Below are 144,179 nucleotides of genomic sequence, written 5' to 3' on the forward strand. Positions count from 1 at the left end.
TTTATTTAAATATACTAAAGTCCATAAGCATCAAGAAGGAGAGCAATACAAGTCAAAAGAAATGCAAACTCAGCATCACTATTAACAAGCATTAATAAGGAGGAAGCAAACAGCAATGTATTGAAAAAAAAAAACATGAAACAAAGAAGAGTCAGTAAACAGCGAAGCGCGATATCAACACACTGCTTTTCGCCCACAATCTTCTCAAACAGTAGTATTGTCGGCATAAAGACGCATATTGGAAGTTCATTTCATTGGGAGACGGTGCGGGGGAAAAGAGTTTTTAAAACAGTTAGAAAGAGCAAAGAATGGCTCCAGGCTGAGAGTACCGAGTAGGTTGACCCACGCGTTGATGAATGCAGAATCTTCAATCAATACCTAGTTGGTGACTGTAGAGGAGATACAGGAAACGCAGTCTGGCAAGCAATGTTCTGTTTTCTAATGTCGATATGTTGCTTGTTGACATCACAAACGATGGTGTCTGTGTTCTGCGTTGTGCGTTTAATATAAAACCCGTGGCTTTTCGCTGCACCATTTCATGTTTATTGACGTCTTTTTTAAACCGGGATTTCATGCTATGCAACCATATTATAATTTAGGCCTGATACGGGCATCATACACAAGCAGTTGTTCATGTGAAGGGGATGTCTTCAATGTGTAATGAAGAAAACCTGGTTTTCTAAAGGCTGTTGCACAAATGTTGCTAAAGTGGCTAGTCCAGTTCAAGCGGCTATAGTAATCGTGACACCCAGATATTTAAATTCGCCGACCTAGACTACGGGATATTCAGTCATCACGTATATAGAGAAATTTAAACGGAAGTTTTTTTTTTACTTAAACGAAGAAGGACGAAGTTATTCTGTTTAACTCTATAGACCGTAGATGTCCCAGGGAAGTTCACATAAAGTGCAGGACCAAGCACCATCACTCATGAGTCCCAATAATATTCTAAAGTACTTTCTCGACTATAACTCAAAATAGCAATAACTGTATATGTATACAAAGCGGGTATAGCGAAGTTTTGTAGGGAAACTACCTACGCGCCATGTTTCTAGTTTCATTGGGTTGTCGTCATTTATACAATACCAGTTGTTAGGCGAGTTGGTGTGCACAGTGATCCATAACAGCAGCGCAACAGACGGGACGTGGAAGAAAGGACGACAACACAGAGCGCTCTGGGTTGTCGTCCTTTCTTCCACGTCCCGTCTGTTGCGCTGTTGTTATGGATCACCGTCATTTATAATGGGTTATTATATGATTCCTTGAATAAAAGCAGATTTTAGCGTTTTGTATCCCATGTTCTTCAAACGCTATCGGCTTATATTTCAATAAATGCGATGTCTATTCAATATAAGGTGCATTTGTTTTTTTCATACACGATATTATTTTCGAAAATTCTTTATTTCTAGAAAACACCCATTCAGAGCTTTTGTTACAATGCAAAGGTTTGTATGTTACTTAACATCGTTATTTATAACGACCATACACTACATAACGTGAGTTTGTTAATTACTGTGTAAGGAGACCTGTAATAAAATTTCCAGGACACTTGCTTGCCGGTTAGAGCTTTCTTGACCATTTTTTCTGGCGCGAAGAAATTTCCAGCTGTTCTAATCAGCGAAAGTAAAGTTACAGAAAACATATGTTTCATCTGGCCCCTACGTGGTGATAATTAGAAGCGAATATATTGAAGTAGCAGGACATGCTGCGTTTCTGGCAGAGGAGAATAATGAAGAAGTAGAATAAACAATATGGAAGCCGGACGAATGAACCGAGTTCACTCCCTGCACTATAGCTCTTCGGCACCGCAGCTTTCTTCCACGACAGCATCGAATACCAGGAAGGTGCGGTATCCGTCCACTGCATCATCAACTTACGCACTCCGCCTGAGCGACTTCGAAGAGGGCGATATATATGGCGTAACGACGCCCCCTTCGTCATCACCAACGACTGCTCTCGCCACTCCTGAACGATCGCCAAAGCCGCCTCAGTACAGCGAAAGTCCCGTCGATAAGCCCACGCAGGATGTGGAAGCAATCCTGGCGCTGGTCGACTTCAACCGTGCTGCTTCGCCTCCGCGGCGCGACGCCGTGTCGGATGTCAGTGTACCCAAGGTTGTGTGCATTTCCATCTTCACGCTGGCCTGTTGCGTACTGGGAATGCAGCTGGTTGTGTACAAGATCTCAGGTATAAAGGAGACCGCCACTGACACAGCCGTTGACGAAGACCAAATGACGGAAGCCGTGCTCGATCTTCAGCAGAGCAAAGCCTATGAACAAGAAGTCGTGGTAAGAAGCTTCAAGATACTGGAGGGAGCGGATAATGAGACGCTATTGCGGTCGAAGTTGATCACGGTGCTGGCATCGTCAGAAAGAACGAATGGCCAAGATATCAAGGAGGAGCGAAAAGGGCTTAATGTCAGTGCTTTTAATGACGGAACTGGTCTCACATCTCTCGTACAGTCAAGCTCATTAGTGTTCCAACGGGCACCAAAAGGGACGCCAAGAAGTCATTGGCGCAATACTTCCAATGCCATCATTGGCATTCTTGGACCTTCCAATCCAGAGAAGTACCCAGAGCTGCCAACAGACCGAAGTGCGCGTTTGTTTCTCCGCTCTAAAGTTAGTCCACTTTGGAATTTATTACCTAGGGAACGTCATCGGGGAAGCATCATGCCCCTCAATATTAGCACAGTTTCCATGAATAATAGAGTACTGGCCAGTCGCGGTCGCCGTGCTTCTATTTTTGCAGTTACAGAGAAGCATAACCCCACTTTCTTTGCAATGTCATCTTCAGGAGTACGCGCGGAACTCAGCGGGAAGCACTCCCGTCTATACCTTCGTGAAAACACACCCCATACTGCAAATAACTTTTCAGTATTGCAAGATGCGCCGGTCCAGTTGAAGCAGGCTACCGCCACTGTTTCTGAGGACGGCCGTCGTGAAGCAGAACATGCATTGAAAGCATTGAAGTACAGGGACTAAAATTGTTTAACAGATGTTCGTAAACTAATGTTGCATCTTGATAAAGTGCACTTGTTAGTGCTTGCTTACGTGAGGACGCACATTGTGTGTGTGTGTGTGTGTGTGTGTGTGTGTGTGTGTGTGTGTGTGTGTGTGTGTGTGTGTGTGTGTGTGTGTGTGTGTGTGTGTGTGTGTGTGTGTGTGTGTGTGTGTGTGTGTGTGTGTGTGTGTGTGTGTGTGTGTGTGTGTGTGTGTGTGTGTGTGTGTGTGTGTGTGTGTGTGTGTGTGTGTGTGTGTGTGTGTGTGTGTGTGTGTGTGTGTGTGTGTGTGTGTGTGTGTGTGTGTGTGTGTGTGTGTGTGTGTGTGTGTGTGTGTGTGTGTGTGTGTGTGTGTGTGTGTGTGTGTGTGTGTGTGTGTGTGTGTGTGTGTGTGTGTGTGTGTGTGTGTGTGTGTGTGTGTGTGTGTGTGTGTGTGTGTGTGTGTGTGTGTGTGTGTGTGTGTGTGCGTGCGTGCGTGCGTGCGTGCGTGCGTGCGTGCGTGCGTGCGTGCGTGCGTGCGTGCGTGCGTGCGTGCGTGCGTGCGTGCGTGCGTGCGTGTGTGCGTGTGTGTGTGTGTGTGTGTGTGTGTGTGTGTGTGTGTGTGTGTGTGTGTGTGTGTGTGTGTGTGTGTGTGTGTGTGTGTGTGTGTGTGTGTGTGTGTGTGTGTGTGTTGTTACGACCAAGCATCCGCATTTGCGCGCTCTATTGTTCGCCTGTGGGCATGGATAAGTGCTGTGAATATGTGGTGATGGTCCAGTGGCTCTAAGTGAGCCTGTTTCCAGGAATCCTGTTTTGTAAGCCTGTTTTGCTTTGTGGACACTCTGCAAATGCCAAATTGACCCTGCCAAGAGAACGTCTGGAAAAACACAAAGAAACGTCCCCCTGCGGGAAATGCAGGAAGTGCTTTCTTTCTTTTGTTCACCCTTCCAGTCGATAAGCCCTATCGTCCAGTGAGGAATGTCTACTTTCCAAAGGAGACGACAGAGTGACATGTCCGCTTACGTGCAGGAGAAGAAAGGAGCATGACGCATACAGCCATTAAGTGATTTCCCGGGAATGCAGGAAAGATTTGCAATTGTCGAAAAGGGACAATGTTGGGAGCCCTATGCGGCGCGCACGTGTACTTGGGTTTCTGAGAAGTAAATCCTCTTGCCGGAACCAGCTGCCTATCGATTCTTGGCTGAAGAATAGAAATGTACCTCCTCTCCTCGCCGTTCCCAAGCTTTTCCCGCCAACAAGTGATCACGCCCAACGAAACAATGCCGGACCAGTCAGTGCTTCAGACCATCAGTGCAGTGATGTGTTCGATTGGATGCCGATATCTGAGGGGCGTGCCCTGGATTTGGTTGGTCAGCATCTTCAGAGAGGGGCTGGACATAGGGGGGGTTTTAAGGACGCTGCAGAGCACGAAATGTCGCTCTGAGCCCTGGGTAAACGGCTCATCCAGTCGCTTCTCGCTATGAACTCTTAACGCTTGCCATTTTGCTGATGTACCCTTCTTTTTCTTGTAAATAATCTTGTAAATAAGTTTTCTCAAAGTGCCATTAAACCTGCTTGTACATATTTCACCAACTTCGAAGATTCAGTCCTTCTTCAACCCCGAGTCTCTGCACGCTACCAAGTGAAGGCCGGGTCGACTTAGCCCCAGCGTCACGACAACTGGTGACCAGCGTTGGGATCTGAATCTACAAGCCACAACATCTGATGACTGGAGGTGGGATCTGGATCTACAAGCTACAACATCTGGTGATTCGAGGTGGATCAGAATCTACAAGCCACGTCTTGTGATCGGAGGTGGCATCTCAAGCAACAAGCAGGCGCAACAATCGGCCAACAAGAGAGCAGCTCGGAACATCGATCGCATGTGTGGGTGAGTGCTTGGCTTTTCTTCTGATGTGGACCAGGTTCTAGAACAGGGTTAGATTTTAGAACTGGTAAAAAGTGTTGAAACGCCTTTAGGTTTGGTAGTTTGCACTGTTGTTTTGGAAGTAGCCGACACTCGGAGTGATCATGGACCTACAAAAACTGCAGAAACCGGAACTGTTGCAATTGTGTGAGGAATTGGGAATTGATACAAGAGGTTTGGCACGAAAACCTTTGATTATAAAGGCAATCACAGATTTGGGAGCCGATGATGAGGAGCTCAGTGAAGCATGGAACCTCATCGCCCAAAAAAAGGAGGAGCAGCTCAGACAGCAGAAAGAGCGGGAAAAAGAGGAAAAGAGGCGTGAGCGTGAACTTGAGAGGGAAAAAGAGGAAAGGGAGCGCGAACGTCAGAGGGAAAAAGAGGAAAGGGAGCGCGAACGTCAGAGGGAAAAAGAGGAAAGGGAGCACGAACGTGAGAAGCTTGAAAGAGAAGCAAAAAAAGCTGGACCAAGAAATTGAGCTCCGGAAATTAGAACTAGAGTTGAGCAAGAGGTCGGGCGATTGTCCCCAGCTAGCGGTACCTCATCTCAACAAGGAGGCAGATTTCAAGATGTCAAAGTACATGCAGCCATATGTGATAACAGGGGATATCGGTCTGTATCTGGCTTGGCTGCAAACTGCGACATCGAAGAACAGTCGCCTTCTTAGGTGGAGCTTGATTTTACAGCAGTACAATTTTGAAATAAGATACAAAAAGGGGAAGTTAAATGGGAATGCGGACGCGCTTAGCCGCTCTTTCTAAGCGGTTCGAGGTGTTCCTCACCATGTATCCAAATTGATAATCAGGTTTTTTTTTTTTTTTTCTCGTGCACTTGTACATGTGTGACTATGTAAAGCAGCACGTTTGGTTTTCTAGGAATACGTGGGTCCTGAACGTCTTGAGAGTGGGCTTTTCTCGAACAACAATGGCAGTTTTCTTTTAACCTGGTCTCTTCAGACGGGAGCCGAGTGCTTGCTTCGACATGTGGTTGAGTTTCAGACAGCTCGAGCAATTTGGCCTACAACAATCAAGAGAACGCGACAAGCAACAGCGAGCTTCAAGCGTTCACGTGCAGGCCATTAAGTCGTCTCTTCATGCAGCAGCTGGGACTGCTGCCCTCCGAGACTCTTCTGGCGGGGGAGGAGGCTGTTACGACCAAGCATCCGCATTTGCGCGCTCTATTGTTCGCCTGTGGGCATGGATAAGTGCTGTGAATATGTGGTGATGGTCCAGTGGCTCTAAGTGAGCCTGTTTCCAGGAATCCTGTTTTGTAAGCCTGTTTTGCTTTGTGGACACTCTGCAAATGCCAAATTGACCCTGCCAAGAGAACGTCTGGAAAAACACAAAGAAACGTCCCCCTGCGGGAAATGCAGGAAGTGCTTTCTTTCTTTTGTTCACCCTTCCAGTCGATAAGCCCTATCGTCCAGTGAGGAATGTCTACTTTCCAAAGGAGACGACAGAGTGACATGTCCGCTTACGTGCAGGAGAAGAAAGGAGCATGACGCATACAGCCATTAAGTGATTTCCCGGGAATGCAGGAAAGATTTGCAATTGTCGAAAAGGGACAATGTTGGGAGCCCTATGCGGCGCGCACGTGTACTTGGGTTTCTGAGAAGTAAATCCTCTTGCCGGAACCAGCTGCCTATCGATTCTTGGCTGAAGAATAGAAATGTACCTCCTCTCCTCGCCGTTCCCAAGCTTTTCCCGCCAACAAGTGATCACGCCCAACGAAACAATGCCGGACCAGTCAGTGCTTCAGACCATCAGTGCAGTGATGTGTTCGATTGGATGCCGATATCTGAGGGGCGTGCCCTGGATTTGGTTGGTCAGCATCTTCAGAGAGGGGCTGGACATAGGGGGGGTTTTAAGGACGCTGCAGAGCACGAAATGTCGCTCTGAGCCCTGGGTAAACGGCTCATCCAGTCGCTTCTCGCTATGAACTCTTAACGCTTGCCATTTTGCTGATGTACCCTTCTTTTTCTTGTAAATAATCTTGTAAATAAGTTTTCTCAAAGTGCCATTAAACCTGCTTGTACATATTTCACCAACTTCGAAGATTCAGTCCTTCTTCAACCCCGAGTCTCTGCACGCTACCAAGTGAAGGCCGGGTCGACTTAGCCCCAGCGTCACGACAGTGTGTGTGTGTGTGTGTGTGTGTGTGTGTGTGTGTGTGTGTGTGTGTGTGTGTGTGTGTGTGTGTGTGTGTGTGTGTGTGTGTGTGTGTGTGTGTGTGTGTGTGTGTGTGTGTGTGTGCGTGCGTGCGTGCGTGTGTGTGTGTGTGTGTGTGTGTGCGTGTGTGTGTGTGTGTGCGTGTGTGTGTATGTATGTGTGCGTGCGTGCGTGCGTGTGCGTGTGTGTGTTTGTGCGTGTGCGTGCGTGTGTCCGTGAGTGTATGTGTGTGCGCGTGTGTGTGTGTGTGTGTGTGTGTGTGTGTGTGTGTGTGTGTGTGTGTGTGTGTGTGTGTGTGTGTGTGTGTGTGTGTGTGTGTGTGTGTGTGTGTGTGTGTGTGTGTGTGTGTGTGTGTGTGTACGCGCGCACACGTGCACGTTTACGTGCATAACAAATTTCCCATCAGCCTGCAACACTGGCCATTTCCAGTTTCGATAACACCTCTTACTTTTGTGTAGATAGTGTAGATAGTGCAGATACTGGATTTAGTTTCTTCAAGCACACTTGGTGTTTCACTCACGGAGGCGAAATGTACCAGAATAGGTTTTTGCTTTCTCCTGTTCCCGCTTACAATATACACACGCCTTCAAAACGTTAAGCAGTATTAACTTATATGTAAAGCATCGTGAATGTAATAGATACCATATAAATCTGTTGGTAAATATAATAGGTTCTCTCAACAATACCTACAATTTTCGAACGCGGTTAATTGGTTAATTTATGGTTCCCGGCAATTAAAACAATTTCGCACAAACACATCATACGGTCAAGACCAGTTCTTCACTAGCATAGTTAAATCAACGATAGTAGAGCCCCTGAAACACGATAAGAAAATTAAAATTCGTACTAGAGCAATATCGCCGTACGTCTGTGCCATGCTATTCGGGTAAGTTCGAAAACGCAACTTCTCATCATATATTAACGGTCCTAGTTCTTTCTTCTTCTTTTCTTTAGCGCTTCGCCGTCAATTTAAAATCTACCAGCCTAAACATGACATCATCGAATTCCCTTAAACCCAAGTAGCATAAAATGTGCACTTTCCCCAGATATAAGTAACCACTTTCGTATACAGAATATTAAGGAAGTCCGTGTAAAACGATTTATTGCCAGCGGTAGTGCGAAAGTATTAAAGCCCAGTGTGTTTTTATATTTAAGGGATTCAATTAGCTGCCTATGTCCCCACTTGCAGTTTATACATACCCTGCACCGTTTACCCGATGTCAGTGCGAAGCATATAAGTTGATATCTCCAATACAGTATTCGCTCTGCTTGTATGTCACTTTCCTTATTCTTGGCGACAATTTTCATAGCTAATTGTTATGGAAACATGGCGTGCTGGTGAGCAGAGAACTCTCTTTATCGGGTATCAAATAAATCGTTATTGATTCATCATTTCGTTCACTATTTCATTATCTCTGAACGTCTTCTTAAACCTTACAAGTGCCAATATCAACAACACAAAGTAAGCATACTAAATCTCAACATGTTAGAAAATGGCTGTCAACAAACCTAACATTTAAGCCTGTTTTAGGAGCACTGCAAGCTAACGACAACGATAGCAATTTGGCATTGCAGCTTAATGCAGCTCTAGAAATTGTACTAGTGACACCGGAGTCATATTTTTCGGCTTAGAGGGGGATAGCTGGAATCATGTTTTTTAATGATCACCGCTGAGAACGACATCGCCCATTGGCACCGGCCTCAAAAGATTTTTTTTTTTTTCATTTTGCGTCTGCAATGTTTTTTTGTACGTACCTGCAGGCATTTTCATTCATTTTACTGTCACGCTTTGTAAACATTTTCCCTCATGAACCTCTCGAGCATTTGCGTTGAAACCGCGCATGGAGCTTGCATAATTCGGTAAATGTATCTTGTAGCAAGTTCCACAGCGATCTGCTAAACTGACCCTGTAATATTTCATGTAAACTTGGAATCTGAACTGACATTCAGGAGTTGAAATGCGTTAAGCCGGCGCAGACAATTCCAGGCCCTGTACTAAGCGCAGCTTAACGAGGTTATTACATATGGTCCACCTTATTACGCGACAGAACATTGAAAAAAATATTAAACGAGACAATATTAAACCTTCTTCCACAGTTTCAAAGCAGAGGAGATAGCGCTATTGAGGCGGGAAGATTTTCTACTCCATTTGCGGTAATAGTGCAAGACAAGATGCTCGTATCTGAGATTTCTATCCATCAGTTCAGTTCAGTCGTTCAGTCGTGTCTGACTCTTCGTGACCCTATGGACCACGTCACGCCAGGCTTTCCGGTCTCTCACTATCTTCCTAACATCACATAACTTCATCAGCGGCGCCTCGAGGATGCCTTCTAACCATCGCGTTCGCTGCCTACCCCTTCTCCGGTGATCCTCAACCTTTCCCAACATCAAATCTTTCTCCAGCGACTCCTCTCTTCTCATCAGATGACGAAAGTAGCTGACTCTCCAATGAGCAGTCAGGGTTTATGCCCGACAATATCGACTGATTTGATCTTCTGGCAGTCCAAGGAACTCTCAAGAGTCTCCGCCAGCACCACAATTCAAACGCGTCAATTCTTCGGCGGTCAGCCTTCTTCACAGTCCAACTCTCGCATCCATACATCACAACTGGAAAGACCAAGCACGAGTTATACGGATCTTGGTTGGCAGACTAATGTCTCTGCTATTTACTAGGCGGCCAGGGCTAACCATGTCTCTCTTTCCCAGAAGCAGGCGTCTCCTAATTTCATGACCCATCACTCTCCAACAATATTTCTTTCCCCAGAAGCACTATGATGAGCCATGAGGATATATACAAGCGCATGTTTACGCATTTGTGTGATCGGTGACGATGGTGCCTCCAAGAAATTGCTGCACATACAGCATGGTACTTCGGCGTATATTGCGGAGGCACTGGAACTGCAGTCCTTCTCACAAGCAAGCGGACTTCGAAACCGTTGCTGCGCAAGAAATACAAGGAAAGGGAACGTTTAACAACGAAAAGCCCACTCCAACCAATAAAGACGCAGCTATCGCGGATACAGCGACCGGCAATCTTCCGCGAATAGGCAAATGCCACCCGCATGAGACCGTCAGCGCAAAACAAAAATCATTAAAAACAACCTTATGTACTACCCACCCATAACGTTCATTTGTATGGACTGAACGTTATTATAACAACTTGTCTTGAATACATCATAGTGTATAACAGATGTGTGACGTAAGGGTAGCTGACCAATGGTCATCCAAAACCTTATTACGTAATAATATGACTCGCCCAACAAGTCACTGTTAAAACGTAGTAGCTTTGCACAGGAAAGAAAGAGCGAATTAAAAGTCGAAGTAGAGAGCCAACCAACTTTCCAATACGATTGTGGGCTGCAGTATACGTAGAGGTATGTTTTTCCCTCCAATATTCATCACAGTATAATCTAGCAAGTGAGTTATAATACAAGACAGGCACCGAAGTTGTTTTAGGACCTCTTAAACATACGTGGCTCGAACTTTGCGAGCAGACCAAATTTCAAGTTTTCGGGGTTTTGCCAACAGTGATACTCGCACGTGGCCCTCTTCTTCCGATTTAAAAGTTCATGGCTGTTGTACTTGCGTTCGCGTCACGCGCAAATAAACGCCATAATAAACCACCACACTGATGTGATTGGGTTTCAAGTTATCGGTGGTGTGGTCTTCAGGCAGCCATTCGGCACTGAAACCTGCAAACCTGCATTCCGGACTCTACTTCTATACCTTCATAAGCAAGCCTGAGCAGCCTGCCGTTCTTTGAACTTCGTATTCTGAGCCAGTTCCGACCAGATAAATGAATATAGGGGTCGTGATCTTCCGGATGTTGCTACTGATAATTGCATGGGCTGCCATCACAGATGGTAAGATACTTCTTTCCTTCTTGACCTCAGCGTGCGTAAGCCTATAGCTCTGAAACTTGTTGAGGTTTTGTTTGCACAGCCAAATCTGTGAAATATCTTGGGAAATATATATCCAGGGAGCATATCCGGTGGGTACTCTGGGCATCCTTCCAGTTAACATCTACATCACCCACAGGCGTGAGCAGTTTCGATCTGCTCAAGTGTCCCAGATAATTTGTAATCTCTCAGTTTTGTCTCTTTCTTGTTTCAAAGCACGGCAATACAGCAGCAGCCGCCGAATATTCCCGTGCAATTCAGATTTCAGACAGTAAAAAGTGTCACTATGAAAGCAAGGACAATTTTTACAACAGCCTTTCTAAATAATCGCTATTGTGTCCGTGCTGTCAGGTCGAGAAAGGAAGTATATTTTAAGAACAATTGGTTTTATATGGCCGAGCAATGCAGTTTTATGTAAGTGTTGCTTTATTACTCTTCCATTAGCACTGTGTGGTTATCACGACACGTTGGCGGACAAGGGAATTAAAAAAATTATCTCCTCTCCTCTGCTCAAGAATCTTCCCCTTGACAACATGTACGAAAAGTTTGGCAGATTCTACACCGTTCGGATCTCCCTGACCGAGGGCAAGCTGTCCGGATTGGCGAACCTTCGTAGGGGGCGCCGTAATTGTATGAACGTCACGGACTCTGGCTTGTCTACAGTTCTGCAGGTGGAAGGAGGGCCTTTGGTCATCAACTACAATGGCTTTCCGAGGTCAGCTGTGCTGAGAGGTCGATTCCGCATCCGCATCGTCATCCACTACTTCAAGATGACAATATACGTTAAAGAGTGAGCACACCACTTTTATTTATTGATGATGGCACTGTCTTATTTGAGCTCATACTGCCTTTTGACGTATGATTGATACTGAATAGGAATCATATGGCTTCTATCATAAAAAACGTTAGTACAGAATTTTTATAATTGTTAGTTCTACTCACAGCGGATCTCGAGCCTCGATAAATCATATATAATATATAAATTACGTTATTGGGAAATGTGTGCTGAAAACCCGCGCTGATTTTGATGAAAGGGCCTATAGGCACATCAGTATTTCTACTGTGACGCCTAGTTTATTGCATTCACCTGAAATACAATGCTCGGGTAACAAGTAAGCAACATCGAAATTATCAACCCGTCAATATCATCGGATTATTGCAGTCACAAAAATGACGTCCAGAGAGAAGTACTCCGTACAAGTTGCAAAAAGGGGAAGAAGTAGGCAAGCTTAATTATGGTTTTATCAGCTATCAAATAACCTGTTCGCATATTAAAAATGTTTAATTATCCATTTCATTCCCTTCAATGACAACAAGGACGAATCTTTATTACTTGATTTGTTATGAAGCATACGACTGTGAAATTATACTGCACACGCTAATTATCCGTGGAGGAACTTATTCCTCCCTGCTGCTGCTCCCTGCGAACCATCGCAATACTCCCACTGTATCCTCACAATTCGCCTGCATCCTGTTGACTCTCTACGCAGCAGGATTTCTACGAACCATGCTTACTATAATCTGTAAACTGATCTTTTACCACAAAAGAAAGAAAGCCGTAAAGATACTTTATCTGCAGAATCGGAGCGATAAGAATGCTAAACGTGTTTTAGTGCGCTTTTAAACTAATTGAAGCATTCAGAACACGAATAGCAGCTTTGTTTCGTACCTCTTACATGCATCAAGTGTGATCTAACATGTTGGTAGTTGGTAGAGTGCATCTGTGGAGTGTCCCTGTATACGCATCACAAGTATTTCTTCGCTCACGAACTTAAGAGTGAATAAGGGATTGGAGATTGGAGGGATATGGTCCCTATAATCGCAGATATTTTTTAGAGGCGTTAATTTTACAGGTAATGTGAATCGGATGGCAGTGGTCGTTATTAAGCCTTACTGTCGACCCTCACACCTTTAGGACAAGGCAAATAAACAATTTACACCTACATTTATGTTTTTTCAACAAGCCAATCCAAGCTCTCTTAAAGCAACAATATGCACTCGTAGTTTCTACTGATTTTCGTATGCCGGTAGCAGTCTTTACGTGGCTAGAAAATTCACAAAACTCACCGAAGTGGGCCGAGGAAATGACAATGGGCATAATAGTGAACATTTAAGGAGAATGCTTTTTCTTGCTATTTTTCAAGTGGTTGCTAGCATGGCAGAAACCTCCGTGGCATTCAGTGTGCTTGTGCTCATTACGACAATAATGTCGCGTAGTAGTGACAGCGCTGTCAGTAACCAGCAAAGTGACTGGCGTGGTACTGAAAAGAACTCTTTAATGCACTCACGTGTGCCCTCAAATACCTACAACGGCGGGGGCGATAACAGCAAAATGTGCTCGCTGGTCGTGCAACTACGCCTGCGCGCTGCGCTCATCAGTGCTCAATGTAATGTCCGTTGTCAAAGATGCCAACGACGACTAAAACAACTGGTAATAATGTGGAAGCAGACTCTAAAGCCGCATTCACACTACACCAAATTTTCGGCGAGCGAAGCGGATTCGCTTCGCCGGAAAAGAGTGGCCTGTTCTCATCTACCCCTCCCGCGGCGGCGGAACCGACGCGGAACCATAGCGGAACTTCGGCTGCTTCTCGCTTTTTCACGAAAGCAGCGAGATCTCACGGCAGTTTCTTTTCCTGTATCGGGAGTTCGCGAATGAAGCGAGAGCGCGCGTGAGCCCCGGAGACAGTTCGCGCGCTTTTCTGTCGTCTGTTGCGTGGCTGCATACTGTCTTGCGTTGTTTTATTGCAGTTCTCGTTTATTTTCCAGTTGCGCGCTGGTAGCGGATAAGTAATGACGAACATTTCAGACAACGAAGAGATCGTTTCGATTCTCCTCTGCAACTATATAATGGTCATGCTGGAAGAGTTTCGAAAGGCAGATGGAAAATCAGGTTCACGGCGGAGGCGGTGGTGGGTGCACCGATCTTCGCAGGAACGCGCCCGGTTGGGCCAAGGCTACAACCTCTTGCCGCTGCTGCATAACTAGGACGTGGAGTATTACAGAGAGTAAGTTAATGTGAACTTCGTAGTGACTTTATTATGCCAAGCGCTATCACCTCACTGGCATGTTCTGTTCTCGGCAGCTGCCTGCATATGTCACCCAGCAGCTTCGGCGCACATGTAGAGCTCCTTCGTCCTCGTATCCAGAAAAAAAGACATGCAATTTCGAAGGCGATACTTTCAGATCAACGCCAGGCGCAGGTTATCAGGTAAGGTGAAGTTTCTGTATTTTTGGTTTCATTTTTTATTATTAATTGATTTATGGGGTTTAACGTCCCAAAGCGACTCTGGTACGTGATACTTAGGTTTGGATTGCCATTTTTATTGAGATTGTCAAGAATTCGATTGTCTTGTCTGAGCAGTTATAATAACATGCATATAAATTGTGGAGTGATAAAATTATAAACCAATTTTGCGCAGATTAAGTCGTTTTTTTTTGGTCTGTCCGCCCACTTGTGAGCTCTTTTATTTTGGGAGCTGAGTTATCTACAGTTATGCTGCCCCAGTCCTCCGGTAGCGTGATGTAAAGCCATCGTGTGAAGTCCTTGACTTCTTGCACATGTTTTACACAGCATGCTAAGGGACAGTGTTAATAAAAAAAAATTCAGGAAAGAATGTCCTACACCAGTGCAGTAAATATGAAGGGCAACATATACAGAATACAAAACTGTCAAAACTGTTTTTGTTACCACACCAGTCATTACCATATCAACAACAAATATGCTAAGTTTGTTCATTTTAAATGGAACGTTTTGAATGTGGTTATCTGACAAGCTTGTTTTAAGCATAATAATTATAATGTAAAGAACAACAAATAGTATTTGTCTTATTCAGCTCCAAACCAAGGTTGTCAAAGAATTTCAATAAATCTGGCAGATACCTCAATGCATAGAGTCTGGCAAACATGTCCACATTGAGTGTCCAGCCAACTCAGGAAGTATTGACCGAAATTACAAGAATGCATTTAGCAAGTCTATGCTGGCAGTCATTGATGCTTGCTACAGGTATTCAAGTATATTTCCTTTGTATCCTCTGAACACCTTTAAATTTGATTTCCTATCAAGTGCAAGCTTTTTTTTTATAGTTAGTCCTCGGTTGTCTAATGTAATGGTAATGTCATTTGATATCCTTGTGTAAACTAAATTACTACAAAGCTACACATGCCTATGAATAAATGAGGCAAAATGTTTATGCATGCAGGTGAAATGTTTATGCAAATGTGTGCCCTTCAGGCTAATATTAACCAAAAGATACAAGTTAATTTTAATTTGCTCATTTAGGTTCTTGTTGGTGGAGATGGACCACAATTGGAGCGAGTCTGATGGTGGAAAATATGGCCGAAGCACATTTTTAAAAAATGTAGCTAGGCCAGGTAGGCATCTCAGAAGATGCACCTTTGAAGGATAATAGCAAAATGCCTTCTTTCTTTGTGAGAGATGAGGCCTTCCTTCTGGAAATCTTCATGTGACCGTACACAAGAAAAGTAAGCTATTCAATTTGTTAGAACTGAGATTAACTGGTGTCATAACACCTTCAGCGCCATTTGATATGACAAGCTGTTCAATGTTCACCAGCCAAAGTTATGAACGTAAAATGAGGCATCATGTCAAAGGCTTAAAGATCTTTTACTTCAGCCAACCCAGCCACTATACGCTTATTTGTTACAAATGAAAGGCAGTATCTGCCTCACTCTTCTGATTGGAATTAAACATTCAGCCTGGGATTGTCACAGATCAAAACAATATACACTGAACACTGAGTATGCCAAAACTAATGTATGATTAAACTGCATTTGATTTTTATTTTCAAATTAAACTTAATTTGTTGTTCTGCAAGTCTCCCTTTCTAGTTTTCTAGTCCTGAGGAACTAGATGACCAGTCAGCTGCAGGAACATCCAGCCAATTCTCTCAAATCCATGCAAAACGAGTATTTAGTTACCGATGAGATGAGTGAGGCATTCCGTTCTTTGGATTCTCGCCCAACAATGGCTCATCTTACGTCAGCCATTCAAGACAAAGGAAGAGAAAATTAGTCGCATTATCACTTCCTGCATGTCACTGCACTTCATGGTGTCTGAGGAGAAACCAGATTCCCGTGCAGTCTACTACCCCCCCCCCCCCCAGCACCACATACTATTGGCAAGGGCGACTGATCGAGGGAACCTGGAGGTAGGAGACAGAGGGAAACTGAAGGCTAACTCCTCTTCCAGCCTTAGGTTGTCACCCAGCCATGTAATCATTCTGTTGGCAAATAAGCTTAGAGAGACTGAATTACTGGTTACTTTTACCTCATCGAAATGAGTTTATAACTAGGAGTTAAAGCTGTCAGTTTGATAATTTGGAAAGAGAGCCCTTTTTCTCTAATGTTCCATGTTCTCTCCTTTCAGGCTTGCACATGCTATCAGGGAAAAGCTGTGCGAATACTTCATCAGAAGCAGCCAAGCAAAGTTTCGTGGCAGGAGAAAATGATCAGAGGCAGCCAAATGAAGACAATGGTAACATTTAATTTTACTTTGTACTTACAGCATACTTTGTAGTTCACAGCTAATATTGCCCTGATAACCTGCTTTCTGTCCTGTATGCAGAGAAGAAACAAAAAGAAATAGGCATGATATATGTCATTAGTATATGCCTTAGGTATTTCCTGTCAGTAATTTGAAAATACATGACAATGTCGTCAATTTGTAGGAGCCCTTCTTTGGCATCGGCCTTCTATAAAATGGAATGCTTGTGAAGAGAAAATTAAATTCACTTCAGACGCGAGCACCGCAGTCACTAGTTAGGTTTAAGCAAGCATGCATTACAAGAGAGATGAACGACGGGATGTCATATTGCAGATTTATCTTTCCACATCTAAATCGCAGTCCTCTACACTGCTTTCCAGTTGGCTGCAAATATTAGGGCAGATGAAGTGCACTAAATTTCAGTGACTTCAAGTGCACACCTTACTTTCTCAGATGGTTACCTTTCAGTTGTAGCTGTGTGTGGAGTGGATGGCCCATCTGACTCAAAAGGACAAGCCAGATATTCCTGGCGCTGCATGCTCTGGAACGGCGACTTGAATGAAGGGATCTGGCTGATCTTCAGATCTATTTCCAAACAATAAATAACCAATACCATGAATTGAACAGGATTTTTTATAATTTTAACTCAATCCACACATGAATCCTTTGAATAGGATTTCTAGGCATGAGTCATGGGCAATGAAGTTACAATCTGTGAAGAATGAAAAGCTGCACACTGTTTTAAAACTTACTCTTGAGACCGGGTGAAATGAACGCTTAAACAATCTGCAAAATATTCAGCCACATATAACAAACACAACACTATATCACATTTATAATAGTACACCTAAATTTTTATATTTTGCTTGATACTACAATCATGAAATGAGCACCCTAAGAGCGCACACTAATGCATACTGAGAAAATATGCAACTTACATTGGTTCTCTTGACACATGCTCTATTATGGGCTGCATTTGCTTCAAGTGTTTCCACTTCACAGTAGGAACGTTGTCAGCTCCAGCTCCACCCCTCTTACTAGACCTAATTTGGTTTTCAATTTTGAAAAAAAGAATGTGTCTTTTAAGTTCTTAAAATATTTTTCTGACTGATGGCCCCTACAAGAAAAAAAAAAGACTGGTTATCAAGCACAGTAAACAAGATTGGCGTTTGCTTATTTTCTGTTCACATGTTCTAACGGTCTCTTCAGCGTTGCCACAGTAAATTATTTCATCTGAACTGCACAGGACTCCAGCACAGCACGACCACTCAAATATTAGTTTTTAAATGCACGAAATCTGAAGGCCACTATTGTAGAAGGTGAAAAACTCGGGATTAGCCTTTTTCCACACGAAATAAGTCTCTAAAAACGCATCACGCTCGCGGTCCGCCCTAAAGCTTGTCACGGAGCACACAGCGCCGCTACCGTGATGCTATACGCTCCAAAATATTCGTACGAGGTGAATATTCACGGCACAGGGACCCGCAACGGCACAAGTAAAGTAATAGTGCATGCTCACTCTAGCTGCGCATGCATGCGATAGGTGCAAATAGCGGGAATGAGCGAAATGATCAGTGTTATCGCTTCGCAGCACACATGTGTCGTACACGATCGCGCGAGGTCTGCTTGCATGGGACAAAAGAAAGTTAGCAGCAGCGTGAACACAACAAAGGCTGGATACGCGAAGCATACCGCACTGGCACTCGAAGAAAAAAACAGTTCTCAAACAGCGGCATGAGCCAAATGGTCATCAATGCGCTGGTTTCGAAGTACGTAATACATGCGTCGCGCACGATCGCGCGAGATACGCATGCATAGGATAAAGCTAGCAGTAGCGCGAGAACAGAGCGAAACGTACTTGTACCGGCATCCGAAAAGTTCTCGCGAGCATCGGCGTGATGCAATATATATAAGCAATTGTGCTTACCTCTCACTCCCAGTTCTTGGCCAATATGTTCCCACAGGTCCTAGTTGTAAATCAGGACCTTAAAATTTAAATGTCGCTTGGATTGGAGCCTCCTTTATGGCATCAGGCAGCACCTCCGCAGAAACAGCGCCGGCCCGCTCCGCTGCAGTGCTTGCCGCCATACTGGATTTTGGGCGGACGTGACGTCAACGACCCATCCTCGCTTCCGCGGCGAACGCGGGAAATTCGGTCTCGGACCGATCGCCCTCGCCGCGCCGCTTTCCGCCCTCGTCGGCGTCAAAAGCGGCCGAATCCGCTTCGCTCGCCGAAAATTTGGTGTAGTGTGAACGCGCCTTAATAGCGGCAAAATAATTCGAGGTACATCTCGAGGCACCTGGCTGAAAGAAAGTAATAAAAAAGCACCGGAAGTCTTGAGCGTGCATAACCAAACAGAACAAAATACTCTCGGCGTTGCGTAGGTCACTCCGCGTGTTACCAGTGAAATTATAAGGCTACATGCCTGCTGCTCTTCAGAGCAACAAGTAGGATTACAATAGTTCGCGTCATTACTCCTCCCTTAAAAACTTCGGCTCCAAGTTTCAAAACAAACAGAGAAACATGAATGGCTAAACATAATCAGAAGTTTAAATAATAACTGGCCTATAATGCGCGTGATAGGGCTAGGGGCGAACATGCACCATTTCCGGGCGTGCAGGGCGACGCTAAGATGGCGCGGTCTACGATGACTTCGTGTCTAGTCCAGTTGTACTATGCGGCGAAGGACGTTGTATCGGCCTAAGTGGAGCCCCAACAGCTTTAAAGTCACTCTACGGCGGCCAATCGGCGTCCAGAGCTGTGGTTGGTCTCCGTCTGCGTCATCTCGTCGTATATTGTAACGTCGAACATAAATTCGTTGTTGGTCTCGTCTTCAATGCGTAGTCGGGTGAGTCTCCGGGCCTCCTCTATCCGTTGAAGGTAGGCGACGATGTCGAGGTTGTCCTCGTCTTCGACTAGGGGTAGCACAGCGTGGATTGTTGTCGTAGGCACCCTGCCAAGGGGTTGATCCAATTATCTCTTGGAAGGCAGTTTTATGCGCGAAGATCACTGTGTCAAAATGTCGTCCCATGTCTTAACCTGAGCCTATGGCTTCAGTCTTATCAAACTTTAACTGCCCTCCTTTCTCTTCCATCTTAAAACGCTGATTGCAGAATTTTCTTTTTGCTCGCTGGGAGGAATCACCCCACGTCGCATGTTTTGCTTTACTGATCTGTCTTTATAAATATTATTTTATTTCATTCTCCCCTCGTTATCGCCATCTATCCACGAATTCTACTCCTTGGCACCGTTGCGTCTGCCAATCGTTATGAAACGTTTATAACCGGTCTAAAAAGTCACTTCGAGCTTTGACCTTCGCCCTTACACATCCTCTTTGTATTCGTGTTGAAACGCTACTCTCAGAAATCATCAATGTTTGTTGTCGTCGGTCTATATTCTGAGTGCTTGAAGCTCTAGCGGTTCAAGATTGTATTCCTGGCTGAACTATATATCGCACCCCCCCCCCCCCCAACCCACTTCAAATGCCCTCTCGGAGCTTTGTATTTTTGAATAAAAGATAAAGCGGAACGTTTCGGCCGCAACTGGGCTGTTTATTATTTTTTTTTTTGAAAGGTGTGATTAAAATTGTTTCAGTAATAAATGCTAGCGCAGTTATGTTTTCTTTCGCTTTTGTATCACGTAGTTTCGCAAATGACACCACACCACGCGGCACACTTTTCGTTCCGCAAATGGTTATCGGGATTCGTTTTAGTCGTAGTTTTCACAGATCTGCTCAATGTTGATCCAATTGGCGCAGAGGGCCCCACGAAGGTGGCCTTAGTGAGCGAGGCAGCCAAGTGATTCCGCTTAGTTGTTAATAGGGCATTACCCAGTACTTGTAAACCGGTGTTGAGCCGGATGTGGGACCAGTGAATATCCTGAAGAAAGTATGTCTGAAGCCCTCGGCATTAAATGTCGCCCTTGTCGAGAACTTCCACTCCTTGTGTGAGCAAATTGAGGATCAGAGACAACTAACTAGCAATCCCTTGCCTTGTTGAAACACGCAAAAAACATAAATAAAACATAAGAACAAATGGCTTGAGAGACACGCATTTTTCACTGCGTCACTTGTATTTTCTTTCCTTTGCGCTCAGTATCAAAAATATTTTCTGTTGCGTGAGCAGTCTGCATTCTTGGCATATAGCCGTTGCCGCTACCACCCCCCCCTCCCCCCTTGTTCCAAGAGTGCACCACTGGGACCTTTTCTAAACAGTGTCTTGTGGGTTCTGTGGTTACGCTGAGTTTTGGACTGAGAAAGTGCCTTGTGTGCGGCTTCGAATCATCCTTCTATCACACAACGGTCGGCGTAAAGCCTGCTCTTCTTCCCTCAATGCGGTTGCTGCATATCTGCCATCATATATATTGAGTAAGTAGGAAAAAATCCGAAAATTGCGGCTTTTTCTTTAAACCACGCCAGTATGAGTACAATTTATCCTTCGACTGGAGTGAAACATCGGCTACCAAACCGCTGGAATGCACGCGTACGACGTAGGTTTCTGTTGTCAAGCGTGCACACTGAGCTTGGTCAGTGAACAAATCTTATGCACAAGTTTCGTGGGAGTTGCCTTTCATGCTGTCACCCAGGATGGCGATCAAGTGGAGAACGAGGCGGAGCAGCAGTTTCAACAGCTTAGACATAGTTTGAGTAGCCAGATGTTATTGTCGTTTGGTACCATCATACATGGCTACAGCCATAGTCTGATTTTACCACCATTTAACACTTTTTAATAGAATGTAAATGTCTGTCTTGCTAATTCACCTTCTTTTATTCACTGGCTACAAATTTCACAGTGTTTATCTCCTGCATGCGTTATGATTGGTCCTTTTTTATTTCTGTGTTTCAACTCTCCATTTCTTTCTCTTCTACGTAAACTAGCAATCATTTTATTTTTGGCGATGTAAATATACGTCTTTAAAGATATTCTAGGCCGATCCCCCTGTATCGCTGTGTTCCATCAGTTTAGAGGGCAACAACAATATCAGCTTTCATTGTAGCACAGCACGTCGTACAAAGCGTCTGCAGAGATATTGAAGTACGGCTGATCTGCATGCTAGAGATGCAATACTAGGTTCTATACCTGAAATGTGTGTATTTATTTCTTCCTTTTATGCAGTGCATCGGGCAGTGGTTCAAATAAACGATATGCGCCTTTGGTCTTAGTGCGTGTTCATTTATCTAGTTTGTTATCTGTTACCCTCAGGAGCGATCACTGTTTATTACATGTTAATATGCAGTTTTTAGCAAGCCCCTCCTTAAGGAACGGCGCCAGGATGCTTGCAAACTTAACTTTCAAGTATGTGAGTAGTCTGGCTCACGAAATCTTATCTCTTGCGACTTATTTTTTCAGTATCATCTACCTACTTCATATCAAGTATATTTTGCTCTTATGTCTCTTCGTTTGCCATTTTGCACTCCGCTCATCTACCATTTGATGATCATATATGAGTTCAATGTTAACCGTTATCTTTCGTGCTGCCTTATGCCTCCTGGAAAATAGGCACGCGTGCGTGTCGGGGGCGCAGAAATGGTTGGAAAAAAATACATACGTGGAGCAAATCATACGCAGAAAAAAAAACAGAGTATCGATATAGCTTGGCTAAGCACAGATATGCTTGCATGAAAATGCAGAAGTCATGTTGTTTGGCACTCGTTCAGCAAGTGATTACTTCGCTTCACTTCGGTTTGGCGCGCCTTTTTTCAGAGCAAGAAGCTGCGTTAGTTGGTTTTGGTTAGCACAAGCAGTCTTGTCGCGTCTACTCCTTCTGCCATGCTCTGTTCGAAATATTCAGTTGCGCTAAACGTCCTTCATAATTTCGCAGAGTTTTACTTTATTTAATATTTTTTTAATTCTGCTCAGGAATGTAAACTATTTAGTGAAACTTTGTCAGGGGAAATAGAGACGACGACATCTGAAGTGTAGCATTATCCAAGGGCACAGCAATAACAAAGACTCTCAGGCTAGCACGTGAAGTAAGCAGCTACTGTGATGGAATGCCGGATCGGTGCAGCCATCGGCATTCTGGAATAAGAACTCAACTCATCACGTACGGCTACAACTGACCCAAATTAAATATTTTTATCACCAACCTCAGCGAAGCGGATCTCTTTTCTTCTTCTTCTTCTTCTCTAGCCTCAATTCGATTTCCCTGGCAACGTCTTTTTTTTTTCAGGCGGTTGCTCGAAGGAAGCTTCAGAGCCACCACGGCGAAATCCCATAATGCGGGAGCTAATCTCATCAGTTTCGGGTGGCGCACCGAAAATTGCTTCATCAAAATAAGGCAGGGATTTTATGGAAGTGTCAATGTGTGATTGGAAGAAGATTTGCGAGCACGGCGATGCGAAGACCGCAATTTTCAATGTACTCCGGATATAAAAAAAAGACGAAATAGCAGAACAGGACAGTTACGCGCTACGCATAACGACGAAGAAGACGAGCAGATATGAAAGGCTGGCTGAAGCGAGGGAGCTCCCTGCATTACAGTTTTTCGGCTCCACAGCTTTCCTCCACGACTTCCAACACTAGGACGGTGCCATATCCATCACTAGCCTCATCTACTTGCGCACTACGACTGAGCGACATCCAAGACAGTGATTCGCATTGCATAACGGTACCACCTCCGTCATTATCGACGTCTGCTCCTTCCCAATCTGCGCAATCGCCGGAGCCCAAGAGAAGCGCCAGTCTTCTCATCAGTCCCGATCAGGATGAGGAGGCATTCCTGGCCCCAGTCCACATCAACCGTGCGGCTTCTCCCTCTCGGCATGACGGTTCGTCGGTCAGCGCGCCCAAGGTTGTGTGCGTTTCCATTTTCACGCTCATCTGCTGCGTGGTAGGCATGCAGCTGGTTGTGCACAGGGTGTCAGTTTTAAACGGAGCCGCAGCCATCACCGTCCATGATGATGACAACAGGACAGAAGCCGCGCTCCATCTAGAGATGAGGAAATACAAAAAGGAAGTGGAAATTGTTGTAGAGCCATACAAAAGTTTAAAGAGAGCAAAGGGAGAGACGCGAGGGAGAGCGAAGGTACGCACAACGCTGTTGCCGTCTGGGCCGACCGTTGACTGGCAGGGGGCCACATCTGTCAAAGAGAAAGGTGAAGCTAGTATTGTAAGTAATGCAGTCCACACACCGAGCGTCTATACAGCAAACGAAGCCCGAATACGGACACTCACTACCCCACAAAACGACGCACTCTTTAGAACCAGCGGTGACGCCCCCGGTATTCGTGTGCTGCCATCTCATTCAAGAAAGCGCGCATTGAAAGTGTCACCCGTCCCTCCAGAAGCACCTCTGACTTTTGCACAGGACCATATGCATCCAAACGAGAAGCGTACTGAAGCAGGGTCGCTTCGAAGGCACCTTGGCAAAAGCATGCTGCCTCGGGATCGTGGCGCACTCACTTCGAATGACACCAAGACAACAGCTAACCGACGGCGACATAGGTCAGAGGTTCCAGTCATCGAGAAGCAAAACTCCGTATCGCTGCTATTCTCATCCTCACGACCCCATGGGAAACAGAGTGGACTCGCCAGTGTAAATGCTGCTCACGAAAGTGCCGTCAGCCCATTTTTCAACTCTTCTGCGTCTGCGCATCACTGGTTCACAAATGCTTCCCCTTTCCTGTCAAGTGATCGTCGTCGAGACGAAGAATTTGCGCTAAAGGTCCTGAGAGACAAGGGATAGTTTTTATATTCCTTTAGTAATGCATGCTACTTTATTGTGTATATTGCAAAATGCTATAAAATTTGTTTCCTGAGACGCTCGTTGCTTTATTTTTGCCTTAGTCCTCACAACGTTCTCTAAAACAACGTTCTTGGATAAGTTTTGGTTATCAATTTTTATGCTTTGCTCATGGAGGTTAACGTCCAAAGCGATTCATAGTATGTTCCCTATGACATAGAAATACAAAATTCCGGATTCCGTTCCGCTACCATAATATCGCACACTGATGTTCCTTGCAGATATATTTCCCTCGCACATTCGGGACAGCGAATGGCCACGTTCAGAGGTTCCAGTTTCAAGTTATCCGCAGTACTTACTGCTTTTGGTGGTCTCCAAGACGACAGCTGTCCACTCGGTGTTACAGAGTCAGTCACGTCCTTTCATTCAACCACGTGTATCCCAAACTGCATCTTCGTATGTAATCTGCTCTTTTTCGTACGCCAATTGCTATTTCACGAAAGAAATGAAGCCGCCGTTGGCATTAGAGGTTATTTCTTATGGTGACAATGACCAGGAATATGGGCACGTATGGTAAGCTTTAAAATTTGAAATGAAATTTCTATTTTGATTTTAGTGCATTGATAGCGCATGTTACCACTTTTGGATAATAATTATAATGATACCAGATTGAATTTTAAAGCCCACTATATACAGGAAACCACTCAGTAAACCTTAACAGGCGCCATCTTATTTTGCAGTTTCATTTGTTTCTTCAAATTTTACAATTTTTGTACGAAAGGATTGTGAAATTCATTCTTTAACATACTCGTACAGTACTATTTGAGGGCTTAATTCCCTCACAGCTTCCAACATAAGCGAATCTGAAAAATTATTTCAGGAAGTGGCAGTAAAGCGGTTGTGCTTGAGTGCAACAAAACTAATTTTAAATGTTTCTAGGCAAATATTTATTTGCTACGAAAACGGACTGAGTTCAGTATACAGTGTCCTCTCTTCAGCCATCCAGAAGCTGTACGTAGAAACGATTCTTTTTGCTCAGAACAAAGTCAAAAACAGCTGCATTCTGTTAAGAATGTTTTTCTTACAATTCTCTAGGGACAAATCCAAAGCCTCGTATAAGCGAAAAACACAAAGAAAGCATGTCATAAGCTTAACAGAATTAGATTCCAGTCTTACTGTTTACAATTCAAGCACCACATTTTTATCGCCCTGAAAATCGCTTCTGAAGCACACTACACCAATATGCGTCAACTTATACGGCCGAGTTGAGCACGTCGGAGGTGGTGTTTGGCCCAGTAACAATATTTGGCCTCCTCTACTGTCTGAATGGCACCCGAACCTCCGCCCTTGATCAAACGGGATACTATTTAAAACACTCATATTGCGTTATCTTTATTACAAAGCCAAGTTAGACTGCTGTACGTTGCTAAAAATACGCTAAGAGAAATGAAAAATATAATGGTCTTCACAACAGGAATCTTACCCTGTATTACTAAAAGGTTGGGGGGGGGGGAGGGGGGAAGGAGTGAGAAAAAAGTAATCATCATCTGCATTTAGCTTCCGCTCGACTTATTGTGAGAGTCGGATCATCATGGCCAGTAGCAAAAAGTGATAGTCGAAAAACAAAAGGGAAGCACAATTTATATGCGAGACAATATTAACTTCTAAATGGTTCTGACGTGCACAAATAAAACACCTAAAAAAATCAGGCAACATCTTTCACAGTCTTTTTCCTCCTGAAACAAGTATCCTGCAATAGAGAAAGAGGGGGTTGACGCCCCCTAAAAATGTTTTGTGAGTACTTAACTCCAAAACGTGATTCAAATGCCTGCCACTCAATTATTTTAGCTCAGGCTTTCATCCAACATCTCCGCGGTACATGTAATCAAGTTTCCCTGGTCAGGATATAATTAATACATTTGCTCCATTGTTCGCTTTGCGGTTTCGAAAATAATCCGCTTTGTTTTTGAAACCTATTTACGTAAACTACAATAAGTGGGCTGGCACTGGGATTAAACATATTGTCGTCGCTCTTGCAAAAAAAACTTTCATTGCCCGACATTTACGAGCGAATCGGCGACGTCTGCCGCGTTCATATCTATCTCACCTTAGATGAATTCTCCGGACTACAAAATCACAGGGGCCAACGCAACTTCATGAACGTCACGTATTGTGGCTTGTCTACCTTGCTTCAGGTGGAAAGAGGGCCCTTGGCTATCAGCTACTTCGGCAAAATGAAGTCGGCTTTCATGAACGCCCATTTCCGGATCCTCATCCCCATCCGCCATTTCAGGATGATGATATAGGACAAAGCGTGAGTCCATCGGTCTTCCAACAATTCTAGCTTGTTCAATCTGTTTCATCAGCGGTTGTATGCGCATAAATTAAGGCACTTTTTTATCTCAACCAGGATAATCAATTAGTAGCGCTTGTTAATTGACGTGTGTGTTTTCTTTCTTCTGTCTTCGACCAAGTGTTAGCGCTAACTTCATATCCAGAACCAACTAACTCGGAAACACGCACTCCGGAATAGTCTGTTTCGTTTGCTTAATGATTGTAAAAAAAGAAAGATCAGAAAACGTAATCTGTATTTGGCTTCGTAGATGCATAATACGCTCTGCAAAACATTTATGTGCTTCATTACGTAAAAATATATTCCGCTTCACCTCCCCGTGTTTCGCAGCTCGCACATGATTCCGAATCTACAGGCCATTATAAGCTCCGCCTTTAAGGTCTATGACGCGACATGGGTTAAGGCTTCTGTCAGGATCTTCTCTCACCCTGGCGCTAAATGATGTGTGGTTAACTACTAACCATTTAAGTTGTGCATATATCTTCCCGAAAAGACGTCCGCATAAAGATCAAACCATCTCATCATGGACAAGCTAACCGGAGAAGTATATAAACCTTCTTTAAATCACGTCGTAGTAAATGGGTCCTGTATAGCCTAGCAGTAGTGTGTCTAAACCTGAATCTTGTGTTCGATTCCTTTCTCAATCTTCCTAAAGTATTGCTGTCAACTCTGCTATATGACGTGGTCCTGTGACGTCTCAAGGTCACTGGCAGTATATTTTCCGCCATGCCACTTGCTAACTAAGGCCTCCAGGGTTATGCCCGTGATGTTCTGTGTACAACGCCATGCCAAGTTTTCTGCCAAAGAGAGGCCACATGCCGATTACCTCAATCTTCTGCAGCAACCTCGAAAATGAACAGCAATTTACTGTAGGAGGCGAAGCACAAATGGGGGAAGAACATATCTACTTATGACATGTAGCAAGCGCCGATCTGGTGCATGACATAAAAATAACTAAGAGAATCGGATTGGCATGGAGCTCCTTCGGGAAGTACTCACAGGCTATGACTAGCAGTTTACCGGTATTTTTCAAGAGCAAAATATGTAATAAATACATATATCAGCACTCTCTCATGGGGCCGAAAGAATGAGATTAAAGAAAAGCCTTCTACATAAGTTGAGGACAAAGCAGAGATGCGGAACGGTAAACGTTAAGTGTAACATTAGGGGATATGAAGCATAGAGAGTGAGTCAGAGAAATGAAAAGAATTAATAGCCTACTAGTCTAAATCAAGAAGAAATAGGTATGAGCAGGAGATACGTCCGAAGAGAGGTTAACCGATAGTCGCTAAAGGTAATAAAATGGATTCCAAGGTGAAGGAAAGCGTAGCAGTGAGTGGCAGCAAAATAGGTGGGCGGAGGATGATAGGATGCTTCAGGAGACAAGTCCATGCAGCTAGCATAGGACAAATGTAATTGGAGGAGAACGGGAGAGGCCTTCACACTGCACTTGGTATAGTGCTGCTGATGAAGGGTATGGGGCGGCGCTTCTTAGATCCTAAGGGAGGGTAAAGCAAGAAGGATATATCTTCAAGATAGGAGCCAGAGCCCTCCCACCCAACCGCGCGAGGCATGTAATGTCAAAACACAGTTAGGTAATACTGAGCACGTTGAGCCAAGTTAATCCTGGGTACATGGGTGGGGTGTTGAGGCGATGACGCCGATACAAAACACACAAATTATAGCTGCGGCAGGGTGACACGATGGCAAGCAGGTATACCGCGAGGTGGTTCTAAAAACTCCTCCTTCAGAGGCCCTTCACAGAAATATATAGTGGCCACCAAGAGCCCGCTGCAGTTATTCCATCCGTCCACGGCGCTGGGACATAACTGGCGGATGCTATGATTTGCCCGTTACCATGATCTCCACTGCCGCCATGGAGAGAGACCGTGAAGTTGCGGAAAGGAGCTGTGATCCGGCACCGCTGCGTAAGTTCCGATGAGAACGGTGCGAACACGCCTAGATGCGAACCGACTCACAACCTGCGCATACAATGAAGCTTACGACATTCCAGGAATAAGAGCAACGGCCAGAGAGCGCTAGGACTAGCACACGAACAGCCGAGTGCTTCGCCATATGGAGCCCAAAATGATCTTTGTCCAGCAAAGAAGCTGGGCTGACAAGTTCTCATGGGGTGGCCGCTTTGGAGAACAAATTCAGACCACGGGCCGGGCATCATTGCAGGCCGAAGTATGCTAAGGATGCTGGAGAGGATATTCCACGATAGTATAAGCACAATGCGAGGCAGGCATGTGGCGGGAGAGCAGACGAAAATGCTTATCGGTCGCCGCCTTCCTACACATTATGATGACTGCCCACGCGAGGCGCCACGTGTCGAGAAAAATGCGATGCCAACCGTTTCCTTTCCCTGTTCATGCAAAACTCTAACTGGCAAGTTTTAGGGCAAAGCCTTCTAGCCACCCTACTTGTAGACACAAATATCTTTGTCTGCCCGAGTTTCGTTTATGACTCCTTTATGGGACCCATTTCTTATCGCTTGCGCTTTTATGTCCAGCCTCTCCGGCCTGCACATTCATCCTTTCTGAGCCCACAGGAGGACGTCCGTATATTGCTGGACATAAACCGTCTCCTTCGACATTCAAGGCTGTACCGCTCATTCGCTCGTGTATAGCTGGGTAAACCGTGTAACAATAAGAATGCATGACATGATACGGAGACACCCCCTTCTTTCTTCATACCATTTCGATATGCAAGCGTAAATAGCATCACCAAAAGCCTCCCAGTGCGGTTTCAGGAGAATGGGAGCTGCGGTTACCCAGCCCCAATCTTGAAGCTTGGGAGAGCTGTACACCTTCTTCACGGAGCCGGCAACATCTGCAATTATTACAACACCTGATTTGCTCGAAGCACCTTCATCTTGTTATCAAATTTTGTTAATTTCTCCTTCCTTTCTTTCCTTCCTTCCTTCCTACCCTCTTCTCTTTCCTGTTGCCACGTTATGCAGTAGCCTCCTGCCCAACTAAACTGCTTTGCCAGGAGACTAAATCATTCCACAGCATTCACGCGGATGCTGTGAAAATACAGGAGCATGTAGATGGCGGTTGTATGTACTGTGGTTTTACAGAACAATCCCCATCGGAGCAGTGTGTGTCCGTAGAGCCGATATCTCGCGCCAGTCCACAGTCCGGCCATTAACTAGTATGCCTAGCAGGCCTTTTACTTCCATACGACTTCCATAAGACTTTCATACGAAAGTCGACAAAGCTGTTGAATTTGCGTTCAATTAAGGCATTAGGCGCGTACATCCCTTAAATCGGATATCACCGTGCACCAGCGTGCTGAGATGATCAACACTTTGGCCCCTTGAATTTGGGCGATGGAAGTTTTATTCGTGCTGTTCTGCTTTACGTTTTTGTTTTAGAGCGCAGCTCTTTGGCGTCCGTTCCTGGGTTTCGCGTCGACGTCGGCGTCGGCCTCGTAACCAGCTCCGCCCCCCTTTCATCCCCCCAGCGCTAGCAGCGACCGACTGATACCGCTGGATGCCGCTGACGCCGCTAGAGTCAAGATAACGTGACTGCATAGAACACCGTCGCCGCCATGCAGAAAGAGGAGGGGAGAGTCCCCCCCTCCCTGTTCCTGTGTGGCGGATAGGGTGCTCTTCAGTTGCCGACCCGCCGGTTATTTCACGTAGGCCCCGGCACGTCGACGAATACGTGACTACCTTCCCACGGCTAGACCTGGTTCTTGGCGCTGCGGAAGCGAGGGTATCATATTTTTTGCGCCGGCATCGGCGGCGTTGTCCCTGAAACCAACTCCGCAGCTGGGGTTGACTCACTATCGGCGTCAGCAGCATCAGTCAGTCGCTGCTATCTCTTCCCTCCTCCCTTTATCGCGTTGTCCGCTTGCTGCGCGCACTTCTGCCCCCATCGTTTGCCACTGGGTGTACACGCCGCCCGCCTCCCCCCTCTTCCTGCGAGTCTCCGGTTGTCAAAGCGCCGGCTCGAACTTAATTCCTATGCAACCCCTGTGCGGTTGCGAAGGCAATCAGAGAGCCAGATCGGTGACGACGGATCTGTATATGTGCACCGCCCGAGCCGAAATTTTGCTGCTGCTGCTGCTGCTTGCTGCTGTTGCTGCTGCTGCTGCTGCTGCTGCTGCTGCTGCTGCTGCTGCTGCTGCTGCTGCTGCTGCTGCTGCTGCTGCTGCTGCTGCTGCTGCTGCTGCTGCTGCTGCTGCTGCTGCTGCTGCTGCTGCTGCTGCTGCTGCTGCTGCTGCTGCTGCTGCTGCTGCTGCTGCTGCTGCTGCTGCTGCTGCTGCTGCTGCTGCTGCTGCTGCTGCTGCTGCTGCTGCTGCTGCTGCTGCTGCTGCTGCTGCTGCTGCTGCTGCTGCTGCTGCTGCTGCTGCTGCTGCTGCTGCTGCTGCTGCTGCTGCTGCTGCTGCTGCTGCTGCTGCTGCTGCTGCTGCTGCTGCTGCTGCTGCTGCTGCTGCTGCTGCTGCTGCTGCTGCTGCTGCTGCTGCTGCTGCTGCTGCTGCTGCTGCTGCTGCTGCTGCTGCTGCTGCTGCTGCTGCTGCTGCTGCTGCTGCTGCTGCTGCTGCTGCTGCTGCTGCTGCTGCTGCTGCTGCTGCTGCTGCTGCTGCTGCTGGCTGCTGCTGCTGCTGCTGGCTGCTGCTGCTGCTGCTGGCTGCTGCTGCTGCTGCTGCTGCTGCTGCTGCTGCTGCTGCTGCTGCTGCTGCTGCTGCTGCTGCTGCTGCTGCTGCTGCTGCTGCTGCTGCTGCCTGCTGCTGCTGCTGCTGCTGCTGCTGCTGCTGCTGCTGCTGCTGCTGCTGCTGCTGCTGCTGCTGCTGCTGCTGCTGCTGCTGCTGCTGCTGCTGCTGCTGCTGCTGCTGCTGCTGCTGCTGCTGCTGCTGCTGCTGCTGCTGCTGCTGCTGCTGCTGCTGCTGCTGCTGCTGCTGCTGCTGCTGCTGCTGCTGCTGCTGCTGCTGCTGCTGCTGCTGCTGCTGCTGCTGCTGCTGCTGCTGCTGCTGCTGCTGCTGCTGCTGCTGCTGCTGCTGCTGCTGCTGCTGCTGCTGCTGCTGCTGCTGCTGCTGCTGCTGCTGCTGCTGCTGCTGCTGCTGCTGCTGCTGCTGCTGCTGCTGCTGCTGCTGCTGCTGCTGCTGCTGCTGCTGCTGCTGCTGCTGCTGCTGCTGCTGCTGCTGCTGCTGCTGCTGCTGCTGCTGCTGCTGCTGCTGCTGCTGCTGCTGCTGCTGCTGCTGCTGCTGCTGCTGCTGCTGCTGCTGCTGCTGCTGCTGCTGCTGCTGCTGCTGCTGCTGCTGCTGCTGCTGCTGCTGCTGCTGCTGCTGCTGCTGCTGCTGCTGCTGCTGCTGCTGCTGCTGCTGCTGCTGCTGCTGCTGCTGCTGCTGCTGCTGCTGCTGCTGCTGCTGCTGCTGCTGCTGCTGCTGCTGCTGCTGCTGCTGCTGCTGCTGCTGCTGCTGCTGCTGCTGCTGCTGCTGCTGCTGCTGCTGCTGCTGCTGCTGCTGCTGCTGCTGCTGCTGCTGCTGCTGCTGCTGCTGCTGCTGCTGCTGCTGCTGCTGCTGCTGCTGCTGCTGCTGCTGCTGCTGCTGCTGCTGCTGCTGCTGCTGCTGCTGCTGCTGCTGCTGCTGCTGCTGCTGCTGCTGCTGCTGCTGCTGCTGCTGCTGCTGCTGCTGCTGCTGCTGCTGCTGCTGCTGCTGCTGCTGCTGCTGCTGCTGCTGCTGCTGCTGCTGCTGCTGCTGCTGCTGCTGCTGCTGCTGCTGCTGCTGCTGCTGCTGCTGCTGCTGCTGCTGCTGCTGCTGCTGCTGCTGCTGCTGCTGCTGCTGCTGCTGCTGCTGCTGCTGCTGCTGCTGCTGCTGCTGCTGCTGCTGCTGCTGCTGCTGCTGCTGCTGCTGCTGCTGCTGCTGCTGCTGCTGCTGCTGCTGCTGCTGCTGCTGCTGCTGCTGCTGCTGCTGCTGCTGCTGCTGCTGCTGCTGCTGCTGCTGCTGCTGCTGCTGCTGCTGCTGCTGCTGCTGCTGCTGCTGCTGCTGCTGCTGCTGCTGCTGCTGCTGCTGCTGCTGCTGCTGCTGCTGCTGCTGCTGCTGCTGCTGCTGCTGCTGCTGCTGCTGCTGCTGCTGCTGCTGCTGCTGCTGCTGCTGCTGCTGCTGCTGCTGCTGCTGCTGCTGCTGCTGCTGCTGCTGCTGCTGCTGCTGCTGCTGCTGCTGCTGCTGCTGCTGCTGCTGCTGCTGCTGCTGCTGCTGCTGCTGCTGCTGCTGCTGCTGCTGCTGCTGCTGCTGCTGCTGCTGCTGCTGCTGCTGCTGCTGCTGCTGCTGCTGCTGCTGCTGCTGCTGCTGCTGCTGCTGCTGCTGCTGCTGCTGCTGCTGCTGCTGCTGCTGCTGCTGCTGCTGCTGCTGCTGCTGCTGCTGCTGCTGCTGCTGCTGCTGCTGCTGCTGCTGCTGCTGCTGCTGCTGCTGCTGCTGCTGCTGCTGCTGCTGCTGCTGCTGCTGCTGCTGCTGCTGCTGCTGCTGCTGCTGCTGCTGCTGCTGCTGCTGCTGCTGCTGCTGCTGCTGCTGCTGCTGCTGCTGCTGCTGCTGCTGCTGCTGCTGCTGCTGCTGCTGCTGCTGCTGCTGCTGCTGCTGCTGCTGCTGCTGCTGCTGCTGCTGCTGCTGCTGCTGCTGCTGCTGCTGCTGCTGCTGCTGCTGCTGCTGCTGCTGCTGCTGCTGCTGCTGCTGCTGCTGCTGCTGCTGCTGCTGCTGCTGCTGCTGCTGCTGCTGCTGCTGCTGCTGCTGCTGCTGCTGCTGCTGCTGCTGCTGCTGCTGCTGCTGCTGCTGCTGCTGCTGCTGCTGCTGCTGCTGCTGCTGCTGCTGCTGCTGCTGCTGCTGCTGCTGCTGCTGCTGCTGCTGCTGCTGCTGCTGCTGCTGCTGCTGCTGCTGCTGCTGCTGCTGCTGCTGCTGCTGCTGCTGCTGCTGCTGCTGCTGCTGCTGCTGCTGCTGCTGCTGCTGCTGCTGCTGCTGCTGCTGCTGCTGCTGCTGCTGCTGCTGCTGCTGCTGCTGCTGCTTGAGGAGCGGCCGCTTAGTGTTACGTTTACGCATGATGCGGCCGCCAGGGGCAGCACCGGTACTAGGGGCCTATCTCGTCGCTCGTTTCGCTTGCGTTTCTATGGGCGCGCCTGGGACGGGCGCGTGATTTTGACACATAGGGACGTTCCCCGGCTTGATTTTTTTTGGTGGAAATTATGCACCTTTATATTTCTGCCATTTTTCTGGATTATAATTCGACTCGGGGTCGCATGAATGATTTCTGAACTGATACGCAGCTTTGCGGTTTACGACAAACACGAGTAATAGAATATTTACTGAAAGTACTCCTGTGAGCGTCGTGTAAAAAGCATCCAAAGGAGTGCAAGACGACCATGTGAGCCCTCACAGCTGCCAACATCTGCAAAGTTTCAGGTACTGTCGCGCCGAAAAAAAAAAGATAACAGTTACTTTCGCGCACTCCAATGTTTGAAATTCTTTTAGCCGTTATTTTCCAGTTGATAACAAAAAACGCTAATGTACTGAATTATTTAATTACGGACAATTGCAGAAGGCGTTTGCTGCAACCCGAATGCAAACATGACGCAAGATATTTAAGCAGCGCAACCCGTAGGCGCGCCTTTGCTCGCATTTCTTTTTATTAGCATGCAAATGTGCATGTCGTGCATTAAAGCTAAATTTGAAGGTGTGATGCTATAGTGCGATTCCATGTAAGATCAAACGAAGGATGGTCGGCCGACCTTATGAAATTTCATATATTGTTGACCGATGACTGGAAAGAAGTTATCTGCAATTGGCTTTGCTGCGATTTTGTTTTCGGGGCACCGGAAATTAATAATAACGAATGGAGTGACGCGGTTATGTTATCTGCTGTTTTTGAGAATTTTCGTTATTGATTACAGAAAGTATAATAAAGTTAGGAAGCTAAAAATGGTCTCCCTAAAAATATGAAAGTTTTTGTTTGTTTTCAACTAATTTTACCTTTTTGTGAATTGTAGGTTTTTCATTTGCATGAACAATAGGGAGGTTGGTGCCGCAGAGCGGATCCGGCTACTGCTTCCCACCAACTTTATAAGAAACACCTGGCCTGTTTTTATAATATTTCTTAAAGTATAATAATTGGTTCACAGGAAAGGAAAGGCGCAGTATCTGTCATAAATCTTCTGTGGACACCTTAACCGCTCCTTAAGGGAAGGGAGGAAGTTGGGAGTGAAAGCGGAATGAGAGAAAGGGGTGCCGGTAGTGGAGGGCTAAGGAGTAATTTCGACTAGCCGGGGATCTTTATTGGCTGTTCCTGGCCCTACGGGGCTGCGACCGGGAGGTCAACGCCGCTTGCGGCGGGGGCTAACCGGCCACTGAATTTTTATTTTAACGTGCACTGACATCGCACAGCAAGAGAATGCCTCTTTTTTTCGCCTCCATCGAACCGCAGCCGCCGGCGGTCGAGATCAAACCCTGGTACTTGGGCACAGTAGTCGGGCATCTTAACCACTGCACCACTGCGGCGGGGCGAATTCGGCCCAGGAAATGAAATTTTGCCAATTTTGCAGTCCTTTGTCTGAAAAGAAAGTTTGTGGTAGAGCGGCAATACTTCCCCACTATGTTATCAGCATATTCATCTATCGAGCTGCGAAAGCTTATATTTATATAACGTTTCAATACAGACGTACGAACGCACTAATTTCAAGAAAACAGCGAACAATGAAAATTTCTGAAGTCAACTTTGTCCCCCTACTCTTTTACTTCAGCTTTCAAATTCATTGAAAACATATTGCATAATTTCGTTGTGCTAGTAATTGCGGGCCACTCCGATAACGCCCTTGCGCAAGTCTCAGCGTACGACGCGATTTCTGCGATTTGTGAATCGCACACTATTTTCCAACTGTGGCATAATATTGTATTTAGTCATTTATGTCTCCACGTTGCAAATTCGCTTGCAGACACCGTAGTGAACGATTCGGAAATTTGTACGTGTGGCGTTTCTGATGCGCTTGTGGCTGCGGGCAGCACAGAGAAGTTTTTCCAATTTTACCTTCACCAAAACGGATTGCACAAAAATGCGATAAAGTGCAATGAGCAAGCAAGGTACTCCAAATATTATTAGTGAAATGAAGAAATTGGGAAGGTCATGGAGAACTGCCTCATTAAAAAAGAATGTTTTTTGGCTGCAATCGTTTTTTTTTATCATTCGACGACGCACATTACCTTCATTCCTGCGCACAGTAGGCTTTGTTTCTTTCACGCAGTCCAGGCTATGCGTGCCGGCATGAAGTGTGAACCGCAGATCGAACGCGCGACAAAAGACACAGTCTGACCGTGTGGATGCCGTCGTCTGAGATAGGCACGCGCATCCGGCGATAGATAGCCTTGCTTTCTTTGCGTGTTCGATACTTCGCTTTGCCACGCGAGCCCCACGTTCATTCTGATATCATCTGACGCAGCGCAGTTTTTCATGTGGCAAAGGTTGTCGCGCCCGCGAGGGTGAAGCGGGCGCTCAAACCTCCCCGACAGCGGTTTGATCCTGCTTCCTTCACCGCCATATTATCGGCGTCTGGTTGCGGTGCGAACAAGGGACGGATAGAATAGCGACGCTCCGTTGCACATGCGTTAAAAAGCTACCCAAGTGTCATTGCACCGGTGGCAAGATGTCATGAAGCTGCTCTTTAGTTGGCAATACGTGGCAATAATCCGCCAGAAGCGCGCCCGGTGCGCGCTTCCGAGCTACGAGCGCAGCGTGTCGTCTGCTCGAGCAGACGACGCGCCTCTGTTTGCTCGGAAATGGAGTTATTTTAGTCAGCGTTACGAAAGTTTCTACCTGCTCAGAAGTCGGGATGCAAATATCTATAAAGAAATGTCTAAGGGTTGGGGCCTTTTAATGCTGATTTAAGTGGGAAATTGTCAGCGCGAGCGCCGGTGCTCTAAAGCACGCCAGCAGAACCGGTGGAGAGGATGGCCCCCAGAACATGTGCTGCCCCTGGCGGCTGCCCTCTCTTCCGGTCACACCAAGCTGGCGAGCGCTCGCTGTAGCGCGGCCGCGCCGTCGGAGCACCTCTCTTTCTTCCACCGTGGAAGGCATCGAGAGCGGCTCCAAGACGATGACATTCCCCCCTCCCCCTCCCGTCATCCTATTTCCCCTATGGACGCCAAGAGTGCCGCCACGACGTAGGCCGGCATAACCCTCGTCCAGTATCTCCGCCCCAAGAATACCCCAAAGACACCATCATCATCATCACCTGGGGATCTTTAACGTGCGGTGACATCGCACAGCACACGGACGACAATTCATTATTTTTGTAGTGCATTTCTGTATTCTCTAGGTTTCTCATTATTTCCTGCTATAGCTACACAAAAACAGAAAAAACTATTCTGCAGTTATACAAAAATGTCTATTCTCACAACGAGTTCACCAGAAAATTGCACTAAAATTTTGTTGTAACAGTGGATAATAAAAAAGTACAATTCAGCAAAGTGAGCAAATTGTACAGATTTATCTATCCTTGAACCATGTTTCACGAGCGTTATATTCAAAGCAGCAGCCATAGTTCCTTGATTCCGCTCCTGTCTATGCTCATTTCTGCGTTTTGTAGGCTTCTCGGGAACGTGCTGGTCTCGCATCTCGTTACTCGATGGTCCCAGCTACCTGTCTGACACGCCTAGATCTCCGCCTTTAGCAATGTGGGTTATGTGTATGGCGCATTTACCTAGAATAAATGTAGGAGCCGCGCAGACAGAATTTTATGAAGAAGACGATCTTCACTCTACAGCGCAAGAGTGTTTTGCAGTTCGAACTTGCCGAAGACTACGATGCTTACTGCCCAGCGCGAGAGTGTATTCCAGTTTTACACGAAGCGTGATCGGCTGCAGCCATAGCACAGTACGCTCATGCCTGGGCACGTAGATGAAGCTGAAGGTGTTTGCTGCGTATCGGGAGTGCTCAAGGTCTCAACTGAGCTATCCATTTGCCTTGATTAGTGCGTGGTAGGAGTAGAACGAAGGCTCTAAACACTGCTAAATCACAAAGAGCAGAAACTTGGTCGGCAACAATAAACTCAGGAGCGTGGATGACCAAGTCAGTAGAATCATTAGCCGAACAATGCGCAAGAAACAACTTACCCCAGCGACACACCTTTAATCTAGACAAAAACTTTCAGTAAAAATGCCAATGCTACTAATCCCCTGGCACGCACGGCCGATGATATGGCATGTAGTCATAGCAATTCGCAGGGAAACAGGGACCTATATACCGGCACTTTATAGATGTGTACAAACCCAAGTGCGCGACTACAACTACCCGTGACAGGCCTAGCCGACCTTCGAACGCTCGTGAGAAGGAACAATATGTCTCCACAATAGAAATGGCAAGCATAGCACTAGCTCTCAACGGTGCGCATACCTAGTTTGCTAAATGGCCTCATATTTGCGAACTTTTTCACACGTACAAGAAAAGTGTTTTAGCTGCAGCTTTTCTGCTGACGTTAGTTTTTACCCACCGAAAACATCGAAACTGATGTCGTGTATTCATTCTCAGCCACCTCACAATACACTCTTCGTGGTTACGCTATTCTCGCTAAAGGCACTAGACATAGTACTCTTGGCTACGTGGTTTATCCAATGACGGTTTTTTTTTTACAGAGATCTCGTTTCGTAATGTGAAAACTCAATACCTTCTCATTGGTTTTTCACCAATGGTTTAGGATAGAAATAAATAAATAATTAAATGTTTAGCCCACATACCGGAAGGATTTGTTGGCGGACACATTTCCGCATAATGCAGCCAATAACTAAGAAGGAGTGTTGAACCTTAAAACGGCATTTTCTCTGGATCAGTAGATCGAATTTGGGCCATATCATTGCTGTAATCCAGTCCAGCGTCATTTTACCTTGCAGGTCTCTTTTTATCTAGTTCACAAAAGAGAACACCTGTTCGTGGAGAACACTGACAAAGTACACAATTTTCAGTGAATGCGGTGCCAGGTAGGAAAATGGCGTTCATTGCAGTTGTGTCTTTGTACTATGATGCTGCGTTCCACATACTCAAACATATACCGCTGCTGGGAAGTCACGTTGCCTTTATTAAAAAAAATTGCTGTTCGTAAATATGAATTAGCGAAAAGCCGTCGGGACCGCTTGATATGACTAGCGATATGGTAAAGGAGCGTTGCAAATTGACGCACAAGTTCATCCTTATCGGGATACAACCAAAGCATTTGGTACATCTATGTCCACATCGACGAAAGTTTTCTCAACCTCTTAGAGTCGTCACTGGGCATAAAGCGACCCTTACGGAGTACGTACTTGATGCGCATTATGTTTTCTATATGACGTAGCACATACGCCTCGAGAACGGGGCCTACAAGTGCGTATTTAATGTGTTCCCATGTGCATATGTAGGCTCTTTAGTGGAAGTGAACCTAGTAGGTTCCACTTCAATGCATATCACTTGCAGTGGAGGGGACGAGGCGAACTCACTCTCTATAATATTACGGAAACTCTTGAAAATAGAGTTTAGTCTTTATTTGCTTCAGTTGCTGCTGACACGTGTCTAGCAAACCTGCCAAAAGAGATGTTCGAAGCAGAAAGAAGCCATGGATCCAAACAAATTTTCTTTGTTTGACACGGGTATAAAGTAACCTCTTTGGCGATTGGTAGCCACTAACGACAATCAGCTCCGTTTCTGCACACTGCATAATTTCGTACTCGCTTGCAACGATTCGATACTGCACTAGAGAAGCAACAGCTCCACCGGCAGCCAAACCTCTCCAAGCTTGAAAACAGTGCCGGTTATATAGAGATGCGAACGCTGATATTTGCTCTCCCCCACTATATGACATATGATGCGAATACCTGATCACTAGGACATCGCAACGAACAAGTGCGCACACGCCACATCCCGAGGTCCTTTCCACCCAGATTCTAGCACACCTCCCTAGACCATACACCCAGACAGCCCAATCGCGACATACGCACAGATAATTGAATATGAGCTATGGCGGAGGAAGCATGCGGCTACCGTAAGATATCTGACTGAAGGATAAAAGATGCAACTCAAAACATTAGTCACCATCGTTCAAACACCCGAGGACACTAGCCGAACTCCCCAGAATTCTTTTCAGCGCAATGAACACATTACTGGGAGAAGCCAACCCTGCTCCATACGGCATAGGCCTGCAAGGAAAATTGCGCCATAGGCATAAACACGAAGCCAACGATGGAGGGCAGAGGTCTCCCTATTTAGCTCAGAGCTCCAGGGCCAACAAGCGCTCATCGGGGGAGCGAGAGCTCCTGTCTTCAGCAATGAGACGCGGAATACGAACGCTATCCGTTATCTCTACATTTATATTTGTGACCACAAAACACTTTGTACTGCTATTCATAAATTAAAAGAAAACGTTCTTTAAAAAAAATTCGATTCGCGAATCCAAGGCTAGCTGCCTAAACAAAAAAAAAATGTTGAAATAAAATTTGAACTGCTGTCTTGCGCATTTAAAAACCATGAAGTTTCCCCAAAACAACTAAACTTTTTAATTTCTCGAAACTTTTGTACTGGTGTTCATTCCCACGTAGTTTACCTTTTAAAGTGACAGATTTATCCTGACAAATTTATAGAGCTGTTCGGAGTAGAATTTCACACATATGCAGTCTACGAAGTGGCAGTGTTGTCTGGTGGGGGCTCTTGCTTGGTTACGAAGTTATCTTGCTTGAACCTAAATCAATGCTTGCACTTCTCCCTTGTTAATACTAAATTTTTTGTCTTGTGCTTACCTATATCCCAAAGTGTTTCGAGGTCATGAAAATATAACAATTCAGCGTTGTGACTGCCCAGTCGATATTTTGCAATTATCCCTTTGATTATTCCACGAACAATTGCAATTTATGAAATAAATTATTTACTTTATTTTAAAACTTTTCTTACCTAGATGCTGGTAACATTTAAGGAAGTATATATTTGCAACAATTATGCCCTGTGCAGCAGCTTTACTGACAACTGGGGGATGTCTTGTCGCGTTCATCCTCGGTGCTCTAATTTCGCTTCTTGTGTGCAGTTCAAAAAAGGAACAAATAGGGGCAGCCGATCCCATTACATCTTTTAACACTGACACGGCCGCTCGATGGAAGCGCACTGGGTGCGGCCTGCTGCGTCGCGCTACCGTCAATGGGCAAGCGCGTCCTTGGGGAGTTTTCAGTTGCGCCCGCTATTTCTGCTGAGGGCGCCACTGTTCGCGGACACGTCGCCGCCGGGGTCGCCGGCTCTGAGCGCGCGGTTTGCTTCCTTTCTGGACGCATTCGCCTCGTGTCTGCGTGGTAAACGCAAACTTTTTTCTGTGCGCGTGTGCAAGCACGTTAACGTTGAGACGGGATGCGTTTGTTTTTTAAGGCGAAAGCCGTTCTAGGGTCATGGAGCACAAAATTTGTGCGCAGAAGCTGTGCCTGTAATCTGTGCGTCACATCTGTGCACTGGTGTGTCATTCGCAAAAGCTTGCGTGCAAGGAGGGAGATTAAGAACGAACATGATTGATGGTGATAAGTAATCAATAAAGGTTATAGACATTGATAGATGTAATGACTAATGCTAATGACTAATAATGGTTAATAATGACTAAAATGATTTGTAATGACCAGTATATCAAACTACGAGATGTAATGACCGCAATTGATTAGAAATGAGTAAAAGTGCTTAGCGATGTGTGGTAATGACTATAATAGCTAGGCATGACTCATCATTACTGTTAATGACTACGAAAGGACGAATATGTGGAACGACGACATGTAATGACCACTGCTGATTCTAAAGGAGTGCACTGCTTAGTTATGAGTGGTAAGGGCTACAATGACTACGCAGGCAGACTCATCTTGACTGGGAAACGACCAATATATCAAACGATGACTTGAAATGACGAACAGTGCAAACGATGAGAGGCAATTATGATAGGAGAAGGGTAGGCTTTCGCCGTCTTCCGGTTAAGAGACATCTAAGAGACCCTCTAATTTTATCTGCTGAGCTCGCTTCAGGCAAAGGCAGCAGCGAGGAGTAGAAATCCACTCGCTTCCTCTGAAATGAAAGTGCCGCTGAGGTTAAGAAGTCCACAAGCTGAAGCACAACGTCCTATCAGCTACCGTTGAATTTGCTACAAGAGACATCAGATTGGACTTGTTGGTGATTAATTATAGGTTAACAGTGCAAACAACGTGACGGGAATACAGCAGAAGAGGTCGGCACAACCGCGCTAGTTGTGTCGTCCTCTTTTCCTGTTTTCCCGTCACGTTGCTTAACTGTTTTAGTTACCAGTGAGCTGGCCAGTGAACTAGGATTTTTAACGATGTGTTGTGAAGCAAATAAACACGATGAGGTAGCACCAGAAGCTTTTCTCGCAGGTTATGTTGCGAGGACATATCAGAAAAAGGCACGAAGAGATTTTCTTTATATAAGCATACAATTTGTTCTACATTTTGCCGCGCTAGTCTGAGTGGCCTTGCAAGCAAAGGAGCCTGTGCATACAACATTTGTTTACACTCTTGAGACTGTCTGAGCCGATGCGATAAACTGAAAAGCCACGTTCCACAGAAAATCCGGCGCCCGCGGCGGAAAGTCGGAAAAACATCTCTCTGGTAAGAGGCACTTTAGTTGGTGATATGGCCAGACAGCTTTGGCGCAATGAGAACACATCGAGTTGCCAAACCAGAGAGAGTCAATAAGATGTAAGGGTGAAATGGTAATTATTGAAAGCGGGACCTTCAGATCCCAAGTCAGGCACACTATACTCCTATAGGGCACGTTCGTACGGCTTCGGTAAAGAGGGGCTTTATATAGCTATGTGTAGGGTGCTATTTCATATAATGCGGTGGTGTAAGGCTGCATTCTATTGATATGCGACAGAGGCAGCAATTACGGAATACAGTGAATAAGCAGGTAGCAAAGTGCGGCTACTCCAGCAAGGCTCTGCAAGGAGATTTAAGAACTCCAAGTTTTGTTTATCACTACCAGGTTGCTTAATTTATGCAATATTTGGTAATGGGTTTGAGGCGACATGTCAGTCGTGCAAGAGCCTGTTACAGGAAATATGAGTCAACTGGACCAGTTACAGGTTAATGAAAACCAAGGACAATGGAGGCTTGATGTATTCCGCAAAATATGTAATCAAGCTTTGTCAGCTTACGAGCACCTTCATTAACAGGATGATGAAGCCTGAAAAGGTCCGGCGAAGTAGCAAGCTGTGTAAACTTTAGATTTCATCATTTTTTCTCACTGAACTCAGTACCTGCCGCTCATCTATGAAAACAATGATCGTGCCCATGCTGAGGCGCTATGCAAGATATCGTTAAGTTGCTGCACCCACTGATAGCGAGCTGGGCTGGAAATGTGAACTCAACAGTAGAGCGACGTTTATGGCTATGGCATAAACCTCTCTCAAGAAAGGTTTTCCATCTGCGATTGGTAATTTTCTTCCTTTTTTTGTGTGGCCATTTAATAAGCGTACTCGGCTGCTCGCTGAATCTCGGCTGCAGTTGCGCTCTGAAGCGTGAACATTCTTGTGATCGCAGCTAAGAGTTTCACAACAGCAACACTCGATGCGCGTTCTTCCATTGAAAATTAAAAACCAGCAAAATTGTATGGGTTTACAAGCAGCCAATAAAAATAAATAAAAACTTTCGGCCCATATACGTAGCACCTTGAGGCAGACCGGTTCTATGAAGCGCACTTAGTTCGGTCATGCAAAATGCGGGAAGCCATGACGGATAGCGTTCTGGCGTACAAAGTTCAAGGTCTCCAACTGAGTTGAAGGTCTCAGGTTATCATCCAGATTTAACCTAATAAACATCACAAATATTTCCACCGTAACATTTCTGAGAATGAGATAGAAAAGTTGGTTACATGTCGCATTTTCACAGAGGTTACTCATAGTAGGACATTTTTTTATTGGATAGCGCTGTCAGCTTAGAACAGGTTGACATCAATTTGTGTATAAAAGCTGTATGCAGGAATGAGTAAATGGTATAAAAATGACACACGGAACTCGCGACATAGTTAATTAAGTGGTTATGCATTAGGCTACCATGGCAGCTGAACAGCTTCGAATTGTTCATAGCCGGGTGACTTTTTCATGTAACAAACAACTTGATCCGAATGCAACACCATGGTAATGCGAGCTCTCCAATCGAGTGGCCTTGAACCACCGTCACATTAAGTTTTTCGGGGTACACTCCAGTATACATCCTTGCCGAGCAAGCGCTAAGTGTTGACATGGTCACACTAGACGTGACAGTATATACTAATTCGTGTTGCCAAATTGTGTGAAGCGGAGCTCTTATATCCTTAAAATAAAAGGCTTCTACCACGCCGACGCCTTCCTGAAAGCGCAGCCAGGCGCAGCTCTCCACTCGCGGCTGTCCCCGAACGGTGGCGCCGCGGCGGAGGCGACGGGAAGTAGGAGCCTCCCGCCGGTTTCAGGCGACGTAGCAGGCCGCACCTAGTGCGCTTCCATCGAGCGGCCGTGACACTGATCGTGTAGACTTTTTCCCAAGGTTTTAAACTTCAACACATGTCTTAACTCAGTGTTTCCAGCTTTCTAACCAATATTTAGTAACTGGCAGTTTCGTAAAGCATCACATTATTTTGTCATTCATCGTACACAAGGCGCATGCATTTAAGCAAAAACAAACACGTGCATATTTATTTTTTATCCTGTTGTTCGTCCACTTCTGTCTCGCCACCCGGAAGTCCAGCAGCCGTTACATTGTTCTTCCAAAATTCACTAGCACCGAGGACGTCGCCGGAACTTTCCCAGGTTACTGATTCGTTCAAAACACGCGGTTGCTTTCTCGGCACGACGGTACTCTGCGTCACGGAGACTACCAGCGGCTGTTGGCGCTTACGCGTAGTGTTGATGAGAAAAGTCGCCGACGCCAGAGTCACGATAAAAACCGACATGAGGCAGAGGACTACACATCCATTACTCAAGGCTCTCTCCTTCTCGCTAGATGGCGGTACTATAGGTGCTGGTGTTGCCGCTGGCGTAGTTGACGTTCCCGGCTTTCTGGGTCTTTCTTGATCCGTGCCCTGATCAAGGCGTTTTCCCGAAATTGTCAAATAATTTCGGGGGCCATCGTTTTGCTTTAATTTGAGGATAGCAGACCCCTTGCGGCTTACGTGCCATCTCGCCGACGTTGCACTACGTTGTTCGGCCGTCGGTGTGTAGTCCAAGGCTGTGTAGTACACGCTTTCGTCGGTGGTTTCCTTGTTCTTTGGGGGGATGCGAGCTGAAAATGCACTGGTACGCTTCGACTTCATTCTTCTCTTTTCTCTTTGTAGTCAACATGATGATTATGATACCGATGTCTTCGCAATGTACAGCAGCGACGAAGAAATTCGTTCAGTTAAAACAGTCGCCGCAGCGGATCAGTAAGTGGTTATAACGTTCATTCACATATATAGCGAAAGCATTTCTCACAAGCACTAATTTATTCACTCAATGCAAGATTAGAGCCCTTAAATCGCTAAGGTAAATCAGAACTACATCGCGTGCTTTCTCACGCATTGCTGTACTCTCCGTTATTTTCTCAGCTCGAAGAGCGCTAACACAGGTTCCACCAACCAGGGCGTTTGCATGCAGCCAGCCTCTGGTTTCGAACTGATTGAACCGTCTGATACCACCTTGTATATTAACTACTAGTGTCTGATCTCAGTGTTCTTGATTTTCCAAAAGTGCAAGAAATTAATATATCCCCATACTATTCAGATATATTGTTTTCATTTAGCTGATGGCCGTGTGGATTTGTTTGTGTATATATATGCACTCGACAAGTGGCTATAAGGTACCAAATGTCAGAGGCTGTGCTCAAGCCTGTTCTCGTAAATTATAGAATTGGGGCTTCTTCACTCTACCATTGGCTTTTCCTCCTGAGCTATGTTCTTCCGGGCTCTGTCCCGTAGCCTCTACGACAATCTCCAATATGTGCACCCCTTAGCTCTTCCGGAAACATCAGTGACTGCTGTCATGAACCATGGGTTGTGCACTGACTTGGACCGGGCAGCACTTATTCGGGAAACAAGGCAAGCCCAAAAGAACCCTGAACAGAAAAATCAGCGAACCTTGAAACAGCGGAATTTGGAACACAAAACGTTATTTATAAATGCCGTACAACATCTACAATTGCGGAATTTCAACAACGCCCTCAAATCGCGACTGGACAACTGTCATGTTGAGGTCCAATAAGCAGTTTCGGTATGATTGCTAGGAATGACAAGCGTAGAGACGGGTTGTAGATTGCTGAACATGACCCTGTAAGGTTCCCGAGGTACCCGGAGAAGGTCCTTGCCTCGACGAAGAAATTACATCCAGCATGCGTTTCAGTGGAAGCGCGGACGATGCACTATCTCCGACCGGAAGTGAGAGTTCCGCGCCGCTGCACAGCTCTATTTCACAGCACACACTATCTCGCTGTGGCATCTGTGCTCAACTGGGTGATGACTTTCCGCTGTGTACAAGCACTCACTTCGTCTCGTATCGACGTGTTTGGGGTGGAGTTGGCAGACGTTGAAAGATTCGACAAGAAGTATTCTTACTCTTACGTCTAGAATAAAATCTATATTCTGTAGCTGATTCACTCAAACCTTCAATTTATGGAGCACGTGGAAAAGTGTCAGTAGCTGCCAGCACCTAGTATCTTTGCGTTCAATGAGCGCTGCCGTAGCGCTTCACTGGAGTATGTCTTTTCACAGGACAGTCTCGTGAAAGATGTTGATGAACTAAAAGACCGGCGAGATGCTGTTCGGGCATACGTGTCCCCAGGACCCCAGGAAGTGGACAGTCCACACCAAGATTTACAGACTGGAATGCTATAAATAAAACGGTTGTTCAAGCGTTTCAATTTCACGAACAATACTCCTTGTCTCGGAGCCGACTCGAAGAAAGCATTCCCTCTGTTAGGGATTCCCATCTGCTCGAGTAACAGTAGTGGTCTCGGCGTGAGATCGAAGACTGTGTTCCCTTTCGAGCTGACTCACGTAAACCTCCAATTTATAGTGCGGGTCGCAACATATCAGTAGCTCTCAGCACCTAACCAAAATGCGTTCAATGAACGCTGTATTTGTGCTCCCCTGGGGCATATATTGTCACAGCGCCACCTCCTGAAATGGATGGATGGAATATAGGAGCGTCCCCTTTGAAACTGGTTGGTAGCAGTAGCTATTATGCTCATTCTTCTCCCTATATCTTAATTATTGCTTTAGATTGGTTAACTATACCATCATTCTATTTATTAAAATTTTGCTTCTACATTACTAACATTACGTCACTTCTCTGCTTTTATGCCACCAATCTTCCAGTCGTTTTTTGCTAGCTTCCACCACCGGTTTATTCACGCGGCCACTGGTGTCTTTAACCCCCAGAGCTTCAGGAACAGTGACTGCGCCTACATCAACTTCCGGATGGATACCATTACATTCGAGTATAATATGGTCAATTGTTTCGCTGGAGTTACCACATACAGCACATGCGTCATCTTCATTGTAAAATTTCTTTTTGTAGCTACGTGTTCTAGGGCACCCTGATCTAGCTTCAAAAAGTAGGGCACTGCCTTTTGAGTTATCAAAGAAAGCTTCCTTCGTGATCTGCATTTTCCATTTTCGATGGAAAATGTCATAACGGGAGAAGTCAGTAACGGGGACGACTCCCCTGTGAAGCGATACATGCATGCATTTTCACAGGGCCACCTAGTGAAACTACCTGCGCGAGCGCGGCCTCTGGCGTCGTGTGTGCGAAGTGCCGCTCTCTTTTGGCTAGGAATTGACAACGACATTCAACACACACAGTAAAAACGTCGCAATTAAATAGCCGAATTTGTAGGCTGAGGCTATGGCGTCGTACTCTTAAGCAGTGCCCAGTGAAGCTGATAGCTACAATTGTCAGATGGGAAGGGAGACTTGGCACCCGAAAGTGCCTTGTTGCAGAGTCTCACATAACTCTCCAGCCCAGCCCATCATCACCCGTTCAACACCTCCGGCAGCCTCCCCCCCCCCCCCCCTAAGGACCAAGTGTGGTCTGGGGGAGCGTTTTTGGTTCGAGATGCGGCCCCTACTCGGCCAAGGTGGCAACCACGCGATGTCTCACCGAAGTGGGTTGCATAAAATGCGAAAACGGTGTGCAGCGCCATCATCGGGTTGCGCCAACGAGGCAAACCGTCATGATCACCGACAGGTGTCACCAAGGACAGCTGTTCCGTGTAATGGAATCATGTCGACGCAGAAAGTGTTCCACCAGTAAATTAAAAAATCATAGATGACCGGCACCAAATCTCCGAGAACCTCCGCTCGCCGAGAATGCGACGTTCCCGCTGCAAATAGAACCAGACCAACTGATACGGTGTACCCGTGAGCTGGAAGAGGACAATAACAGGACGGGGAAGCACATCAGGAAGAACACACTGCGAGAATATGTGCACAGCGTCTTCCTTACCGCCACAAAACGGACAAGTTGGTCACAGGCTGGCCCTGTGTGCCTGTGTGCACACTCCTGTCCTCGTATGTTCCACCCTGTCTCCCAGCAAACATAAAGGACGCTCTGCTTGCTTTCACAAAAATCTGCAGGGATGTACCGCCAGCTGGGCATAACGTTGACGACACCATACTGGCGAAGGTGAAGATGAAGACTTGGAGTGAAGAGCCTAACCAATTTCTTGGGGGGGGAACAGAAAACACATCGAAGTCCGGCTCCACCTTAAGAAGACGCTGAAGGCAATTGGCTGCTTGGGCGTAAAAGGGCGATGGAGCGAAGGACAGTGGCACGCAATGACAACACGGGGTCTGGGCAAAGAGACGGAGACGAGTGCTCAGGAAAAACGAAGTTGGGTTTCGGGTCAGAGGCATGGTAGAGCTCAGTGTCACTGCGAAGAATCAGACTACCAAGGTGGCCGGGTGGGAACTGCTTAAAAGTCTCACAAACATGGTGAAAAACCAACTAAACCTGCCAGCTGGATGTAAGAAACGGGTGCTCCGCTCTGTTATGCTGATATTCACGTGCTTAAATGGCAACCAGATCATTTAATCGCTTTTCAGCACGTGACAAATTTCAGAAGAAGACAAAGAGGCAATTCATCCGCAATCGTGCCTTTGCTGCCGCTGCCATCGTAGCCTGCGACGTCGTTTCCCATGGCTGTTGGGCGTTGCTGAAAGATTTTAATTGGTTTCACTTACTAGAAAGGATGTGTTCAGTCACGGCCCCATGGGTGGTAATCTTAACGGCTTTGTTGGGATTAACTGTCCCTCTTCCTCTAAGGGTTAACCTGTGGCCGCCTGTTTTCACGGCGACCTACGCCTATCCTATGCAGAAGGGTGAAAATGCTACGCGTTCGCAGCAGCTCATAAACAGCGATGGAAACTACGGAAGCGACAACCAGAGCAGCCAAGCAGCATCACTACCCTCAAGAACTGTGGTCGAAGCCAGCAGCGTCAAACTCAACCGCGAGAGCAGCACCATGGAGGCTGCCACATCCAGTCACGACGACAGATTTCCTGCGAGGTTCGGCGCAGCTGTTACCCGGCGAGTGCTCAGTTTCCTACACGAGAATCAGGTAATTAAGTGTCTCGTTTCGTTGCCAAGATATCAAAAACGAGGCAAGAAGTTTTATTTTCGGAGTATGAGCTTCAAGTTTCAATGTTCAGCACTTTTTGTTTTGCTCCTTTATTTCTGTAAAAACTTACCAATGGTCAGTAAGGTAGTTGGCTGCCATATCGACATTGGCTGCACAGTAGCTAGGCACCAGAGATTCCCTTTGGAAGACGAAATCAAATCTGTTGCAGTCCCTCATCGGTTCGTTTCCAGTTCTTCATGTCGCATCTGTCTAGCAAGCGCGCACGCGCCTGCTTATATTACGCTGCGCAGCTAGTCACGTGTCCATGCGGAAGCCGGGCTCAGCTGCCTGCCATAGCGATGGCACATGCGCACTTTAGGGCTTGGCTGACCACGGTGCAACTCGCGGAGCAAAGGCAGTAAAGCTTTCGCTTTAAACAGCAGTGAAGCACTGAATCCCCCATAACACTCGGCGGCTCGCGATCTTGTATTTAGCGCTTGCGCAATGGTATGAAAGTGCCAACTCCCGGTTCTCGCTATTAGGCTTATGACTCGAAACAAATCTAAACATAAGAACGCAAACGGTAGGTTTATTGTGATCATTCTTTCGCCAAAATATTCTCGTATTTTTTTGCATGAGGGAACGAAAGATAGCACGCCAGCGCATGTTCGGTAAGAACCTGGCACTGAAGCCACGTTTTCATAGTTCCAGTGTGGCATCATTTACCACGATGAAGAGCTCAAGTCAGCTTCCTGGGATACGGCATTATTCAACTAATCATCTCAGCTGCATAGCAATACACTTCTTAAACACTCCCGCTCTGGCGCTGGGCTTAGGTGTTTTCATTGATTTTCATTTCTTCGCAAGTAACACAGGTACTCTCTTGTGCAAACTAGAATTTTAACGCAGGTGCTAAAAACTTTTCGGACTGCTCTACATCTTTGCGGTGAGAAAAAGGAGAGGTAGAAAGTAAAGCCAACAGTCTACGCTGCCAGCCTAGGTTTCGATCATTCTACCAAAATGCAGGCTTCAGCGGCAAATGGCAATCATTTCATGCTGATTGACTCGCTGAGCACCTCAGGCAATCACCACTTTACTTATTTAAATGGCGGTCCTCCCGCTGCATGTCCACGTATTGAAACCGTGATATATCAGTTGTCCTGGTTAGCTCTACCCTTCTATATCAGCCTCAGTCTATAATGTTATTCAGCCCGGTAAATTTACCTGTTTTCGTAGCTACAGCCGCAACCCAATGTGACATTCTCTTTGTAGCCCTGGCAGTAGAGGCACTGGTCAATACAGTGCTTAGCAGCCTAGCACTATAGCTGGAATTCAGCCTCCATACCATTTACTTGCATCACTACTCTATACCATGCCTCTATACCATTTCATACCTGAATAGAACCTAAGGCCGACTTCAGATCCTATAGCTTATCTTTACACCTATTCAAGAGTATAAATTATAACTTTCAGCTCTCTCATTTACCTAATATTCGGGCCAACAGGTGGTGTTCTACATAGCCTGTTCCTGCGTACTGACCGGCATGGTGCTGCTGTGCACGCTCATGAAAGCATACGCCAGCAGCGGTAGTTCGACCTCCAGTCGCACGACTGACACCTCAGGGCGCCTGCTCTCGGAGTCGTACCCGCTTTTAGACCGGCGTCAACTACTTTCCGACGGAGACATTCACTCCGGCGGAGAGGCCAGCCCAGGCAGTAGCGACAAGCTGGATGCCGCGCACAACAGCCCACGAACTCCCGGTGACCACTCTCCCGACGCATCCAGCGCCGCCCTATCGGACGTCGCTGTGGGGCCGAAGGCAGCCTCTTCCTCGCACCCAGCTCGTAAGCGGAACACCCCTTCCCTCACCCAACACATATTAGCAGTTCCATGTTAGTTGTTACCACGTTTCGCATTGCTAATGATGTGTGAGTAGAGCTTCGTGCAGTACTCACGGCGCCATGGCCGGGGCATTCGGTTTATATGGCTGTAGTGCTAAGGCCAGCCACACTAATTCATTCTATAGGACACCTTCAAAAAATTACATTGGAAATTTATGATAACGGTGTTATAATTTACTGAAGTGGCTTCCGGAGAAAGTTAACTATACAAATAGATGTCCCTTCGTGTTTCATCGTTAGGGTGCTGATAAAATGACGCATGTCAACTATTTTAAAGAAAATTGATTTATTACATGGCAAGCATGCCTTCATTGCGATCAGATGTAAAGTGCGTGTGAGCACATTGAATTCTGAAACTCTATTTTCACCTGAAATTATGAATTTAAGGACGCCCAAGGTATACTAGACAAAGCGGCACAGAACATTATTAGCTTTGGTTGCAAAAAAAAAAATTGTTGGTTGCAAAGATTTGAAATCCTGTGCGGAGATTTGTGCAGTATATTCTTGAATTTGACACGGCAGGGCCAGTAATGCGGCATCAGATGTTCTGCAAAGCATGCTTCATGTTTCTCAAGGTACAAAAACAATTCTACGCCCAAAATGTGTTGCACTTCACCACGCATTGAATTCAATATCATGTTATGGAGACGACACGGGACAAGTAACGTGCCCTGCCATTGTCCATTGGGGTAGCAGAGGTACTCCGCCCAGCGGAGACTTTGACTTCTCTCGCTGCCGGCATCACAGCATGTATTTGACTTCTGTTTCTTCCTCCCTTGTTTTTTTTTTTTTTCTTGTTGAAAATTTCAATCTCTGAGATAGTTCGAAAAACCCGCATGGCACCAAAGTGAAAAGGACTCTTCTTTTCTTTACCGCACTGTGACACTCAGTTATGAACTCATAAGTAAAGCTAAAGGATTACCTATTTCGTGAATTATCTCAGGCCTGAAGAAAGTTGCGCATCTGGTTTGGCTCATTCGTCGTGTCTTGCAGAGCAGAAATTTCAAACTAGGAGTGCATTACCTGAGTCTTTCATTGGCGGTTTTCGAGTGAGACACTTCTAATATTACCTCGGATATTCTAAACGAGCAGTGTCCCAAATTATTTGTCGTAACTAAATGAGGCGTTGTGGTTTTTTAACCGCTCTCTTCGTGCTTCTTAAAGTCTGTGATGCTAAACGAAGTTTGCATGTTGAGTTTTTATGTGCCACTCAGCTGGCTAGTTGTAACAGATCACTTAACTGTAAACAACCACATGAGGCTCACAATTCGGCGCTGATGGTTACTAGAGTATTTTTTTTTTCTCATTATTCAGAGCAGCGGACTCAAACACAGGCTGTTGCCTTTATATGCGCTGGAAGTGCTGTGCTTGTAGCGAATCGTTTATCGATCAGTAGTACATCTCTTCACGGGCGTTTGCTGCTTGACACTGGACGATTGCTTGCCATATTTTACTTGTAATCAAAGGACAAAGTATTATCTCTGTGCTATTAGAGAGATCACACGTTTGCTTTCTCCAGCCTTAAGCAATGATACCTAGAGTCGCATCCTTCGCCCTTTCAGTAAACCATCCTTGCAATTCCTCTATCCCTCTAAATGATACGGTCGGCTTTTCTACATCTCTCCTCTCCACTTTCCGAATTAAGGAGCTTGGGGGACAGGTTCATCCGTGCGGACCAGGTTTTGAAATGTGGTTGAGAACCGGGGTTTGGAGAAATTATTTTTGAAGCAAACCAACAAGACGTATTTTGTTATTAATGACCCAGATATCATTATCTTAGCCTTTGTGGCTGCAAAAAGGCAGTGAGGCACATTATGTTTTATTTATGATACTTAGTCCGCGCGCTTAAAAAGACTCTCGTCAAGTACTCTTCTCACACTGCTGGCTGAGTTTGCATCCATGTCCTCGTCCAGGTGCCTGGCCCGTGAGCACCAGCCGCAAGGCCTACTCGATCACCGCTTCAAGCATACGCGGTGCGGAACAGTCATTGTCCTCTACCAACAGCAACATATTTACGTCATGCGTCGTTTAAACTTTCTATGCATGTGCCTTGGTATAGACGGCTTTTCCCGTGATAAACGAACACACTCTATTTGCGCTTCTGCAAAGCTTCACCCATGCACTACTCGCATTCAGAATTTAGCAAGGCATTTTCATTACAGTTATTTTGTCACTCAAATTTGGAAGCCTGGGTCCTGGTGTCGCATTATACATTTACTTATGGGTACAGCGCTTTCACAGTGTAATAAGCGCCGACTTCCTGTAAATTTCGAAACCGTAGAACACAAAGCGATGTGGACTTGAGGCATCATGTTTCCTTTTTCATTTCGCCTAAAAGAATGCGTGTGCTAACAAAAGCATTGTAACACCGGCCCTGCACATGGGGCAGTCACGTTATTTATCTTCGTTATTTTCGTCTTGACGTGTGTGTTCCTTAAGAACCAGAGAGCTATTATATTTCACAGTTAGTAACAGATGCTTTGCTGAAAGGGCATGTCAATAAAATGTTGCATGTTTTACAGGGCCTCTGCAAGCGCTACAAAGAGGCAAGGCGCTCGTTAAGAAGGTAAGAATTTGTAGAGTCTAAATATATCTAATATTTGCCTGTTCCGTTTTAATGTAGCCTTTGATCGACAGCACGATCTTTCCGCCGTTCTCCTTCGCCTTGAACAAGCGACAACGACCACAGTATCAAAACCGCAATCTCTCACCCACTCACTGATCCTGCTACCATGTTTAAAGACGAATAGCTGACGCTTCCCGTGCTCTTCCCACAGCCCATGACCGTGTTCCCAAGCCGTCTCCTGGACATGTGTAACCAGGACGCGCCTATCACCTTCGCTGACATCCTGCCGAATCCGTGAGTCGACGCTCTATCTTCATCTGACGCAAGTTGGCTTACCTGCCGAGGATGAGCGCATTTCTGCCTCTGTGTGACGGGTCAAAAATGATTAGCTTGGGTTCAGCTTTAGTTAAACCCGGTAGGTAGCGGAAACAAAGCCGACGCAGCTTCTCTTTATATTCTTTCTTCTTCCTCTTCTTCGTCTTCGTGTTCTTTTTCTTTTTCTTTCACTTCTTCTTTTTCTTCTCTTTCTTTATCTTCTTCTTTCCTTCTTCTTTTCCTTCTTCTTCTTTTTCTACTTCTTCTTTTCCGTTCTCTTTTTCTTTTTCTTCTTCTGCGGTGCGGCGTGGCTACCAACCGGGTTTACCCATCGGCTTGAAGAGGGGCCCCATCTGATGTGGCTCTAAAGGTCAAATGTGGCTACCGGCCGGGTTTAAGCTACGGGCTGAAACCTGGCGTAGTATTGCTTACGCAATAAAAGAAAACTCGGCCTAATTCATGGAAACATCTGCTAGCCTCTCAACCTCTTGTAAAACATTCAGCAGTCGTTCGACAGTGCCGAAACTGATTATGCAGCGTTAGCTCTGAGTTACTTCGCATAGCGGGAAAAGACATGGTTGCCTAAATTGTTTAATAATAACGATTTTTACACACGATATAATACAACTTCTGTCCAGATCCCGAGGGAAAATTTAGGGGGATGCCGGGAAAACTTTTGTGGGTAGCCCGGGCTGAATTTGCAGGTGATCATTGTGTTCGCCATAGCCGAATTAGGATACCCATTGATATTCTACGCACAAGGCGACGCACCCGAAGTGGCCCACCTGTCAGGGTGTTGGCATACTTCTGTCTAGCGACTGCATTCCTCTGATAGAGGTCACATTCTGGCGTCATTTTACCTTCAGAAATGGTAGCATTACAGATAAGGCTCTAGCAAGGACAGTTTTCGCAGTGTCATGCAAACTGGGGTCATCCATACCGTTGCGGATTTATTGGGCCGAGGAATAACGCCAAACCTGGGTAAACCGAAGGCCGATGTACTGGAGCCTCTGATAAACCGGTCCTTTGAGGTACTCTCTGCAACACATTGCTCTAATTTGCGAATAGCGCAGTACAGGCATAGTCGGATAAGTTTGGAGATATCCTCCAGAGAACTGCTACATATTGCGCACAATTATATTGAAAACATCGAGAAGAATGCATTTGTGCATAAACTATCAACAGGGAGCAAACGAGCGAGCTTTGGGATTTCAAAGAGAAAATTGGCCAACCAGTTAGTCAGTCATGTTTGTTTTACGTATCCATCCTTCTCGACTGTCAATTATTTCTTAACAGATACAACTGCACTGCAAAACAGACTATTAAATGAGGACATCAAATGTAGCGCTCTGGTACACAATTATATAGTCAGACGGTTTAGAATCCCGAACCGACCAGAGCTATGAGGGACGCCGTAGTGGGACTCCAACAACTACAATCCTCTGAGCTTCATTAACGTATACTGACATCACAAAGCAGCCACAGCCCCCGACAGCATCGAGTCCGAGTTATCGGATTCAGCATTCGAGCATCCTAACCTCTAAGCACCGCGGCAAGCGCACCGTGGTACTATATAATAGCGCAATCATATTTGTTTTCTTGAGCCTTTAAGCAAGAGCACCTACCTCTTCATACACAGCGCATACTCTGCCTAAGTATCCGATAGAACAAACCTCTCCAAATGCTCACTCAAAGGATTTCTACTCACGAAGATGTGCTGGGCGACTTAGCACCGCAGTCGCACTCGAGACTGCGATTCTCTCCCCCCTCACATCAAGTACGCGCAGCAGGGACAAAGGACGAGTGCTAAAGGAAGACGTTTAACTGCAAAACATCTTAAACATTGTTTCTTGCAGTTAAACGTCTTCCTTTAGCATGTGTCTTTTGTCCCATGTGTCGCTGTAGAGGAGGTAGCCAAGAAAAAAATTACAAAAAGCGTAATCTACACCAATTCCTTGAGCCCACTTACAGTCCTACAACACAAAAATGCTCAAGAACTTTTATTAGGAACAATAATACATAACATTGGTAAAATCACAGCTCAAAAACATAACAAAGTTCTGCTGGCTCCCTAGCCATGTTGGAATTGTGGGCAATGAGAAAGCGGATCTATGTGCTGCACAAGCCCGATTTGGTCAAATTACACAAGTGAGCATGCCACATAGGGATTGTTTAAAGCTCGTAAACAGTAAATTAGGAAGTAAATGGCAAACTACATGGAACGAGCCATTAAGCAATAAATTAAATCTTGTAAAGCCCTTTTTTTATATGAATGAAAATTCTATAGACGTCAGGAACGTTTTAAAGAAGTAATTTTATGTCGCTTACACATCGGACACACCCTCCTCACCCACAGTTTCTTACTGACAAAACAAGACAAACCGCTCTGCGAAAGGTGCGGCGCTGAACTCACAGTTAACCCTATTTAATTGCCTCTTCAGAACTAGATGATCTAAGGAAAACATATTTTACATTATTTTATAAAGAACACATCCCACTACACCCCATGCTTCTTTTAGGTGAACAAGCACTTCTTTATTCGGCGCATATTTTTAAATTCCTTAAGGAGGCCAAAATTTTAAACAAACTACAGCAATCAAGATATACCATTTTAGCATCGTCAGTTTTAGCCTTGTGTTTGGCACAGCATAGCCTTGTTCGCTTTTGAGCCATAAAACCCAATATAACTAGCTAATCTTAAACATCAGAAGAGGTGAGCCCCCCCTACAACGAGGTATGGCCCTCAAAAAAAGCATTTATACCAAGCCAAGCACACAAGACAGATTCTGCTGTAACTATATCTGGCGATTTAACACGTTACCAGTCCACCACATCCTTCTATTTTTTCCCCTGCACGGACTTCCCATCTTACAAACACTGTGCAGATGCCGCACGTCAAGGAATCACGCATAAATGTTCTCATCGCTTTATATCTAACTCTACATCCTACTTTCCTCAATGAGTAGCTCGCTTCCCAAAACCAATCGGGCATAATCATTCTTGAGGCTCCTGCCGACCACATCTGTCACATGCTGAGCGAAATCTAGCTGCAAAATGACCATATTATTATAGCGGAATTCCTAGGACATTAGGAAAAAGAGTTACGTGACTTAAGAATCAAGTAAAACAGCGCAATGGGAGACGAAACACGTGAACAACAACGGTCGTTCACGTGTTTCGTCTCCCCTTGCGCTGTTTTACTCGATTCTTAAGCATGTACCAACCAGCCCGTATTTGCCCTCTTCTGGAAGTTACATGACGATCTTTTTTTTCTCGCTCCTTGACCATCGTGCAACTCGGCGGCGCTGCAGGGAGCGAAGCCGCTCCAAGTGGATCGCCCACGGCCGCCACAGCGAGGTGTTCCTGGTGTCGTCACTTCTCAAGCGCACAGTGTTCAAGGTGATGCCCGTGCTGGGCGACTTTTCCGAGCAGCGCGTCGAAGTCATCACCGCCGCCATCGAGTGCTACCTGTGAGCATATAGCGGTAAACTGATAAAAGCCGCTGACATAGCATGATTTCACGCCATCGCGCGACGTCTGGTACTTAAGCCATGTATACAAATGTGCATTCTTTCCTATTAAAGCAATTAGCAAAGTCTGGGTGGGGTGTCCTCACAAATTAGGTAGTGGTACCGAATTTCGCTAAAATGTATGCACCTAGCTTGCACCCGAAAGGAAGAACCTTTTTACAATGCTGCATCGTAAATTCTGCGGTGTAAATCGCTACAGTCGCCACTGGTTGATTGGAGCTCGCCTATGCCACCGTTCTAAAGTTGGCCCCTTTAATGTGGAGCTGCGCAAGTCAGTACTGGCAACAAGAAAAGTATATAACCTTGTGTGTCAAAACACATCCTCTCTTGCATGTGATCGAGTATACTACTCCCGGTGGCAGGCCACTGGTACTAGCTGGATTTCAGCTCGTTTCCTCTAAATATTTCTACTACCGCAATGTGTTGATACGACGCCGCTTGAGAATTTTTAAGAAATAAATTCGCCGGTGGCATTGAGTGTATTTAATTTAGGATAGGGCCGTGCACCCTACAACATAGGAAACGTTCGCATGCAGTAAGATTTATAAGTAGTCATTCGCGAGAACGAGTCCGGGTCTCTGCGCCATCCACGTGTGTATGAACGTCGAGCCGCGCATCTTTCACGGTTTTTCCATGAAAAAATATGCGCGGGTTATAAATCAAAATACTTGATATGTTAGCTTACAAACATCGCACAATGACTCCCACTACATTGTGCGCAGTCATTCCTCTATATCCCAGCACTCTAGGAACTCTTTAGGGCGCTCTTCAGAATTTGGTTGGCGCGCCCAACGATCCTGCTCCTGCCTGCTCAGGAAGTTAAATTGCATCAGTGCCCGATAAAATACAGGGGAGCATTTTTTTCCTTATCTAAAACAGGCTTTCACTGTATATAGGAATGGCTTATTGAAAGTAGAACTGAATCCAGCTAGCGCAATATGGCGCCTAAATCGGGCAACTCAATCATAGTGCCCACGGTCTCTGAAAAGTGGGCGGTCCGATACATGTCCCATCAGTCAATAAAGGGTTGCATGCTGAGCTGGTGATGAATACAAATTCATTTGCCACGTGATAAGGTTGTGAACTGATCGGTTATACAGGGAAAACAACTCTACTTCACGGGACACTCTCTTGTTTGTTTTCTAGCAAGCTCGACACCTTGAGGCATGGAACGCGCTACAAGACGCCTAACCTCATCGAAGTCCAAAGGTTGGATAGGTTGCTGTTTCCTCGTTTCAACATCAATCAGCAGGACCTTATTTCATTGCCGCAAATGTTTTACTGTTCACGATATTTTACTTCTCGATAACTTTCGTCCGCCTACGGCTCTGCACTTCTTTAATGCTCCCTAGCCACAAATGTGAAGCCTGAAACCTCTGGAGCCGCAGATTTTATTTTCGAGTGTCCTATGCATATTAGCTATTTAGTCGACTGTCATAGAACAGTCTCAAAATAATACCGGCTAGCCACATCGCTTAACTACACAGGGAATGTTGCTAGTATTAGCTACAAAGGCCACAGCGCATCACACTTTAAAATAAAGTAATATAGTGCGAGAAATGCAGCGTGAACTAATGTTCAGCGCATCTTTCAAATGATATAATGTCATAATGTGAGCCAGCTCGCTTAAAGAAAAATTCGTTATGGGCAGGATTTCATCCAAGAGAGCTCGGGTCGCGACCCATTAACGCTACCTTTTAGGCCTCGACGCGCATGTTAGTATGACTTGGGTACAAGCAGGTTTAATATGCCGTGTATTAATTGTTTTTTTCGACTGGGAGATTTTTTGCATATCAGGAAAATTGCTGCCAACTGCAACGTACGCCATATTTAGTGTCATTTTCGCAGTGAGACGCTCTCTTAATGCATCATCCGGGGTAGTTATTTATACCTTCGACATTTTATCGAATTGGCGAAGGCCAGAGTGACTGTACAATTGAAACTAATAATAAGCATACGCTGCTGGCGTGAATACCTCTCTTGGGTTCCACGGTGCGATACCCTGATTCAGTTATGGCGCCTTGCATGCACAGGATTGCCTGCGTGTTCGACACCTTTCCGGAATGGCTTTTGCGAAATGATGAGAGACGCGGCTCGACCGAGTCCCTGGCAGACAGCCTGGCATCCGAGATGGCCGGTAGGAAGCCCTGCTTTTGATTTGCTCCCACTTATTAGCCCATGTGAGCCCGTATAACTTCGACGAAGTGCTGGTCAGTGCACTTAATGGATCAAAAAGACAGGAACAAAACATTTTCGTAGTATTGGAATGCATGGAAGAAAGAGCACCCGCCCTACAATCGGGAGGTACCAGGTTCGATCCCTGGCGCCGCCGGGTACCCACCAGTTTTCAATGGGTACAAGACTTTCCCTGATCTGGCACTTGGCTCTTCTGGGATAACATACTTGGAAAAGGTGTGATGGACAAAAAAGAAAGAACAAAAGCACATGAGAAATGGCTCGGGACTTCAGCAGCTCGGTAATGACAAGGGCTATCGTGCCTTTCGCGTCCGTTCAAAAACGGCCTGCATCTCTTGTCGTGTTCGGGTGTCATGCTCAGGCGTCAGAGAGAGCACGTTGGCGGTTCAGTTTGGGCGAGCATAAATAGGAAATGAACTGCGGTAAACAAATACGGATAAAAGGGCACTACATTGGCGCATATCCGCCTGGAAGTCAGGAAAACTTAAAGTATGCACAATGTAGAACTTTGAAGTACTTGTAGCTGTGCATATTGGTGCGTACGTGATGCATGTAGGAAGAACTCTTCTTAGCAGCTTTTTGGTTATTTACTCATTCATTTTTTAACAATGTACGCAAAGCGTTTTAGGCTAGTGAAGCTGTATGTGAAGTCATGTGTAAAAATAAGGCAGGATGAATATTAAATAACAAAAGAAAAAAACTAATAAAAACAATCTCATATTGGACAAAGGCCTTTTCTCGCCAAGGCCTTAGCGACTGCAGATTTCACAGCATAGACAATAGCTTTTGACCATTTTAAGTAACAATAAAGAATTAAAAGAAGATTTTCATTCAATTACTCTAATCACTCTGGTAAGGTAATCCACTTTTTTGATTTTCTTTAAGAAAAAGAGCATTTAGATTCGGGAGAACGCTGACTTTATGGGCTTTTAAGGATTTTAATTATGGCATACCTAACGATTGCATCGCATACAGGGAGGGTGTGGCTTTCTTTAGTGTAAAGTGTGAAGTAATCTTAATTTTCACATTATGTTCCGCATAGTAAAATTTGAAAGTGAATTTCGTCTTCACCGTTATCGAGTGAAAAATCGAGCCGAAATGTGTGCCGCTATGCGCAGGGCTGTTGTCTCTCTGAGACTGGAGCGCTTCGTGCTGCTCTTTAGACCGACTTTTCTATAAAGGTTTAGTAAGATAACTGGCGACAATAATGATTTTTTTATATATAGAAACTTATTAAGGGGTGGGAAATGTGGACGCGATGCCGCAGGTTTTAACCTGGTTTCTGACCTAGCATTACTGGGGAAGCAGCAGGGTTTTCATATCGGCCTAATTACTTTCCTCTGTTCTTCCCTGTTTCTCCTTTAGGTACAAACCAGTGTTGCCTGACTCGGCATTTCATCGTCTTTGAGCTGTCTTACGCAGGGAAGCCGCTCTCAAAGATTATGGTGAGCGGTGTTCAACGTTCCCTTCAGGCAGACACACGGAACAGAAACGTCGAAATGAAAAAAGATTGTATAAGACGGGGGAATATGATTGGCTTAATATTGGTCTCGCACAAACAATAATTGCAACTATAGCTGTTTTCTGTAAAATAGGCTCTTTTCTGGAATGCAAACTGGTGCGTAAAGGGATAGATAGCTACGTCTAGGTGAAATGTTAAGAACTTTGTTTTCACCTTCCTAAATGGGTGATCATTTCTTAAAATACCGGTAATTGTTTAGCATTGGATACCAGGACTCTTACATTGTCATTATTTAATTGCCGCGTGTAATAATTCGTAATTTTGGTGAATTTTCTTTCGTAAATATTTGAAGTCATTGAAAACATCAGCCACCACGATGACAATAAAAACCTGCATTCACGACAGCGATAGCGGTAATGCGCGACTGAGCTTCGAAGCTTCCCTCAGTAGAGGCCTTAGTTACAGAATGGCTGTAGTCTCGTTTCATCAAGGTGGAAGAAGTTATTAAATTCCTCGATATGGCACTGAACAAAGTAATTCCGTCTCGCACCTGCCTGCAAACATGCCAGTGAGGACATGTCAGGCGCCACGGCGCGAGGAACAAACAGATTTCGTCTTGTTTTCTATCCATCTTAAACTAACTATAAACACCAAGAGAAGCATTAGCCATTACCCAGCAGCCCATGCCCGTGGCTTTAACGTTGCTGCAAGCGCACGTACCTTAGCATGAGCTTTTGTTTCAATTTCTCCGATGCTAGTGCAACCGGTAAATGAAGGGTGAATAAGACTGCGGCACCGCGTATACAATGAACGTTTTGAGAGGTTTGCGCTAAAGCATTTGAATTTGCTTCAGAAGACGACGACTGCTGTGGGAACATTTTACACATGCTACCTCAATTCCCGGTACACAAGACTTATTGTTTCGTACATTTTGAAACGATAGCGTTAAACGCGCCGCGCCGTTCGTCGGAAATAGGAAATCAGCGCCGGTGTTCGTGTTCTAAACGAGAAGTCACGAGAATAGCAGGAGGTAGCGACTGGATGTAGAGTTGCCTGGCTTTAGGCTAGGTAGGAGCTGCTACACCATGTCTCCTTTCATATGAGAGGGTGATATCAAAATCTGCCTGCCAGGACACTTGTATTCATGTTACCCCTTGGTCATGGAAAGCACGTTCATACGACTAGGTTAAAGCGGGTCTTTATATGCGGTCTGGTAGCCTACGCTGCATCACTATCAATAGACGTTCCAGTAAACACGAAAGACGAGGTAGCTCTCGGGATGATGTGGCGATCTGGAATCCCATTTGTAAGGTTCTGTACACCCAGAGGCAGGCAGCCTTTTTTTTTTCTTTGTAGCTCTTTTTCACATTACTTGCTTGCCTAAAGCGCCCGCTAGCGCTGTCGAGCCTTCGGGAAGGCGGTTGCAGGTTCCCGCCCACCAGTCTGTGAATTATGCACATAAATATATTTAGAAGGGCATTTGTTACGGTGCTTTTCTATTGTCGCTCCGTAGCTTTAAATGTAAGCTGCGTTCTTCACATATTGCCGTTCCGTAGCTTTCGCAGTAGGCTGGGTTCTTCACAGTACGATGCTTTGCAATACTTCTTAGGTGTGCTAACTGTTACCGTTACATTCTACAAGAGTTTTACCGACAGCGAATGATTTTGATTATTCTATAGTTACACATTTTATCAGCCCACCCGTATGCTTGCGTGAGAGTTTTCTTCGTTATGGGACAGGCTCGTAGATTAAGATCACCACCTTCGAGATGAGAGCAGGTGGCTGCCGTTTGGAGATGAACATACTTGCGCAGAACGTTAACTGTTCACCTGGGAACCTTCATGTGACCCAGCTTCGCAGTGCGGTCCAGGGCCGCAGCCTGGTACGGCAGGCCGCGTGCTGCGTGGCGGTGGTCGAGCGCGCCCTGGGCTTCCGACACCTGGGCGCGGATGCCGACAAGCTGCTGGTGGCCCCGACCGACGCCGAGAACATTGAATACCGCTTCGCCCCGGGCACCGATCCTGTGACGGTTGAGAGCGAGGGCCTCATGGCACACCTGTCCGGATGCCTGTCGTGCGCCCTCGATAAAGGCATGCCTTCAGCCGCCAGTCTGGCGCATATTGGCGTACTAGTCCTCAGTACCAGACGCTTACGAATACCTGGAGTTTTAAACTATCTTCATCTTTAACTGTTGGAAATGATTAAACACCCGATATAAACCATTACTCGATATGAATCGAATATGCAGTTCACTTCCCGAATTCTTTTCTATCCGCGCCTTGCCGCGGTGGCAGTGTGGTTAAGGTATACGACTACAGTACTCAAGGATGCAGCGTCGAATCCCGGCCGCAGCGACCACGTATTGCTGAATGCGCACAGCAAAACGCCCGTGTGTTCTTTGATGTCAGTGTAAGTTGAAGCCCCGCAGGTGATCGACATGGCCCAAACAATCCATTATGACATCTCTCACAGCCTGACTGGCTTTTGGACTTTAAACTTGATAACCCATACATACCAAGCAAACCTTTCCTTCACGTGTATTTGGCGCGAAGTATAGCATGCTATAGTTTTTTTTAGGCCTGCTTCGTAAAGCGTGCCTGTTCCAATGCCCCGTAGCATGTTAGCACGCTCAGTCTGCGCTTTGTAAGCGTGCAGCTCTATCAGGATTATTCTAGTATCGGCGATCATATTTTCATCCAGCGCACCAAATATGCTTTCAAGCGGCAATGCTAATCCTAACTGAAATTCTGTATGCTAAGGGTTCAGTGAAATTTATCATATTTCTTCGGTGGTTTATTTACCTCTTTGAGAAATGGCGAAACTCTTTTCCCTTTTCTTTCCTGTTATACTTATTGCCTAATCTGCCAGTTAAAGCCCTTACGAGCGCTTCGAAAAACACTGCTGGCTCGTGACATTTGGGCCTTAAACTAGGACCTTAAACGTGCGCAAATGGTACGCTGTGATTTTCCCTGCTCCGTTGTAATACGAAACTAATGTAAATAAACAGAGTGATTGGGTCCTTAACTGCTTCTGTTTTCACTGCAGAATAAGATTCTGTGCGGTGCTATAGGTCCACTAAATCGAACCTCTATCAGCACAAAGAGACCATGAAATACGAACATAAAATTTCCTGGCATAACACTAAGTGTTTATTCCCAATCATTCAGTGAGTTAAACTTCAGTCTGAAGTTTCATGTGCGAAAATACTTTCAGCGACAGTTCGCAACTGCGGTGAAAGACAACCTGACCACATTTTAGTGATGTACTAAGTTTTCTCGCATCTGACGGGGCACATTTAATGTCCCTGCTGCCACTGTATACGAACAGTGAACAATCACACGTAAACGCGTCGGTGTTCTTCCTCTCTGGAAATATGAACGGGAACACACTTCTATTGGATCAGAATGTTCAGGTTTAATCCCAAAACGACTGAAGCCATGAGAGACGCCTTAATGGAGGGCTCCGGAAATTTCGACCACTTGGAGTTCTCTAACGTGCACTGACGTCGCACAGCACACGGGCGCCTTGTTGTTCGCCGGCATCAAAAAGCGGCCACCGCGGGCGCGATTTGAACACAATCCCTGGCCACAGAAGTCGAGCGCACTAACCACTACGCCACACTGGCGAGATCAGAATGTTCTGCTTTTTGTGATTCTCCTGGTAAGCAAATGAATTCATTACATTTCATGCGTACAACTGAATCTTAGAAAGACAGTACTTTTCCTCTTGATAGGGATCAACCAAACGATTCGTACAATATGTGTGAACGAGCTACTATATTGATAAAGCAGGTTTCGGTGGTACATGCGCTATCGAACGATAGTATGCCATTTCATGTAGCTGGCCTTAGTAATCTTTCGTTCATTTGTTCCAGCTTTGTCTCAAGATACCAAAAACTTTTAAACCAGGATTTATCGTCCTGACTCTAACATGTATTTTGTCTTTTATCTTTATAATATCGAGACATGCGCAAACTTTTATAAGCCACTTAGCTGACATTATCACAGGGTAGTGTAGAGCATGGGTGTAGAGTTCCTTTGGAACACAATTTCTCGTTTCAATAAATGGAAGGGCTTTTAGAATGGCCGATTAGAATTAAAACGCTGAGTTCCGATTGGACTGGAATAGCGAGGTCCCAATATATCCTAAAGAAATTTGTTGTTCGCGATTTTCGAAAACTTTTTGGATCATCGACTGGATCTTGTCATAACCGAATTTCGCACCGGCATCCTTGCTACCAAGGCATCATCCAAAGATACTGAATGCTCGCCGATAAACATGTGCAGAGAGAAAAGTAAGGGGTGACTGGGCTTGGGTGTCTACGTGTGCCCACGTCACATGCGTCTATCAGCATATTAAATGGTACTGTACGGCGTTTTCAGCAATGCAGCCGTACCAGTTTTGCTGAGTACTGTACACATATCTAGTGCAACATGAAAGGGAAAGAATTTTCACCAAGCATAACAAAAATTTGAATGCTAACTTGAAATCAAATTAAAAATACCCTATGATTTTATGAGTGCAGAGGAAAACTAACTGCAACATTCAACGGGTGCACTTAAGTCTGACATGGTGCAGTATTGCAGTATTAGGAAACAATTTATGCATTGAAAATTGAAAAGCAAGGCGTCCGTGTGTTGTGCGATGTCAGTGCACGTTAAAGGACCCCAGGTGGTCGAAATTTCTGGAGTCCTCCACTACGGCGTCTCTCATAGCCAGAGTTGCTTTGGGACGTTAAACCCCACAAAAAAGACAACCAATTTATGCATTGACATTTTTTTTATTTCTTTAAAAAATTTGTTTCTATTTTACTGTTAATTTTTATTATTTGCTGAGTTCCTTCAACGCTGTCCAGCGTCCTTATACTAGACAAGAACTATTATTGACATGCTCACTTGAATTAGTCGTAGGGTAGTGAATTAGCTCCCTAAGCTGGGACTCGGAAGTATCTTAGTTCAACATGTGCCGTGAACAAGACGTTTTTTTTTTTCTAAAGTGTCATCCCAGCGTCCTTACGCTAGACAAATACAATTATGGACACGCTCGCAGGAAGTCGGCGTAGATTATTAGTGAACTCGGCTGGGACACGTAAAGATCGTTATTGGATTCTTGAAATGGGTATGATTTGTTTTTCCTGAAGTGGTCAGTTAATGCGGATAAGCTGTGCTGATACAAACTCATGACTAAAGTGAAGTGTCATGATGACTTCACTCATGAGACAAGAAATGCTGACCTCCACTCCGCCGGGGTGGCGCCGTGGTTACGGCGCTCGACTAACATTCCCAAGGATGCAGGATCGAATCCCAGCCTCGGCGGCCGCTTTTCGATGGCGGCGAAATGCTAGGCGTCCGTGTACTGTGCGATGTCAGTGCACGTTAAAGAACCTCAGGCGGTCGAAATTTCCAGAGTCCTCCACTACGGCGTCTCTCATAGTCTGAGTCGCTTTGGGACGTTAAACCCAACAAACCAACCAATTAACCAGCATTAAAATCAGTCATAATTATGAAATGCACCACAGAGCGCTTTCTTTATTATCAGAATTTTCTTTACGCGGGCCCAACGGCACACGAACGTTGCATGCTGTGCAATATATCGCATTTTGCAAGTATTTATCTACACCAATTTCTTACACTCTAAACACAAATTACCCTATACATGGGTAACAAGGGAGTAGCTTGTCCTGTAGAACACTCCCTATTAAAGTCAGGACATGCTGTGCATGATGTCCAAATCCTAGGGCAGGTTGTCATCACTCTGTATACTGAAGCCAATCCCCACTTCAGAATAAGCGGAAATCCCAAAATTTATTTTAAGTGAGGTTTCTGTGTCCTGTAATTTTTAATAGCAAAACTGTTGGTGCGGCTAATAGTTTGAGGTGAAAATCTACCGTAGGCCTTGGAGAGAATGCTATATGTCTTTACGATGGAGTGTGCTAGAGGACATGCTACTCCCTTTTTACTCACTTATAAACTTATTCTTATTACTCTCTTTTTACTCCCTTATAGGCTTATTCTTGTTATGTGTGTACTGTGAATGGCACCCTTCTTGCTTAGGCAGTTTGTAAGGCTCAAAATGACCACTTTTCTGCCATCATTTGAAGAATGAAACCGTAAGGAATTTCATACGTTGTCTGTGCTATATACATATTTTTCTGGCAAGTAACTTATTCAGGACCGCCTTCAATATATGCTTTCATGGTTCGTAAGCTTCCGCTACTCTCAGTATCAGACATACATTTTATGCGTGGATGTGTATAGTGTCTCTATTACTGGAAATTTCAGTATGTTGTTGCTCTAGAACCTTATCTGGGCACAATGTTTAAAGTTCATTGATTTATTATGCGAATCACTTAGTCAAACCTGAGTGTTCTGCTTTTCAGAAGGACGAGACGAAGATGACTTCGAAACCCACGAAGCCCCGTTTGGCAGCCCGGCATCAGATTGTAGGTAAGAACAACCCATTTTTAAGGTTTTTCAGTCTCGAAGATTAGGAGCAGTTGTGACATCATAGCGTAATGATGACTCAGTGCCGCGACAGAGATAGCCACCGCTGTGAACACTGGCTCCAAAGAAACTGTCATGAATGAAGCAAATCTCTCTCAATTTCTTATAACTTAATCAGCATCCTAACTTTTGTATACAATTCCGGAAATGGCAACGGATACAAAAGGAACTACAATTTTATATTCAGAGGTATAATCGTTTTTGTGCTCATACAAGAAAAGAGAGAGCAAAGAATAAATTTATCCCGTCTAGATGATCGGGCTCGCTGTCTACGCTTTAAATAATGTAAGGTTAGGCGAGTCATAAAATTCAGGGATGGTTTGGCCCCATCACCCAACGTACTATCGTGCGAAAGCAATTTTGAGAGCCACGTCAAAGCTCGGGGCCGACACATTTAGAGCGCAGCGCAACATAGCTGTTTTCTATATCCATCGCGCACATATGGAAGTGGAACACGACGACATGGAATGCGCATTTAGGTCTCAGTAAAAAAATTATCCTATCTACGGAATCGCCACATTACTAAGGAAGCTTCTGTAGTAGCTTATTATTTGGCCAGAATATTGAAGGGCATTATTGTAGTTCATCAGTGAGGCTGCCAGAAAAGCACGCGCTGCAATGCGCATCGATTCTTTGCCATAAGCAGCCGCTTCATTTCGGAGAACCGTTCATTTCTTAGTGAAAAACTGCAATCGGGCATCAGTCCACCCGGAATGACCCGTCCTCCATAGTGGGAATGTAGTTAATTGCATTTCATTCATTTTTCGCTTTAGAGTGCAGCTCACCTTGCGCGCATTCTGTATTCCTCGGTGCCGTGTGCAGCAGCGACGAGTCGCCCCGTTTCTACGGCAACGTGATGTGGTTGGGCGCGGTGTTGGACGGCGTGCTGGACAAGCTTCGTTCCGAGGTGTCCGAGCCCAGGGCACGAGGCGAGCGCGCTGTCTTCAAGCAGCTACTCTCTTGGCAGGGCCGATTGCAGCAGTGCAATTCGGCCGAGGAATTCGTCTTCGCCGCAGCTCTTGTTGCGCAGAACTGACGGTCGGCGTCCTATACCCCGTCTCTTTACGGGCGCTGAGTAGGAGTAGCTGTCAGCAGCCGTGATTACGGGGAAAAGATTAAAATGTTTCGACGCGATTCGCGGAAAACGTATACTTACAAGATTTGCAGCGGCAAAAATATATTATGAGTATGTACTAGCTATTACCAGCAAATAAGAAGGACGAGTGCATTTCCGTGACTAGCTAGCATTGTGAATATAAATGTAAGAATAATGAAATTAGTTTTTTTTTTCTTCTTTTGTTGGTAGACTGCGTGCTTTTTTTACATTGCGACTGCATGCACGTAGCGTATATATGATGTGCTAGAAAAGCATGCCGCAAACTAATTGCTGTCACGCGTGCCTACAAATGTGAAACTAAAGCATATCCCCATTCTGTTTTATGTCTTAACTATTTACTGACGTCACCATCAGCCGGAGTATACCCACTGCAGGGCGAAGACTTCCATATTCCCCTAATGAACCCGGTCCTGTGCAGGCTACATGCACTTGACCCCAGCAAACTTCTTAACCTCATCCGCCCACCTTTCTGCCGCCCCCTGCTAAACTTTCCTTCCCTTGGAATCCAGTTGATTACCTTAAGTGACCATTTATTATCCTTTCTTCGCACTACATGTCCTGCCGATGCCCATTTCTCCTTCTTGATTTCCACCAGAATGTCAACAACTCGAATTTATTTTATACAGCTTGCACGCTTCCTATCTCTTAGCCTTACATCTATTGTTTTCTTTCCATAACCTTCTGTGTGGTCCTCAACTTAAGTAGACCCTTTTCATTAGCCTCCACGTTTCAGCCCCATAGGTGAGTACTGGCAACATGTAACTGTTGTAAACTTTCCTCTTCAGCGATACCGGTAAGCTGCTAGTCATAATCTAAATACTGACCAAATGCGCTCCATCCCAATCTTATTATCCCCGTATTTCCCTCACTTAGTCCGGATATCGGGTTACTACCTGTCCTCAAGTAGACATATTCTCATACCACTTCCAGTGATTCGCTACCTTTTGCGAACTGATGTTCCTTGCCGAGGCTGTTGAGCATTACCTAAGTCTTCTGCATATTGATTTCCAAGCCTACCTGTATGCTTTTCTTGTCTAGGTCATAAATCATTTTTCGCAGTTCATCCCCTGAATTACTCAGCAAGGCAATTTATCAGCGAATCGCAAATTACTGACGTATTCTCCATCTACTCTTATCCTTAACTGCTCTCAATGCAAGCCTCTGAATACTTCCTTTAGGCAAGCTGTGAATAGTAGTGGGGCCACTGGGGAGATCGCGTCTCTTCGCCTAACACCTTTGTTTATAGCAATTTTGTCACTTTCTTTAATCAGAACTATGGTTTCTGTGCAGCCACTATCTTTAAGTACTATACGGCTCTTCTACACCCTGATGTCGCAATGCCTGCACGATCGCCGAGATTTCTACTGAGTCAAATGATTTTTCGTAATCAATGCATGCTATGTATAAGAGCTGGTTATATTCCAAACATTTTTCTCTCACCTGGTTGATGGTATGGATGCAATCGATATTAGACTACCTATTCGACAAACATGTCTGATCTTTTGCTTCATTGAAGTCTAAGGTTGTCTTGATTCTATTACCGATTACCTTATAAATAGCTTATACGTAACAGATAGTAAGCTGATTTGTCTGTAATTTGTCAAGTCCTTAGCGTCTCCATTCCTATGAATTAAGATAATGTTTGCGTTCTTCCGTGGTTCCCGTGCCGTCGATGAAACGAGGCATTGAGTATACAGGGTGGTCAGTTTTTCTGGCACTATATCCCCCCATTCTTCAACAAATCTGCAGTTACCTGAACCTCTCCAGCTGCTTTCCCCCTTTTCATAGTTTCTAAAGCTTTGTTAACCTCGTCCTTGGTCACTAGCGGAGCGTCTGACTTCTTTCTCCTACTGCGAATTTCATTACTGCCCTGACTACTTTGGTTACTGTACAGATCAGTATAAAACTCCTGGGTTACTTTATCTTGTTTATATTCATTATGACCTTCCCCGCCTTGTCCCTTAGCATACACATCTGATTTTCGCCTATGCCCCATTGTTTCTTGACCTGTTTAAGGTTTCCTCCGTTCTGTACAGCATGCTCAATTTTTTCCAAGTTATACTTCCGTATATCGGCCACTTTAAGCTTTTTGACTAGCTTTGATATCTCTGCCAGTTCTTTCTGGTGTGCTGGGTTGGAAGCTTTCATAATGTGACTTTTCTTAATTAAATAGTTCCTCTCCTTGGCAGCTTTCTGGTATCCGGTATCCTATCTGTCCCACCGCCTACTTCGACAGCGCACTCAGTAAAGTTATCTTCGAAATTATTGTTCATTGCTTCTAGGCTAACGTCGCTATCCTCGGTTAGAGTTCAATATCTATTCTTTAGCGAGATCCTGACCTCTTCTGCCCTCCTCCTCACTCCTAATTTGTTGATGGGCGTCTTTCTTACTAATCTGTTACGTTCCCTCTTCGGATCAAGACTAATTCGAGACCTTGTCATCCTGTCGTCACTGCATCACACTTTCCCGATTAACTCTACATACTGCATAATGGCGGGGTTAGAACACAGTATAAGTTTCCATGTCCACATTTGGTTCTTTTGTTTGCTCACGAAGGTTTTCATGATTCTTAAGTTATTCGGCTGTGCAAACTCAACTAATACCTCTCCCTGCTATTCCTAGAACCAAAGCCATATTCATTCATTTCCTGATCTCCTGCCTGCTTTTTCCCTACCTTGGCATTGAAGTCGCCCATTAGTACAATGTACTGCGTCTCCTTTCCGCATTGCCGATTCTACATCTTCGTAGAAGTTTTCGAGTACCTGGTCAGCATGACTTACATGTAGGTGCGTAGATTTGTACCTTGGCATTGAATTCGGCCATTGGTAAATGCACTGCATCTCCTTTCCGCATTGCCGATTCTACATTTTCGTAGCAGTTTTCGAATACCTGGTCATCATGACCACATGTAGGTGCGTAGGCTTGTACAACCTTCAGTTTATATCGCATGTTAAACTTAATTTCGTTGCCTGTCACCCTCTCATTACTGCTATAATATTCCTGTGTATTACCAGCTCTACCGTTATTGAACAGATAACTTACTCCTAGTTGTCGCTTCTCCGATTAACCTCAATAGCACATTACATGCCCGACCTTCAGTACAGTATATGCCTCATTCGGTCTCCTAACCTCAATATGTCAAACGTTTAGCGCATTATAAAGAACAATGGACGAAGGAAAACACAAGACGATTAACGAAGCGCTCGTAAATGGTCTTGTGTCCTCCTCCGTCCACTTTTCTTTATTATTGCGCCAAAGTTTTGACTTATTGGATCCCCAGCTAGCCCTGCAACATGCTCTTCTCACCCTCACTAAGCCCTATGATATCTCATTTCATGCCCTTTAGTTCCTCTAATAGCACTGCTAAACTGACGTCACAAGCTAGGGTTCTAGCATTAGGCGTTGCCAGGGTAAGTTTTCAATGGCGGCCTGTACTGTGGAGCCAGACATTCTTTGCACCACCCCTGCGTCACAGGTCTCACCACCGCCGCGATCAGTTGCTCCGCAGCCGCTGGTGACTGAGGGCCGGGGTTTCATAGGGCTAATCGTGGGAGGTTGTGGCCAATTACTGCACCATGGTGGCAAACTCCTGTTCTGGTGAGGAGTGCGTTGCCGGATGTATTCACCGGTATCAGGTCGCACCCTAATCCTGCTTACGCAATTCAATGGAAACGCTGTTTTTATTTTTATCCGGTGGAGAATTGCGCGGCACCGGGATTCAAACCATGGCCCTCTTACACGCGGGGCGAATATTCCTCGGCACCACCGCTGCCTGCAAGCCATTGCTACCTGTTGTCCAACAACATAAACTGTACAAAACACTGGAGGAAAGGGTGTCTTTGGTCGCAGAGAAACATGAATCTTAGGACCCCTTGACGCAGAAACCAATAAAACAAGATGTGGCCCCCTTCATCGACTCGGCGATAGAGATTCGTCCGCGACGTTTACTCCCAATGTCGCAAATACATGGTCGAAGTTATGCATATTCGAACATGTATAGTACAGGGCCTGCAAGCAATACATCACTTTGGCAGCCAGAAACACATTACAGATTTTAGCGCACACGATTACAGACAGGTCGTGTCCACGCCATCGAGTGGTTAGCTCTCACATTTAATCCGTCAAGTTGGCCCAAACCGACCCGCTTTCACGACAGCTGCCGAATTGCACACCGAGTGTTCGACGTTGTGGACCAGTGTATATTCTAGAACACGGTTGGTCTGGAGATCCACGAGCCATTCCATAAACGAAAACTTTTGTCTAAGTTAAACTTCCGCTTCAGGCACAAACTTTCTTGGATATATTCAGGATGCTCAGACGTTCGTTTTCACATTAAAAGAAAACTGCAACACTGCCTGCGTAGGCACGTACATGGCCTCACAAGTGCGGAACCTAAACCACGCATTGCATCGCTGTGCAGAATTTTCCGACGCATGGGCTCAAGGAACGGAAACGACGAGAATGGCAGCCCTTAAATGCGCTCTTGATTGTTTTGACAATATTTCCACCACCTGTTGCTAGGTAACGCTGTTCAGAACAGCGACTCTCAGAACAGAACAGAACAACAGTATGTGGTAAATCCACAGAAAAAATTAACCATATTATACTCGAATGTAATGGTGTCCATCTGGAAGTCGATGCAGGCGCTGTCACTCTTCCTGAAGCTCTGGGGTTTAGAGATACCAGTGGCCGGGTGGATGAACCTGCGTTGGAAACTAGCAATAAACGATTGAAGGATTCGTGGCTTAAAAGGAGAAAAGTGACATAGTGTTAGTAATGTAGAAACAAAAATTTAATAAATAGAATGATGGTATAGTTAACCAGTCTAAAACAATTTAGATATAGGGGAAATATATGAGCGTGATAGCATCTGCTACTACCCTGTTTCAAAGGGGACGCTCCTATATTCCATCCACCATCCATCCATCCATCCATACCATACCTACCTACCTTAAAGCCCTATACTTTACAATACAAGGAAGTGAGCAACCAAACCTGGCAGGATATATATCGGGATATGGATAAACGAAGGACAGGTATACATGAAAATAGAATGAACAGGCCAGAGCAGGGAAATCACTGTACACCAAATGAGATGCTGAAGTGGCTGTGAGGATGGCAGAAAAATGTTTACCAATGCATAATTACCCCTTCTGAGAAATAAAAACTTAACGATTGATATTCATGCGGCATATTCGCGAGAACTTTAAATTTCTGCAAAAAAGACATTGCGGGTATACGCATCAAATAACTGTTCAGGTTTCATGATTTTTTTATATCAGAGGTTATAACCTTTGTATACAATAATTCGTGTTTTCTGCCGACTCACTTGCGCTTCGTTATTTCTGCACGTTGCTTGGCAGGACCCGCCTGAGGGACTGTAGCACGGGACTTCCTCAACTTCCATTGTTCGCTGAGCTTTGTAAGAAACGCATAGACAAAAGAGAACTTGCGAGCTGGAAACTCATGGCTTGAATATTGCACTAATTTGGTTCTGTTGAACGACGATGACCAATGCTTCATTGCAGCGAGCGCACCATACTTTTTTCCATTGCCCGTGTAAATAAATTCCAGTCCATAATGGTTGCTTGTTAATCATTTATGTTCCACAGGCTATCATTTTGGGTGGCGTAAAGCACATGAGATGTCCAGTAGCCATCGGTATTTATTTTAGGTGAAGGTTTCTATTGCAATGGGGTCATAATAATAGCCTCTTGGTCACAGAAGTTGACACTCCCAAGCCACCTCCACAGGGCGGCCTGAGGCCGCAGTTTATGTTTTTTTTTTTTTTTGCAACTGTTAACTACCATTTGAGAGAGGTGTGTTCGTAATTTTAACGCTACAGGGTTAAAGGTATCTTGTGCCAAGAATCCGGCGCCGGCGATCATCCACCGGCGTTTGCGTTGAGGGCGAAAAGTCAAGAGCATGGCGCTGGAAAGCAGTAGTCGGAAGCTGACATGGCCAGGGGCAAACTGGACGTAGGGTTGCTTAACACTAGATTGGCAGGAGCTACCAACTGGGTTGGCTCGTTTCATGTGCGATGGCTATATCAGAATCCAGGATGCTTGAATTCACATTACCCCTCTGCCACACAAGCACGCTCATACGGCTTAGTTGAAGCGTGATATTATATATCGGCCGCACGATGATATTATATGTAGGTAGCTGAAACGCACGATGCGGCGCAACACCACCTTGGTTCGCGGCCTCGCCACCGTCTGTTGTGGCTATAGGAAGAAGGAAAAGAAAATGCACGGGCCTGCTACTGGCTCTGTATTGAGCCACCTCTGCTGCCTCGTGCGGACAGAAGAGAGCAAGTAGAGAAGAAAGAAAAAGAAGACGGAGAGAAAGACGCGGGCCGCAACAACAGCCGCCGTCCGCCACCGAAGCAGTGGCGAGTGCAATGACGGCCTGCAACAGATGAAAATCGGTGCCTGGCTAGCCCCCGCTGCAAGTTGCGTTGTCCCAGCCCCGTAGGGCCAGGACCTGCCACCCTTCACCACCTCCTCTGTCTCCTGCACGCCTCAAGCTCACGGAGCGAGAGAGAGAGAGCGAGGGAGCAGGCATCGGACTACCATCAGCGAAACTTCTGACTGCGGGCAGGAAAGCTACGCACTAAAACTTCGCGCGTGATTTCGTATGAATATTATGATACAACCGTTGGTTGTGAGAATCAGTGGTAGTGTGAAGCCATTTCGCTTCGCATTAAGCATCCATCTGCTCGTCAAATTAAAAGCTAGTTTGCGATAGAGATTCAAACCGATGATATATGTACCTCCATTTGTATGCCAGTAATTACAAGAGCAGGTGTCTACCAAGAAGTGAGACAGATAGTACGTCTTTTTATCACTAAGCGCCTACTAAAAGCCTACTTCAACAAGTATATATAACCCTGCCGCAGGGGCGCCATGGTTAAGATGGCCGACTACTATGCCGTAGCATCCGTGTTCGAAGCCGACCGCCGGCGATTGAGTTTCTATGGACCAAATGCACAGGGATCCGGATTTTGAGCGATATCAGCGCACGGTAGATACCCACGTGGTCGAAATTACCAGGTGGTGTAGGGTGGCAGTTCCTGGCCTTACGGGGCAGGGATGGTAGGTCAACGCCGCTTGCGGCGGGGGCTAGCCAGCCCCCGAATTTATATGTGTTTTAGGGGGTAAGTTTTACAGTGACATTGATGGCAACTGTTGAAATGAAGATATTAATGTCTGTGGGTATTTTACAAACGTTACTGAATAATATCCTTCATAGCAGCAGCGGCTGTGGTCAAGCAAGAACACTGTTAATTCTTCATCCATTCCTCAGGTTTCTGCTGGGCTGCTGTCCTCTTCAGTGGTCCAGAATATTACCGCACGTGCCGTCCGCCTACGTGCCATCTTCATATCTTCCTGCCAGTCAAGGCTGCTTGGACGGGACCTCCTGCGTCTGCGCGGACTGCCGGCGTTCCTTATAAAAGTCGCCGCCGACATGGCTCCGGATTCATAGCAGCAGCGGCTGTGGTCAAGCAAGAACACTGTTAATTCTTCATCCATTCCTCAGGTTTCTGCTGGGCTGCTGTCCTCTTCAGTGGTCCAGAATATTACCGCACGTGCCGTCCGCCTACGTGCCATCTTCATATCTTCCTGCCAGTCAAGGCTGCTTGGACGGGACCTCCTGCGTCTGCGCGGACTGCCGGCGTTCCTTATAAAAGTCGCCGCCGACATGGCTCCGGATTCATAGCAGCAGCGGCTGTGGTCAAGCAAGAACACTGTTAATTCTTCATCCATTCCTCAGGTTGGTGCTGTTGGCATCCTCTTGTCATATTAGTGTATTTAGGTATTTCACCACAGCTGCTGCTGCTGCTCCTCTGCATAGGCATTTTTGAATATTTTGTCCAGTGATCTGTAATCTGACTGCTTTAATCACAATGCCGACGAATGCTGAGCTTGCTAAGCAAATCGAAAGCCTCGAAGCTAGGTTCAATGAAAAGTTGCATGAACTTGTTGACGAGCTTATAACGAACATCAAGGAAAAATTGACTGATGAGGGACTCGACTTCGGTGGCCTTAACACAAAGGTTGAGGGAATGACGGCGAGCCTCCAGATATTCAACAAACTGGTTGAAGACGTGCGTGACCGGCAGATTGATCTCGCCGCCTCTAATAAAGCGCTTAAAGCTGAGAACGATGCTCTTCGAAAAAGAGTAATTGATCTCGAGCAATACTCCCGACTCAACAACATTGAGATCAAGGGAGTGCCTTACACACAAAGCGAGGATTGCACGGCCATCGTGTCGGCAATTGGCGAAAAAATTGAATGTCCTGTGTTGGCCACTGATCTAGAGATCGTTCATCGTGTACCAACAAAAACGAACGAACAAAACATCGTAGCCCGTTTCTACTCTCGGTCACACAAAAGCGAGTTTGTGAGAAAGGCACGAAAGGCCAGACTGAACACTAGCAGTCTTGGCTTTCAAGGAGAAGTCAAGAACCCAGTCTTTGTTAATGATCATCTTTCGCCAGATAACAAAAAACTGTTTGCAAAAGCCCTAAAGCTTAAGAAAGAAAAAAAGTGGAAGTTTCTGTGGACCGACAATTGCCGTATCAAAGCGCGCCAAACCGACGACAGTGACGTGTTCCGTATCTGCAGCGAATCTGATCTTTCCATCTTTTCATAAGCTTGCCCATTCATAATAAGTAATCGTATTTCTTTTTTTTTTTTTTTTTTTTTTTTTTTTTGCAACGACGACTTACTTTTCACCTTCTCAGCTTGAAGCCTTTCTTTCTGTCCCATGTCATTCATTTATTCATTTCAATGCGCGTAGCCTTCGCAAACATTCCGATGACATTTCTAATTTCCTATCATCGATTCATCACAATTTTTCGCTTATCTGTATCAGTGAAACATGGCTAAGCTCCCACGACCAATACTTACACTCTTTTCCGTCTTACTCAGCCGAATACTGTCATCGAGGGGATAGTAACCATGGTGGCGCTGCTATTTTTATATCATCTCAGTTCCATTACCTCAGACGTTCGGACTTGTCAATCAACACGACTAATTGTGAGTCTGTATGGATTGAGCTTGATAAGTCGTTTGTGTCACAAGATTCAAGAAACATTATCATCGGTTGCTTATATCGATCTCCTTCATCATCTGTTAGTGAATTCTGCTTGGCTTTTGAAGAAATTTTAAATAAGCTTTCACTGGAACAAAAAAATGTAATTATCATGGGTGACATTAACATCAACCTTCTAGATGCTTCAACGCCTTCATATCATGAATACAACAACTGCATTAATGGCCATGGCTTTGAATGCCTATTAAAAGTACCTACAAGATGCCCTAATAACGGAAACAGTTCACTTATTGATCATGCGCTTTCTAACTTAATTACTTCCCCCGATGCTGGCGTAGTCGAAGTTGAATTAACAGATCACCACCCTATTTTTGTACGAATAAAATCTATCCCCGTTGATAATCATGTGCAGGTTACTAAGAAACGCTTGAATTCCTCACTATTTTATGAAACAATTGCTAACATAGATTGGCTACCAATTACTTCGATTGATGACCCTGAAATTGCTTACGAAGCATTCACTGCTGTACTTGCTAAAGCTCTTGATACATCATCTACAACAGTGACATATTGCAGAAAAAGGTATCACAACCCTTACAACCCATGGTTAACTACCGGTCTCTTGAAATGTCTACGGAAAAAGGATAATCTGTATAAAAAGACTAAGAAGCAGCCATTTAATATTAATTTACGGACACGATATAAAACTTATAGCAATATACTTGGCAGGCTACTCAAAACTGCGAAGAAAAAATATTATGAATCTGAAATAAACCAAGCTGGTAGTGATTCTAAAAAACAATGGAAAGTGATCAATTCATTATTAAATAGAACTCCTACTACGGCTCCTATAAAGGAAATCCAGACAGACACACATGTTTATCGTGATACTAGTGACATTGCGAATGCTTTCATTGATTCATTTGTCATCGATCAACCTCACGTTACTCACCCCATTCACATGTACCCCCGTCTACCTCATAGCTTCTTCCTTTTCCCGGTTTCTCCTGATGAGGTGCGCACTGTCATTATGAATCAGAAAGATGCAAGCCCAGGCCTTGACAACTTCCATTCTTTCCATATCAAGCTAATATCTTCTCTGATTTGCAATGTGTTCTCTTACATCGTCAACTTAATCTTCAAGACCGGTATCTTCCCTAGCGCACTAAAAAAAGCCAAACTAATACCCGTCTTCAAAAAAGGTGACAGGCGCCTAACAAGTAACTATCGTCCCATTGCTATTCTTTCCTTTTTTAGCAAAATAATTGAAAAGCTGTTTGTCGTCCGTCTGACAAAATACCTCACAAAATTTAACATCATATCTTCTAATCAGTTCGGCTTCAGGTCTGGTTTTTCAACTGAATTAGCCTTAATTTCTTTAACTGATATGATTAAAGATATTATTGATCGTGGTCAATTAGCTGGCGCATTATTCATTGATCTTTCGAAGGCATTTGACTCAATTAATCACAACATACTTTTAGATAAATTAAATGCCCTTGGAGTATCTGGTCCTGCACTTTCATTTATCCGTAGCTACCTACTAAACCGAATCCAAGCAGTTTGCATATCTGATACTTACTCTACACCTAAGACTACTAATGTTGGCGTTCCTCAGGGTTCCATCCTTGGACCACTTCTTTTTGTTTTATTTATTAATGATCTTCCCTGGTGCCTTACATCTTCTGAATGTATATTATACGCTGATGATACTACCGTACTAGCATCTGACTCGTGCATAGATTCTTTAACACGCAAATTGAATACCGATGCAGCAAACATAGCAACCTGGTGTCGAAATAACATGCTTACAATTAATGCATCCAAATCTAGCTTTGTCATCTTTTCGTCTCCTCTCAAGGCTATTCCTGCATCTTTACATATTTCCCTTAACTCTCACATACTCTTTGCCACTGATCATGCGATGTTCCTTGGCATAGATCTTGACTGTCACTTAAAATTTAACAGACATATATCCTCCCTTTTAAAAAAATTAGCATACGGCATAAGGGTGCTCATCAAGGTGCGAAACTACTTCAGTTTACATACGCGCATTTCTCTCTACTATGCTTTCATCCATAGCCATATGAACTATTGTATTTCGTCTTGGGGAAACACATACAGAACACACATAGCTCCGCTACAACACATACAAAATCAAGCCATACGCATCATTACTTCTAACAGCCATTTGTGCAGTGCTGCGCCCTTGCTGCAAGCTCATAACATCCTTGAAGTCTCATCCATGTTTCATTATTCTATTGGCATCCTCGTATTTAAATTCATGAATGGATCACTTCCAATCTCAATAATTAATAGTACCCAGCTCCCGAGACATAGCTTCACTCGGTTTTCATGCCAAAATAATATTTTACTGCCAAAACCCAGAACTAATTACGGCAAATCTACAGTTAATTTCTCTGGCTCATTTCTGTGGAATTCATTACCATTTAGAATTAAGCAATCTTCTAATATTCATGCCTTCAAGCATAATTTTCGTACTTTTCTGCTATCGGGCTAAAAAAAAAATTAAAAAAAAAATTATTAATTGATAAAAATACTTATGCCACATACAATTGTTTTCCACTGTTTTGCATTTATATAACATGTTCTCAATTTATATTCTGTTTATATTACGCTATCATGTATTTCTGCGTGTTCCACATTTATATTATATAACAGTTAGTTTTCATCCGCTGTTGTTTGCACTTAATTATTTTTGTTTTGTATACTTGTAACAGGAGGTCCCCTGTGCAGCCATTGGCTTTGGGACCTCCTCCTGTACTTACCAATATTTGTATTCATTCTTTGCATTGAATCAATAAATTCTGATTCTGATTCTGATTCTGATTCAATTCGGATTAGGTATCTAGGAAGTTAATTTTTTATTTGAGAAATAATTCTTGAAAGAGATCTTTCGGTTTGTTGTTGAATAAGGTGATAAACTGAATGAGATCGTATTCAATTTCTGTCCAAATTTTGAATCTCTTAAATATTTCATAGCAGCGGGGCATACCCCAGGTCGCCTCTGAATGTTTTTAATTCCCGGCTGGTCTCAGCTATCAACACCACAATATGGGGCTCAGTTCCAACCGCGTCCCCCAGTCCCAGACCTCATATTCATCCTCCTCGTTACGTTTACAGATGCCGGCGCGAATCTGCAACATATGTCTCCCAGAAAGCGCTTGTAAAAAGCTGATTTGGCCGGATATCAGGAGCTAGTCTTATTCAGCTTTTTTCACGAAGGCGTAATTTGGAACCACCGTTGTGCCCATAGCTGTACCTCTCGTTTTAAGGTAGTATGGGTTGTCGAATTAAAAGGTATAAAACCAGATTAACGAATCTCTTGACGGCACTTGTGCTAGAATTTAGTTTTATGTTCTCTATAAGATCCGAACATCCCCTGTGCTCTGCCACCATGTGGAAAGTTAGTGTGAAGCGATGCTACGTCCAGGGTAACTAGCAAAACTCCGCGACGAAAGTTGATATTGGATAATTCTTTTAGGAATTGATTGATGCCCCGTATTTAAGATGGGTGTTTCGGAGGTATATGTTTCATGAAAAGATCGATTTGAGATGAGATTGGTTTTGTGAGTGTGCCGATGCCAGAAACACTAAGCGGCCTTGATGATTCTTCTTGTGTATTTTCTTCGGCATGTAGAAGCGTCCCCGGATGGATTATTCGGCAATATCGCCTTTTTAACTCATAGTGGTAATTCGCCATCGTGGGTGAGTTTAGTGAGAGCTTTAATTATCATGTTGTGTTCAGCGGTCGGTTCTGAGTAGAGTTGTTTTACAGAATATTGGAATATTGCGTTGGTGGTTACCCTCTTGAATATAGACATCTTTGCATAAAATATATATACATCCATCTTTGTCTGTAGGCTTAAGAATAAAGAACTCACTCGTAAAACCGGATGATCATCCTGTTTTCCAAGCAACTCGAGTTGCTTAAGCGATAACTACTCGATCGCTTCGTTATTATGATATGCATTGTACGTTGTCCAGTCTCCCCTCATTTTACAGAAAGCTGCTGCCGGCTCTCCGGTCCAGGCCTGTGACGAATGTTCTACATTTCTTTCATCTGTGTACACCTCACCTTCGCCCATACTTTACTATTGGTGCCTCACTTGAGAGACTACCTTAAATCCCTTTCCATTAAACCTCTTGTGATAGAAACAAGGAGGAAACAAAAGGCGATGACAGCGATCGAGACAGGACTACGGTTCGCTAATGTTTCTTGTCGAGCCTCGTTTTGCTATTGTTGAAGACCCAAACACACCTTAAAAGAGTTTATTTCATCAATGTCGGCCAAACAAACATTAAAGAGCGATTGCTTTGGAGGCGAGCAGACTAGGAAAGCGTCTTTCGCGATTTTTTGCACCCATTGTGACACCAGGAAAATATAAATTTCAAACCAACAAAAATACCAAGTCACAATATATAACCACAGTGTAGCTCGTCTAGGCCATAGTGATCTCTAAACCCGATTGTACCGAAAAGGTATAATTGTGACTAGTTTGGTTGACCTAAGAAATCTATTTTCAGCTAGATGGTATATGAATCACAAACGAATAATGTATGACTGATGAGGACAAAGGAGGCGCTCGTCCTGTCCTTTGTGTGCGTTCGTTGATCTCGTCGACCACACGGTATCTTTTTGAAAGGGTTGAACTAATTAGTGACATATATTGTATGCCATAGAAAGCATGTATTTTCAGCTGAAGACGACGACCATTTATTTACTGCATATTTATATTAGGTATTATCAAGAATAAATGGCGTCTGAAACGCGCGAATTCTTGCTTTGAGATGGCCTCTTCAACTGCTAAACACTTGATATTGTTACCTTACAGCATGTCTTGCGCACTGCTCTGGGAGGTGTGACAGCTTACCTGCATCCACACAATTATTTCTTGCGGGGAATGCAGTTAGATAAGAACTATCACGGTGCGTCGACACAACTGGCAGAGTGGGCGAATAACTATCTCCAACAATGAGAAACTCTTCGTTCTCTAAAACCGACCACATGCAGACGTCTTAGATGAAAGCTTTGAAGAACCATCTAGTGAGTAAATGGAAGAACATGCGTAGGGTGAATTATGTTCTTATAACTATGTAAACCTACGGACATTAGGGATTTTCCAACAATAATTATCCTGCAATAATTATCCTACACAGAAAAATTAGAGGTACCTCGCTCATGGTGCCGACGCAAATATGCAGAAGAATTCTTGACTAGTGGTAGTCTTCATCAGGAGCTTTTTAAGAACCCAATATTTCTATGTAGCACTAAGTTTTACCATGGCTATTAATATAACCGCAAATCCCCTCTCGTTAGGCTTGTAGGAGTTTCGCTATGAGCGTTTTCGCTATCATCAAGAACGTTCCATATTGATATTACACTTCAGACGGAATTATGTGACTTGGATTATATTACCCGTTATTAGCTGTCTACGGCCATTTACACACATCTATGATAAGGGAAGAAACCTCTGGAATGCTATTTGTAAATTTAATATGCATAGTGCATTCGTCTACAAAGATGCGCGTGCAGTAAGATGTGTAATAATGCGCAGCGTTACTTGGTTCACGTGCGCTGTACCGGGGTGTGTGGAGGGAATGAGTGCAGAGAAATTGTCTATAGTGGTATTGTAGCTTATTGCGAATATAATTGCACTGCACTTCTTGTAGTCTAAAGTAATTACCGTTATGAGTTTACTGTGATTAAACAAGGATGTCCGCTGGATATATCGTTATATATCGTTGAATGGCTTATGTCGAGTATAATTTCACTGAAATAATTGAAGGTGCAATAATTTTTTTATATTTAATATTTGTGGTTAAAAATTTTAACTTTACAATACAACCTCAAGACACATATCGCTGCGCAGCTTACGTTAAGTAAGACTGCATTATCGTATTTAGCACAATTAGTTAATAACATTTAACTAGTTAAGTGGTGATTAGGAAGTGAACTATAGGAAACATCCTCATATATCACTGAGAAACTAGTAGAATCCAAAACTATGCTCTAAATTGCACGAATATGCTACGTAAAGCCGAGCATTATTCGAATCTTACTTTGATTTAAATTAGGTTTACTTTTGTCTTGCTTTATTCTTGTTTACTTCATTCTTTCGGCACCATAGTTTCAGTGTTTCTATGTGATGTAAGGTTTTACAACTGTGTTCCTTGTATGCTCTAATGGATCATGACACAGCGGCGCAGTATGAGACATCATTTAGTAAAATATTCATTTAAATAACGTTTTTTTTGCATTCACTGAATTATTATTGTGACGATTTCTTTACTTACTGACTGTGGACGGACATCATAGGTCCGTTTATTCTGCGTGTGAGGCCTCCAAGCATTCATCCGGAAGGGCCTTTTTCTACGCAGATTTGACAATAGTAGCCACCACAGCCACAATGAAAAATGGGTTAAAAGGAAGACTAGTCGCTCCAGGTGAAGCCGGATATTGAAATACTTTGCCCTTCTAAGTACACTTTGTGCTTATTGACAAACATTTGCGTATACGCAGGGAAAAAAGCTTCGATGGCAAAGTATTTTCTTAACAAATAATCAAAACTGGTCTTGATAAGTTTCCGTTACACGTTTTCTGAAACTGTTTCGTGAAACTGGACCTATGCATGCTAACTGAGGACACATGCCACAAGCATGCATAAATAAACGCATATGCAAAAAAGAGATGGGGCAAATTATGTTACCATCTTCCCAATGACACCACAATACTGCTGCATTGAGGTTCACGCAACTGAGGTCACCATTCTTTTACAGGAAGACAAGAGAGAAAAATAAGAGCGCTACTGTTAATAATAAATAAACCTTGATCTATGGTATCAGCATTCCTGAAGCGCAGCATCTTCAGCAGTGCCTGTACGCGGATAGTGCCTTCAGATAGTTCTGATGGACATGTTCTCAGATGCAACTCAATACAGGCGCAGTGCGGATTTTATCCACGGTTTTATGGGCAAAGAAGCCGAAATATAAGAAAAAAAGGCCTAAAACGACTATCCTCCGGATAGGTTGCTTATCCTTTAAAACCGCTGCAGCATCTGGAATGAGGTCATTTACCCGGCTTTTTGTAGACCAAAAACATGCATCTCGGCTACTTTAACGCTGCAGTACATCTTATCTTTTTAATGCTATATGCGCGTTTGTCAGTAAACAAAGGTCAAGCTCTTTTTGCGGTTACCTCGGTATATTGTTTTTCCACGCACGCCCAGAAGTCACTCAGAGCTTCAGCTTTTACACTGTTCATCAGATTGAAGGCAGATTAGCAATGAATGGACCTTATCAAAATTGTGTTTTAGTACTCGTTTCTCACCTAGCATCAGAAGCACGACGACAAACCGCTGTCTTCCCGAGCTCAGTCGTAAAAAAAACGACTGCCAGCGGTTCGAAAACTGGAGTAAGCGGTCGCAGTGAGGAGGACAGGATTGCAGCCATTAATGGCTGCAATCCTGTCCTCCTCACTGCGAAGGATGCGCTTGTGAATGCAGAAACCCAGCATTCGTGATTTGCACATGCTGCACATGTCACGAATGCTGGGTTTCTGCATTCGCAAGCACATCCTTCCCCCTGAAGTGTTGGCGTTCAGCGCTGTGTCTCTCCCATTCTCTTGTCTAGGCTTCGTGCCGTTGCGCTGCACCACTTGAAGATGTCAGACCAACTAGCCCTCCAGTTCATGTTATATAGCTTTATTTTGAGTACAAGGGGATCTATGTATTCGTCTTGTGTTGACCAGCCATCCCGTTTCATTCCTGTTATTGCAAATGCCATGTGCAAATCACGAATGTTGGGTTTCTGTATTCGCAAGCGTATACTTCCCCCTGAAGTGTTGGCGTTCAGCGCTGTGTCGGTCCCATTCTCTTGTCTAGGCTTCGTGCCGCTGCGCTGCACCACTTGAAGAGACTAGTGCCACAAGCTGCAGATGAGAAGAAAGAACATTCGAAAATATCTTAAACTGACGTGAAAATGCTGTAACCAAAGTTAGCAAGGGTCTCATCGAATCTCTAAAAGTCTATTTTAAACAAAAATGATTGGAGGCTAGATCCGGGCCAAGCCTTCCTCGAAAGCCAAGGGGCGACCGTCTAGAGATCCGGACTATTAAACTAGCTGTACATGTGTCAAAACATGATGCTTTTTTTTGTGAGTGTGTGTGAATTCAAGAAGAGGGCTTTGTCGGGCTGGTTGGTTCATGTTGAATGGAAGGAAGGAATAGCTCAAACGGACGGGACGTGTAGGCAGGCGAGACAGACACATTCTCCGTTACTGCACATGTTACCCTGCAGTTTGGTATTGGTGCTCGCATTATACATGATTTGTTATATTTTCCAGTGTGTGGTCACACTTCCACTTGAGCCCTGAAGCGTGCCTTCCATAATTGGTTCATAGGAATAGAAATGCGCAGTATCTGTCACACTTGTTTCTGTGGACACTTGAATCACGCCGTAAGGATAGGAATGAAGGTGGGAGGGAAAGTGGAGCTGGTTATGAGGGACAACGCAACGCCAACGGCGACGACGACGCCAAACTTAGGAGGGATGTGGTGGGTCGCCGCCGTTTGCGGCAGGGCTGGCCTGCCACTGAATTTTATGCGAAGCATACTAGCCGCACAACCGAGCTCTTCCTTGCTGCGCCGCGCGCGGCCGCGTAGCTACCACTTGACCTACATCGGCGCACCACGTGATATGACGTCACAACAGCTGTGAAAGCTGGGGCTCAACTCGTGCGCTCGCTTGCGGACGCGCAGCCTCCGCCGGCGGCCTAACTCCCGCTCCTACCGCTAGGAGATACTGACGTCACGCAATAGTATAAAAGGCGACGCACTCGTTGAGTCAGTTGAGCAGCGCGAGGTCGGCCATGGCGAGGGCAGCTCGCCAGACCGCAAAGCGCAAGTTACAAACAGCCACGGAAACGGGAGAAGAAAAGAGCAATTACTTTACTGATCATCATAGTGTGTTTATTAGTTTGAGAAAAATAAAGGAACAAGCAGAGTAACACATGAGTTGTTCTTGTCTATGAAATGGCTAACCAGGTATAGCCAGGTAATGTTTAATTTTTTAGCCTAGTATGCTTCGCATCCTAGGCTTAACCATAAGCTAAGCCAGACCCATTTTTTTATCTGTTATAGGCCGTCATTGCATCAGTCATTGCTTCGGTGGTGGTGGACGACGGCTGTTGCGGCGCGCGTCTTTCTCTCCCTCTTCTTTTTTTCTTCCTTTTTGTCTTCTGTCCGCACGAGGCAGCGGAGGTGGCTCAGCTACATAGCCAAAAGCCGGCCCGTGGATATTCTTTTTTTTCTTCCTACAGCCACAAACAAACCCATGCAGGAACGGGCGCCAAAGAGCTGTGCTCTAAAAACTCTGTGGGCATTCTGAGGGCGTTAACGTTTCCGCATTGTTATTAGTGGCCAACATCTACTGTTTAACCTTGGTACACTGCGAGCGAATCGTTGTAGCGGGAAAACGTTAGGCTGCAAAGTGAATGAAACACTGGGTGCTGTACTCGCTTTAATACATCACTGCAACTATGCATAAAAAATTACTGCCTCTAAGCTGCAGCTTCTACCAGACAGGAGGTGAGAATAACTCTGCATCTCTCAAGGAGCTAATCTCCGTGAACTGGAATTTCGTCGAATAAGCAGCAGAACAAATGAGGAAGGGCTCTTGATAAAAATAAACAGCTGTTGACAGCACGCTTTCCCGGTGTGAGGTCAGCAGTGACCGGAACTTATCCTAGAGACAGCCTAACGTAGGAGGAGAAGTCGGCGCAGAGCGCACAAATGTAACAGCGCCTTATCACGGAGTTATATGATGAAATAATCGCGGGTGTATTATTGAGCTGTCACGTCGTATATTTCAAATATCACCGCCTTTTAGTTATTCCGGATAAGACAATGTTCCATTAAAGTTACTTCTTCGGAGGCGTCTGTCAGGAGACTATTTAGTGGCCACTCAACAACTTTCCTACTATCATATCTCCACTTATAATCTTTAAAAATTAACCATAAACGACTCAGTATAAGAGGGATTGTGTTACGGCTTTTAACTTCCCAATATAATTGAGAGACGCCGCCGTGAAGGACTTTGGAACATTCTACGGCATGCGGTTCTGTAATGTCCAACTCCGCTGACGTGGTTAAGACGCCCGACTACTATGCCGGAGTACCCGATTTCGAACCTGACTGCCAGTGGCCGCATTTCTATTGAGGCGTAACGGAGATGCGTCCATGTGCTGTGCGGTGTAGTGCACGTTAAAGATCCCCATGTGACGCAATTACTACGCAGCCCTCCACAACGGCACCCTTTTCTCTCTTTTGGCTTTCGTTACCACCTTTCTCTCTTCCCTGAAGGCGCAGGTCAGGTGTCCACAGAAAAGGTGTGATCGATACTGCTCTTTTTCTTTCCCGTAAACCAATTTATATTTATATTCTTTAACGTGTGCTGACATCGCACCTTACACATACTACATTCGCTCTTCTTTTCACCTTCACGAAAAGTTGCCGCCGCGGCCGAGATTTAATCCGCTTTGAAGGGTGCGCCCGTCGAGAGCCCTAGATATTGAACCACAGTGCCCACCTTACACATTCTACATTCGCTCTGCTTTTCACCTCCACGAAAAGTTGCCGCCGCGGCCGAGATTTAATCCGCTTTGAAGGTTGCGCCCGTCGAGAGCCCTAGATATTGAACCACAGTGCCTGGGTGGTGGTGGTGGTGAACTCTTTTATTGCGCCCAAAAACAGGGGACCAGCCAAAGGGCCGGTTGCGCTGACTTAGAGGAGGTCGGCGGGGATCCTTTGGGATGCCGCGGCCTCCACCGCGCGTTGGATAAGCCAGCGTTGGTCTGCTGGCTCGGAAGTACACAGGAGAGACTCCCACGTCTCTGGGGTGTTTGTGTTGTCTGTGCTGTAATGTGTACAAGTCCACACCATGTGTATGAGTGTGGCCGGAGTTGAGCAGTGTTTACACATGGGGGCTATCTGATCCGGAAAGATCCTGCTGTATAAGAGGGGGTGTGGAAAGCTGCCAGTTTGTAATTTGCGCCATTGGACGGCCTCGCCTCTTGTTAGATCGCGGTGTGCGGGAGGATATGTGCACCTTTGGAGTCGGTAGTGCTGGAGTATGTCCGTGTAAGTGGTGAGTAGAGTGGTCTGAGCATAAAAGTAGGTACGGAAAAAATCGCGAGGTGAAATGCTGCTGAACCGAATGTGGATTCATAGCTATGCCTCACTGATTTCATTCATTGTGTCTGAAATTGACGCACCTTCTGTTCAATCTTAAAATTGTAAATGGGTATAGACGAAAGGAAAGACGCAGTATCTGTAACACTTGTGAGTGGACACCTGATCGTGCCGTAACGAAAGCAACAGTAGTCGTAGGGAGGGTTGAAGGAAAGGGAGATAAGATGGATTCCACCCAGGAGTAGGACATTTCCGGAACTCTCCACTACAACATTCCTCATATTCTGAGCAGGAATTCATTGGGGACGTTGGATGAGGTGTTGGTTAAATGCCACATACCCGAACCAGTCATCGCAATGCACACTAGTACATATGCGTTTCTCCATCGAAACGCTGCAGCAGCGGTAGAGATCGAACTCGGGTGCTGCAGTGAAGTGATGCCAGTGCAGGTTAAAGATCCCCAGATGGTTGTTGCGACTGAAGAAAGAAGCAAAAGAAAATGTACGGGCGTGCTACTGTCTCTGTAGCTGACACGAATAGCTACAGAGACAGTAGCATGCCCGTGCATTTTCTTTTCCAGCACCGAAGGTATACTCGGCCATACTAGAAAACTATAGAGGCAGAAAAATGCGATATCCTTCACCGCAAAGTTCTCTCAACAGAGAGAAAACTGTGATTTGGAGACACAGACGGGTTCATACCCAAACCTATACCCATAGTAAACAAAATGTGCCCGACCATTTACGCTGACAGGTGTGTGGTGCGACGAAAAACTCGCGCTATATCACATCACATGGGCCTTCCTGAAATTCGAAACCCGAGTGCAAAGCAATGAGAAGACCGCTTCCCAGCGAGCACTGTGAAGACCAGCAAGGTCTGGTACAGCGAGCTCAACAGCCAGCAGTTGCCAGCGGAGCCCTGGAGTGAGGACAACCAACCATTGGGTAGAAGTGGACAAGGTCGAAAGAGAATTAAGACTCTTGTGGATGCAACAAGGAGACACCTCTGAACACGCCCCAAAAACCGCCAAAATAAAGGGCTAAATAAACTTTTTCCTTCCTTCCTTTTTGTAGCTGAGCCACTTCCACTGCCTCGCGCAGACAAAGAAGAAATTAGAAACGAAACGAAAAAGAAGGAGGAGAAACAAAGACAAGTGTTGCAACAGCCGTCGTTCGTTACCCAAACGTGGCCGTGAGCAATGACGGCCTACAACAGGTACAACCACCGGTAAAGATCCCCAGGTGGTCGAAATTACTCCGTAGCCCTCCACTAGCGCTCCCCTTTCTCTCTTCCCACTTTCACTCCCATCTTCCTCCCTTCCCTTACGGCGCGGTTCAGGTGTCCACAGAGCAAGTGTGACAGATACTGCGCCTTTCCCTTCCTGTGAACCAACCAACCAGACGAATCCCCCCCCCCCCCCCCGAAAACGGTGGGGGCGTACCATTCCCAGCCCCGTACGGCCATGAGTAGCCACCCTTCTCTTCCGCCAGATGGTCGAAATCATTCCGAATTCCTCCACTACAGCACCTGTTTCTCGCATAGCATCATTGATTCCCGGGCTCTGGCTGTACCCAGAAACCAGCTCCCTATCTTCGGTTCTGTGGCGGTGGCAGCCCGAGAAGAGCTTGCATCAAGTAATATTTATAATAATAATATTATTATTATAGTAATATTAATTGGCTCCCAGAAAAAAATTTGCAGTATCTGTCGCAACTGTTCAGTGAACACCTGAAAAGGGGAGGCAGGGAGCTGGGAGCGAAAGCAGAAAGAGGGAACGGGGCACCATGGTGGAGGGCTCCTTAGTAATTCCGGCCGCCTGGGGATCTTTACCGTGCACTGACATCGCACAGCACACGGATGCCTCTTCGTCTCTCCTCCATCGAAACGCAGCCGCCAGCGGTCCAGATTAAAACCGGGTGCACCGGCACAATAGTCGGACTTCTTAACCACTGTACCACGCGGCAGGGCTGCCATCAAGTACAAAATTACGGTGTACTAGAGTAGCGATTATACTATATACAAAACTTAGTCCGCGGGGGCGTCCATTAGAGCCGTCTCTCTTCTGGAGTGCCCACTTGATTGATTGATTGATTGATTGATTGATTGATTGATTTATAGGAAGGGAAAGGCGCGGTAACTGTCTCACTTGTTTTCTGTGGACACCTCAACCACGCCGTAAGGAAAGGGAGGAAGGTGGGAGTGAACGTGAGGAGCGCCAACTTATTGTCAAAAAAAAATTTATTGCATGAATTGGTACAAAAACAAAAGGGCGTCTTACTGCACCACCACGGCGGGGCCAAGTGTGGGATTGCAGATTCTTGCGACTGCAGGAAGAAGGAAAAGAAAATGCACGTGCGCGCCGCTTATTACCAAGCCATATCCCGTCGGAGCACTCGAGCAGACGACGCTCTGGCGCGTGATACCTCTGAGCGACGCCACCTGCTGACAAATTGCGGATACATTATCTGAACGAATATTAGCGCTTTTGTGGCGCACTGGATTGACACCACCCTCTGCACCGATGCCACTGAAACATCTGTTCGACTCTTGTGTTGTGATTTCTTTTTCACTTGCCTCCACCGTATTTCCTGCCTTCAGTGAGTGTATGTTACCTTTAGGTTGCGTTCACTGACACATTTCAGTAACAATCGGTATGAGAACGGTTACACTAAATAATCACCTTCATCATAATTATTCCCTGCCTGCTACTGGCTCTCTAGCTGAGCCACCCCCGCTGCCTCGTGCGGACAGAAGAGAAAACAGAGAAGAAAGAAATAGAAAAAGAGGAGAAAGACGCGCGTCGCAACAGCGGTCGTCCGCCACCGAAACGGTAACGGATGCAATGACTGCCTACAACAGATACAATTATAATGGCAGTCTAGCCCCCGTCACAAGCGGCAGACACCTGCTGCTCCTGGCCCAGCCCCACAGGGCCAGGAGCAAACCCCACCAACCACCAACCACCAGGAGCAACCACCAACCAATTTAACAACCTATTGGCAAGGCCCTTGGAATTTACACCCCCACTACGGTTGCAATGACAAGAAAGAAGTTGTCGGTACGACTATGTCACAAATTTGAGAGCTTTTCTCGACTAGCACTTTTGTCCGCATTAACACAAGGAATCATTTAGCACCTTGTCCGAGCCTCAGACATCAGGTACGGGGACGAAAGCGCGGCCCGCTTCACTCCCGGCTAGTCCGACGAACGTCATCAGTCTTGGAGGCCCAGCTGTAGGCGCAAGGACAGCCTCCGCTTATTTTCTCTCGGTCTGTCTATCTCTTTTCCGTCTCTTCTGTCTCGAATGTTTGACTGCCGCACCCGATGCACCGCCCGTCACCGGCGTCATTTGAATGGTGTGAGTGCGTGTGTTTCGGGAGCTTCGCCAGCCGTTTTGCCGGTGCTGCCTTTGGTGCGCGCGCTTTTTATCGTCGGTCGCTTTGTCGTATTGTTTTTTCATGTGCTCGTAATTTCTCCATGTCAGTCCAATGATAGCTACAGCAGTGTTTAGGTTTTTGCTCGGAAAGTTTGAAATCTGTCTACATCTCGTAACACCGCCCTAGTTCGGTTTCGTTTGTGTGTATTGCGCCGATCGTATAACGCCGTGAATGCTTTGCGTGTCGACCTACCACATTTGCCATGGTGATTACAAATTGTTCGATTAAAACTTGGATAAACACGCCGAAGAGCCGGTACGTGCTTGGACACAGGTGGACGAGCACAGCAAGGCACATAGTGACCTTTCACCCGTACGTGACGTAGTATGTATTTTACGTCGCCTCATTTCAAGAAGAGAACTTCAGTTCACGCGCAAATTTCGAATAAAAGACGCGCAAAAAATGCAGTCGGGCATTTACACACTTTCTTATCGCTTGGGTGAACCCTAACTGATTACAAGCGAGGCCGAATGTTCATTGCATGATTATGCGTGAGAGCTCTCTCAAGCATCCGTTAGTTTACTTTTTTGCCTAATAATTCGCCATTGCTGCTGCGAGCAGGTCCCGATGAACGTGATGCTTGGTCTCTCCGGAGATCGCACTCCATGCACGCGTATGCCGGCGAGCAAGCTTCCTTTAACGCACTTCGCCTACTTTGCCATTACTGTTATGAGCTGGTCGCTCTAGACGTCTCTGCGACCAGTTTTCAGCAGCAATGGCAAAGTAGGCGAAATATTACATTAATGGTAGCTCACTCGCAACATACGCGCGTACGGCGTGCGATCTCCGGGGAGCCCACATGAACCTTCACCCCTTCCAGAGTGTATTTGGAGGCGCACGGCTGTGCGAACGACCCCTCCCCCCGCGCCAAAAATTGGTTCGCTCCATAGTTGGGCCTCCAAACTGTATGGCGTAACTGAAGGAGGAATTAGCGCTAACGCTGTGATTCGTGGCCTTGGAAGGTATAAGAAGTTTCCGCCCCGGGCCTAAAAGTGCATGTCATTTTAGATTGCTAAGGGTGCACACCACCACGATGAACACTGCTTCGGACGTGGAGAAATTTGGAGCCACGGACAAACCGGCAGAAATTCGCAAAACGTAAGGGGTAAGAGCTTATGCTCTTAAATATACAATGGCAGGGTGCGGGGCCATACCGATGGTGTTGATCGAGGACGAAGGTGTGCACCGATGCAGGTGATCAAGGATGCTGTTCCACTTCCGTTTCCTCCCTTCACATACCGCGTCGGCAAGTGTCCATGCATCAGTGTTACGATACCGCAACCTCCCTAGACATGGTAGGTGCTGTTCCTATGCGATAGATTCTTGTTTACGGTTTGCGGAATAAGGTACCTTGGCGAAAGTAATCTTTAGGGTTAGCGCCCTAAAATACTAGCCGGTATTTATATCCTTCTTTACAATTTTCACATAAATTGTAATCGGAAGAACGGTTCGTTTCTTATGCAATAGCAACCTGTTCCAGTGGCTCAGAGGTTAGGGCGTTCGACTGCTGTACCCAAAGACGCGGGCTCGAATCGCTGCTGCTGTGGCTTTGTGGTTGGAGCCTTCGATTGGTGAACCCGAGGGCGTGGAATAAAATTGTGTCCACTCCGACCGCTTTTCGATGGAGAAATAGTGGTTGATCCTGGCCCTGATGAGGCCGTCATTGCACCCGTCACCGTTTCGGTGGTGGACGATGGTTGTTGCGGCGCGCGTCTTCTCTCCTTCTTCTTTTTCTTCTCTACTTTCTCTCTTCTGTCCGCACGAGGCAGCATAATTTTATTTTAATCAGAGGCAGCGGAGGTGGCTCAGCTAGCCCCGTCGGGGTGGTGCAGTGGTAAGACGCCCGACTACTGTGCCGGAGTACCCGGGTTCCGACCCGACTTCGGCGGCTGCGTTTCGATGGAGGCGAAACGAAGAGGCGTCCGTGTGCTGTGCAATGTCAGCGCACGTTAAAGATCCCCAGGTGGTCGAAATTACTCCGTAGCCCTCCACTACGGCTTCTCTTTCTCTATTTCCCCTTTCACTCCCATCTTGCTCCCTTCCCTTACGGCGTGGTTGAGGTGTCCACAGAAAACAAGTGAGACAGTTACCGCGCCTTTTCCTTCATATAAATCAATCAATCACCAGGTGGCTCAGCTACAGAACCAGTAGCAGGCCCGAATATTTTTTTACTTCTTCCTATAGCAACAACAACAACGAAAAGTAAGGAGGCCGTGTGCTGTGCGACATCAGTGCACGTGAGAGAATCCAGGTGCACGAAATTTCCGTAGCTCTTCCCTATGGCGACTCTCATATCCTGAGTGGCTTTTGGGACGTTAAACCTAAAATGCCAATCTTGTGCTACAGGATTAGAGGCCCCAACGCAGCAAAAATGCAGTGTGCGGCATAGTTGAAGTATTGTATGAGAGTGTTAGGTATGTTATCACTGAATGATGACGTCGTGAAGTAATGGCTGAAAATGGCAGCTTCGCTTGGTTGTGTGTCGACGTATCTACATCGCTCCAATTATCAGGTTGGAATAGAATCACGATCCACTCTGCTCGTGGTTGCACTAGGGGAAAATCACCCCTAAAGTGAGTGAATGATCGGGAAGTATATCACTAAAGATCGAGGTCTGGCGGCCATACGGCTGAGAGCAATGACCGAGCATAACAAGACCAGGGAGTAGATTTTTGAGAATTTACTGATATACAGCGCGTATTGAAATTAACGTGACTTAAATGTTCTCCTGTTTTTCTTTAAAGCGATGCGTTTCGCCCCACAGATGGACGCCCAGGAAGTCGTCGATACAGCACTGGCGAGCAGAAGGGATGCATTGCATGCTGTTGGCCGCTTTTTATGGGAGAACCCCGAGACTTGCTTTGAAGAGCACAAGGCGCACGATGCCATTTACGATTTCCTCGAAACTCAAAACTTCAAGGTGAAGAGGCACTGTGGCCTAGAGACGGCCTTCCGGGCTGAATACGGAGGTAATCAGAAGAATGCAGACGTGATCATATGTTTCAAACATTGACGAAGCGCTAGCAAGACATTCACAAGAACGGGGACAGGGAAAAGTTCTTACTGACAACGGATCCTTTATTGAAGGGAAGCACACAATATATAGGCACACGGTGGCGACGCTAGTCAGAGGCAGCAAACTTGGCAATGTGAGAAGACCATAAAACCGATAAAGGAAAACGAGCATAAAACTGATAATATCTTTATGATCACATGAAAAGGTTAAAAACGATGGTTCGGAAAACACACAGATCTATGGCACGTTGTGTATAGGGTCAGATGAACATGAAGACCGCCACAAAAAAAAATAATAATAAACTGACAATCACAAAAGCTTATCAGACAAACTACTAAATTGAAAAGTACTTCAAGCACCTCACCAAAAACATATCTTGGGTTTCAACTCATCAGGTATGCGCATTTTTGCAGTTCTAAATTCATGCACGAAATTCAACTGCGCCCTTCTAAAAAAGGGAACTCACTCTAATATAGCACTTTGGGCGGATCGCTGAAAGATCAGTTGTCAGTAAGCGCTTGTCCGTGTCCCCTTTCTTGTGAATATCTTGTTAGCGCTTCGTCCATTTTTGAAATGTTGATCATATGTATTTAAATTAGGTATACATAAGGTATAAGGATGCTCGATATTGTTTCTGGTAGACTCGAAGCTAATCACCAGCTAAAACACCGCCCTAGGCGTGTTTTAGGCATGCAGTTTTACGCATATCGCATGTTTCAAAAATATTGCCCCAGGCAGATATTTTGCAGCTTTCTTATGGAAGGGAGTGGTGAGTTCGCACATAGAGACAAATTAATTCGTAATGGTTATTCTGACAATTATTATGAGGCATTGACCTTGATCTTGACTTTGAAATGAGCTTACATTATTATACGTGAGGGAGGAATCCAGTTGGCAAAGGGAGAATATTGTGGCGATCCCTCTCGATTACGAAGTAATCATTTTTCGTATGCTCAATCTTTGTTCCTATTCGCATTGTGCCAGCCTGTACATATGCATTTGTGTATTGATCGTACAAATACTGTGTTACGCCTAAAAATGCTTGAATAAAGAGAGCCAGTGGCTTTAGAGAAGCGTCATTATACTTGTGCACATCGACGAATTGCAGTGGGACCCTCTCCCGTCGTAGCCCTCTTGTGCGAATACGACGCTCTTCCCGGCGTGGGCCATGCATGCGGACACAACCTAATTGCCGAGAGTGCGCTCGCCGCAGCCGTCGCAGTTCGGGATCTTATGGAGGCTCACAGCCGGTCGTGTGGTACAAAACTGCAAGGCAAAGTGAGTAGGCCATCGCCTCCTTGTAGATTGGCGTTACAACAGTTATTCGCTTGAGACAGCGAGGACGTGTCTCTCATATACGCTCTGCATTTTAGTTTGCACCGCAGAAACTCCATACGCTACACTTTCGTTCAAATTTAAATCTTTCAAAATGCTAATATACTACATAGATAATTCGCGCAATATAGTATCAAAATATCCACAAGTCAGTTGGTTATATAAATATGCTAGCTATGGAGTCTTTCTGAACCTTTGCCATGCTTGACCATGCCGGTATGAATACTCTGGCGATAAGGTACTAATAAGCTCTCTATAAAGAGTTAAGTTTTCATAGTTTCGGACTTAGTATCTCGTATGAGCTTTCATTCGGTAACAGTTGAATAAAATAGGGTATGCACATTTACCTGCCGACACACAATGACCAGTCCAGCTTTCATGGGCAGCGCACTTTTAAACGGGAGGTAACTGTGGAATATTTTACGCTACTGCTATCAAAATATAAGAGGAATCAACTAAATGTACGACGTTTAGCAAAATACTCGCTTTAAATGGTGCTGTTCTTTCCCCACGCGTAGTTAAAACTGTCATAAAAAATATACTGTAGAAAACTGTATTCTCGTGGAGGGAAAGGTCAGTGGATACACTCACTGTTGCGAACTTATGGTGCATTCTTACAAACTCCGCCAATAAAATGTGTTGATGCACTATTTGACGTTCAAACATGACCATCTGCAGAATCCCCTGGTATATAAGTATTCGTGTTTGCTTTTGCTTTTTTATTCAGACACTAAGAACGTGAATTTTAAATATATCTTCAGTTTTTGAGAAGCCCAAAGAAAATGAAACAGTATTACTAAGCCAACCAAGAACTTATTTGCACTACAATCGCATGACACAGATTGTGGTGCTGGGCACGCCCGCCGAGGAAGGCGGCATGGGCAAGGAACTTCTCCTGCGAGCAGGCTGCTTCGATGATGCAGACGCAGCCCTGATGGCACATCCTGAGAGGAAGAACGTCCTCCGAATTGCATTGTCAGCCAGATACGGCGTGAGTTCTGCATTCTTACGCTGGAGAATCTACCAAAGAGTGGGAGTTTCTGGGGAAGCCTCGGAAAATCGGCCTTTGGCTAGCAATCTGGATTAGAATTAATATTAGGCGCGATAGCGGTGTTTTTTTTTTCCAGCTCAAGTCCTGCATTGCAGTTTTGCCGATGTTCACCTTCTGCAATCTTTGTTACCCACTTTCCGGTATTTATTTCCCACACAAGAGAAGGTATTACAATTATATGCGATTCCTTCTCCAGAAGCCGCAGCAGCAGAACGATAGCTCTAGCACCATTTTCTAGGAAAGCAGCAACAAACAGCAAATGAGCGCAGACTGCAAAACAAAAAAGCAAATTGTTGATGTCGAACAAATGGTAATTACGTGCAATTGAAATTTTTGGGCAGATCAACGCTGTCTTCGAGCGTACCGACGACCTTGATCCTGGGGAGCAACCCAGTGCCTTGGATGCCGCCGTTCTCGCCTACTGCAACATCTCTGTACTGCGGGCCCGTCTGGACACAAACTGCAAAGTGCACGGTAACACTTGCCCAATAGGATTTCTTGTCCAATATGCTATAAATGGTAGTGCTTAATAGAAAAGCATACACCTAAAATAAATTGTTTACAAACATTTTGTAGAATGTATTGCCATAGCCGCCTCAATCTAAGACCTCGTTTATGAAGGGCCGTTAGCAGAAAAGAATTGCAGGTGCCTAATTTTGAGTTAGAATTTTGTTCAGTCTCATACCGCATAAACAGACCTGTACAACTCTGGTTAGTTTCTTTACCGAGAAGAACTACTGAGCATGCTTGACACCGCATTGTGTTGTCTAGCCAGCGGCCCATTCGCAAATCTACCTAGTCGAGTACTCACTTCCAACTTAAGCTGATGTACAGTGGCCAACACGTTCTATTCTCGGTATCCGTTATTAATTATATGAACTATTCATGGACTACTAATCAATTAAATTTGGCCGGCGTGTCCTCAACTCATAAATTACAAATTGACTGAAATTATGGCTATAGATATCTTGAGCTCAGAACAATGTCAGGCACGTCAAGGAACTACATAGATACCTAAACTCTAACATTTATTAGCTCCATCTAGGTATCAGAGAAACCTCTTTCTTAAGACAAGTAATGCTGAAGAGATTCAGTACTGATTGTTGCAGTGCTCGTTTCGTATATAGTACGAATATTTTGCTTTTCCTCAGGCGTTTTGCTGCGTTCGGAGGCAGCGTCAAGTACCAAAGCTTACCGAAGCCATCTTCACTTCTGCGTGCGGGCGCATACCAGCGATGTGCTGCAGAAGGTTCAGCGCGATGTGGAGGCGTGCATGGAAGCAGCTGCCATGGCCACCGGCTGCACGGTCAGCATCGCAGAAAAAGGCATCTTCTGCAAACACATGCACCACAACGAGCCTTTGATAAAAGTATTCCAACGGCGCGCCGAGCAACAAGGTAGGCCTATGGGGCACTCCATTGGCAGCACGGGAGCGAAAGTAACGAGCACTGAGAGGCAGAGCTCATGAGAGGCAGAGCAGTCACACAACGGGAGTGTAACTGTCTGCTTTCCCAATGAAACGACCCTGCTCTCTGAGAGCAGGCGCTGCGGCGAAGGTGCACCAGTGACCGGATCGTTCACCTTTCCGGCATCTTCTGTGGAAATCGAACGCCATGTGCACTCGGTATTCGACGCCGCCATTTCGCACTCGCTCCAGAACAGAGGCTGAGATTTCTATGCCGAATCGCTGAGGCTCTCGCCTTTTTCATCGGCGACAATTTTGCGCTGACTATGACAACAACATCGGTCATCAGTTGCGATTGCTGCTGTACACACGGCGATTGGGAAAGGAGGATAAGACGCGTTTGCGTCATGTGACTTCCTTCGTACTCGGCCTTTCGCGCGGGTGCAGCTCTAACTGCTCTCGATGCGCTCGGAGTCGCCAAACTTCAGTTCAGCCTTTGTATCAAAGTGCTCCTGTTCCTGCTCGCCCAATTTAAATGCAGCTACTTTAAAAAAAGCAAATTTAGGATGCTTTTAAATGCTCCTCTTCTGCCAATGCAACGCGACATTAATTAAGGCGTTCTAATTTGCAGGAACTTGTGGAAGCTGGTCATGCATTTGCGGCACATGCTTAGCGACTTTTTGTCCTGTCCGTATGTGAAAGCCCGCCCCACATATATATTAAGCGCTGCTTAACCGAGCCGTACAAAAATATCTCCGCCGCCTAGGAGTAGGACGTTTGACTGAAAATGGAGTGTCATGAAAGGCTGGATTCTGATCTCACCCTCGCATTTGAAAAAGGAGGAACGAGCAGGCAGCTCCTGCTAAATCGCCCATGTCATGTGGTCACATGACGACAACCATATGCCACTCTAGCCGCCAACTACTTCCCCCTACCTGCCTTAGCCATGACCGTGATTTTTCGCTTCCAAACCTGACGACAGATTTTCAGAAGAACAACGCTTTAAACGCTATCGTGCTAAATTGCAGCTTCAAACCCGAATTGTTTCGTATTCCTCCTTATGGAGGCTCATGTGGCCATATCGTCTTTTTAACACTATTGCTTTGAAGGCCCTGTCGTCGGGAAAATATTGCGTCGCTGAGAACGCTAAACCACAACGCATGCCTCTGGTAGTTGATAGTTTCCAAGTGGCGTGGCCATGTATTTATTGGTTGCTTGTCAGTAGTGCAACTACACGAGATCACAAGGCCTGGCAGCATTGGCAGGAGCTGTCAACCTTGTGTCTCCTTTGAGATGGGAAGAAAACTCTTCAGGACGCTGCTCCTAAACACGAGCACGTTTGCAATATTTAATTAAAGCGTGACAATAAATATAATTTTATGTGGTCTTTCACATAATGTTGTTTCCCTACAGCTGCATGCCAGTGGTGATGTGTGGAATGGAAAAGACACAAATCAAAGAATTGATGCTTATTCCAGAAGCAAGATGCACGCACGCGAGCAAGGATGTACGCGAGGCATCAACGCTCTTGAGTTATACTCTAAAAATTGAGCTTAAGTGCCCCCTGAAGTTTTCTGTAATGCAATTGTTGCCATGTCTAGTACTAGGGTATTTATTGCAACTTAAGGCTGCAAAGCGAGCAATGACTACTTTCGAAATATATATATATATATATATATATATATATATATATGTGTGTGTGTGTGTGTGTGTGTGTGTGTGTGTGTGTGTGTGTGTGTGTGTGTGTGTGTGTGTGTGTGTGTGTGTGTGTGTGTGTGTGTGTGTGTGTGTGTGTGTGTGTGTGTGTGTGTGTGTGTGTGTGTGTGTGTGTGTGTGTGTGTGTGTGTGTGTGTGTGTGTGTGTGTGTGTGTGTGTGTGTGTGTGTGTGTGTGTGTGTGTGTGTGTGTGTGTGTGTGTGTGTGTGTGTGTGTGTGTGTGTGTGTCACAGTGATAACGGTTCTGCAAAAGCAATAACGAAGCTCTGAGCAAGGAATATTGAATCCAATGAAGACGCCCTCTGAACATGTGACGTTTCAGTAAACAACTTGGCATTAAAACAGTACTTGTTAACTTTTTCGATCTCGAAGGAGTTGTAAGCAGGCTAGTGATGTGCTATGGCATTTTTAATGGTCGTAGTGGCAGTGTTCTGTTTTCAGTAGCATTTGCTGAAAGAAAACAATCAAGCAATCTCTAACTTACTTCGAAGATCTCGTATATATATTGTGCTGTGGAAGAAAATATATAAAGAAATATAGCATATCTACGATACGTGTGAGTGCGTATTATCAGCTTCCGACTGTGTACTCGTAATTTCTTGGTAAAGCGTCATGTCCAAGTTGACAAAAAATCGACATAATGCCCCTTGTCTATGCAGGGATGTCGTTCGTTGACGCTGTGGATGGTCGCCCTGTTCCGACCGGCGCCACGTCGGACATTGGCAACGTGTCACACCGAGTGCCTACCATCCATCCTATGTACCGTGTAGAGTCTACAGCTATGAATCACACTGCCGAATACAGCCGCATCGCCGGCACGAGGCATTCCCAGGAGAGAGCTCTGGTCGTCGGGAAGGCACTGGCACTCACAGCCTATGACTTGCTTTGTGACCGGACCCTCCTCGAGACCGCCTGGGAACACCTACACCGCACACTTAAATAGCTTCCTTGCTGACCTTCATAATTACTATGATAAAGCGGAAATAAATAAGACGGACAATCAGACTTGCGGAACAGTGTTCATTAAAGGTTGCAGAGAATGTATTCACTGTTTCATTCCTGAAGATAATTTGCAACATTATAGAGTGTCATCAGAGCTTGTGACACGAACTCTGTTATCCTGAGGCAATAAATATCGATTAAAAAACTCTGTAGCTATAGCGGAATATATTGCGATATAAAACATTTGTAAAATTGATACGCTCAATGAAGTATTATGCGAAACAGCACTTCATTTTGAAAATAAAACATATAATTCCCTTTCATTGTCATTGGTTAATATGGGCATATCAGCTTCTTCTGTCGCAAAAAACTGAGCGCATCCTTCTTCCTTCGACAGACGAAAACGAGAAATTTTCATGTTCTGCCCCCATTGGCATTGTAAAACGAAAGCCTTTAATGGCTCATTCTCACGGCGTCCGTCGGTCCGTTCTGATACTCGCTGCTTCCGTCCGTCTGTGTTTTGGAGGGTACGGACGCGTTCGCATGAGCCCCCGCTTTTCTCCCGCCCCACCTTCAGTGCGGCACGGGTCGCCCAGGCCCACTCCAACTGCCCATCTCCGCCCAACATCTGCGGAGTGTGATCTGACTTTTTGTTCCCACTGGTGCAGTGATAGGTTGAATTGTTTTGGCCTTGGCATCACACCTTGCCTTTGTGCGGCTGGGGCATCGCCGGAGCCACGCAATCCGCTAGGCCACAACCGCTCGAGGATTGCGTTTACGCGAAATGGCCTCGGAGGAGCCTGTCGCGGGCCCCAGCGGAGCGCAAGGCCATCTATCTTTACCACCAAACGAAAACTTGGAGCCCGGCGAGGACACGCAAGTCTACATTGCAGAAAACGAACTTCCCCTGCCATCGGCGAACTCCTCATTAGACTCCAGCGGATGGAAAACTGCTCTAAGCAGGCATCAAGCACGGAAGCTCCGGAAAAAAGCCCGGATCAAGAAGAACAGCCTAACGCAGGGAAGCGACAGCTCCCAGCATCCGCCAGATCATGGTGTCATTCAGTGTCATTCATGGCATACCAGACGACGTCACCCCGGCAGAACTACAGACCGGTTTACACACCCGTACACGTGGAGTTGAGGTACTCGAAGAGAGACGAATGGGAAAAACATCGTCGATGTTGATTACCTTCTGCGGGCCGACGATCCCCAAATTCGTATACCTTGAGGGCGCTGAATTGCTCTGCCGACTTTACTAACTAGCAAGGCAGTTCTGTTATGTATGCATGCAGTCGGGTCATCGCTCCGATGTGTGCCCAATGCCAGAACTGGCGGCCTGCAGCAGAACATGCGGTACACATAACCCTGCAGACGGACATCCGTGCCAACCGAAGAGTACCCTGTGCGGCGGAAACACGAAACCGGAAATAGAGCGAGCCAAAACCAATTTACACTGGCCAAACAGGCACTACAGCCGGCTCCCTATACCTTCTGGAAACCACAACACCAATCCAGGATAGATGAGAAGAAACACAAAACATGGACGTGACGCTGCTTTTATCAAGGACCACGAATCGCCCAACCGAAGCCAGAGCAGCAGCAGCCGCGGTGGCAGCGGAGGCAGCGGAGCCAGCAGCGGCAGCAGCGGCAGCGGCGGCGGCGGCGGCGGCGGCGGCGGCGGCGGCAGCGGTTGCCACTTTCGTATCCAAAGCTATTACGGTAGTGGAACACTGCCTTAAAGAAGTAAACATTGACTATAATTTCATAGCATTGATTCCCAACAAGACGGGCCGGAAAAGCACCTTCGTATTAAACGTCTATCATCGGCCTCGAAAGTCTACAGCAGACTTTTTCAAGATTCTCCAAGACACAGACACTTTCGCCCATTCACACGAAAAGGTCATCTTAGGAGATTTGAACGCTCCACACTGGGACTAGGGCTGCATCAGAAGCTCACCACGGGGAGCTGCAATGGCTCGGACAAGAGGCAATTTCGGCTTAGAAATCATTACAGACCCGCTGTATCCAACAAGAGAGGGCAACAGTGTAAGTCGGGACTCCTGACAGACCTCACCATTATCAAGAACATTCACACTGCCACATGGACAAATCTTGGCGAAAATCTGGACAGTGATCACTAAATACTGAGCACCTCTATTTCAACCGCCAAAGTCTAACCGAAACTCGCAACAGCCCAATCACGAACTGGCCCAAATATCGACAGCAAGCCACATCACAAGCACCCATTCACTCCATCAGTGAATGGTGTGACGCCGTGCGGCAAGCCCACAAGGAAGCCACAACGGTAGTACAATGCAACCCAGAGGTGCCAGCCATGGAAATACACCTCCTCAAACTCTGGGAGGCGACTGTCAGTCCGCAGATAGAAAATACGGCGCCTAAACCACGTTTTGAGACTACGCATCGCCGCAACTGCGGCAGAAGCCCAAAAGTACGCCGACAAGTTCTCCCAACGAAACTGGCAGGACTTCTGTGAATCCTTAAGGGGCACATTGGGTGGGAACCTCCAGCCCTTGGGCGATTCTCCGCAGCCTAGTTGATCCCACAACCTCCAAATCTGTCTCAAATCGAACACTCAAAAAGATAACATATCTTTTCCTCGGATATGATGAAGCCCTGCAAGACACCCTAAAAGTCACACACATCAGTTTCTATGTCCCGCTGAACATGCTGCAGTACACAGGCGCGCAAATAAGAAAAACCTAGACACACCGATCACCACCGCCGAAGTCTACGCCGCTGCAAGATCAGCCACACACAATACAGCAGCTGGAGCAGACAAGATTACAAACGGAATGATTCATAACCTGAGCAAGGCACAGATTCGAGCACTCACGGCATACATAAATGTCACCCTGTGGGAAAAACGTTAAATACCAGCAGAATGGAAACACTCTGAGATAAAGTCATTCCGAAACCAGGAAAACCGCCTAGCATGGAGGCTTTAAGACCCATCCCTCTCACCTCCTGTCTGGGAAAACTGTACGAACGCGTCATACAAACGGGCCTCCAAAATTTCATAGAAGATAACGACCTCTTCCCCCCACAATGATAAGTTTCCGGAAGAGCATCTCCACTCAAGACGCCTTTTTTCTCTTCAAAGAAGAAGTCCTCCAGGACATTCCACGAGGCAGGGAACACTGTACCATTTCTCTAGATTTAAAAGTTGCCTTCGACAATGTCTCCCATGACCCCATTCTTAGGGAACTAAGCGTTATGTGATGCGGTACAAAGAATTTCAACTACATAAAGGCTTTTCTTACTGGCCGTAGAGCAAAAATTGGTATAGGCGAAGTGCGCTCCGGGACAGAACAGAGGCCAAACAAAGCCACCCCCCCAAGGCTCAATTATTTCCCCACTACTTTTCAACATCGTCATGATCAGTATGGCCAGAAATCTTGAGGAAACCCCAAGAATTGGATGCACGATCTACGTAGATGATATCACCATCTGGACGACTCGAGGCACCCTTGCCACTAAAGAGGGAACCCTGCAAGCAGCGGCGACGTGCGTATAATCTCAAGTCGCCAAGTGCGGTCTCCGCTGCGTGCCGGAGAAGTCACAAATACTTCGCATACAGGAATATGCCTACAAGTCCCCGGGAACCATCGAGGTCCTACTCGAGGGCACCAAAATCAATGAGGTGCCGCTCAAACGTATACTAGGACTATGCATCCAAAGTGACAGGAGGGCAACACAAACCCTACAAAGCCTTCAAACCACATCTCATCAGGTTGCTCGCTTGATCAGGCGGGTGATGAAATGCTCAGTCATAGAAAGGACCCATTATATTACAAAATGTCGCACGGCTTAAAGATTATGAATATCTACTAAAAGCACTACATACGTACAACCTTGGTCAAATATCCACAAGCCAAAAACTTTTCTTGTCAGCCGCAAAATGAAGCCGTCACGAGCCATTCAAGACTAAAGGGCCGTTTAATAACGTGAGATAGATTCTTAATTTCTTTCCACGATATGAAATTATTTCATAGCGTTTAAAATGCCGTTTAACCTTTGTTGCTGTCGCTACGGCTTCATTTTGTGGCTTAGATGAAAATCCTTTGGCCTTAGACCTTTTCACCAAGGCTGTGCATATAAGCTGTAAGCGATGCTGCGCCGGTGCGCAATGGCGTATTTCGCCTCATTTCCAGCAGGTGTTTGTTTTTCTTATTGATCATTTGCCTGGGAACGGAACTGAGCCAGGACATAAAATATATAAAATTCCAGCACACGTCTATGCCTGCTGTGCCACTTAAGCGCAGATAATGTATTTTCAGAAGAATGAAATGAAATATCTGAACAAACTTTCTTTCGCTTCTGAAAAGCAGTATTTTCATTCCTTTTCGTAGCTTCCGGTTTCATTTCTTATGATAACAGCTTTTTAGTTATTTCTATTTACTGCGTTATTCCACATATATGCTCCAGCAGGATGCACTCACTCTTGATGTAAACTGCAAGATTACTGTTATACTTATGCAGCATAATTAAGCTGTTTTTTTATACACCACCTTAAAGTTTCAGGAAGGTGCAATGACTAAAATTGTCATGAACGTAGGAATTCAAAACAGATTTTTTATCTGGTGCATCGCATTCCAAGTGTTAAAATTGTTACAATATTGTGTTTTTAATTACCACACTGTTGCACATTTGAAGTTATCGGCACCTTTAGGTAACGAATATTGACCGGAGAGGGGATAAAACCGTAATCATGGAATAAAAGTCTAATAGTAAAGTGTGTTTTCTTTCTGAATTCATGGCTAGGAGAAAAGCTGAGTGTCCAATGTCGCCACAATTACTCGTCTTTTACTGCGTCTATGTCTTTTTTCATTCGTTCAGAATAAGCGTGAATAACTAGCTCATTGAATCTTGTTACGCGAATCGACATTGCAGAAAGCCAAGCTCTGTATTCGACAAACTCACCTGTTGTCCCATAACTACTCGCCTAGCTTATAAGCTCGCGTTAGAAGGATCAGTTAGCAAGCGAGCCGTAGTGCCACTACGTGGCGCTTCCATGCCGGTCTCAGAGAGGTCTAGTGAAACGGCACCCATTGGTAACAGTAGAGAGGTTTTCTACCCTTTATAAGGAAGACAAAATATTACATACTGGTTAAGTGCAACGAATCGGATTCCAAGGAATTTCAAGCGTTGTATATGTGAGCAGAACGTTTGATGTGTGGCTGGGTGAGAATGTTTGCAGATACATGGGTTTGGAGCCGACAAGAAGTCCTGTTAAATAGAAAAATGATGTGTGTGTTGTCAAGTTGTTGCGGCTGATGATAATTACGATCAGATGTGTTAGTTTAATCTAAGAAAAAGAAGTGTGAAATTTGTAAACCTTTTGCTCGTCTAATATATTTGGACAACCTTTTAAATGAAGGAGCAGCTGAAAATAACAGAAGCGTGGAGATATGTAGGAGCGCATACGTTCTGAAATACACGTTTTCAGCCTGGAAGGTCGTAATACACGTGAAAATTGGTCCGCTCATGAATCCATTTTGTTGCTATCCACTTCGAACCCACGAGGACAGGGCAGCCCACGTGCTCCGTCAGCACGTCCGACGCCTTCTTCTGGTGCCAGAAAGAAAAATACACCGGAGCCTCATTCCCCTCGTACGGTTGTAGGTTGTACCAGAAAAGTGCAGATCCTGCGCGAGGCTTGATGGCGAGGCCCAGCCTCACAAAAGCTGTGGCCCCTCCTGATTCCACATCCGAGAGGAACATCAACATTGTGGCCAATCGATTGCCATCCGCGCAGTCCACGCGGTCTGCTATCTTGTCGAAGGGCATTCCGTCCGTGTGCGGCATGTAGTGGCCAGCAAGGCCGTAGTTGACAACTTGGTAGTCTTCTGCAGTCTCCAGGGACAGATCCGTCGCCATCTCTATGCGACGACTAATGCGCTGTAGCACAGTATGGTCTATGTCCCGTATCCAGGCAACCTTTAAAAGAAATTATGCAGAGGCTTTGTTTGAAGAAGCCTGTGTGAAGCGATACCAATTTTGTGCCGTCTGTAATTGGCTCTAGAAGTTTAACGCCTGTACATTCTAGAATTCACTCCAGCAATGCAGTACCGTCACTTTAACCACCCTCTAAGATTTGGCCGGTAAGTATACTTAAACTGAGCAATCTGTCTGTGTCATCATCCGCAACATAACTGTGTCCACGGCAAGGCAAACGGCTGTCTATTGCTTCTACAAAGAATATATATTGTATCAGCCATGGAACTTTCATATCCACCAGCTAACCCTGCCGAACAATGGCTGTTTTCCAGATAATCCTCCGATGACCGAATTACCAGCTTTATTACTCCCCTCTGTTAGTCCATTTTAAAGACTTCTAACATAAACACAAAATACGAACACAATAATTGATTTCCAAGGCCTAGTATTAGTAATATGATTCACATAGGTATAATGTTTTGAGGCATTTCGGGACAGTCATAACACGCTATCTGCTGAACAGGTTAACAAGGATAAAACTAAGCGCTTCGAGGACGCCTTATTGAGAATGATCTTTGCAAGCCACAAAATTTCAGCGATTTGATAGAAACCAGATTCAACAAAGAAAAATCTATTTTTTAGTTGTTGAAAAGCTTCGATATGCTGCAGACCTTTTAGATGTATTTTACTCGCAAAATGCACAGGATGATGCGGCGATCTTCTATTCTAACAACACATGTGGTAGGTTGGGCTGTATAACTATATATATTTAGAAAGAAGAACACACGCGTTTCATATATTGACATTTTTTTGAACAGTGTTCAGCTTGTAACGCATTAGCTTAATAATATGAAAGTTAAGTTCTCACGAAAACTCATGAGCTCCAACATAGAAAGAAATAGTCAGCTCCGATGAAAGTATTCGTAGTAATCGGGTAATAAAAAGATTTTACTTTGTTGCATTTCGTAAGAAATATATTTTTCATTATTTGAAACTTGAGCCCCAGATTTTTGGAACGTCCGAAAATAAAACACTGATTGCAATATTTTTAGAAGTACGCTCTATCACGCTGTGCAAACAAATGGTCATTTTCAACCTTGCACTTATTGATGAGGAAGTATTTCAGCATATCATAAATGGAAGAACTGGTTTGCTCTTACCTTGCTAGTGCGTTGCCATGTGATGGAACCATGCGGCCCATCGCCTGTGTAGACTCCAGCAGGTTGAAGCCCATTTCTGGCCGCTTCTCTAATTGAGTTTATCTCCGCTTGAGAAAGGAAGCCGTCTAAGAGAACAACGCGGGGTTTCAACGAAAGAACTTCTATCTTAAGCGGTTGAAGCAGCAATTCCGGGTCCCCGAAGCTAGTGGTCATTTTGCAGAGTAGCCGGCTTGACGAGGGCCTGAAGTCGGCTTCCCTTTTAGACACAGATTTGTACTCGCTGACATCAATTGCTGGTGGCTGAGGGTGCAAAGCCCGCCGTATATTACGCCTCGACGCAAAGCCCCCATGTTCTGCGCTTAAGTCGTTGTTTTGAAGCCAGCGAAAACCCACGTTCATCCGGTTGGACAGGACAACAGTCGTACTCAAGGCTCGTTCCAGTGCTACTCGCGACCATTCAGATACATTGCCGAACGGCCCTGTCATGAAGCAGCCTCTTGCAACAGCAGTTAATTCTTCCGGCTAAGCGCAGGGAAACAGGGGGGACAACATAGCAACCATCCTGGAAGCCTCGATGTTGTAGACTTGCTGCAGTTTGCAGATTCCTGTCGCAGCTCCACTTAAGTCGCCAATGGTTGGCCACCATTGCTGAAAAGACGGAGACCCGAACGCTGCGCTGAGGTTTCGGAGTGTCTGGGACGAGGCGCGGAGGTGTAGATACGAGTACTAAGTTATAAGACGGCTAAGGGAGAGAAAGGTGCTCAAGACGTTGATTTCAGTACATAGCGAAACTTTTTCCAGATACTGCTCGTACCTGAGTATGGCTCTCTTAAGGCTCCTCTTTTCGAGCCAGCGGAAGAAATCGCCGTCTTCATATGCGATGGCTTCTGCGTCCAAAGATTTCTGCATATCATATGTGGAAGTGAACAAGTCACCGCGGCACGCGGCAAGCTCGAATACAAGTGACAGGAAAACATAGTGCGACCAGAGGGACATTCTTGTTTCTTCTTCTCGCCTCTGTGCATATGGCACGTACTTTTTTTTCTTTATTTTAAGTTCTCGACAAATTAAAAAAACACACACAGAAAACCATTCACACGCCGCCTAGCGACCACATGACGTAGGCTTTGTTACATTAAAATCCTCTAAGCAATTTCAACGGTTCCTGCCATTTATCCCGTTCTGGTGTGCATTACTCCACTTTTATTTCCTCCAAAACCCTCTGCACACACTCCCGAAAATACATGCGCGCAGGCGTCCATCGGCGTCGAAGTAACAACCAGGCATTCTCGACTGTCATATACAATGGAAGCACATCACCATGATGGGGTCAAAGGGTGCTCCATCTTCGCTTTGCCATGTGCCATGTGGGTCAATAGGTAAATATTTTGTACTCCTTTTTAGGACATGCCAAAAATGAACTGCCTCCCATAATGAATACATACGTGGCCTATGGCTTCAGGCAGCTGAAACAGTGATGAGACAGGGTGAACCCACGAGACTAGAGATACGCATAGTGGGAGATTGTTTTGTTTTTTACCAAATAACATATACCAGGTTTCCAGCCCTATCCAGCATTTATATATTCGCTCTCTCCTTTCTCTGGTCTCTATATTGACGAAAGACGATTTGTATGTGTGAAAGATATATGTGGTGAAATGAGATATATTTGTCATTCAGCTTGAAGAAAGAAAGCATTGTGTGGCTGACGTTCTCCATGCAAATACGAATGCACTTTCAGGTGGTGAAAAATATGTCCGCATTAATGTTCGAGACGTATCAGAGCAGATGAGTATAAAGGAAAAAGAGTACAAATGGTTACTATCCTATCGGCTTCGTCGGTCCGCTCGCGAAGCAGTTTTCATTTTTTTTCAAGATACGGTGCTATAATTGGCTCAATGTTTTTCTCTTAGTGTCTACCCTCGGATGTTATCATCACGTACCGAACCTTGCGCAGGCAGCTCCTTCCCTGGAAATATCGGGCATTGAAAAATTGGAGACACTAGCACAACTGTCGAAATGGTGACCGCTAAAGATGAAAAGGCGCCTATATTAAAATAATTTTTTGCATCTTAGAGAAGCTATCATTACAAAAGTGAAGCACTGGCGTCAGCAAAGATTTACTTTTCGCTAGTTGGCCTTCAATTGCCTCTTCTTAATGTAGTTCACCTTTCCGTTAAGGTGAAGCACTGTAATAAAACTGTAATAAAAACTGTAATAACAAATCTTCTATTGGCTGGGGCTCCCGTGAGGAAGGGAGCCAAGATTCAGTAAAGAATACCCACGACGAACGAGAGAACCACTCTCTCTGGCATTTGTTGAAGGAGCAAACGTATTTATGTGCTCTGCTCACGTGAATAAAAAATGGGCAAAAATAAAAAAAGTACACAACACATGTAAATGTGAACCCAATCCATCAAACTAAACGAAATACAAAGCAAGATATAGCATTTTTCCTTCCTTGAGGGGAACAGAAAATGACAGAAGCATTGTAAATCCGAAGTCGTCCCTGCACAGATACATTTCCTCTAACAAAGCACAATCAGAAAGCACAAACGGCAAAAGGAAATTTTTGCTTCAGAAATATTTAACTTAGAACAAAAACATACAAAGCATGATATCAAGACTGACAGGTGTTTTCTTATTATTTTGTTTATTCATTTTTGTCGAGCCCAGGCAGCGTAGAAACATCGGATAATTTCCGTTTCCTAATAACAATATTTTTTTACATTTGCGCTTTCAAACACTATACAATCATACCCATCATTTATACATTGTATTTTAGAATATATGATGTCTACAAAGTTCTAGCAATATGCAGACACTAAGGGGGATGAGAAATAACTTCAGAAAAAGCTTCAAAATACAGAACAGGACATAATAGATGGTGCTCAAGGAGAAGGGCCGCACATGACCGCGGAGTCTTTAATAAAGGTAAGTGACGATCTGCACTCTTTTCCAATGGTCGGCTGGGTGTCAATCCTTCTACTTTCAATGCATTGGAGCTTGGTGCTTAGAGATACTTGACACTGCACATTAAAAGCAATGGCGCTATTAATGAGGGTACAATAACATTTATACACACTGGTGGGAGCTTTGTACAGCCTATCAATTCTTTAACAGTACTGCGCGAGCGTCGAATGCCTGGCGCTACTGCGCCGGAATATGCAGAAGATGACAAGACAAGCGAGGGCAAGGGTATGCCCACAATTCGTGCTGCTTCAGTGAGCCTCGCCTTCTAGGCTGTTCTGATTAGTACGAAGCAACCCCTGCCACAATCGGCTGATAGGCATTGGGGCCGAAAGAAGCTGTCACTACTTGTTTTCCTCCGCCATATGCGCCTATATTAAGAAAATATTTTGCAAGTATACACATTTGCAATAAAAAAAAAAAACAAATGCGCCCAATAATTCTTTGAAGCTATTACATTGGCCAAAATATAGTTAAGAATATTGATTACTTCCAAAAGAAACGTTCTCAAGACAGTACCCGCAGGCGGAAGCAGGGACAAGCAATATTTGGAACGTTACAAGTTTGCACAAATTGAATCCACAAGCATACAGCAGTTAGAACAAGCGCTCGCAGAACACTGGTATGTAATTTGATTCAAAGGGTTTCTTCGGACGGGGCAGAACAGCCAAGCAGACGACACTCGCTCAAGCAGCATGATTACGCCCCCTTGCTCAATCCCTCTCCCGATTTCCGCTCTGCTTCGGCTAGGCGCCGCTGCACCGGGCAGTCGACGCTCGCGCGGTGCTGTTAAAGAATTGACAGGCTGTGCTATCTGCAGAGCCCCGCACGACAAATTATGAGTACCAGTTACATGCATCCACCGGAGCATTCTCTGGCAAATGCTGATTAGATGTGGTGAACAGACTACGAGTCACGTCCACATTAGACGCTTAATTTATCAGTGAAACAGGAGAATGAGTTGGGTTTCGGTCCGTAGACATGTTCGATGGCGCAGGCATTTCAGGAAACTGTCAGCGTTTTCTGCTTCGTGCCTCTAAGCCTGCAGTAGAGTTCTAACAGAAAAAACAACTACAATAGATGATATCTCTTGCCTGTAAACGAGCTTCCTGGATTCCTTTGTACGATGGACGTCTCCATGGTTGTCTCTTGTTTAGAAGCCATATACTAGCCCTTCTTATAAGCAACTCGTTAGCTCGTGTGAACAGATAGAGAAGTTGCTTATCATGGACACTACCTGCCTTTATTTCTTCTTTGACTTGCCGAATTTCATCTTGTTGCTGCCTCTTCTCATATACTTCTCGCCCTGCTGATCCATGGAAGCAAAATACCCCCATTGTCAGCAAAGAAAACAAGTCTTGCCTTGCGCAGAGCAAGTTTGCGCTGAGGTGCTGGCTCCGATTGAAGCGCATCTGTAACAGTGAGTTCGTCCTGGGAGCTGACCTTGTAAGGGAAAAACATTCAAGAAATGCTGGTGATTGGGACGAATTTAAGTTAAATACATTTTTTGGAGTAGTAATTGTTGCCCTCGTAAGTGGTAGTAGAGGTCCTTTACTTGTTTTATCTTCTAGCTTGACATTGGGCGAGAAGAATGAAGATGAGGACGCAGACGTTGGGAAATGAAAAACTTTATATATCAAAATGGCATGGTTAGAGTGAGGACGGACAAAGTTTTGGAGTGCCAGTTACATGCATCCGCCGGAGCACTCTCTGACAGACGCTGACGACGAGAACCCTTAGATTCTCGACAACATATCTTCGTAATGCCTCGGTTCGTCGCTGATTGGGTAGGCCCACTCATGGGCAGCCCTTCTCCTGACGCAGCAGTAGCCTTTATCCGCTTAGATAGACGGACCCGGTAATCACCAAACCGAGCAAATCACAATAAACAGCATGCACCGCTGTTATCGCATGGCCCGAGAAAATACAAGGTACGAAAAGGACAACCTAATTGCGTGCAAACCTCCTGTAGTCTAACCATTAAAATACAACTATGTAACGACGAACTCAGTTGACAAGCCTACCCTGTGCACCTCATCGCTGTGCTGGCAAACCTAGGTCGAAGTATACACATGAAGACATGATTGTCCTTTTTCCTCCGTTTTCAGCAAATGGCGCTGCCCGACAGAAACCCAAATGCTTAACTAGAGAAAAATCATATTTTGGCCGCCATTTAGACCCTGCCAGCTCGTCAATAACAGGCGAACATTTAGCTCCTCCGTGCACAGTTCGTTACTTATGGGATGGCACCGATGTAACCGTGGCCAGATTGAAAGTCGAAAAGGGACAGTTGCACGGAAATCGAGGTGTTTACACTATGAAAACATGGTCCCTGTTTCTGGGTTTGCTCGCGTGGTCCCGAGGTGCCATTTCCCACATAATGCCTCCTCGGAATTCGTACTCTCGATGCGCAAGTAGGTTTTAGGCCAACTGGAGAGAGGGGGATGTGGAGTGCTGGTACGAGGGAGCGCACTTTCTAAGGATGCCGAACTCACACTTTTGTAACAATTCATACTTTTCGTGTCACAAATATACGCAGCCCATCTGCACGTGGTCTCAAAAACGTGACCCCGATGACGTATGGTTCACAGGGTGACGGCAACACGGTTTTCTCTTTCTCCTGCTACGTGATAGTCACGATCTCGGTGATTCTGCAGTGGTCTCATGAGTTCTTGTGGCTTTGAAAATGACATTACATTTCGTTGTGGAAGATATCTCGGACAATCTTAACGAAGTGTTGTACCGTATACCGTATACTCTATCAAGTATACTCCTGGAAACGGTGCTCGCGCAGCAAGTTTTAACTGGCGACAAGTGGGCAAAGGACAATGAAATTGCGTCGAAGTGAATTTTGAGTGTAAACCAGGTTAACTATAGGTCTGACGTGTCACACCGGCTTCATAGGAGTTCAACATCCTTGAGTATCGCGCTGGCTTGCTCATATTGTAAAACGCTTGTGGACACTCGCAAAACTGATCTCAGAGCATTTCGACGAAAAACCTTTCGATTGTTCTTTGAGAGGACACTCCCGTCACGAAACGGTTCCTGAAAATACCTTTCGGAGCAGCATAGTTACTTGACTGCAGAATGACATGAAATTTGCCATATATTCTGTAATAAATTCACACAGTTGCTGTTTGACGAAGGCAGCCGAAAGTCAGTCATGACAGCTCATGACGAAATAGATGTGGACTCTGTCTGACGTTTATTCCTACTTATTCCTGCGAAAGATGCACAGGACCGAAGAACAGGCAGAACTTTCGCATATCACTCTATTTCACTTCTATCTGATTTTTTAGACATCTGTATAGCGTGTTGCTTCGTGCTGAGAGCATTACTTTCATCAATACTTCAAAGCATGTTGCACAAGCAACGAAATCCCTCGTTCTATGTCTTCAAGCGGACTTGTGTGGGTGGCCGTTAGGCCACTAAAATGCGTTTGAAGAAATGATCAGAAAAGAAAGAAGCGCGGAATAAAGGAGAATGTTTTTCTGCCGGCCTTTGCCGCTACAGTTTTCGCAGTTCGCGCCTGGTGCCAATCATTTTTTCGCAGTTGCCTACGGAAATTTTTTTGTGCCTTGTCTGGCGAAATAATTGTTTTGCAATTCAATTCTTTGTTTACGCCACTACACATTGTCTATCCTTCATGTGCGTAGGTGCCGTGTTTCAAGAAGCCAAGAAGGAGATGAAGAAGAGCGAGTGGAAGAAATTGGTCCTCGGAGCATCACCCTCCTATTCGCCATCTCTCCCGGATAGCAAACTGCTGGCTTTTGGACTCAGTGATAAAGTGAGCGGGATTGTACTCTTCCCCTCCTGACGCCTAACGTAAGCATGAGCCCGAAACAGGGTGTCCCTGCAACCTTTCCTCCTACACTATCTGAGCCTTCCTGCTATCAGTATGGCTCCATCATTGCGTAAGAGACTGTAATGAGCGGCTTTTTAAAGCTTAGGAAACGTTTATACGTACACAAAATATCCAAGATTTCTATCTCGAATTCATTTATGTTATCACGGAGCGTTATGCGTCAGGCATTTGCTTGAAATGTTGAGTCATCTGAAGCTAGGACAAAAAAAAGCTGTTCACAGTGGATCGGAGTGTTTCGGTGTCTCAGGAAATCGGCATCTTCTGATCTTTAGTGCAGGCGCCGCCAAACAACTTGTCGCGACGCAAGTGCTAAAACTTCCAACCTATGTACTACAGCCTTCTGCTGCCAAGTTGAGCAGCATGTAGCATGTTATATATTGTATTTGTAAGCGCCCTGCAAATTAGCAGAGATGACAGTATTGTGCTTGTTTTCTTCATCTGTTATTATGAGGGCCCAGGTCTCGCAACAATACCCGGTTACTCTACAACGGCTGTCTTGTTTCTTTCTGACGATATTCCTTAGCTTCACTCACGATATGTCTTGATTATTCGAGAGGGTGACACGCAATCAATGTCACGTCACTGCAAACCGCAAGAAACTATTCAATCAACCATTTGCAGGAAAATGTAAGTCAGCGTCTCTGCAACGCTTGTTTTCCAACCAAAAGGTCGCGTTCACGGACGCCACTCTCGCAGTCTTTGTTGAAACGAAAAGAGGCAGACGCCTTTCAATGGCGCATTCATGGTGGCGATTCGCGAAAGTGAGACAGGGAGGGAGCTTGACGAATGGGCCGAAACCAGTCACGCTGGAGCAGCAAGGCGTTGGACAATCTTCACCTCATTTGTCCTCTTTTCTACATATGAATGGTGGCATTCAATCATTGTACCTTTTCGACGTGTCTCCCTGAGTCACCTTGAAGTCAACTGCACATTCCAGAGTTTACTTTTCCCTTCTTCAAATATTGCGAGCGTGGCGTCTGGGAACGAGACCTTTTGGTTTTGAAACAAGCATTACAGAGAAGCTGACTTACAGATTTTTGCAAATGGTCTAATGGTGCCGTCAAATTGTAGAATGCGAAGACCGCCACAAGAACTTCCTTACTGCTGAGGAGAGTGAAAATATTATCAAGGTCATTTGCCACAGACAGAAGTGATCAGTGGGCGCCGCCATATCTGAAAATCATGAAGTCCCATACATGCGACACAGGTGGACCAAGAGCCGCATACTAATTTGAAAGCATTATTCCGCTTAAATTTGCCCACTCATCAACGTAAATGCGTATAAATGCAACGTCGATAGGGAGAATCGGAGTGTTGGTTAGGTTGATAACCGATCCGCAAAAATATTACGCGTTATACTAATGCAATCTAATATACTCGAATTGTTTAGAAGAGGAAATATTCGTATATCACATGACGAAAGTGGAACCAGATCCAACAAGGCGATTGGTCGGAAAAAGTGTCATGATGTGGGCCATCTGGGCAATATATATTGTTCTTTTTTGTTGTTGTTTTGTTTGAATATTTGTTTAACAAAGAATTTTATATGGGCTTATGCCCCCCCCCCCCCCCCCCCATGTAATGCCTCCAGCGGGCCTTAAGGTTTCTGAATAAATAAAATAAATTAATTAGTATAACCACGAATAACACTGGTGTGTATCACATTTTCTTTGCTAAGAATGTTTACTAGATGTTCAGTGTAATAGTCGACACAGCCGATAACCAAAAACCACGGAACAGATTTATTGTCCCTTCGTTTGAGAGCTATCGCTCGCACGGCATACAAAACACACTATGTCTGAAAATGGTCCGTTTCGGATGCGGCGCGGTCCACTCGATCCCTCTCAACATACTCTCTCCCACCAGATGTCGAAGGCCGGAATGGCCAAGTAACCTGAGGGCGGCTTCGCAGCTGAGCAGAGCCGCCGTAGAGTGCGAGGCGGGAGCCCTGAGAGGATCTGCGCTCATTCCGTTTGTGGGCCGAAAGTGCATGGCTTCTCTGTCGACAACATTTGGCCAATCCTTTTCAACCACCCTCGGTTGGAATGAGGTCTTGCGTTTTCTCTGTTTTTCTTACATGCAGGCTGCTTGGCCGTCACCGCTTTCGGTGTCTGGAGAGGAATCGCCTCTCGCCTCGGTTCCCAGTGCGAAGCGCCTCATACGGTCCGCCGCCACGACGCCTTCGTAGAATCTCCGGGGCCGCTGGACGAATTCGAATTTTTTCGGTGAGCAATGAAGGCCGCATTTTTTCGCGTACTCATTCACAGCGGTGGCTGCCGCCTGCAAACTGGCCTCCATTTCTCCCATATTTCGCCGTATTCGCCCCTCCAAAAAATGCACAGATAAGATAGAATTTTGACTTGGATCAGAACCGATACCCAAGAGAGAAGAAATTAGAGTCCTGGGTTGTTTTATTCGGCGGCGTAAGCTAGCGACGACCCCGCTCGACAAGCTAAAACAGGTGGGGGGCTAGGAGGGCTGAATGGTCCACAGAGTCTCAAACAAGAAAAGGGGACTGAGAAGCAAATATGCTCTACGACTGGCCAATGCCTTTGTAACAAGCGCAGAATCCTTTATTCGACCCTCTATCTCCACCTCAAGAAACACGACGAAAGTCATCGAGGTGATCACACGCAAAATAAAGAATAAGGCCGGTGACCTCCCTATAACCACGTCGAACCTGAGGCTCCAAGGTCTGTTTATGACGAACTCGTTCGAGGAGCTGAGAGATTAAGCCCATCTTACGATCCAATTCACGCGATTATCGCAAACACCGTCGTGGCATCACCTAATAACCGTCTAAGCATACAACCCACGACTGTAACTGAGGAAAGAGTACGACTTCCTCAGGCGTGGCGATACGCCCTGCAAGTAAAACCACTCCCCACTAACATGCCCAAGAACGACCACGAGGGTAAGCTAATGGCCAGGGCAGAGGCCTTAGCTCACCACTATGGAGCGAAACCCGGAGTGTACTATGTGGACGCGTCCGGTCCGCACCAAGGCGGGTGGTACACGGCGGCTGTGATCCACGAGTCTAAAATGGTAAACGCGCTCACATTTAAAGGCCGAGAAGTAACACAGCAGAGAACGCCATCGCGTTGTCACAACACACTCCGATTCCTAAACAATCATAACGAATTCGCGAGGGGCGCGTATGAACGATCAACAGGGCTGGGTCCCGTACATGGGCTACCGGCTACTGAAAAACAGCTCGTACGTGGGGACTCCATCCCACCGCTTCATAGTCTGGGTTCTGGCTCACTGGGGGCTACGAGGAAAGGAGCCAGCAGACGACGCCGCCCGCGTGCTTTCAAACCGGGCAACCTCGTCCCCTTCCTTTTCCTCAGAACAATTCGCACCAGCCTACACGTTCAGACAAATTACTCAGCTGTACCAAAACAGAGACAATATTTACCCCCACCGGTGTAAAAAGTTAACGAGAGCGCAACAACGCGTGTTTCTTTGCCTGCTTACCAACTCCATGATGTGCCCGGCGTCAATTAAACACTTTGACAATGCCTTCTTCGGGGAGCTTCCACACTATGGGGAAATGTTCTCGGACCTCATCCACACGGTGTGGGCGTGCCCCTCCAACTCTGCCTTTGCACCTAACACAAACCCCACCCGGGAGGATTAGGGGGGGGGGGGGCAACCCTACTTGGCTGCTCCGACCTGATAGCTCAAAAGGCGTTGGTTAAACGAGAATTAGCGGTAGAGCAAGCCACTGGGGTTCCGTACTAGAGGCTCCATCTAGTGTTTGTGAGTGAAAGGGCACTAAACCTGACCCCAGAGCAAACACCGGGCAACTCTCCTTTTAAAAAACGTTTTCAGCACCGCCGCCGGGGCCGATCTACTTCGGAGAAGTCTTGCATTTCGTACCTGTCGTTGGGAAGCATTACTACGACAATGTACCGTCTCCTGTACTTCAGACACAGCTTGCGCGACTCTTCCAACGAAATTGGCTCCCTCTCGCTCAACACTATGACCTGGTTGATAGCTCTGCGCTGTTATTCGTCAGTTATTGGAACTCTCTGTTTCTTCTGGTCCCGACAAATATTGCCGATTGCCGTCTCCCGTAGCCTAAGCAAGCTGGCGTCAAGCTCCAGTGCGATGGCGTCATCAACTGGGTCTCCTGTCACGTTTCGTGGGCGAAAGTTGAAAAGCAGACTGAATGACGTCGCTCTCGTAGCTCGTTTTACTGTGTTGTTGATTACCCATTGCCCGTCGTCCCAGTCCTTTCTGTCGCCTCGTTTTGTTAGACTGGAAATGGCGGCGTTATTATTCTGGTGTACTTCTCAGCTTGTCCGTTGGCCCCAGCTGTACACGTTGCATTTTTCAAGTGAATTATGTTAGCGCTATGCAGTACTTTTCTAACAGTCAGCTGATGTAAGCGGTCCCCTTGTCGGTGATCAATTTTTCTGCCGATTGCCGTCTCCCGTAGCCTAAGCAAGCTGGCGTCAAGCTGCAGTGCGATGGCGTCATCAACTGGGTCTCCTGTCACGTTTCGTGGGCGAAAGTTGAAAAGCAGACTGAATGACGTCGCTCTCGTAGCTCGTTTTACTGTGTTGTTGATTACCCATTGCCCGTCGTCCCAGTCCTTTCTGTCGCCTCGTTTTGTTAGACTGAAAATGGCGGCGTTATTATTCTGGTTTACTTCTCAGCTTGTCCGTTGGCCCCAGCTGTACACGTTGCATTCTTCAAGTGAATTATGTTAGCGATATGCAGTACTTTTCTAACAGTCAGCTGATGTAAGCGGTCCCCTTGTCGGTGATCAATTTTCGTGCGATATCAGTGCACGTTAAAGAACCTCAGGTGGTCTAAATTTCCGGAGTCCTCCACTACGGCGTCTCTCATAGCCTGAGTTGCTTTGGGACGTTAAACCCTACAAACCAAACCAAACCAATTTTTGTGGCGCCCCGAAGATGGCAACAAGGTCTCTGAGAAAACCTTTTGCATAATTTGATACGGTGCTTCTCACAACCCGAATGATTACTAACGTCGTAAAGCCATCCACTGCCACGACTCATGTATTACCACTACTGCTGCGGAAGAATGGTCCCAAGTGATCCATATGGATCGTGTCGACTGGCCCGCCCACTTTTTCGATGCTGTGCAGCCTTCTCGGTTTTTTTTTCTGAAGGTGTTTTTCGATACATAGATTCCAAAGCAGCATGAGATGTGCCGTTTTACGTACCGTCGCATCCTCAGAAACCAATATTTACTTTCTAGCAAGGCCATGGTTTTGACAAAAGCGAAGTGTCTCACATTGCAGTGACACCATCTCACGATTTTCCAACGTGCCGTTCGTGGCACCACGCATAGCAAGCGCTCCTCACCGTTGTTGCACGATCTCCTAAGAAGAGCACCTTCTACCAGGGCATACTCCTTTCTTATGCGCTGCGCTTATTTCATCTTCGACGATCCCCTTAATGTGTCTGCGATAGACTAACATTGAGTCCGTTTTCTGTGCTACCGTCAACCAGTCGTCACTGGGGAGCTCCGTTATACAGATATTAATGCCTCTTGCAACATCAATCTCTTCAACTTTTGAGGTACGCGCCCTGTAGAAAGCATCAACATGGCTCACTGAAGCTCCCGGTCGGTGTTCTACATCAAACGTGTATTCTTGTAGCGTTAGGTACCACCTGTCCACACGTGACACCAGATCTTGCTTTGACAAGGCAATCCTGAGAGCGTTGCAGTCTGTAAAAACGAGGAGCTTGGTTCCCTACAGGTATAACCTAATTTTCTCAATAGTCCATGCAACCGCCAACGCCTCAAGTTCGTACGAGTGGTACCATTCCTCATTTCTCGTAATGCTACGGCTGACATACATAACGGGATGCATTTTACCGTCCGCTTGTTGCTGCAACAGCACGCTTCCAAAACCAACCCTGCACGCATCGGTGTGCTCTTCCGTCTTCACTCAATGTGCGTAAAGTGCCAGCGTTGGCTTGCTCATTAGCTGTCTTTGTAGTTCCCTAAATGCAACCTCTTGATCGCCATTTCAGCTCTAGCGCTCTCCCTTGCAAATCAGGGTCGTAGGCGGCTTTGCTATCTTAGCGAATCCAGCCAAAAAACGTCTGAAATTGCTTTAAAGACCCAAGGAACGTCGGAGATCATGGACGTTTGCAGGTGTAGGAAAATTAGCGATGCATTTCAGCTTGAGGCTGTCGGGGTTGATGCCCGACGCCGAAATCTCGTAACCCAAGTAGCTAATTTTCTTTTGGATGAACGTGCACCTTCTTAAGCGCAACGTAAGGCCAGCAGCCCGCAGGGCTTCAAGTACCTATGTCCAAGTTGTCTAATCCTTCTTCAAGCAAAGCAGAGGGAATCAGCAAGTCACCCATGTATGTCATGGCTTCTGTGTGTCTGAGTGGTCAGATCACCGTGTTTATCATGCGCTGAAAGATGCTCGGTGCGGTGACTAGACCGAATGGCATGCGGGTGAATTCGTAATGACCGGCCGGAGTGACGAACGCCGTCTTCTTTCCACTATCTTCATCGATAGGCAGCTGATAATAACCTCACGCAAGGTCCAGGCTCGTGAAAAGTCATTTGTCGCGGAGCCTGTTAAGTTGATCGTCAATTAAGGGCAGTGGATATCAATCCTTCCTGGTTATTTTGTTGAGGGCTTGGAAGTCTACGATAAGTTATTTCTCGCCGCTCTTTTTCGTTACAAGTAGAATAGAGGTCGTGTAGGCATAGTTATAGTGCGTAACTTTTCCAGCCTCTTTGAGCTCATCGATCATTGTTCTCACAGCCTGCCTTTCCAAGTGAGCAAGGTGGTAGGGGCGGTACGTTACCGCATTGTCCGTGGTCACCGCAGTCTTCATTTCAGTTGCACGTATGCAGCCGGTTTCCGAAAGGCACGTTGCGAAGCAGTCGCGGTACTCGTTAATCACCGCGATGAGTCACTTCTTTGCGTGTCAGACATTTACGGGCCCACCATTACGTAATCTCCAAAGATTGCCTTTTTCGGCTTTGTTTCGTTGCAGCTTACGAGAATAAAGGGTTCAGAATATTTTTCTTCCATCCACGTTTCCCTTGCGATTTTCTGGTTTTGCGGGATGATCAGCGGAGCCTGAGACGTTCGCTACAGGTATTCATAGTTCGCACCTTTCGTCTTCCCTCAGCACACAGATTAGTACGTATTGACCGCTTGGCTCGTGCAGCTTTCCATGGACGAAGATGTCACTGGAAGTAACGTTGTCACTGCCCAGTGCAACGAAGCCGACGTACTTCGGAGGTATGACAGCAGCCTCCTTCGCTCACAAGTTCACCCGGTGCAGTGGTAGGGCCAGTATAGCTAAGTTGGCCATAGTTCCATTCTCATCCTCCGACTCGTCATGCTGATAGAAAATGCGCACTGTATTTTCGCCGCACACCACCGTTATGTACGGCTGTTTGGTAAATGGTTGCCGGACAAGCAGTGGGACAGCTTGCACGTCGTTTCATATAATGTGAATCTGGACATCGGCTGTGACCTGGTCAACCGTCATCTCGCTTCAAATCTGCCTATTGGCGTCGTTTTTCCCCGATCCGTACCCGTTCACCTTAAAAGGAGGGCTTAGACGTTCATATGAGAATTTCAACTTTTCCGCCTCGCTCTCCCGGGTCGATTTACATTGACTTCCCATGTAGATGTATGCCTTAATCGGCTTCCCGTTCAATTTAACACTCATGAAATACTGATTTGGCAACATGCTGCCCACTGTATCATTGCTTTCTTGCGCAAGGACTGCTAGGTTCGTCCCGTTGTTGTTTGTCGAGCCTTTTTTGAATATAAATCTTTGCTCTCGTGGCCTGATTTTTCACAATTTGTGCAACGCGATTTACTTTGAGGTTTTGGGCATGCCACCAAAAAATTTCCGTACGAAAACAAATTAAAACAGAGTGGCTCGAATTTTTCGTTGTATTTCCGTCCGGGTGCCCTTGCCGATTCATTGTCGCCCCCGATGCGAAGTGTACATTCAGCAGTTGCTGCTACACAGTCGTTACCTTCTCGGACGCAATGTGAATGTCGAGCATCCAACGGCTGTTTGAGCGTATTGGGTCCGGTCTCCTTCATGGCGTCCGTTCGATCGAGCCGTTTCATGCACTGGCGAAACTCATCAAGGCTTGCGTAGTTTCAAACTGTGAGGGTCTGCACCAGATCTTCGTTGTTGAGTCCAGTGATGACGTTTTCGATTCATGCCGCTTCACTGATGTGGCAGGGCCTTCGTTTGGGCATCTTGTCGTACAGCTACGCTTCGACACTTTCGTGGCGCTCCTTCTTTCGTGGTTCCATGTCCCGGAATGGGCGTTGAAAACTGGCTGCCGAAAGAAACGCCCTCTTCATTTCAGTTTTCCAGTCGGCCCAAGTTAGTTGGGCGGAATGGTCAGTGAGATCTTCATAAATCATATTTATGCGACGCCCTGGAGCTTCGTGAGGGCGAAGAAAGTGGTCTGCTGATCGCTCCAACTTCAGGCTGCAGCCGATTGTCTGCTTTGTTGAGCCACGTGTCGACCGTTGGCTGATCGTGCGAAGATGGCTCGATTATTGGCACCAGTTGCGTGCTCGCTGTGGTCAATCGTCCATCCTCGACGCCCGATGCACCTGCCGACGGGTGGTGCAGTGGCGATTATGCCCATTGCATCTGCTGGGCTGCATCATGCAATGCTTCTCGTACCACCGTCTGGATCGCAGCCTGCATCAGCGCCTGGAAGTCCAAAGAGCGGGAGCGGGCACTGCTTCATTGAGGGCCATGCATGCCCTGACTGCTTGCCGTTGCAGCGTTCATGGCTCCTCTTTCGACGTTGGGTTGCGTCTCGTCTTAGTTCTGTACGTTGCCGTCGTTCGCCGAGTGAGCCGGTCGTGGTACCTCACTCTCGGGTCCTCCATTCGTTGTCTTCGAAAATAGCATCATCACGGCTTTTCGTGATCGAAGCACTTCACAGGCACTCTTTGAGGAACGTTTCAATCCCACTTTTGAGAAATTTACGGTAGTCGATATAGTCGGTAAACAAAAACAACGGAACAGATTTATCGTCCCTTCGTTTGACAGCCCTAGCTCGCACGGCGTACAAAACACACACTGTCCGAGAAGGGTCCGCGTCAGCAGCGGCACGGTCCACTTGGTCCTTCTCAACACATTCTCTTCCGCCAGATGCCTGAAGTCGGAATGACCGAGTAACCTGAGAGCGGCTTCGCAGCGAAGCTGAGTCCCCCGCAGAGTGCGAGGCGGGAGCCCGGAGAGGGTCAGCGCTCGACAACAAGTGCGTTAAGAAGGCATAGTGGTGTGGATACCTAAGCCTCTAGTTCTACCAGCGAATTTTGCAGACACAACGAAAGGAATTGTGAATGAAAAAAAATGTGTAAATACAACCAAAGAATTTTCAAAATATGATGTTGGACAACAAAGTTTATTATAGAATAGGCATATTTCATAACCGTTCATGCTTCTGTGGATATTGTCTTTTGGAAAATACTCCTCCGACCTGAAGCTTGCCTTTTGGATGATACATGCCGCAATGTAACCTGATTTCATTAGTGAATGCATTAGCAAATATTTTGAAGCAGTGGTCAGTGGCTAATAGGTCTGCAGTTCAGGCAGCCCTCGACGTCCAATTCTATCAGAATTGAGCTAGTCGTCGCGTTCTTTCTGTATTCTGTTATTCTTAACGCTGAACGTAATTATACGTATCATACACAGGGTGGCAAATTTCCCGAGTATTCCCGATTGTGAGTTTTAAATTTAAAACATAAACGTGTCTTATATCAGTCATCGCGCGCAACCAAGTATATCTTATCTCTTACCGCCACGATGGTTGGATTGGTATAGTGTAGTTGCAAAGAGAACGCAGCGGCAAAAGGTAGCACAATCGATGTAGAGACACCTTACATGAATCATTTGAACAGACATCACTCAGGCATATATGGCTTTCGCATTCTCAGTCATCCGCACTCTTAGGATTGGCTGGCGGTTTTTTTTTTTTTTTTTTCTGCAGAGAATTTCCACTTCAAGGTTTGCTCAAGCCCTGTCAAGAAGAGTGCTGTTCATCAGATTTTCTAGAAATTTTTGAAAAGGTGGTAAATATAGGCCAGCCGTCGTCAGTATACCAAATTATTGCTTTGAATCACCAGCTCCTACCACCCATGCACTACTGTTTCTTGCTATCAGATCGTATACATCTGTGTGAGAAGTATTCAGACAGCGTGAATAAAGCATTGTCCCTGGAATATGTTTCGGCTTAATACAACGACATTACTTTTGAAGGCGGTTTGTATGCGCACCAAAATTAGGGTAAAGTCAAGAGAGATTGTTTACCTGGGTCAGAACTTCTATGACTGTATATTCGTTCACAATAGTCGTTTAAAAGCGCAGAATATACACAACTAAGAAAGAGACGAGGCACACGAGCCAGCGCTGACTTACAACTGATTTATATATTGGGAAGAATCACACCGCATATACGCACACGCAGAAGCAGCGCACATGCACATTGTCAACGACCTAAAGTGTTGGTTGGAAGGAATAAGGTCTTTGGGAGCACAAGTGCATCTTCAGAACGGCTACCCACTATGCAGCATATTCATTTCCCGAAGAGATATGTGACAGAAGGCATGCTCACGCATCCTTTACTTTTTCTGATAATGTGAATAGCTTCGGCTACTTCTCAAGTGCGCTAGTCAGAATGAACGAACAAAACATCAGTGTCATCATGAAACGGCGTGCATTCGCACGTGGAACAATGCTTCGCTAGGTTAGTTTCTTTTTCAACGAATTAAGTAGCTCCATGAGCCGCATGTTGATATATCGGCCAGTCTGGCCTATGTAGGTAAGGCCACAGGACAGATAGATTTGATATACTATGCCAGTCTTACAGGGAACATATCTATTTTAATGATTTATGCTGAACGCATTTCTTCTGCACCCCTCGTGCCTTCTTTGAACCACCGCTCCCACTTTTTCTAGCTTGTTATTAGCAGAAAAAAATTTTACACCATGCTTGCTCCCCACTCTCTTAATTCGGTGCGACAGCGTGTGAACATACGGCCTTCCTCCGAACCTCTTCCCCGTCCTGAGGCGCTTGCAGATAATTTTAGCGCAAGAAGGAACTGAGTCCAGAAAACCAGATTTCCTGCATTTATTTGCCTCACCTAAGAGTCTCGGCGTCATTTTATGGATGTCAACGCTGGTTCGTGTGTCGTGTCTCTTTCTTGGTCTGTGTATCTTTTGCGCTGTTAAAGCACCATTATAAAGCAACACCAACTAGACCAATCTGCAGTTCTTCTACAGCTTATTGGTTCTTCATGGGAGTACATTTAACACAACGGATAACACGTAGCACACCATTAAAGTCACAGCAATGACATAGCTGGAACCCTAGTGCAGTTTAATATCACAATATTAGCAAACAGTTTTGAAGGTCTCAAGCGAGACCTCAATCACAACATTTACTAGGAAAGTACATGCTGTTGTTATACCTATAATGAAGGCACCAATAGGAATCGGAATTCTGCCATGATAGCAGCTTTAAAAAAATGCAGAATGTTATTCCTCACAATTTTCCACCTTTCCTTATTCTGCCCGCAGAGCAATGCAAGGGGTAAAGCGGCTGCATTCACCCTGCCAAACGAGGCAGAGGCCGAGCTCCATGGTGCCGCCGCCAGAATCTCCGAGCCCTGCGGTGCGTACCTAACCACCGGTTGTAGAAAACTTAAGGGTAGCAATACCCTTTTGGTATACCGGGTGTCCCAGCTAACTTGAACCAAAGGTTACAAAATATTGTATTTGAGTAGGTCAGTGAAATCAGTTGCATACAACTACCAGCCTGCTTCTTCTGTCTTCTGCAGTATTTCTGCAATATTGCAGAAAAAAATCCAAGGATTTCGCCAATGCAGCAGAAGAAGAGCGGATTTTAGGAAAACAAAGCACACAACCACCAGTCTTCTAGATTTACTTTGCACGTTTCTGGCGCTGTACCGCGCTCACGCGCCTAATGCTTGGGCCTGCCTAATGACAGCTTTGTTTTTCTTATCGACTTTTAAACAGTTTGCGCGTGTCTGATGCGAGTGAGACCGGCGAATTTAGTGTCAAGCCCACGCAAATACAAGGTTGGTGCTCTGACGAATCGAGAAAGCCAGGTTCATTATATCGTTCTTGACTCGATGATTAAGCTGGTAAATATAGCACTGGCAGTGCACTGCATGGCGAGTTGCTTTAAACTTAATGCACATCAACTCTGGGTCAGACAACGGCGCACAAGTATTCCCCAAAAATGAGATCACGCCGACTCTATACAGGAAACCTTGCCGCACAGGAAAGCTGATTGTTCACAAGTACAGCGCTGAGTAGCTTGAATTTGCCGAGATGCTTTTTGCGGCCACTGTCATAAAATGTGATAGTCTATTACTGCATACGCCACTAACTGTAATTGATTTCCTGAAACCGAGGAAAATATAAAGGATTTCTGATGTGTGTGATGTTAATATATAATGGTAAATTAGTGGTGTAATTATTTTAGTTTGCAATGCCAATAAATTTCACCGTGTGAGAGAACTTTTACACACTTGACAGAATTTACAATAATCAGCGATTAATTTTTAGTAACGTTAAAGTGCAAGCTACGAATTACTCGCTGCGAATACATCGTTATAAACTGCGCATGGGCACTGTCATGTTCTGGGAAGCAATTTTACAGGCTGAAAATTTCTTTATCACTAATTATTTAGCAGTGACTAAATCTTATGCGAAGTAAAATATTGGAGTTATTTCCAAAGCAGATACCGGATATAATACTATTCCGAAAGAAATGAAGGTCATCTTATCATGCGACTATAAAAATGTATTTATTCCTGAACTAAACACTGATATTTAAACCCGCATGAAGCTGTTTTACTCCCCTTGTCAGAAACGACGAGTTTGCTCGGAAGACAGCACTTGGACGAAAAGGGATTATAATGATTATAATAGGCTACCAGTAAATTACATTAATCTAGGTGTATTTGTAATATTTAGGGTAACAATTAGGTGCAGGGAATATGTTTCCCAAACATTCGAGCATTCCTCTAAAGCAAAAGTGCTCACTAAAACTTTTACGGATGAAAGAAATGCATATTGGCCCGGGATTAACGCATGAAAGCGGCATCGGCTATGGCGGATGATTGCAGAGGCTGGTTTCGGTGTCGTTTTTTTTATTATTATTAACACCACATTTACCACGTGGGATTGAAAATGTGGGTTTATTTGGGTAAATGTGGGATTAACACCACATTTACCACGTGGGTGGTTTTATTGTGCAGTTAAATCCCACAGCAGAGGAGCGCCTTTCGAAACGATTGTGATTGAATCCCCCAATCTCGAAATCAGCAGTCGAGCGCCCTTACCATTGAGACACCGCGACAAAGGTTTAAAAGCAAAAAAAAAAGTTACTCACAAAACTCTATCGTGCATACAGAAGGCATAGTAGGCATAGAGTGGTCTGTTCAAACTGCATTCTGCTATATGAAGCAGTCTTCAGTGGCATATGTTTTAGTACCTGCGGTATTCCAAACAGAAACGGGAATATGCAATTTCTGAGCGTTTGAATTACCTTTTATTGACGGCGGCGACCTGTTTTGCTTTGACACGGCGGTAACGACAGTACCAGTTCGTTTGAGATATTGCATGTCAAAGGATCTCAAGCGCCGAAGACCGCGATAAAAGATGTCCTTATCCAAGCATAACATGCTCGATACGGACAAGTATATATTTTTTAAGGAAGCGTGGGGTTACAGACTGTTCATATTTATTTTGCAAGAGGCATATAGGTAAGCAAAAGCTCACAGGAAGCGCGAAACAAACAAAAACACTCCTGCACACTGCATGCGCGCGTAAATCACTGCGGGCTGGCACGCGACGCGAAAACGTATCCACACTGAGTAGGTTTCGCCGCTGAGCCGCAAGGTGGCGACTCTGCTCAATCTCGAGGCCGTGGAGATGGGTTCGATCGTGCTGGGTGTCGGCTTCTGAACGATGAAGGTACCTGGCGTGCAAGGGTGGGTCTATACGAGATAAAGGTTTTCTGGAGGCGGATGATTGATGGTTCGTGAGGGTTGAATCTCCTCGGGGGTGAGAAATTTTTCTGTGAGAGATGAAAATTTGAGACGTTCGGGTGACTACGCAGGGCATGTATGGTGCGCCGACATCACACAACATTCAGAGAGAATTTTCAAAGCTACAGCTCTAACATTCGCGCAGTCGAAGATAATTTTTGTCGAAAGATCACTCGATATTTTATTGCAGAAAGATTCGGGGTACCTTAAGTTACCACCGGAAACAAAAACAAAAGTACGCTGGTAACATCGCGTCGTAAGTCGCCTCTTTGTAACGTGACTTTCGTGTTAAGTAAATGATAATAAATATAACTGGTTCACAGGAAGGGTAAGGCGCAGTATCTGTCACAATTGTTTCTGTGGACACCTGCACCGCGCCGTAAGGGAAGGAAGGAAGGTGGAAGCGAAAGTGGACAGAGAGAAAAAGGAGCCGTAGTGGACGGCTGCGGAGTAATTTCAACCACCTGGTGATCTTTAACGTGCGCTGACACTGGCTGCCTGACATCGCAAAGCACACGAACGCCTCTTCGTTTCGCCTCCATCGAAGCGCAGCCACCGTAGCCGGGATCAAGCCCGGGTACTCCGGTGCAGTAGTCGGACGTCTTAACACTGCACAACCGCGGCGAGGCTCATGTTACGTGAAACAGTACAAATTCTCCAAATATTTACAAATTGGACTTGTTAGTTTATCCTTGTAAGAATAAACTCTGATTTAGTAGAGAATCTTTCATGTTCCTAACTATTTGTCAATATTTTTTCCTTTTCTAACAATTATGTCCGATGATCTCGTCCAGCCATCAAGGCACACTTTCCATCTGTTGTCATGTAATATTCTACTGTTACTGCAGAAGGAAGCAAAGCATTTTACGCCACAGGCAGAACGGAATGAACGTTATCTATAGCTTGAACTGAAGACGTATTCAGTCTACTCTTAAGTGGAACTCTGCGAAAGCAGTGGGTGCATGTTTCAGAATGAAGAAGCGCCTACAGAAACGGGCGCAACAGAGTCATATGAACAAGCCTTAGACTGGATTATAACGCAAAACCGGACGACCAAGTCTCGAATTAAGCAAACCATCGCCAGTGCATTTTTGCTCATCAGATATTCAGATATTGGTTAAACGCCTTAAATATAACGTCAGGTAGGCAAAAAAGTATTCTAACGTGCATCTCAAGGTGATTTAGCTATCACCTGAAAGGCCTGCCGAATCTAATCTCCCACTCCACAGCCAGAAATGGAAATGGATGCCTTGCTTAGATTTTAATGTTGTTCTGGACAGAAATCACGGCAGTGTAGCCCGCGTGTTGAAAGACCCTTTCAACAAATAAAAGCATGCAGACAACTTTCATTAGGAGCAACCCATCAGTGAAAATAGATTCAATCGATTCCCGGTATTCTCCGGGGATGTACGCTTGGTAGAATCTCCGTAAACCTCGCTGCATCCACATCGGGTCAAAGTCCAGCTTTAAATGACTCCTTAGCTTGCTAAATTTGGTTGCGCATTCGGCCAACGTGGTTCGAAAGCGAACGAAAACATCAATGCGGTCTCACTAGGACTGTCCACACCCTAGCACCCTCGCATCTCCACACCTCTGCGAAAAACGTGGGGTCCAATTACTCTCCATCCGAGCGCCAGAGTTAGCGCCTACACGCCCCTATTACGGCGAGGTATAACTTTAAAACGAAAGATTTACTATATCCTTCTGTTGCTTATGCAAGAATCGAGTAATGCTGACCTTGAAGCCGCCTGGCAACCATGACGTCACTCGCTAACAGTGAATCGGGGGCAGCCTTCTCTCCGCTAGTGCCGCTGCATTGCAACAGCTCTCGACATTGCCTCACCGAAGGGTACGTAAAGTGACTTCGCTACCGCGTTAACGGCAGCAGTCTTTACGGATGATTCAGGCGAGACCCGTCATGAACTGTCTTCGATTCAGCGGTGCGAAGACTCAAGCCAAATCTGATCATCGGGTCGGAGTAGCTCGACGAGAGACTACCACACGGAGACGTAGTGAGGCGTTTCTAACGAAACGTGCCGCTTTTGCTTTGGTTACTTGGGTTTCTTAAACATTCGCCTAATTTTTTTCCAACATAGCGTTTGCATTGAGGCTGTAATACGCGCACCGTCTAATAAAAATTACACACAAATAATGCTTACGGCAAGGTGTACCTTCCTTACCTAGGCGAAAAAACGCATCTACCGAGATATTCCGCATATAACAATGTCGTGACCGGCTTCCAATTCAGCAGTTTCTGCATCCAACCTTCTGTCCTCATCGGGCTTTTGGCACGGCAGGAAAACAATGGAACAATATATCCCTCATTCCGAATACTGTTTGTGCGCAAAAAGGCACCCAGGAGATTAGCTGGGTTGTCCCTCTGCCGCAGAGCTCCTGAGAGAATGCTTGAAAGTGCTTGCTACGCATCACTCGCAGCAAGCAGCGCGAGTCTGTCTTTCCATTACTATGTCCACGGCGTCACGTTGCGGCCGCAGTATGACTTCAATGGCGTGAAAATCGTCAGTATGTTATACATGAATGTATGAGAACATCTCGATGCACTGATAAAACAAGCTCAAATGAGGTACGAAAACCTTCCGCGCATTGCTGAATTTTCAAATAATTACAAGGCGCCGTCCCAGCCTGGCACCGATTTCTTGAAGATTACCACTATACGTGTGTATTTTTTTACACACTCCTGTTGAAACATATTTCAAGGAACCACATTTCAATACGCGATTGTCCGTGTCGATAACGTGCGCTGGATTGCATCGGTTCATCTTCCTTTAAAACTCGATCCCTCTTTTTGCATAGTGTCAGACAACTCAGGGCCCTCTCCTTATCGCAGTGTCAGAGTGATCTTTATTGCGTGGGACACTATATATTTTTTTCTTTTGAGTTCTATTGCCAAGTTGATAATTGCAATTACTTCCTTGAACTTCTCCAAGGAAAACAAGTCTTCGCAATATATGATGCCTCAACGTGGCCCATTTTTGTTTTCTCCGTCATGCCTTGCCTTGGCAAACGTAACCTAGCTTGTCGACTGCGCTTAAATCCTTACTACCCCAGGGACAGACATTTTACAGCCTCACGTGCATTTACTTAGGTATACTTAGTATAGTGTACATAAACCGTGGCTTGTTCATCCAGCATTTAGTGGTAACAATGGAGCTGTACTGTAATACACAGGGGAGAACAGCACAGGACAACGGCTGGACTAACAACTGAGTTTTTTATTGAGTACAGACAGCCAAGTAAAATACACATGCACCAAGACAAGACAGGCACTTCAACATGATCGTTCGAGTAATCAAATTCTTTCTCGTCAGCGCTGTCGATGGCGAACTGAGGCGAGCATCACCATGTTTAGCTATTTAAAAGGCCTCACAGATTTTACGAGCATTCCTTGCTTTTCCGTAGACCAGAATGATGGCATATGCGAAGAGTAGGGAATATTTGCCGGACATCTACTGGAATGTAAAGCAAGATTTCCATCTTTACCTGCACCAAATTTTGTTCTGTGCTTGAGCATCCTCTCGTTCACACAGGACCCGGGATCTATGTAAAATTTTCCACGAGTCTGCAGAATCCAATATATCACTTCGGACTGGCGCTTTGCGTACGCAGTTCTGCATTTGGTCATGCAACGCTTATTTCCGCCAGTTATAATTGGCGCAACAAGACTTCAAAGCTTAGCGAGAGTAAAATAGACCAAATTGACCCTTGGCGCTCGGCGAATTTGTTACCATTGTGCCCCACTTCGTGCAAATAAGACATGACTTGAACTTTGTTTTTTTTTTTCTGCTCCCGTTAAGCTTTCAGGTGTTTCTGCACGAATTATGCTTGTCAACAACAAGCATCGCACGACCAGACAGAACTATGTACGGTCGCGAGTAGAAAGTATAAGTACAAATGACTGGCAACTAGACCTGTGATATCTCACCACGTGGCACTGCGGTTCGCAGGCATGCTTATCGGGCCGTTCTGATTTTTTCAATAGGGGGGACACACTAGGTCAGCGATCTACAAGATTCCGCTGACCTGTAAAATTTGTAAAATTTTTCATAGGTCAGACGGGTGACTGTGAGAATGAGCGGGTGAGCAAGAGCATAACAAAATTTGAAGTCGGTGAAAGTCGCAATCTTGGTTTTCCTTGCAGTATATGTCCCAGCAAATGTTTACCACGTTTCGCAGGTGTCGCTATTCTGGGCTACGGAAAAACATGAAAGGATCGTGAAATCTTTGAGGCCTTTCAAATAGCTAAACATGGGGATGCTTTAGGTAATTCGCCAAAAGAATTTGATTATTTGAGTTAGCATGTTTACGTGTCCGTCTTACCTTGGCGAATGCGTCGTTTACTCGCGATCTGTACTCAATAAAGAAATGAGCTGCTGGTTCAGCCGTCTTCTCGTGTTATCCTCTTGTGTTCATCTTTTCTGGTTGGCATAGTTATTCTTTAAAATGCCATACCAACAGGGCCAACATTCAGCCCTGCTTCAGCTGTTCTGGGTTCAAGGAGCTTTCTCGTTTTAATTCGCAAATATTCGAAGTGTTTCTTTTGTGATATGCAAATATTTACGTACTTTCATTAGCTCAGGTTGCTATAATCTGAAAAATAGCAGCTATAATTCAATACGTCATACCATATAATATTCACATATTGTCATACTACAATCCTCAAGATGGAAAAGGCTTGCGTTCCATTTAAAAATAAATCTGTGTATTCTTTTTAGCTATCCTGTAAAGTTGGTTTTTTTTTATATGTAGCGATTTAAAGAGGTCGACACCGAGTCAAAAAATGCATTTTTAATTTTTTTCCGAGTAATCTACTGGTTACTTATGCCAGGATGGGAGCAAGAAATAATGCACTAAATTATAAACGCAGTTAAATCACATTTGAACTTTAGTGGTTTAAGTTCTTTCATAATATTACTGACATAACTAAAGTTCTAGTTCAAATATAAAGGATGGCAAATACAGGCTAGTTGGTACATGTTAAAGAAGGGAACAAAACAGCTTGAGGCAAGACGGGACACATGAAAGAGAAACACCTGCGCTGACTATCAAAAAATGTTTCAGTGGCCAGTTTAGTTATTAGTTTGGTTGCTAGTCAGCACGTATGTCTTCTTTTACGTGTCCCGTCCTTCCTCGCGCTGTTTTATTACTTTCTAATTCAATGTCCTTCTACGAGTTTTAATTCTATTCTCGGCAAAACTGTTTTCTATTATTTTGCTCGCAGTCACCCTGGTCCATGCTTAGCCTCCTATTTTCTTCACGTGTCCAGACCGACCATTCGGCCAAACACACCACAGCGAGTGCTGCAATCGCTGCCACTGTTTTAATCGCCGCCTGCCTCCTGCTGCTCTTCAGTATTTTTCACCAATGTTGTCCCCGCAAGACCGGCCTATGCACCAACCCCAGCTGCGTGGAGTTTGCCAAGCTTATCTCGGACACTATCAACCTGTCCGCCAACCCGTGCTCCAACTTCGACGCGTACGTCTGCGGCGGCTGGCGGGCAAGACAGCCGCACTCGGTGTACAAGCAGCTTATTGCCAATGCCGTGGACAAGATGACAAGTGTCGTCAGCAACCATGCGAGCTTTCCAACCAGCGGCCAGAGCATCCTTCAGAAAGCAAGCCTCTTTTACCGTTCCTGCGACATGGTATGGCGCGGTGAGCGCGACATAGTCCCCTTGATCCGTGAGTGCTTTCGGCGAGCTGGCATCGTCTGGCCGCGCAGGTCGTCAGCGCCCAACGTTCTTCGAACGCTGTTCAGCCTCAGCATAGAATTTGACTGGGCCGTGGTTATTAAAGTGTTCCCAGTGCAACGCAGCGCGTTGATTCTTATACCGTACTCCTTTGTGCTGGCTGCAAAGGAGCAACAGAGAAGGCAGGAGCTCGAAAGTAAGCGCAGTGCCTTTGAGTCCATCAGGGCATCTTTCTCTGAGGAAAGTATAGAGGGGTCTATTACATTCGAAGAGGCTAATGGTTTGGAAGAATTCTTTTTTGTTCCGCTTGACAACGCGAGAATAAACACGGAAGAACTGCCCTCGACATCGGTAGACCTGGAGGAAGAGAAATGGCTGACATTGCTCAGAGATTTTAACTTGACGGCCGTGTCAAGGTTAAAGACCTTCACCCGCAATATCTAATGACATTTGTTCATCTTTGGAAGAAATACGGAGAAGACAAGACTCACGTATTCATCTCGTGGATGGCGGCAATATACGCCAGTTTATTCGCGAACCACAAGCTGGTATCCAACTACTATGGCACAACAAATGACGATGTCTTAAAATACGTACATGGCCACTGGTGTTACGAATTAGCCTACAAATTCTTCGGGGATATTCTCTTCGCTCCTTACAACGCCATCGCATTTCAGTCCGATGTACGTCAAGACTTGGAACGAATAGCACTCAACATTCGATGTGCATTCCGCGATCGTCTTTCGACCAAGCTGCCTTCCACCTCTAGCGAGCTCCATTGAACTTCAGGTAGTACATCGGCTGCGTAAGGCAGCCGATGTACTACCTGAAGTTCAATGGAGCTCGCTAGAGGTGGTACTAAGCGCATTGAGTGTTACAATACCCCGGGAAGAAAACGACACATTTGCGATCAACTCTCTGCTGCCAGACATGAATCTGTCCCTTACTAGAAATTGGGAGGCTGCCTGGAAAATGTCTCGTCTATCCAACCGCGTCACACTGCCCATGAAGTTTGGCTGGAGTGCCGTTCACATGTTCTTGCCCTATGTCCTAACGAAAGGCGACTACTATCCTAGCTCCATATCTCATCTTGTTTCCCTTCTATGACTTGTACGTTGTAGACGCCATCAAGTACGGGGCCCTCGGATCTCACTTGGCGAAGGCTTCCGCGTATGTCTCTCTTAATCACTTCGCCCATAGTAACATGACAGCCAGCGCTCTAGAAGCTGCTCTAGACTGCGCCAGAAGACCGAATACATCACTGGTAATGTTGGACACTCTGTCAGACCTAGCATCGTTAACAATATTACGGGAAGTGTTCGATGCGCACGGCTCTAAATTGACTCTTGCAGGTCTCAAGGGCCTAACAGCTACGCAGCTGCTTTTTGTCGCTTGGTGCTACATCCGGTGTCGTGGTCACTCAGAACGTCTTGGCGATGAATGCAGCGCCGCTGTTCAACACGTTGCGGCATTTAGTTCAGCATTTGCCTGCTCCATTGACGCACCTCTACACCCGGAGCAGAGTTGTTCGATCTTCTAAACCCATACCTGCTCAAATGAGATTGCCTGCTCAGGAATCTGATGCATGTCTGTGTCATGTACATACACACTATTTGCATGGTTTTCTTATTCACGCGAACATCCGCTGAATTTCAAGTGTGAATATTTATTTTACAGTCTTGCCATTGCAGTCGGACTCGGCATGACTTCTGCGAATACAAAAGAAACGCTGTAATGGTGTTGGGCTTGCGCCAGTTCCACACTTGTACAATATACAGCAATTCTATATTGGCTTTAATATTAGTTACCAAACTCTTTGATATAGCAACGCTTTATTACCCCCCCCGCCCCCCCCCCCCCAGCGTCCTTTTTACAAAAATAATAAAATAATTTTCACTGCGTGTGTAGATCTTAACGTTTTCTTTTCATACATCTTATCCTTTATATTGATACTTTGACGCGACCATTCTCTTATTATCATTATTCACTTGGTGTTTCTTAAGAACCAATATTCTTCATTGTCTGAATCGATTTCACTACAGAAAATGTTAGTTCTCTCTTCAGAGTATGTGTTACAGCTGCGGGTAAGTATGGGGCTTATAATGTTGGTTGCAAAAACTACACGCACGGTGTTTTACTGGCTTAAACCCGAAATATCATACACTACATATACTGGTTTGTTTTGTTGATCGGTTGTTGAGTGCTTCTTTTGTCTCCAACAAAATATATTTTTGCTGTGCTCACTTGACTGTTCTTTATCTTCGCCACGGCACACTCATCCGTTCACTCCCGCTGCAATTATCGTCGTCCGCTTTGCTGTTCCCGCTTTCGTACACGACATTTTCTCGTCACGAGGCCCAGTTGGGTTCTACCATGCACGGAAGCCTTGGCTTTCCATAGAGTACTAAACCGTTCGCTTCAAAAACGGCCGGCAGGTAATGCCTATTCGGGCTAGATTCCCCGCTACCCGCAGCGCATGCAGCCTGTGAAGACAGCTATCGTGCACGCCTCGAATTGTCTATCCATGTCGTAACCGCGCGCCTCTCCTGTGTTATCTTTCTTAAGCATTTGCTAATGTCGAAGGTCAAACCGACTTCATATATCGAGTTTCTGCGAGAATACGCGTACTAGAGCTACTGAATAAAGATATATCCTGTCGTATGCCAGGCACACACAAATAACTAGCCCAACCACAACAAACAGTATTGAATACCCGACCCGTTTTTCTCGGCGGCAGACAATGGAGGCTAATCTACGCAATCTCCCCCCACCATGAAAGCCTAGCCTTTATATATAACTCCTCATTTTCAAGAAAACCACAACCCGTGACTAACATAGTGCCATTTCCAGTTTTCAGCTCAAATCGGACTGACATCTCCGGTATGGAGCTGAAGCCAAACAGGTCTAGTTCGCTGCTCTAACCGGGAAGATCAGTTCGGCTTGCAATATATACAGGTAGACCAGACCAGTTCGAAACTGAATCGAAAAAACCAGTACACTCGGCAGAGATGCACCGTGTGTGTGCTCTTTGCCTCGAAGACTTTAATCTGTGATCGTAGGGCGAACGAGGGGCAAACTGGGCCGTTACAATTTGTCATTTACTAAATGAGATTTGGTGTAAACATGGCAATCTACGCAGCCCGCTTTGTCTCCGTTGTTACTTTCGCGGTTGGTGCTGGCTGCCTATGCCATGTGCCGCTTTTCTTAAAGGGACAGTCTTCGATCTCCGATTACGGTGTGTCGCTTACTATCCTCGACCATTCCAACTTCCAACTTCGTCATCACCCGCGTAGCAAATTTGCTCGAACTACGCACTTTGGCCAGCGCCACCACCTATATCATGTGGTTCAAATTCAAATTCAAATTCAGTTTTATTTTCCTTGTGTGCCAGAAAGGAGCCGCCACAAAAAGCTACCATTCGGTTCAGCTTGACGAGGTGGCCCCGCTACAAGAGATGACAGCAGCGGCGCGTACATCGAGGAGTTAAAAAACAAGCATATGGTAAACACTTCAGTTCACAATGATATACACATTCTGTTTTGCATACATTTCCCGCTTAACAAAATCAATTACACGATTGTTATACACAGACATCATGAAGAAAGAACGAGTCGAGAATCGGAAAATACATAAAATAATACACGAACACCAAATCAACAGTCAAGCACGAGAGACATTAAAAAAACACTAGAATACAATCATAATCAAATACAGATATTTCGAAGGCCTTTCTTTGACATACAAGCGATATTAATCTTTAATTTTTCTGTGATAAAAATTATTTAACATTGATGGAAGTGTGTATGTCAAGGACTACAGGGAATAGTTGTTGCGGGTTGTAGGAACATACCAGTACTCGGTTGGCGGGTATTATACAGCAATGAGTTTGCCCTGAGTTCAGAGAGATCAGCAAAGAAGCAATTATTTCCTTTAGTGACCATAAGATACGAGTCGGCTAAACGATGTTTATACAAATTATTCATTCTAACTACTTTGAAACGGTCAAACAATTTCGCAGAGGGAGAATCGGAGGGTACATTTGCAATTATTCTTAATGCCCTTTTCTGCAGAATGAGTAGCCTGTTAATATTTGTTCTGGTTGTTTTCCCCCAAGCCAACTGTCCGCAATTTAATTAAGACAGAAGTAAAGAATAATAAATCAACAGTTTTACTCGTTTTGGCAATATATGTCTATTTTTATTAGGTATACCAATAATCCTGCACAATATTTTGTGTATTTCATTGATATAAGAGTCCCAGGTGCAGGAGAAGTGAATCCCAAGTGTTTTTACGCATTCAACAATGTCAATGGAAATTTCACCATAAGCTATTCTGGGCAAGGCAACAGTTTTGTTCTTTGGCCGGAATTGTACCGTTTTTATCTTTGCAGTGTTCACAAGTAGCGAGTTCAAATCCATCCAGTCTAAAACCACGTTTAAGATCTTATTAGCGGTTTTTTTCAATGTCCTCTGTTTTATAGCCAGAGATAAGAAGTGTTGTGTCGTCAGCGTAGCATACGGGAGTGGCATGAGGATCAGATATACAATCTTGCAAATCATTGACATATAGGGAGAACAACAGTGGTCCCAAGACACTTCCCTGTAGTACAACTCTATTAATGCACTTCAGTTCCGAGGAATGTTCACCCAGTGAAACATACTGCTTGCTGTGGCTTAAATATGATGTGAAGAGGTCATGCGCTATGCCACGTACGCCGTAAGAGAAGAGTTTGTGAATTACCTTTTTGTGGCAGAGGATGTCAAATGCTTTCGACAGATCTATGTAAACCCCTAATGTTAGGAGATTATTCTAAAAATTGTGCAAAATTATTTCTTAAATAACGCTGTTTCAGTTCAACAGTTTCTTCGAAATCCATGTTGAAAGCTATTTAACAATAAATATTTAGACAGACAGTTTGTCAGTCTAGTCTGTATCAAGTTTTTCAAACGGCTTAAAAAACTGGAAGGATTGAAATGGGTCGGTAGTTCTTATTTTTGTCGGAACCTTTATGTATTAAATCACTTTAGCAACTTTCATTCTTTCAGGAAATATTAATGTTGATAAGACCAAGTTAAATATATATGTGATAGGCGATGCTATAAGGTCGGCTAAAAATTTTATTGGTTTAACTTGTAGGTCTTCTGCGTCACAAGCACTACCGTTCCAATTCAGAACAGTAGACAACTTCACGTTCGTCAGCCGGAGATAAAAACAAAGAATAAAAATAAAAAAGAAAGATAAAAACAAAAAAGGAAAAAAGAAAAACACAGAATGTGATGCTGCCATGTGGTCGGAGGTGCTGGATTTCTGAAACAAAAACTGATGCGCACCGGCTGCCAGTAGCAGTCTTAAACTTTACTGAAATTGTAGAGGCTTTAGGAATACAGCTGTCATCAGAAACGAAAAGAAATAGGCAGAAAGAAATCTGCACAATCGTGAACACGGCATTACAAACAAAAACTTCTTGATTAAAAACTGAAATCGAGCATATAAAACTCTTGGGGGCCTAGATTTCAAGCTGTAAGAGGCCGCGCAAAGGAATTTACACAGTACAACTAACTGGATGGACAAGTTCGCAGGCTATTAGACAAGTTGAGCGGAAAGATAGAAAAATTGTCCCTATACCTAAGTGGAGCGGTTGCGATCAACTCAACTCTGGACAAGGCACCCATCCATGAGCTCTCTGATAGCGACTCCAGAAACCGACAAGCTACTCTGGATCATCTTTCAGTCTATTACGTGGCTACCAATACACACAAGTGACGAAGAGCTGCTTAGGCTTCATCCATACGAACATAATGAACTGCGCATAAATAAAAAATTGACCCCCAATTAACCACGACACAAGGAAAGCAGATGATGGCATGAGCCGAAGCAGCTATGCATCGAGGCCCTTGGGAACACATCACATCGGTGGTTAGCGCCTGTAACTGCACTAAGGCATATTTGTGTCAAATCTCAGCGAAAGCGGCTTAGGGAGACTGAAAACACAAGGAGACGCTAAGACGGTGCAATAAAATATTTAATATACACTAAACAATCACGAACACTAACACTCAAAACCTAGAATGAAGCTTTCAGTAAACAATGACGCTGTAGATAAAGAAATAGAATTTATTAGCACACATCAAAAGATTGGCGAGGATCCGAGACGTAGCTCGGTCCTTGCCGTGTCCTCCCCTTATACCTCGACCAGATTTCCTGGATGTCAGCAGCGGCCGGGACGAGGCGGATGACTTCACGTTTCCTCTTTCGCCATGTTTGAAAAGTAGTGCCTTTCAAGACTCATCTGTTCTGTCAGGTCCTAAATATCTATCAATCATTCCATATTGTCGCAATGTTATTCACTTACAGGCGCCGCCTGTCGTCTTCCCTCTGGGAGCTCGCTCAAGAGTAGGTTCACCAGCTGTGGCTTCGTCCGCCGGTGCTTGTGTGTTAATGCCCAGTAAACTAACCTATTTAGCTTTACTTGGCAGACTGACTACTCGCTACCTTACGTTCACCTCTCCCGTGCAGAAATCAACGCTTCAGACGTTCTTCCCCGCCGGGTTCACAAACACGCCGTTGGTGTTACTCTCATGCATCAGGCGAACATCTGGCTTAAATTTTCAACACCCTTCTTGCCCTTCTTGCCCGACCATTACTGGTCGACATGCACTTCTGTCTCGAACCGTACACTTTATAACAAGCACACTGTCCTTTACCAAATACCGTACTCATTATCGCCTGCACGTCTCCCATTTGCTCCTTCCCAGTTCACCATCTAAACGTCAAAAAAGGAGTGAAGCCATTCAAAAACTCCTCTACAATGCCAAGGACATGCTCTTGTTGATGCGTGGAATATTCATCCTGCTTTTCCTCTGCCTTTTCAGCCGATGAATCGAGCGGCCGACTTAGACGTCTGCCACCACACCTGAATGCCTCTTCGGAGGAGGAGGCAGTAGAGGGAAGGCCCTCGCTCTTGTTCGGTCCACTCCCAATAGTATTACTATTGTCAGCAATTCTATATCACCCATCCGAATTTCGGTGTGGGTGAGATATCACACGCAGCCCTGTTACTACTAGAACAAATTACAACATACTCGATCATGCTGCTGTTATCCTACACACGCCGGTCTAGTAAGGAGGTAGCGCATGCTGCGCACGAATTTTTTCTGTCAAGACGGAGCAAAAGGAGAGGATGGGGTGCTGCTAAGTGGGATCACATCCTTTCCTTTCATGACATATGTCACCAGTGCCACCCTGGTCACCTTACATGTCTCCCTGTACACCGGAAAATATCTCGTAATCACAAGATTCTAGTGCGTAATCGTCAGGCTCGCATATTTCCCACTCCAGCCTTTCGACTCGTCATCCACCCAGGCACCTATTCCTCGTGAACTTGTAATTTTGGCACTGCCAGAGCCAACCTCTTCTGCACTATATGAGGCTCTGTTCGCTACTCCCAACAAAATCCTCCGCTTTCCCTTCAGATGAGCACTGGGAGGCTGCCTGTGCAGCTCATCGCCTGATCTTCAGGACCAGATACAGGATTGAGCTCAGAAGTTAACCGGGTCAGCCTACGGAGCTTCGAACATCCCTCGCTCCCCAAATACACCATCCCGTTTGGAATCACTTCAGTCGCTACTAACTCCTAAGCTGACTTTACTCGCATCATTCAAAGCGAGTTTTTATTTGTATTTCTATAAAGAGTCACTTTGTAGCTTTCCGAATACACCGTCTTTGACTAAATGGCTATGAGCAGGACCTGCTCGTGTTCGTAACATAATTATTTCTGAACGTGTCTTCCAACAACAAACCAGAGAAGCTGCGGCTGGCTATTTTTGTTTATTTGGTAATTGCCGTAAGGCTCGTATTCGCTTGTATAGGTGAAAAATGAATTTCTTTCCAATACTACCCTTGCCACGGACACTACGGCTCCGTCCACACCCACCACCGCAGTCGAGTACGTGCGTTACGGCCATTCTGCATCGAACCTGTAATTGTACCTACTTTTCATCATCCTATGTCTCTAGCAGATATGGATTATATGTATATACGGGTAATGTGCATAACACTTTGCAGGCACAACCGATGATGATAATTCTGCTATCAAACTTTATTGCGCTTGCGTTTCTTTAGTGTTTAGCAACAAGGAAGAAGCAAAGGTACAGAAAACGTTTCAACGAAAAAACAGCATTTTCACTCATACAGATTTTACTGGTAGTTCTTTCTGCTTTAAACATGTAAATAAGGGGGGGGGGTGAGTCTGCATGAAGAGCAAAACGCAGTTACCTTTTAGACAGCCTAGGCACGTGTTCTCTGATGTTCTTGCGTCTTGTTCGGAATATTGGTACGCAAGATATGATAATGATGCCGAAGACTACTTAGGAAAGAGGGTAGACAAATGAGGCACTCTGAAAACGTGGCCATGATTTATTGCAGTAAGTTTGTTATTCCAAAAATCATTAGTTAAATATTCACTGACTTGCCAGCTGTCACGAAATCGGCGCACATTTTCATCAAGCCGGTACGGCGCGAGGCCCGCGCGGCGTCGCGTGGAAAGCATGGAGAGAAAAACCTCCTTCTCCGCGCGGGAGAGCGCGTAGCTTTGTAC

The 144,179-nt window shown here is 45.7% G+C and overlaps 3 protein-coding genes and 1 long non-coding RNA gene across 4 annotated transcripts; 2 read left to right on the forward strand and 2 right to left on the reverse strand.

The window, feature by feature from the left end:
* Positions 1-16,488: 16,488 nt before the first annotated feature.
* Positions 16,489-18,567, reverse strand: LOC146199898 (uncharacterized). The gene is made up of 4 exons (XR_014704776.1): positions 18,409-18,567; positions 17,420-17,598; positions 16,943-17,066; positions 16,489-16,552 (listed from the first exon to the last, which is right to left on the reverse strand). It is a non-coding gene; the product is annotated as an uncharacterized LOC146199898 (long non-coding RNA).
* Positions 18,568-48,823: 30,256 nt separating this feature from the next.
* Positions 48,824-68,582, forward strand: LOC146199899 (uncharacterized). The gene is made up of 12 exons (XM_084592220.1): positions 48,824-49,072; positions 50,578-50,917; positions 52,888-52,947; positions 53,497-53,540; positions 53,752-53,834; positions 57,167-57,325; positions 58,532-58,594; positions 59,419-59,522; positions 60,947-61,026; positions 62,896-63,133; positions 67,423-67,489; positions 68,369-68,582. Exons 1-12 carry the CDS (start codon positions 48,824-48,826, stop codon positions 68,580-68,582), a joined length of 1,701 nt encoding a protein of 566 aa, XP_084448346.1.
* A 26,552-nt stretch (positions 68,583-95,134) lies between these two features.
* LOC146199900 (xaa-Arg dipeptidase-like) lies at positions 95,135-101,835 on the forward strand. Its single transcript, XM_084592222.1, has 6 exons — positions 95,135-95,339; positions 96,495-96,664; positions 97,563-97,712; positions 98,114-98,246; positions 98,924-99,169; positions 101,552-101,835. Exons 1-6 carry the CDS (start codon positions 95,135-95,137, stop codon positions 101,833-101,835), a joined length of 1,188 nt encoding a protein of 395 aa, XP_084448348.1.
* Positions 101,836-107,303: 5,468 nt separating this feature from the next.
* On the reverse strand, positions 107,304-109,032 carry LOC146199901 (prolyl 4-hydroxylase subunit alpha-2-like). Its single transcript, XM_084592223.1, has 2 exons — positions 108,964-109,032; positions 107,304-107,798 (listed from the first exon to the last, which is right to left on the reverse strand). The coding sequence occupies exons 1-2, from the start codon at positions 109,030-109,032 to the stop codon at positions 107,304-107,306; spliced, it is 564 nt and encodes a 187-aa protein (XP_084448349.1).
* Between the last annotated feature and the right edge of the window lie 35,147 nt (positions 109,033-144,179).

The sequence above is a fragment of the Amblyomma maculatum genome, chromosome 2 (genome assembly GCF_055883805.1).
Source record: "Amblyomma maculatum isolate TAMU_Amacu chromosome 2, ASM5588380v1, whole genome shotgun sequence".
NCBI classification, from domain to species: domain Eukaryota; kingdom Metazoa; phylum Arthropoda; class Arachnida; order Ixodida; family Ixodidae; genus Amblyomma; species Amblyomma maculatum.

Coding starts and splice junctions, on each gene's coding strand:
- LOC146199901 (XM_084592223.1), bottom strand. CDS start 109,032: ATGGGCTTCAACCTGCTGGAGTCTACACAGGCGATGGGCCGCATGGTT. Junction 107,799..108,963: donor CATCACATGGCAACGCACTA/GCAAGGTAAGAG, acceptor TTTCTTTTAAAG/GTTGCCTGGATACGGGACAT.
- LOC146199899 (XM_084592220.1), top strand. CDS start 48,824: ATGCAGAAGGGTGAAAATGCTACGCGTTCGCAGCAGCTCATAAACAGC. Junction 53,835..57,166: donor GCTGACATCCTGCCGAATCC/GTGAGTCGACGC, acceptor GCGGCGCTGCAG/GGAGCGAAGCCGCTCCAAGT. Junction 61,027..62,895: donor AGCCGCTCTCAAAGATTATG/GTGAGCGGTGTT, acceptor CATGTGACCCAG/CTTCGCAGTGCGGTCCAGGG.
- LOC146199900 (XM_084592222.1), top strand. CDS start 95,135: ATGGACGCCCAGGAAGTCGTCGATACAGCACTGGCGAGCAGAAGGGAT. Junction 95,340..96,494: donor CTTCCGGGCTGAATACGGAG/GTAATCAGAAGA, acceptor GACGAATTGCAG/TGGGACCCTCTCCCGTCGTA. Junction 99,170..101,551: donor ACGGCGCGCCGAGCAACAAG/GTAGGCCTATGG, acceptor TTGTCTATGCAG/GGATGTCGTTCGTTGACGCT.